Source organism: Salmo salar, chromosome 01 (genome assembly GCF_965601325.2).
Source record: "Salmo salar chromosome 01, fSalSal1, whole genome shotgun sequence".
Classification (NCBI taxonomy): Eukaryota; Metazoa; Chordata; class Actinopteri; order Salmoniformes; family Salmonidae; genus Salmo; species Salmo salar.
This window is the reverse complement of record NC_138291.1, coordinates 23,878,183-24,020,000: the sequence shown is the minus strand read 5'-3', so window position 1 is coordinate 24,020,000 and position 141,818 is coordinate 23,878,183. Positions and strand designations below refer to the sequence as shown.

Genomic DNA, 141,818 nt, shown 5'->3' with positions numbered 1-141,818 from the left:
CTTACTTCTCACTTGTGCTTTCTCTCCATTATTTTATCATGTTCTCTTTCTTCTCTCTCTCCCTCTCTCTCTCTCTTTCTCTCTCTCTCTCTTTCTGCTTCTCTCTTACTCACACACTCCCACAGCAGTAGGAAGTAAACACAAACATTCTGCTCTCCTTAGATGACCCCAAATTTTTGCGTGTGCGTGCAGGCCTGTATGGCAAGATGTTTGCAAGTGTTGTTTGTGGGTTTTTGACGCTTAATCATAACATGCAAGGCCCAATCATGGCACAGTATAAGAGGTGTGGCGAGCAATAAGAGATTACCATAATTACCAGTCTTGGACTACATCTACATATCACCCAAGACAATTCACACAATATAACCTCTTCAAGAGGAGCTAAGGACACAAATTGAGAAATTCTGCGTCATAACTGTACATCAATAGTTAATCAAACATCTTTCTGACACAGTGCAATGAATATAGAGATAGTGGAAGAGCTCGAACTATGGGTATGGAAATGAGTGTTCCACTCGTTGTGACATTTTTGGGAATGTGTTTCGGTTTGCCCTCAGGGCTCTGGATCCCAGAACATTCCAGAACACCCCGTCGCTCCCCTCTCCCTCCCTCCCTCCTCCTTCCCTCCATCATGGTGTTTTGGCACTCTTCTTCCCCTGCCTTACGGCCACTCAGCCACCCACCCGTCCTCTTCCCAGAAACCACCGCACCAGACCTGCTGAGTCATCTGCTCACACACCCTCCCATGTTACTCCTCGATGCTCCTTGTACTCACACACCCTTCTGTAGGACTGATCAGTTGGGCTTGCTGGAAGTTTTCAATACGTTTGATGAGGAAAGCCCCTGGGGTAAAACAGTATTTTAGGTGTGACTGTCAGTGATTTCCAAAAACAACGGAGCAGTTTCATCATTTTCCCCTGGAGATGGAATGTATAGATTGGCAAATGTACTTCTGACACTACGCGAGCGAGACATTCCCTTGCCAGATATTCACTTCAGAGAAAGATATTCACTAAGGTGTGAAAAGTAGAATTGACATTTGATGGGGACTATTGTTATTGAGGAGAGGCCCCAATGTCTAATCATGAAATTCCAACCCAATTCCAAAGAGACTGAAATAGAAATAAATTAGTACGACAATTAATAATACCTAGGAGTGTACATGCCACCTAGCCAGAGCTTGCAAACTCTTTAGCAATAACAAATATTAATAGAACCCATCCAGGTAATTTAGTTATCCAAACTCCTAAATCACATCTGGTTCGTTGATACATTAGGAAAATCTCGGTGTTTTATCATCACAAACTCCCTAATGCCTCGATCGTGTTGCTAGTGATAAATAGGACCATGCAAAACTTGCTTGGCTCACATGTTACAGTGGTTACCATGGATAGGTCTTTGAGGTTGTTGACGTGTTATTCTATTTGCATCAGATGCGAAGCTCTGACCCCAAGGCCTAAGCGCTTATACAAACTTCTACAGATCATTTGTGTTCATTTGTGTCTCCTATTCTTTGGCTTGTGGAGCAACATTATTTGCCTGTCTTTGTATTGCTTGGCCATACTGATGTCAACTCTGACCATCCTTGTAGCATTTGGTCAAGCTCGTACTCTACGAACCGGAGAGCATGTGTAACATAAAAACTCTCATCACATCTCAAATCAGTGATGGTCTGGGAAGCATGGGACAGTCACTTGTCTCTGGCTGCGGTCTGAGGGGGGAGATGAAAGGAGAAGAGATCTCTCTCTCCATCTATCTCTCTCTGGGCCAGCCTGATCTGAGGTTTTGTCCCTCTCTTTCCCACCTCTCCACTCATTTGCCTGAGACACCATTCCCTGGGTGCTATTTGTCAACGTTTGCATTCAGAGTAAACATTTCACAGGTGAGCGCCTGGATTTGCATCCCTTCACCCCTCCACACACACCTCGCTGGCGGCCTCTGCTCGCCCTTATGTTAACAACCAAAATCAGTTTCTCCCATAAGCAAATGAGGCAAACCTCCCTCCGTATCTGGGTTACACGCTTGACTGTGGACTAGTGGACCTCAGATAGAGAGAGTGTGACAGCGTGAAAGAGAGAGAGAGGGAGAGAGAGAGAGAGAAAGAGAGAGAGAGAGAGAGAGAGAGAGAGAGAGAAAGAGGTTTCCCCCCGCCCTGCTGTGTGGCAGAACTCAATATGGGAGCGCGCACACAAGCAAGGGAGTGAGCTAAAGGGAGGAGAGTGAAGGATAGGAAGGAGCGCGCTAGAACACTGTGTTCTCTTAAAAAAAACTTGATTCCAAGCCACCACTTTTAGAGTGGGAACATCACAGACGGTGGGCCGCGCCAGCCAGCCCTCTGGGGTTCATCCCCTCTCATGTCCCTGCAATTTAGTCAACACGTTTCAGCTGAGCCTAATGGAGATCATGTGTGGGGTGGGCCCCTGCTACCAGCTAGGCCCCGTCAGGAACCTGTTCCAAAGATCCACTGCTCCTCCTCCCCAGTCCTGCGGCAGAGCCTAGGGCCTAGGTCTATACCTAGCTGGCAGAGAGAGGAGGAGGGGGCTGTGTGTCGATTAGGGTAGCAAACAGGGTGAATAGAAAAAGAAGATTGCAAAACTGGGGTTCTGTTTGTGAGTATGGAGTTGTTTATCTAACCCTCTCCTCTAGGGGGAGCTGCTGAACTGCTGAGAGGGGAACGGTTGTGGAGGGTGCTCTGTCACTGGCCGACCGCCAAGGTTGTGACACAACACAACCTCATTAAGGTGTTTTGATAAGTGTCCAGTTGAGTTTCCCCTGATGAAATACAGGAGCCTGTCCCCGCCACAATTTAGTCAACACGTTTCAACTGGCGACAATTAAATAGAGATCATGTGTGGGGTGGGCCACAGCCACCAGAGCCATCAAGTCCCCGTGCCACAGATCCCAGCTCTACCCTAAAGCATATATTCAGCAGGAAGAGACAGAGAGAGAGAGACGGGGGGGGGGGGGGGGGGGGGGGGCTGGGCTGACTCCACTTCTCCCGAATCAACAGCAGCTGAAGGTTTGGATTTTCCTTGCGTGAAATCAGATACGGGGCCCGACTCCGGGGCCTGCTAGACTCTGGAAAATGAAACAGACCCCTAACCCTCCTCACACACCCCCCTTATCCGAAAAATAAGAGAATTTCAACTGCAGAAAATAAATGTGTCCCTGAAAAAATGAAGCATAAGCCGTGGAAATTACAAAGGAACAGATTTTTTTTTGGCTGAAAATATACCCAGTTCTCCAGACGTAGGGGTAAGACATTTCAACAAGACTGTGGCACGCAAGTTCAGCATCCTACCCCCTCAGGGCTGTGGCGTGCAAGCGCTTGCTGTTTCACAAATACAGCCTGTCTTGGGAGGGGTTGAAGGTAGCTGAAGGATGGGACTAAAAACAAACAAAAGAGAACTATTGTAAAATATACTGTGTCCGTAAAATGTATATAGTATGTGTAAGCTGGAAGTAGAAGCCTAAGTGTTGTTGTCTATTAGTTGACTCCAATTAGGGGAGGGGTGGTGGGGTTAGGGGAAAATTATAAAGGAAGATATATATATACACACAATGCATTCAGAAGGTTTTCAGACCCCTTCACTTTTTCCACATTTTGTTTACGTTACAGCATTATTCTAAAATTGATTCAATTGTTTTCTTCCCCAAATCAATCTTCACACAATACCCCATAATGACAAAGCAAAAACAGGTTTTTATCATTTTTGCAAATGTACTAAAAATGAAAAAAATGAAATATAACATTTCCATAAGTACTCAGACCATTTACTCAGTACTTTGTTGAAGCACCGATTACAGCCTCAAGTCTTCTTGGGTATGACGCTACAATCTTGGCATACCTGTATTCTTCTCTGCACATCCTCACAAGCTCTGTCAGGTTGGATGGGAAATGTCGCTGCACAGCTATTTTCAGGTCTCTCCAGAGATTTTCGATCGGGTTCAAGTCCGGGCTCTTGCTGGGCCACTCAAGGAAATTCAGAGACTTGTCTCGAAGCCACTCGTGCATTGTCTTGGCTGTGTACTTAGGGTTGTTGTCCTGTTGGAAGGTGAACCTTTGCCCCACTCTGAGGTCCTGAGTGCTCTGGAGAAGTTTTTCATCAAGGATCTCTCTGTACTTTCCTCCCTCGATCCTGACTAATCTCCCAGTCCCTGCTGCCGAAAAACATCTTCACAACATCATGCTGCTACCACCATGCTTCACCGTATGCTTGCTGCCTCCAGATGTGACCCTTGGCATTCTGGCCAAAGAGTTCAATCTTGGTTTCATCAGACCAGAGAATCTTGCTTCTCATAGTCTCAGAGTCTTTAGGTGCCTTTTGGCAAACTCCAAGCAGGCTGTCATGTGTGTCTTCTGTCTGGCCACTCTACCATAAAAGCATAATTGGTAAAGTGCTGCAGAGGTGGTTGTCCTTCTGGAAGGTTCTCCCATCTTCACAGAGGAACTCTGGAGCTCTGTCAGTGACCATCGGGTTCTTGGTCATCTCCCTGACCAAGGCCCTTCTCCCCCGATTGCTCAGTTTGGCCGGACGGCCAGCTCTAGGAAGAGCATTGATGGTTCCAAAATTCTTCCATTTAAGAATGATGGAGGCCACTGTGTTCTTGGGGACCTGCAATGCTGCAGAAATGTTTTGGTACCCTTCCTCGACACAATCCTGTCTCGGAGCACTACGGACAATTCCTTCGAACTCACGGCTTGGTTTTTGCTCTGACATGCAGTTTCAACTGCGGGACCTTATATAGACATGTGTGTGCCTTTCCAAATCATGTCCAATCAATTGAATTTACCACAGGTGGACTCCATTCAAGTTGTATTGTAGAAACATCTCAAGGATGATCAATGGAAACAGGATGCACCTGAGCTCAATTTCGAGTCTCATAGCAAAGGGTTTGAATACATATGTTAATAAGGTATTTCTGTTTTCCCTTTGTCATTATGGGGTATTGTGTGTAGATTGATGAGGAACATTTTTAATTTAATCAATTTTAGAAAATGGCTGTAACGTAAAAGAATTTGGAAAAATGGAAGGGGTCTGAATACTTTCCGAATGCACTATATATACAGTTGAAGTCGGAAGTTTACATACACCTTAGCCAAATAAATGTAAACTGTTTTTCACAATTCCTGACATTTAATCATTGTAAAAATTCCCTGTCTTAGGTCAGTTAGGATCACCACTTTATTTTAAGAATGTGAAATGTCAGAATAATAGTAGAGAGAATTATTTATTTCAGCTTAAGGGTAAGAAGTTTACATACTCAATTAGTTTACATACACTCAATTAGTATTTGGTAGCATTGCCAAGCTTCCCACAATAAGTTGGGTGAATTTTGGCCCATTTCTCCTGACAGAGCTGGTGTAACTGAGTCAGGTTTGTTGGCCTCCTTGCTCGCACACACTTTCAGTTCTGCCCACAAACTTTCTATAGGACTAAAGTCAGGGCTTTGTGATGGCCACTCCAATACCTTGACTTTGTTGTCCTTAAGCCATTTTGCCACAATTTTGGAAGTATGCTTGGGGTCATTTTCCATTTGGAAGACCCATTTGCAACCAAGCTTTAACTTCCTGACTGATGTCTTGAGATGTTGCTTCAATATATCCACATAATTTTCCTGCCTCATGATGCCATTTATTTTGTGCAGTGCACCAGTCCCTCCTGCAGCAAAGCACCCCCACAACATGATGCTGCCACCCCCGTGCTTCACGGTTAGGATGATGTTCTTCGGCTTGCAAGCCTCCCCCTTTTTCCTCCAAACATAACAATGGTCATTATGGCCTACTCAGGTCTATTTTTGTTTCATCAGACCAGAGGACATTTCTCCAACAAGTACAATCTTTGTCCCCATGTGCAGTTGCAAACCGTAGTCTGGCTTTTTTATGGCGGTTTTTGAGCAGTGGCTTCTTCCTTGCTGAGCGGCCTTTCAGGTTATGTCGATATAGGACTCATTTTACTGTGGATATAGATACTTTTGTACCTGTTTCCTCCAGTATCTTCACAAGGTCCTTTGCTGTTGTTCTGGGATTGATTTGCACTTTTCGCACCAAAGTACGTTCATCTCTAGGAGACCGAACGCGTCTCCTTCCTGAGCGGTATGACGGCTGCGTGGTCCCATGGTGTTTATACTTGTGTACTATTGTTTGTACAGATTAACATGGTACCTTCAGGCGTTTGGAAATTGCTCCCAAGGATGAACCAGACTTATGGAGGTCTACAATAGTTTTTCTGAGGTCTTGGCTGATGTATTTTGATTTTCCCATAATGTCAAGCAAAGAGGCACTGGGTTTGAAGGTAGGCCTTGAAATACATCCACAGGTACACCTCTAATTGACTTAGATTATGTCAATTAGCCTATCAGAAGCTTCTAAAGCCATGACATCATTTTCTGGAATTTTCCAAGCTGTTTAAAGGCACAGTCAACTTAGTGTATGTAAACCTCTGACCTACTGGAATTGAGATACAGTGAATTATAAGTTAAATAATCTGTCTGTAAACAATTGTTGGAAAAATTACTTGTGTCATGCACACTGTAGATGTCCTAACCAACTTGACAAAACTATAGTTTGTTAACAACAAATTTGTGGAGTGGTTGAAAAACAAGTTTTAATGACTCCAACCTAAGTGTATGTAAACTTCCGACTTCAAGTGTATATACAGTACCAGTCAAAAGTTGGGAAAAACCTACTCATTCAAGGGTTTTTCTTTATTTTTACTATTTTCTAATGAGTTGGTTTGCCCAAACTTTTGACTTGAACTGTATATATTTTTTTAAACAGTGTATTTCTTTGCCATCCAAATCCACATTTTACAATGAACCCATCAACACCAAGTCAAGTGGAATTAGACTGTGTGTGTGTGTGTGTGTGTGTGTGTGTGTGTGTGTGTGTGTGTGTGTGTGTGTGTGTGTGTGTGTGTGTGTGTGTGTGTGTGTGTGTGTGTGTGTGTGTGTGTGTGTGTGTGTGTGTGTGTGTGTGTGGCAAGGAACCACGTCACACCTGTTGGTTTTCACAATGTCTCTTTAAACCACTGACGCTCAGGACAAGGAAGTCAAACAAATTCTAGAGCGTACATTGCATACCTACATTCCCACCTTACCCAGTATCAAACTGCCACTACTGCCTATGTACAAAAAAATCATCTACAAACAGACAGAACATAATGTAGCCCATTAGCCTATGTACAGTACATCTAGATAAAATGTATGCCACTAAACTACAGGAGGTTGGTGGCACGTTAATTGGGGTGGACGAGCTTGTGCTAATGGCTGGAGCGGAATTTGTGGAATGGTATCAGATACGTCAAACATATGGTTTGATGCGGTTCCATTTGCTTGTTTCCAGCCATTACTATGAGCCGTCCTCCCCTCAGCAGCCTCCACTGCACTAAACCGTGTGCAATTGCATATAGGGAATTGAAGGGACTACTACTGTACTGTATATAGTTGCAAGATAGCAAGATGGGGAGACTTACGGCACTTCACAATAACTGGCACACCTGCATGTTGCACGCCTCTGTAACCAAAGGCCACGTGTCTGCTTTCCGTGGGGTTAATTATTAATTGCTGCACGACAAATTTAAGATTATAAAAAGTATAGGCAAACGTTCATATTTTTCATCCCTTGCAGTTTTCAGAAACGACAGTTGGCCTACTTAATGAAACATAGCTTTGGCAAGATGCTATTAGGCTACAATGCAAATTGCGCCCGTCTTGTAAAATCTTGGCCAACTATAACTGTTTTAGGTAGTAATGTAACCCTAATTTATTGACTTAATTATCTATCACTTTCTGTGAGGGCCCGTTGCTAAAGAATCGAGTTACAATGACGTTCCTTTCTATATAGTTTAATTCGAATAGTAGCTGTAGTAGCTGTAGCATATAATTGACTCAGGTGAATCCCCCGCGCAGGTGAGCATGGGGAAAAGTAATGTCAGAATAAAAGTCCCCGACATAAAGTCTAAATGGTGACACTATAATAAAAGTCTCAGAATTCTGATTATAAAACATATATTTCTTATTCCAAAACCCTGGCTACAGTAACAACAAACCAGTCAGACAGGACTCAGAGATGAGTGACAGTTATCAGGTGTTCTATGGCTCCCGTTGGCCTACTTTCTCCACTGGGTGATTGACAGCCGCACCCTGAGCAAACCTTCATTCTTGACTGCCTGCCAAAGAGAAATTAAACTGATCAATAGAGCGATATTAAACTGCTGTTTATTGGTTTACGGAAGCCTACATCACACAGAATGAAGAATAAAAAAAAAACTATTCAAATGTTTGTCTGTCACATTATTCAGCTGATGCTGTCACTATTGTCAATATTGGTAATTGTAAGTGGAGCCAATGTTGTTTCAACATAATTTCAACCCCCTAAAATCTATGTGATCATCAAGTCATCAACATAAGGGAATTTCATATTTTTTTCACCCAACTTTTAACCTAAATCCAATGACATGGCGACATTTTTTGTTGATTTCACGTTGACAACTCAACCAACTGTAAATCAAAACTAGATGTTGAACTGACGTCTGTGCCCAGTGGGTCCTTTATGGGTTAACTATGTCTGATTCAACAGGTAGACTAGCTGAAGGCATAGGTGCATACATTAAGTGCATGGTGTGTGCAGTCATGTCCTCATCTGTCCTTGTGTGCGCCTATCAAACCCAGATACTACAGTACAGTAGGTGGCAGCAGATGTATGAGAAGACTGAGACACATATACACACACAGCTCATGTTGTGTTTGGAAAGAACTGCCAGATCAGCCTAACCCTGCAGTCATGCCTTGGTTTTTGTGGGGCAGTATGGTGTTGTGCTTAAGGAAATAAACTGGTGACAGGAGCTGCTCCAAATCCAAGCGAGGAAAACTGCAGAGTCAAACACTTGAGCATGATCTGAATTTCCTCTGTCAGTTGAATAAATTAGGGAATGCGTGGCTGGGAAATTTGACTCAAAACAGCTGGCTTTTGTGTACTGTGTTACCTATGCGACTACACTTCAGGATAGATTAGCACTGACTGGTCTGTGACATTGATCCGGTTTGGTTACTTTTACAAAATACACAAATACATAGAACACACACATTCTCTCTCTGACTCTGTCTCTTTCTTTCTCTCTCTCTTTCTCTCTCCCTACCACTCTTTTTCACCAACTTGGTCTCAGAGCATTTCGTACTATTCTGTACGTAAATCCGAGACACTCCATATCAGGGTTTGGAACCTAAATAATTTTCCAATCATTGCATTCTGAACAGAATGACACATTTTTTTGTTTGTTTCGTTCCACTGTTCCAACCAGACAAATAAAGTTCTAAACCGGTTCGAACCCCAAAAAAAGTTCCCGGTTTATATCGCTTTTTTCTGTTTCTTTTTGAACCTGTGAAATCAAACATTTTTTACATTTAGCTCATTGAATTACTTCACCAATCAGTACAGATAGAGTAGGCTAGTTGTTTACACGCATGATGGACAGTGTAGCCTATGGCACAACATGTGACTGACATTTTGCGGGTGGGGAGAGAGCGAGAGAGAGTTGAGGAGGAGGCTTGAAGCGCTGGGCATCTTGTTATGACATGGATTATCTGAATTAGGTCCACAGAATTATACCTAGGAGGAGTGGCTTCAATGGAGGTACTTTGAATGTCATTTGAGCTAGCTAGCTAACAAGCTTGTGTGTGTTGAGCGGTAGCAGAATTAAAAACACATCTTACCTTTTTGTAGTTCATAAATCCAACTTGAAACGTGATAACTAGGCCTGTAGTATCCTTAACTAGCATTGAAAGAGTTAATCCATTCTTTTCTAGCTAATTAAAATCTCTGTCCCTATCTTCTAAATCAAGCTTGTAACGTCAGTACCGCAGCCTATGCATCGGAGGGGGGGAGGGGAGGTAGCCTAAACACGCACACACACAGGCAAATATTTTTAGCTTGCAGACAGACACTGGAACAAGTTTCTGAGTGACAGAGTAAAGGCAATGCATAGGCACTTTTGTGTTTTGTTGTGGAACTAGAAAAAAATCCTGGAACTTTAAAGAACTTTATTAACCGTTTCCCATGCTTTTAAAATAACTGTTCTCTTCTGGAACAGTATGGATCAGTTTTGTTCCAGGTTCTGTTTCTGTTACTTGAAAATCTTTGTTATTTTATGCTTTTCGGTTTCCTGAACCAGTTCCAACCCCTGGTATGTATTCATTTCTGGATGTCCATCACAAACCCAGGTGGAAAAAACCCCTACTTAAGTATGATCTCCAATTAGAGACAACGAGGACCAGCTGCCTCTAATTGGAGATCATCCCAAACAAAACCCAACATAGAAATACAAAACTAGAACCTGACAACATAGAAATAGAAAACATAGAATAGAACAAAGAACTACAAATCTCGAATGCCCACCCAAATCACACCCTGACCTAACCAAAATAGAGAAACAAAACGTCTCTCTCAGGTCAGGGCATGACAGATATGTTATCAATTACAAGTCGTATGATACATTCTGAATTGCAATTCGTATGATATAAGAATTACAATTCGTACAATATATTACGAATTAGCAATACGTATGATATGATACGAATTCCAATTTGTTGTGGCTAGTTTTAGCTAGGTGGCTAACGCTAACATTAGCTAGGTGGCTAACTTTAGCTAGGGTTAAGGTTAGAGTTAAGATTAGGATTAGAAGTTAGGTTAAAGCGTTAAAGTTAGGAGTAAGGTTCAATGGTTAATGTTAGGGCAAGGGTTAGCTAACATGCTAAGTAGTTGCAAAGTAGCTCAAAAGTAGTAAGTAGTTGCAAAGTTGCTAAAGTTGTCCATGATGAGATTCGAACATGCAACTTATGGGTTGCTAGATGTTCGCGTTATACGCCTACGCATCCACCCCAACCAACCACTCACCCTCTTTTCGTTTTTGACTTAAGTAACCTTCTGTCTTATGTAACCATACCAAATGTAACATATTTCACTAAATCGAGTGTCTTGGATTTACGTATACTATGTAACATCTAGTCTATGAGACCGGGCTGCTCTCTCCCTCCCTCCCCCTATTTGTGTCTGAATGTGATGGTTATCTCTGTAGTTTCCTGTTCCCTCTCTTCAGTGTGATTTATGTAGAGTTACACAACAGCCCACAATGCACAACAAGCTGTCAGTGTTAGCCTCTTTTAATTATTCGAAATAACAGAGAATAATGTTACTGTAGGTTCCTCTGGTTTAGCTGGAATGGTTGTGTAGGAGGACTGGGAGTATTCTGAGGCTGAGGGGGAGGACTCTCTCATAACTTCACAGATCTATTTGCTGATGTGCTGTCACAGCTTCATGACTGTTACTGACCAAAACATTTGTCAGTTCATTACTTCTAGCTAGATAGTGTTTGCAGGGTTGTAGGTCTACACTGTCAGTTGGGGATGTGGTACATTACTACAGCTTCCTGTCAGTGGAATGAATTCTGACTCTCCCTATCTCACTTTGACTCTGAAACATTTTCATGGGCGGGTCATGTATGACATCTATGTGCACCAGGAGTCTCTAAACCAAATGTGTTGTTTCTCTCTCCCTCTCTCAGGTCCCACCGCTGATCTCTTCCCCCAGAGGACCTCCTTCCCCTCTCTGTCCCCGCTGACTGACCCCCGTTTCTCAGACCCACGTATGCACTACCCAGGGGCATTCACCTACTCAGCCAACCCCTCCAGCACGGGCATCGGAGGCCTCAGTGTGACGGGAATGTCTGCCTCCTCCCGCTACCACACCTACCTGCCCCCGCCCTACCCAGGCAACCAGAACCAGGGAAGCCACTTCCAGTCCAACTCCTCCCCCTACCACCTGTACTATGGCACCGGGTCCGGCTCCTACCAGTTCTCCATGGTGGGCCCGGGCGGGACCGGGGGTGAGCGCTCCCCCAGCCGCCTGCTGCCCTGCTCGGGGGCCTCAGCCTCTGGAGTTGGCAACAGCCTGATAATCCAGGGCCTGAGCAACCAGAGCGAGGGGGTGGAGGCGGATGGTAGCCACAGCAACTCCCCTACGACCATGAGTGGGTCTGGACGCATGGACGAATCTGTCTGGAGGCCCTACTGACTGTTAGACAGCTAGAGGAAATGTAGGACAGAGAAGAGAGAGAGAAAGCAAAAGTAAAGAAGTTAAATGAACAAAAAAAGATGAATCCTTCCCCCCAAAATAAATGTTGCATGTTTGTCTTTTATTTATCCCGCACTCGCTTCGTTCCCTTTTCCTAGTTGACCAAAGACATTCAATGTCTGTCAGAATGCCATGGCCAGAGGTGGCCTTTATGAAAGCCATGGGTACACCCTGCACTGTGACAGGGACTATTCTCTGAGACTCTGAAAGCCATACAAATCTCATTATTTTCAATTGATGAGTAAGAACTGCAAAATAACTGTAAATAGATGTTATGGTGTTAGAACAAATAAGCCATAGTAATATACTGTATCAGGTTCTTCTGAAAAACAGGTACAACATGCATACCATAGACTATGAAAAGGCAAAACTTTCACATCCATTCATTCTATGCAGCTGATGAACGGTAAAAATGCAAGTGCTATTGTGGCTAATCAGCCAACGAGACCAAAACTATCCTTATCCCTCAGATGAGGGATACCTTTCTTCGCGTTACGAGCTAAACATCCAGAACAGTGACTGTACTGCCTCAACGGCCTTTGACTGTTATGTTAAAACAGAAGTCAAACAGGATGTTTGCTTCACAAGACTCAGAACCTGCCCTAGATGACTTGTGGCTGTATTGCTAATGTATACATGTCAATTGTTCCTGAAGCTTTTATTTTGTGAGCGGTTTGGAGATTCATCCATCAGTCCATGAAAGATCATCAAGAACAATCCATCGTCTCAAAGTAGTTATGTATTGCTTGAAAATTGCATTTATTATCTATACTAGGATGGATCAGTCCTTGGAGGTACAGTAAGCAATGCTTATTCAAAATGAACAACATACAACATTATGTATTTGAGTGAAACTCCCCTGTAAAGTCGTTAATGTATTGATCATCTATGTAGCAGAACAATAGCTGATATTCTGAGGACTGTCCAGAACTTTAGCAGAGAAGAGGGTTTTTTTAAGCAGGAATTTTATGGATTCCTGTCTTTTTAGTTTCTTGGACTGTTGTCTTTATTTTTACTTATGGTAGGCCTATATATTTCTTCATTGTGTCTGCAAACTGTTCTAGTGTAGTATGTCTGAACTAGATAATACAGTTTACTTTTTTTATATTTATTTGAGCCAAATTTGAGAAAATGTTCACTTATGCCCAAAAACATTTAGCATTTCTCTCTACCTTTTTTATATAAATATTTGTTTATTTGTTGTTTAATATAAAATTTGAATTTGTGTAATATATTTCTTCTAAATTATGAAAAAAAAACTAAACTTTTAATGTTATTATTTTGTATTTCAATGTAGCTTCGATGCACTAAAAACATTCATGATATTCAACCATTAGAAGCACAGATCCCAAAATTAAATCCAACGATCACATTATTTATAAGATTCCCCCTTAAACAGTCGCCCAATCACCAACCCCCAGCCTCCTTGAGTTCACATTTTTTCCACTATTTTAAAGAAGAAAATAAATACTTAAGGCACACAACCCACATTATGTGGCTATGCAGAGGTTGTTTCTTTGTTTATCAAACAAAGATACTAACTTGTATGAAGAATGACTGAAACCTCAGACTTTGATTGGCTTAATCTCAAACCACATTGGCATGTCTGAAGTGGCTAACTAAACATTAGAGATGGAGTGGGCTGATTTTCACACACACACACACACACACACACACACACACACACACACACACACACACACACACACACACACACACACACACACACACACACACACACACACACACACACACACACACACACACACACACACACACACACACACACACACACACACACACACACACACACACACACACACACAGACACACCTGTGCTTTCTGTGCTACAGGTGTGATTGTGCACATTCTCACAGACCCTATGGCCTTTCCCACCCCAGGGGGACACAGAGAGTAGGGATGAAGATAGAGGGGGTTCAAAGTGGGATCCTCTTACCAACACCAAGGGCAATCCTAACTAAAAACAAGCCCTTGTTGTGCACAGGTCCCTTTTTTCTGCATGAGCTGTGAGTCCTTTGAAGCCTTTCTGAACGTGTTTTCTCTCCTTCCTATTGTAATTTACTGATCATTAGTGCCTGCAGCTCAGGGCACTGCACAGGATTCAGATGTCAGGACAGAGCATCTTTTTTGTATGAGCTGTGCTGAGCCACTTCATTCATTGTGTCAGGTGTGCCTTGTTAAGAAATGGAGGGGTTTTTGTGAAAAGGAGGAGGAGAGTTGTTGGGGCTTCTTAAGAGCAGATATTATACCAATTAAGGTTGGTTTAGCGACCCCCAATCTTTGAGCTCATACATTAAAAAACTAAAAATATTGCTAGCATTTGTAGCTCAGAAAAAAGTTAAGCTAACCCTATTGACAAATCTACTACCCTATGCCTTATTTTAGTTTAAGACAATCAATTATGTAAAGATGCATTTCTAACTCTTGGGGAGTAGAGGGAAAGAATAGCATGTTCTTATAATCACTGTGTTCCTACCCATCCCTTTGGGTTTGAAGGCCTAACTTTAGATTGGGCAAAATTCATGCAGCTATGAGAAATCAAAGATGTACCTGATATCATATGGTTATATCAAAACCAAAGAAAGGCCTGTAATATTGTTACATTGAGGGTTTGGATTTGTTGTTTTACACAAAATGTCTCGGTTGGTTTCCATTATCTGTTGATAAAATGTCCATAACTCTTAAGAGTTTGTGTGTATATCATGAGGCATTTGCAAAACAGGGAGGTCAAATTGTACAATTACATTTTATTTTATTTTATGTTGGATAGAAAAGCGCAAAGCTTATGTTTTCTTTAATGTTTCTTTTAAACAACCTCCTCTTCATTTTGTCACACCATAATGTTAACTCATTTTGCTCTAAGCATGTATGTCTGAAGCTGATATGTTAATTTAATTTTCATCCATGTAATATCCTTAAAGACTCTGTATTAAGTGCTTGTAAAGTGTGCAGATAATGTAGTTTTTAATCATTTTAATTAAAAAACATCAATTTCAGATTTTTCTCAGGATTGTTGTTTTTAATATGACAAAATGATGCATGTATATCAGTTCCCCTTAATGAGGAGAACACCTAGGCCATGTCAACATAAGTAATAATACTCTCTAGCATAATAGAACCATTGAGCTATATTTTAGGGGTCTCAAAATATTTACGACCAAATCCTTCACAACAAGCTCTCACAGTTTCACATCAGAATAGTTTCTCGAACGCCAAATTTCTAAGTTGTTCCAAACATCAAATTTCAAATTTCAAAGTTTAGGCATTAGCTCTGAATTTTTAAGGTTAGTGTAATGAACATGAGGGGAGACAGAGAGCTGGTTTCAAGCACAGGGTGCAGCAGGTGTTTATTTGTAAAGGACCACAGGAGGAGGCAGGTAGCTGGGTCCAGGGGCAGGCAGAAGGTCATACACAGGGGTCTAAAAAGGCAACAGTACAGGCAGGGATAAGGCTAGTTACGTCGTCCAGGAGATCAGGAAATAGGTTGATAACAGGAAATCCGATAGGCTAAAGTACAGGCAGGGAATAGGCAAAAGGCGGCGTTAGTGAGGCAGACCAAAACTATTATACACGGGAGGAGTAAATTACGGTGGAAACCAGAGCTCCGACTAGACATGTCACAAAACAAACAATACCTCACAATGATGGGGTGCAAAGAACTGAACTAAATAGTGTGTGATAATGACATACAGGTGTGTGAACAGGTGATCAGAATTCAGGTGATTGGGATCTGGAGAGTGAGCTATGTTCAGGGGATCTACGTGTTTGAGAGTGTGAGTTGGAAGCAGACATTACAGTTAGGGTTAGGTTTAGGCATTAACTCCTAAATCCTAAGGTTAGGCATTATCTCCTAATGGTTAACTTACAGTGAGGGAAAAAAGTTTTTGATCCCCTGCTGATTTTGTATGTTTGCCCACTGACAAAGAAATGATCAGCCTATACTTTTAATGGTAGGTTTATTTGAACAGTGAGAGACAGAATAACAACAACAAAATCCAGAAAAATGCATGTCAAAAATGTTATAAAATGATTTGCATTTTAATGAGGGAAATAAGTATTTGACCCCTCTGCAAAACATGACTTAGCACTTGGTGGCAAAACCCTTGTTGGCAATCACAGAGGTCAGACGTTTCTTGTAGTTGGCCACCAGGTTTGCACACATCTCAGGAGGGATTTTCAAATCAAAATCAAATTTATTTTTATATAGCCATTTTGTCCCACTCCTCTTTGCAGATCTTCTCCAAGTCATTAAGGTTTCGAGGCTGACGTTTGGCAACTCGAACCTTCAGCTCCCTCCACAGATTTTCTATGGGATTAAGGACTGGAGACTGGCTAGGCCACTCCAGGACCTTAATGTGCTTTTTCTTGAGCCACTCCTTTGTTGCCTTGGCCGTGTGTTTTGGGTCATTGTCATGCTGGAGTACCCATCCACGACCCATTTTCAATGCCCTGGCTGAGGGAAGGAGGTTCTCACCCAAGATTTGACGGTACATGGCCCCGTCCATCGTCCCTTTGATGCGATGAAGTTGTCCTGTCCCGTTAGCAGAAGAACACCCCCAAAGCATAATGTTTCCACCTCCATGTTTGACGGTGGGGATGGTGTTCTTGGGGTCATAGGCAGCATTCCTCCTCCTCCAAACACGGCGAGTTGAGTTGATGCCAAAGAGCTCCATTTTGGTCTCATCTGACCACAACACATTCACCCAGTTGGTCTCTGAATCATTCAGATGTTCATTGGCAAACTTCAGACGGGCATGCATATGTGCTTTCTTGAGCAGGGGGTCCTTGCGGGCGCTGCAGGATTTCAGTCCCTCACGGCATAGTGTGTTACCAATTGTTTTCTTGGTGACTATGGTCCCAGCTGCCTTGAGATCATTGACAAGATCCTCCCGTGTAGTTCTGGGCTGATTCCTCGCCGTTCTCATGATCATTGCAACTCCACGAGGTGAGATCTTGCATGGAGCCCCAGGCCGAGGGAGATTGACAGTTCTTTTGTGTCACCTTCTTACCAAGCTGCTTGGCGATGGTCTTGTAGCCCATTCCAGCCTTGTGTAGGTCTACAATCTTGTCCCTGACATCCTTGGAGAGCTCTTTGGTCTTGGCCATGGTGGAGAGTTTGGAATCTGATTGATTGATTGCGTCTGTGGACAGGTGTCTTTTATACAGGTAACAAACTGAGATTAGGAGCACTCCCTTTAAGAGTGTGCTCCTAATCTCAGCTTGTTACCTGTATAAAAGACACCTGGGAGACAGAAATCTTTCTGATTGAGAGGGGGTCAAATACTTATTTCCCTCATTAAAATGCAAATCAATTTATAACATTTTTGACGTGTTTTTCTGGATTTTTTGTTGTTGTTATTCTGCCTCTCACTGTTCAAATAAACCTACCATTAAAATTATAGACTGATCATTTCTTTGTCAGTGGGCAAACGTACAAAATCAGCAGGGGATCAAATACTTTTTTCCCTCACTGTTAGTGTTAAGGTTTGGGATAGGCTTAAAACTAAAATCTCAAAAACAACTTTCTCTCGCTGGATTCGAACATGCAACCTTTTGCACCAAAAGTCAAATTTTTAAGTGTTTAAGGTTAAGTTTAGGCATTAACTGCAATTCTGACATTCAATATTGAAAAGTCTCACTTGTAAATACCTCTATGATTAGCAAGAGGGAAGGTATTGAAAGTGAAGAATGTAAACACGTAGGCACATGCTATAATTCACCTCTAGAAATACAAACAGGATCACCTCAGCAGACTAATGGGTACAGTATAAGGGAACGAATGTTCAATCAAACCCACTCCATTCCAATTTATTCCGTTCCGGCAAATTCAGTTCTCATCCAATACTCTCTTAGGCTCAGAGCCGTAAATACCATAGACTGTATACCATGTCCTCTCTCTCTCTCTCTCTCTCTCTCTCTCTCTCTCTCTCTCTCTCTCTCTCTCTCTCTCTCTCTCTCATCATCATCATCTAAGTGGTGGTTACCCAAGCCTTCCCTCTTCATTATCCCCCAGTCTCCCATCAGTATGCCACTCACTGGCAAATTACCCACACTTCTCAGTGCCTCGCAAAACGCCACATCTGTCAACACGGCTGTATCCAATGCGTAAATAGAGCACGTCCCAGGAATCCGATACCACCCTGGCATTCTCCGCGCAAAACACATCAGCAAGTTGTCACTTGTTAAAAAACAAAAGAGCAAAAATTAGGAATGTCAGCGTTGTTTTCCACTGTAAGATTGGGTGTTAATTTATGCATTGCTGATGGCATCTATTTAGCTCATTTGAGGTCTGCCCACAGGATTAAACACTTGAGATCTCTCTCTCGTAGGGTGGTCTGATATCAAATGAGTTCTGTGATTAACTTGAAATACAATACCCACAATCCCTCACTCTTAAACTAATTCCACCTGTTGAGATTCCATGAAAAGGTTTGTTGCTTCCCTCACTCCCTCCTTTCTTTCTCTCTCCCTCCTATGCTACTTTCTCTCTATTCCTTTTTACCTCTTTCCTCTCCTGCCCACCTACCCTGTCATCTCTTTTCTTCTCCTCTTCTATTCTCTCCTTCATGAGTCTCAGCATCGGGCCTTCTGTGGGGTCAGTCTTGGCAAGGCAACAAAGCCTCAGGATGCACACACACAGGCACGAGACACACTGCATTCAATTAACTCAGAATCCCCGCTGACAGATCTCACACCGGTTGGATTCTCACACAGAGAACCTGAGCTCCACTTCACAGTGTATGACAGATCTGTGCTGTCTTAAACATTACCATCCATTTCCTTTAGTCTCATCACAGAGCCAGTGTCCTTCCACACCGCTCCCCCACGGCTCAGAAAATACAAAGAGAAGACGATAAGCTTTCAATTAGCCAGAGCTCTGGGGAATTTTCCAGCTGTCTTCACACACTCTGTGAGATTGACTCTGTGCTTCACATGTGGGGACCAGAGGAACTCCCATCTGGGTTTGGCTTTGTCATAGACATACAAGAAGAGTTTTTTTTGCTGCCCTCTTCTTTAAACTGTAGCTCTCCGGGAAGACGGGAAACACACTCAAAGTTTAATGGATGTGATGGAAGTCGAAGATGGCTTGATGAATGGTCTTACAGTATGAGGGGAGTGGGAGATGTATTCTTCAGTAAGCAATCAAACACACCGGTACGCAAACACCAAAATGCAGGCGTGCACAGAAACAATCGAAGCCATTGGGAACATCAGTTAATACAGACATTACATTCATATGTTTCGTAAAACCGACATGACGTTGTAGTACATGGTTCCATCCTGCCTTTGCAGTATTTAAGTTTTTTCCAAGTCCCCTTTTTCCACTCTGTTCAAACTCATCATCAGCTCATCAGCTAGTTGATAGTAATACAACACAAAAAAGACTGTTTCTCAGTTAGAGAAGAAGAGAAACACTATTTATAAATACATATAAACTGGGAAAAGTAGGGAGAAATTTTACTTCTCTTTTTTTGGAAAAAGTACATAATTATTAAAGCCCTCTCATTTCTCATGAACTCAATATCCCATGCTGCAGCAGACACAGCGGTACCTGCATTCAAAACCCATTAGAGCTTATTCTGGAGCTGCTGACCTCTACTCCCAGAACTCGTGAGAAGTGGCAAGCGGGCTAGAACCGGTTTGATTTGGGTGCTTAGTACGACCGGGTCTATTTTCTAACTGGACTGGTGGTGGGAAAAGCGGCTGCCGTCCAAAATCAAGGTTCCCACAGATCGACCAAGAACGGTAAGGGCCAAGGGTTCTGGCGAGAGTCGTGATGCATCCCTTCTCACACTGAGGACCATGATTAACTCAATGACAAAGAGGGACAGAGAGTGAGAGAGATGGAAGAGAGATGGGAAAAGAAAGAGATGTGATAGAGAGAAAGAGGAAGGAAAGGAAAGGAAAGGGGAAGGGGAAGGAGAAGGAGAAGGAGAAGGAGAAGGAGAAGGAGAAGGAGAAGGAGAAGGAGAAGGGGAGGGAAGGGAAGGGAAGGGAAGGGAAGGGAAGGGAAGGGAAGGGAAGGGAAGGGAAGGGAAGGGAAGGGAAGGGAAGGGAAGGGAAGGGAAGGGAAGGGAAGGGAAGGGAAGGGAAGGGAAGGGAAGGGAAGGGAAGGGAAGGGAAGGGAAGGGAAGGGAAGGGAAGGGAAGGGAAGGGAAGCAGAAGAAAAGTGAGTGAGTCTCCCAGTTAAGGTAGTTTCTCATACAGTGTAACTCTTCAGAGACTGTTCTCTGTTTCTCCACACACCATCCAGTTCCCACAGCGGAGGAACTCTCTGTGGAGCCAAACCTCTGTTACGACGGAGACCCATGAGGATCAGTGACGAAGGACCGACTCAGAAAATACTCACAGAAATACTCACTCTATCAGATCCATTTAGATAACTTTTTTGGGGACAATATGTTTTTGATTGATTTTCTTCAGAACTCAGTAAAGTTTAATCTCGCAGTGTCAATATACACCCCCCCCCCCCCCCCCCCCCCCCCCCCACACACACACACACACACACACACACACACACACACAAAGCCACATACATTCATTCTCACAAAGGGATCCACAAACAAAACACTAAGGCAAAAAATCGATCCAAAACAAACTGACATTCAGAAACAAAAAAACTTTCTTGTAATTTATTGAATGACACTAGAGATCCATCCTAGTAGACATGTTCAAAATTCATGATGCCACTTTGGAACCAGGACTTAAAGATGTTATCAAATGGTGGAGGTAAGGTGGGGTTATTCCTGGTGATATTGGTTCTTTCCACCTCATGAATTTATGTACATTTTCCCAAATACGAATGGAATTGAGAATCATTGGATTGTCCGTTTTTTTCTTCAATGCCTTGGACCTGAAGTAGTGAATATATTGTAGATTATACAGTATTACATTTGTGGCTTCGATAGTCCTCCATGCAGTTGTGCAGCCCAGTAATACATTTTCATATGAGGTAGTCCAAGACCTCCAGCTCTATAGGGTAGTCATTTAGACACATATACTTTGTCTTTCCGCACAAGGGCATTAAGTGTAAGTGCTTAGTTCGAAACAAAATGCTTGGAATTGCATGGAAATCCTGCTATCATCTTTGAACGGACAGTCCAGTCCTTTTGGTATATTGTGCAAGTGACGTGCAGGTAAATAATTATGTTTCGCAATTGCATGCACTTTTATATTGAAGCACTCTACTTCACACTACGTGTGTCATCAACTGTACAACTGAGTCAGGATCACATAGGCTTAAATGAATTCAAGTTGAGGAGAAACAGAAATGAGTAATCCAAGAAAGATGTTAATAAGTTAATTATAAGCAGCACTATTTTATGGACAAAAAGAGCTTCTCCCTTACCAGCAAGACCACTGCAGGACAGACAGTCAGACCGCAAGTTCCATAACCAAGACCATGGTCATGGGGTTTACTGACCAAGACCACAACAACATCTAAACTCTTAATTCTGACCATTAAATGGGTTGGAGTTGTTCTTTGTGGATTCCTTCGTTACATAATGTCCACATAGCTTCATATTTTCTTACCAAATTACCCTTAATTTGATTAGGCCACTTTCATTGAGAAATTTCAGAAAATATAACATTTAAGACAACACAACACAACACTGACACACTGTATTAGGTTCTTGCATGAGTTGGATTTTTGATTTTTGATTCTTTATTTTCAACTTGATATATTTGTGCATAATCGGTGACATGGGACATCAACTGAATAGAGAGGAAGAGAAAGAAAAGGTTTCCCAGAAATGTATTGAGAAAAAAAAACGTCCACACGGTGGAATAGTTTTTTTTCCTGAGAACCGATACACGACACTGTCCTCTTTCTCACACAGTAAACTCTGAATAACAATCACATGTCCATGATCACTGTCCATGATCACATGTCCATGCGAAAAACTAGTGCTCCCTTCATACTACAGGAAATTAACACACACTCCTAGTCTGTGCTAGGCTTTTCTCGGGCCTCCCTCCCTCCATTACCCTGGAGTCTAGAGTAGAGTGGGGGCAAATGAGGCGAAAAGGGGAAACGGGGATCCCTACGGATCAGGTCTCTTTTCACTTCCTGCATGAGAATTGAACATGCTCTCTCTTTAGTTCACATACACAATCTCTCTCTCTTTCTTTTTCTTTCTTTCTTTCTTTCTTTCTTTCTTTCTTTTTACATCTGTGTGCACAGGCAGTGAGTACAATTATGATGTCTGTTTTGAGTCACATGGGAAGACAAAGGCTTGTTAAAACTGGATCTTTCCTCCTTTCAATAATGCTTCCCAGTGGAACTGCTATACAGAGGCCATTTCAATTTCAAATATCATACTGTATGTTTACTGTTAATTGTGCATAACCTTTTCATAGCTGTCTATTTACCACCAAAAAAACAATGCTGGTACAAAGACTGCACTCAACAAGCTGTATAGGGCCATAAGCAAACAAGAAAATGCACATCCAGAGGCGGCGCTTCTTGTGTCCGGTGATTTTAATGCAGGGAAAACTGAAATCTATTTAACATAATTTTTACCAGCATGTCACCTGTGAAACTAGAGGCAACAAAACTCTAGGTTACCTTTACTCCACACACAGAAACGCAAGGCTCTCCCTCACCCTTCCTTTGGCAAATCTGACAATAACTCTATCCTTCCACCGGCTTCATTAATAAGTGCATTGACGACGTCGTCCCCACAGTGACCGTACGTACATATCCTAACCAGAAGCCACTGATTACAGGCAATATCCACACTAAGCTAAAGGCTAGTGCTGCCGCTTTCAAACCAGATGAGGAAAAACAACAGGAGGAAATTATACGCAATTAGCAAGACACCCCCAATAAAGGAGTGGTTCAGCAGGTGGGGACCACAGACCACTTCTCAGTTCCTATGCTTCCTGGCTGATGTTTTGGTCACTTTTGAATGCTGGCGGTGCTTTCACTCTAGTGGTAGCATGAGACGGAGTCTACAACCCACACAAGTGGCTCAGGTAGTGTAGCTCATCCAGGATGGCACATCAATGCGAGCTGTGGCAAGAAGGTTTGCTGTGTCTGTCAGCGTAGTGTCCAGAGCATGGAGGCGCTACCAGGAGACAGGCCAGTACATCAGGAGACGTGGAGGAGGCCGTTGGAGGGCAACAACCCAGCAGCAGGACCGCTACCTCCGCCTTTGTGCAAGGAGGAGCAGGAGAAGCACTGCCAGAGCCCTGCAAAATGACCTCTAGCAGGCCACAAATGTGCATGTGTCTGCTCAAACGGTCAGAAACAGACTCCATGAGGGTGGTATGAGGGCCCGACGTCCACAGGTGGGGGTTGTGCTTACAGCCCAACACCGTGCAGGACGTTTGGCATTTGCCAGAGAACACCAAGATTGGCAAATTCGCCACTGGCGCCCTGTGCTCTTCACAGATGAAAGCAGGTTCACACTGAGCACGTGACAGACGTGACAGAGTCTGGAGACACCGTGGAGAATGTTCTGCTGCCTGCAACATCCTCCAGCATGACCGGTTTGGCGGTGGGTCAGTCATGGTGTGGGGTGGCATTTCTTTGGGGGGCCGCACAGCCCTCCATGTGCTCACCAGAGGTAGCCTGACTGCCATTAGGTACCGAGACGAGATCCTCAGACCCCTTGTGAGACCATATGCTGGTGCGGTTGGCCCTGGGTTCCTCCTAATGCAAGACAATGCTAGACCTCTTGTGGCTGGAGTGTGTCAGCAGTTCCTGCAAGAGGAAGGCATTGATGCTATGGACTGGCCCGCCCGTTCCCCAGACCTGAATCCAATTGAGCACATCTGGGACATCATGTCTCGCTCCATCCATGCTTTAGTCCAGGTCTGAGAGGAGATCCCTCAGGAGACCATCCGCCACCTCATCAGGAGCATGCCCAGGCGTTGTAGGGAGGTCATACAGGCACGTGGAGGCCACACACACTACTGAGCCTCATTTTGACTTGTTTTAAGGACATTACATCAAAGTTGGATCAGCTTGTAGTGTGGTTTTCCACTTTAATTTTGAGTGTGACTCCAAATCCAGACCTCCATGCGTTGATACATTGGATTTCCATTGATTATTTGTGTGTGATTTTGTTGCCAGCACACTCAACTATGTAAAGAAAAAAGTATTTAATAAGATTATTTCTTTCATTCAGATCTAGGATGTGTTGTTTAAGTGTTCCCTTTATTTTTTGAGCAGTATATTTACTTTTGATACTTAACTACATTTAAAACCTATTAATTTTTGAATTTTACTCAAGCAGTATTTTACTGGCTGACTTTCACTTTTACTTGAATAGCTTTCTATTAAGGTATCTGTACTTTTACTGAAGTATGACAATTGGGTACTTTTTTCACCTCTGCTGATGACACAACGGTGGTAGGCCTGATCACTGACAACAATGAGACAGCTTATAGGGAGGAGGTCAGTGACCTGACAGTGTGTTGCCAGGACAACAACCTCTCCCTCAATGTCAGCAAGGGAAAGGAGCTGATCGTGGACTACAGGAAAAGGGGTGCCGAGCACGTCCCTATCCACATAGACGGAGCTGTAGTGGAGCGGGTCGAGAACTTCAAGTTCCTCTGTGTCCATATCACTAAAGAATTAACATGGTCCACACACACCAACACAGTTGTGAAGAAGGCACGACAATCCCTCTTCACCCTGAGAAGGCTGAAAAGATTTTCATGGGCCCTCAGATCCTCAAATAATTCTACAACTGCACCATTGAGAGCATCTTGACTGGCTGCATCACCGCTTGGTATGGCAACTGCATGGCATCCAACTGCAAGCCGCTAGTGCATGCAGCCCAGTACATCACTGGGGCCGAGCTCCCTGCCATCCAGGACGTCTATGCCAGGCGGTGTCAGAGGAAGGGGCTAAAAATTGTCAGAGTCCAGCCACCCAAGTCATAGACTGTTCTCTCTGCTATCGCACGGAAAGCGGTACTGATGCACCATATCTGGAACCAACAGGACCCTGAACAGCTTCTAGAACCCAGCCATCAGACTGCTAAATAGTTAACCAAATACCTACCCGGAGTATCTGCATTGACCTTTTTTGCTCTAACTCTTTTGACTCATCACCTAGGCAGCTGCTACTTTACCCCTGCCTACTGTATATGTACAGATCTAAGTCAATTACCTCGTACCCTCTGTACATCGACGTGGTACTGGTACCCTGTGTATATAGCCAAGTTATCATTACTCATTGTGAATTTATTCTTTGTGTTATTATTTTTATAGAAAAAAATGTAAATTCCTCTGCATTGTTAGGAAGGGCCAGTAAGTAAGCATTTCACTGTTAGTCTACATCTGTTGTTGACGAAGCATGATTTTGAATGAATTTGATATTATTTGATTCTGTTCTTCTCTGTAGACTATCTGCTCCTTTGTAAATGCAGCTAAATGCAGCTAGATGCCACTCAAGGGTGATCTGTAGACCGAATGACACGTTGTCATATTCGTGTATGTAGGTGGCAGGGAAGTCAGGCGCAGGAGAAACCAAGTTGGTTAATATGGAGTATTTAATGAAAAACAAACTCCAAATCCAAAGTACAAAATATAATGGGTAAAGGATACCCGTCGCACACCGATACACAAACCCACGCAACATAACACACATAACATACAAACAATCACCGACAAGGACATGAGGGGAAATAGAGGGTTAATGGGATTGGAAACCATTGTGATGGAAGACAAGACAAAACCAATGGAAAATGAAAAATTGATCAATGATGGATAGAAGACCGGTAATGTCGACCGCCGAGCACCACCCGTGCAAGGAGGGGCATCGACTTCGGCAGAAGTTGTGACAGTACACCCCCCCCCAGCGCGTCGACACCGGCCTCGGGGACGACCCGGAGGACGAGGCGCAGGGCGATCCGGATGGAGACGATGGAACTCTCGCAGCAGGGAAGGATCTAACATATCCTCCACCGGAACCCAGCATCTCTCCTCCGGACCGTACCCCTCCCAGTCCACAAGGTACTGAAGGCCCCTCGCCCGACGTCTCGAATCCAGGATGGATCGAACGGAGTACGAGGGGGCGGAGGAACCTCCCGTATCTCATTCTCCTGGAGCGGACCAGCCACCACCGGCCTGAGGAGAGACACATGGAACGAGGGGTTAACCTGTTAGGGCTAGGGGGCAGTATTGACACGGCTGGATAAAAAACGTACCCGATTTAATCTGGTTACTACTCCTGCCCAGTAACTAGAATATGCATATAATTATTGGCTTTGGATAGAAAACACCCTAAAGTTTCTAAAACTGTTTGAATGGTGTCTGTGAGTATAACAGAACTCATATGGCAGGCAAAAACCTGAGAAGATTTCATGCAGGAAGTGGCCTGTCTGACAAGGTGTCGTTCTTCTTGTCTCTGTTTATTGAAGAGTGAGGATCTTAGCTATAACGTGACACTTCCTACGGCTGCCATAGGCTCTCAGAAGGCGGTAAAATGCTGAATCGTGGCTTTGCAGGCTCTGGCTGAAAAAAAGTAGCGCGTTTGGGTAGTGGCTGGTTACAGTACTGTGAGACTCAGGCTCGTGCCCATGTCGACCGAAAGCTTTCTTTTCCTTTGTCTGTTTACCTAAAAGGATATTCCCGGTCGGAATATTATCGCTTTTTTACGAGATAAATTGCATAAAAATGGATTTTAAACAGCGGTTGACATGCTTCGAAGTACGGTAATGGAATATTTAGATTTTTTTTGTCACGAATAGCGCCATGCGCACGACCCTGATTTACCATTTCGGATAGTTTCTGGAACGCACGAACAAAACGCCGCTATTCGGATATAACGATGGATTATTTTGGACCAAACCAACATTTGTTATTGAAGTAGCAGTCCTGGGAGTGCATTCTGACGAAGACAACAAAAGGTAATCAAACTTTTGTAATAGTAAATCTGATATTGGTGAGTGCTAAACTTGCCGGGTGTCTAAATAGCTAGCCCGTGATGGCTGGGCTATGTACTTAGAATATTGCAAAATGTGCTTTCACCAAAAAGCTATTTTAAAATCGGACATATCGAGTGCATAGAGGAGTTCTGTATCTATAATTCTTTAAATAATTGTTATGCTTTTTGTGAACGTTTATCGTGAGTAATTTAGTAAATTGTTAGTGAATTCGCCGGAAGTTTGCGGGGGGTATGCTAGTTCTGAACGTCACATGCTAATGTAAAAAGCTGTTTTTTGATATAAATATGAACTTGATTGAACAAAACATGCATGTATTGTATAACATAATGTTCTAGGGTTGTCATCTGATGAAGATCATCAAAGGTTAGTGCTGCATTTAGCTGTCTTCTGGGTTTTTGTGACATTATATGCTAGCTTGAAAAATGGGTGTCTGATTATTTCTGGCTTGGTACTCTGCTGACATAATCTAATGTTTTGCTTTCGTTGTAAAGCCTTTTTGAAATCGGACAGTGTGGTTAGATTAACGAGAGCCTTGTCTTTAAATAGCTGTAAAATATTCATATGTTTGAGAAATTGAAGTAATAGGATTTTTAAGGTATTTGAAAATCGCGCCACTGGATTAGACTGGCTGTTGCGTAGGTGGGACGAATTCGTCCCGCCTAGCCCAGAGAGGTTAATGCGGTAATTGGTGGGAAGCTTTAACCTATAACATACCTTGTTCACTCTCCTCAGGACTTTAAACGGCCCCACAAACCGCGGACTCAGCTTCCGGCAGGGCAGGCGGAGGGGCAGGTTTCTGGTCGAGAGCCAGACCCTGTCCCCCGGTGCGAACACCGGGGCCTCACTGCGGTGACGGTCTGCGCAAATTTTCTGCCGTCGAACGGCGTGCTGAAGGTGGACGTGAGCGTCGTCCCAGGTCTCCTCCGCGCGCCGGAACCAATAGTCCACCGCAGGAGCCTCGGTCTGACTCTGATGCCAAGGGGCCAGAACCGGCTGATACCCCAACATGCACTGAAAGGGAGAGAGGTTAGTGGAGGAGTGGTGGAACGAATTCTGAGCTCTCTCTGCCCAGGGCACAAACGCCGCACACTCCCCCGGCCGGTCCTGGCAATAAGACCTCAGAAACCTACCCACATCCTGGTTAACTCTCTCCACCTGCCCGTTACTTTCAGTGTGAAAACCCGAGGTAAGGCTGACCGAGACCCCCAAGTGTTCCATGAACGCCTTCCAGACCCTTGACGTGAACTGGGGACCCCGATCAGACACGATATCCTCAGGCAAAAACATGTGTAAACAGAGCCTCCGCAGTCTGTAGGGCTGTAGGGAGACCGGGCAAAGGGAGGAGACGACAGGACTTAGAAAAACGATCCACAACGACCAGGATCGTGGTGTTACCTTGTGAAGGTGGAAGATCGGATATAAAATCCACCGATAAATGTAACCACGGCCGTTGTGGAACGGGTAAGGGTTGTAACTTATCTATGGGTAGGTGTCTAGGAGCCTTGCACTGGGCGCACACTGAGCAGGAGGAAACATAAACCCTCACGTCCTTAGCTAAGGTGGGCCACCAGTACCTCCCAGTAACACACTGCGCCTTTCTAGGGAGTTTTTCCTAGGGAGTTTTTCCTAGCCACCATGCTTCTTTCACATGCATTGCTTGCTGTTTGGGTTTTAGGCTGGGTTTCTGTACAGCACTTTGAGATATCAGCTGATGTACGAAGGGCTATATAAATAAATTTGATTTGCATAGTCAGCCCAACCCCAGGATGACCAGAGGAGGGTGACGTGTGAGCCCAGTAGATCAATCGGTCGCGGACAGCAGACGGAACAAACAGACGCCCAGATGGACACTGAGGGGGTGTGGGCTCTGCACGTGATGCCCGCTCAATGTCCGCGTCCAGCTCCCATACTACCGGTGCCACTAAACACGAGGCTGGGATTATGGGAGTGAGATCCATGGACCGCTCCTCTGTGTCATACAGCCGGGACAGGGCGTCTGCCCTAACGTTCTGGGAACCTGGTCTGTAAGAGAGGGTAAACACAAAACGGGTGAAAAACATGGCCCACCTTGCCTGGCAAGGGTTCAGTCTCCTCGCCTCCCGGATGTACTCCAGATTGTGGTGGTCAGTCCAGATGAGAAAAGGGTGTTTAGCCCCCTCAAGCCAATGTCTCCACACCTTCAAAGCCTTGACGACAGCTAACAGCTCCCGGTCCCCCACATCATAGTTTCGCTCTGCCGGGCTGAGCTTCTTAGAGAAGAAGGCACAGGGGCGGAGCTTAGGTGGCGTACCCGAACGCTGAGAGAGCACAGCTCCTATCCCAGCCTTCGACGCGTCCACCTCCACTATGAATTGCAAAGATGGATCCGGATGAGCCAACACAGGAACCGAGGTAAACAGAGCCTTCAGTTTCCTAAAAGCCCTGTCCACCCCAGCCGACCACTGCAAGCGCACCAGACCCCCCTTCAGCAGTGAGGTAATGGGAGCAGCCACCTGACCAAAACCCCGGATAAACCTCCGGTAGTAATTGGCAAACCCTAAAAATCGCTGCACCTCCTTCACCGTGGTGGGAGTCGGCCAATTACGCACGGCTGCAATATGGTCAACCTCCATCTCCACTCCTGATGTGGATAGGCAGTACTCTAAGAAGGAGACGGACTGTTGAAAGAACAGGAATTTCTCAGCCTTGACATACAGGTCATGCTCCAACAGGCGACCAAGCACTTTACGCACCAGGGACACATGCTCGGCGCGTGTAGCGGAGTAAATCAGAATGTCATCGATATACACCACTACCCCCTGCCCGTGCAGGTCCCTGAAAATCTTGTCTACAAACGATTGGAAGACTGATGGAGCATTCTTCAACCCGTACGGCATTACGAGGTACTCATAATGCCCTGAGGTGGTACTAAATGCTGTCTTCCACTCGTCTCCATCTCGGATACGCACCAGATTGTATGCATTCCGGAGATCCAGTTTAGTGAAGATGCGCGCCCGTGCATTAACTCAATCGCCGGGGCGATCAGGGGTAGCGGGTAACTGTACCCCTGATCGCGGAGGAGACGGGTGAAATGGAGGGCCGAATGTACCCCTGACGCAGGGATTCAGAGACATATGTCTCCATAGCCACCGTCTCCGCTTGCGACAGGGGATACACGTGACTCTTGGGAAGTGCAGCGTCTACCATGAGATTTATCGCACAATCCCCCTGTCGATGGGGTGGTAATTGAGTCGCCTTCCTTTTACATAAGGCGAGAGCCAAATCGGCATATTCGGGGGTAATGCGCACGGTGGAAACCTGGTCTGGACTTTCCACCGTAGTAGCACCAACGGAAACCCCTACACACCTACCTGAGCACTCTCGCGACCACCCCGTGAGAGCCTTCTGTGGTCAAGAAAAAGTGGGGTTATGACTAGTTAACCAAGTTAGGCCCAGCACTACTGGATACGCAGGAGTGTCAATAACGAAAATACAATTTTTTTCCTTGTGACCCCCCTGCGTCACCATACTCAAAGGAGCTGTGGCCTCCTTGATCAACCCTGACCCTAATGGTCGACTATCTAAGGTGTGCATGGGGAAAGGCACATCCACGGGTACAATAGGGATCCATAAACTATTAGCAAAAGCTTGATCAATGAAATTCCCAGCCGCGCCTGAATCTACTAGCGCCTTATGCTGGGAACTCGGGGAAAAATCAGGAAAAGTAACAGACACAAAAATATGTGCAACAGAGGGCTCTGGATGAGCATGATACCTACTCACCTGGGGTGGCTCCAGAGCGCCCTGCCTGCTACCTTGATTCCCAGAAGAACCTACCTGGCACCGACCAGCAGTGTGCCCTCTGCGGCCACCAATGGTGCATGAGCGGGAATCCCCTCCGGTCTCCCTGTGCACCCTCTCTCCCTGGGTATAGGAGAGGGGGTGCGGGAGGATGGAACCACCAGACCCCGATCTGGACGTCCGCAAGCAGCCAGCAAGTTGTCCAGCCAGATGGACAGATCCACCAGCTGGTCGAAGGTGAGGGTGGTGTCTCTGCAGGCCAGCTCCCGATGGACATCCTCACGCAGACTGCAGCGATAATGGTCGATCAGGGCCCCGTGATTCCATCCCGCACCGGCTGCCAGGGTCCTGAACTCCAAAGCAAAATCATGGACGCTCCTCGTCTCCTGCCTCAGATGGTAGAGGCGCTCACCCGCTGCTCTGCCCTCGGGTGGGTGGTCAAAGACTGCCCGGAAACAGCAGATGAACTCCTCAAAATGGTCCAACGCCGCATCTCCTCCGTCACACACAGTGCTTGCCCATTCCAGGGCTCTCCCGGTGAGGCACGAGACGAGGGCGAAACTCTTCTCACGGTCTGATGGAACTGGGTGAACCGTGGCCAGATAAAGGTCTAATTGGAGGAGGAAACCCTGGCAGCCGGCATTATTTCCGTCGTACCCCTGAGGCATGGATATTCGGATTCCACCGGGTTCAGGTTGAGAAGGGGCGTGCAGTATAGAACCCGGTTGGGCTGGTGGAGGCGCTGGAAGAACTCCCTGTCTCTCCCAGCAGTCCATCTTCTGGCCACGCGATCCATGGCGGCGCACAGATGGTGAAGCTTCTTTGCTTGCTCCTGGACGCGCTCCTCCACCTCCATGTCCGGGGTATCCTCTCCTGCTGACTTCAATATGTGGGTTGGTGATTCTGTCATATTCGTGTGTGTAGGTGGCAGGGAAGTCAGGCGGAGGAGAAACCAAGTTGGTTAATATGGAGTATTTAATGAAAAACAAACTCAAAAACCAAAGTACAAAATAAAATGGGTAAAGGATACCCGTCGCACACCGATACACAAACCCACGTAACATAACATACAAACAATCACCGACAAGGACATGAGGGGAAACAGAGGGTTAAATACACAAGTAATTAACCTGTTGGGGTGTAAGGGGCAGTATTTTCACGGCCGGAAGAAAAACGTACCCAATTTAAACAGGTTACTACTCTGGCCCAAAAACTAGAATATGCATATTATTAGTAGATTTGGATAGAAAACACTCTGAAGTTTCTTAAACTGTTTGAATGGTGTCTGTGAGTATAACAAAACTCATATGGCAGGCAAAAACCTGAGAAAAATCCAAGCAAGAAGTGGAAAGTCTGAGAATTGTAGTTCTTCTTTTGATTCTCTATCGAAACTACAGTGTCTGTGGGGTGACGTTGCACTTCCTAAGGCTTCCATTGGCTGTCAACAGCCTTCAGAAAGTGGTTTGAGCATTCTCCTATCACTGGGCAGATAATAGGAGCTCAGTTACTGAGTGGACTGCCTGGCAACAAAGGGATTGGATATGCGCTGTCACGCGAGCGCGCCGTTCCTTTTTTTCCTTTTGAATGAATATGCTATTGTCCGGTTGGAATATTATCGCAATTTTACGTAAAAAATACCATAAAGATTGATTTTAAACAGCGTTTGACATGCTTCTAAGTACGGTAATGGAACATTTTGACTTTTCATCTCTGGTATGCCTTTGGATAGTGACCTGAGCACACGAACAAAACGGAGGTATTTGGACATAAATATGGAGTATTTCGAACAAAAACAACATTTCTTGTGGAAGTAGCAGTCCTGGGAGTGCATTCTGATGAAGATCAGCAAAGGTAAGACAATATTTCTAATACTAATTCTGAGTTTAGGTTGCCCCGAACTTGGCGGGTGTCTGTATAGCTTGCTGTGATGGCTGAGCTATGTACTCAGAATATTGAAAAATGTGCTTTCTCCGTAAAGCTATTTTAAAATCTGACACAGCAGTTGCATCCAGAAGTAGTCTATCTATAATTCTTTAAATAATTGGTATATATTTTGTCAACATTTATGATGAGTATTTTTGTAAATTGATGTGCACATTCACCGGGAGTTTTGGTGGGAATACATTTTCTGAACATCACGCGCCAATTTAAAGTGCTGTTTTTGGATATAAATATGAACTTTATCGAACAAAACATACATGTATTGTGTAACATAATGTCCTAGGAGTGTCATCTGATGAAGATCGTCAAAGGTTAGTGCTTCATTTAGCTGTGTTTTGGGTTTTATTGACACATGTCCTTGCTTGTAAAATGGCTGCGTGATTATGTACTCTCCTAACATAATCTAATGTTTTGCTTTCGCTGTAAAGCCTTTTTGAAATCGGACAATGTGGTTACATCAAGAAGTGTATCTTTAAAATGGTGTAAAATAGTTGTATGTTTGAGAAAGTTGAATTATGACATTTTGTTGTTTTTGAATTTGCCGCCCTGATATTTCACTGGCTGTGACTCTCCTAACATAATCTAATGTTTTGCTTTCGCTGTAAAGCCTTTTTGAAATCGGACAATGTGGTTACATCAAGGAGAAGTGTATCTTTAAAATGGTGTAAAATAGTTGTATGTTTGAGAAAGTTGAATTATGACATTTTGTTGTTTTTGAATTTGCCGCCATGATATTTCACTGGCTGTGTCCCGCAGGTGGGACGCTAGCCCACGTAGCCCATAGAAGTTAATGGGATTGGAAACAGGTGTGATGGAAGACAAGACAAAACCAATGGAAAATGAAAAACTGATCAATGATGGCTAGAAGACCGGTGACGTCGACCGCTGAGCACCACCCATGCAAGGAGGGGCATCGACTTCGGCAAAAGTCGTGACACACGTCTTCTAATCACTGAGGATCATTCCCAACCTATCCTCAGCCTAAGATAAAACAGACCACTGTAAACACCTACAACCGTATAACAACACCTACACAGCATTAACAACAACACACACCCCTGATTACAGAAGCAAAATCATCACCAAAATCATTCTGCTCTTCTTTCTTTTCTTGACTCCTCTTCATCATTATCACTGCCACCATTAGTGTGATTGTAAAGCAACACACAACATTTGTCGTACTCCAGTTAATTATTATTCATATTATTCCCATCACCACTCCTCCTACAGCTTTAATGCGAAACATTATATTTCAAAGTTATAAAGTGCAGAGAGGTCTAACTTGAGTTGGTTAAAGTTTTATTTTTGATACTCATCGTACTTTTAAAAATAAAATCACTGAAATATGCTCATTTTAATATAGAGGTCTACGGTGACCAAAAGATTTGAAACTGTGCTGTTCATACACATTTTAAGCTACACACTACAAACCAACTTTAAAATGTGCAGAACACTCCAAATTACAAACAACTGAAACTGACCACAACTACTGACCACAACTATTGACTACAACCACACAACTACTGAACACAACTACTGACCAAAACTACAAAACGACTGACCAAAACTACTGACCAAAACTACAAAACTACTGACCAAAACTACTGAACACAACCACACAACGACTGACCACAACTACTGACCCCAAAACTATTGACCCACACAACTACTGACCACAACCACACAAATACAGACCACAACTATTAACCACAAAACTACTGATCTCAACTACTGAACACAACTACTGACCAAAACCACAAAACTACTGACCAAGACTACTGAACACAACGACTGACCACAACTACTGACCCCAAAACTACTGAGCCACACAACTACTGACCACAACCACACAAATATAGACCACAACTATTGGCCACAACCACACAACTACTGACTACAACCACACAACTACTGACTACAACCACACAACTATTGAAGCACACAACCACTGACCACAACTATTGACTACACCTACTGACCACAACTACTGACCACACAAACTGACCACACCATTTGACCACAACTACTAACCACAACCACACAACTACAACTACTAACCACGACTACTAACCAAACCTACTGACCAGAACTACTGATCACAACTACTGAACACAACTACTGACCAAAACCACACAACCACTGACCAAAACTACTGAACACAATGACACAACTACTGACCCCAAAACTACTGAACCACACAACTACTGACCACAACCATATAACTACTAACCACAACCGCTGACCAAAACCACACAACTACTGACCACAACTACTGAACCACACAACTATTGACCACACCAACCACCAACTGACCACAGCTACTGACCACACCAACTGACCACAACGACTGACCACAACAAAGACAACTACTGCCCATAACTACAGACCACAACCACACAACCACTTCTACAACTACTTACCCACACAACTACTGACCACAACTACAGACAAACACTACTGAAGGACACTACTGACCAAAACTACTAAACACAACCACACAACTACTAACCACAACTACTGACCCCAAAACAACTGAACCACACAACTACTGACCACAACCATACAAATACAGACCACATAACTACTGACCACAAATACTAGCCACACAGCTACTGAACCACGCAACTACTGACCACAACCACATTACTATTGCCCACAACTACTGACCACAACCACACAACTACTAACCACAATTTACCGACCATAACTACTGACCATAACTACTGACCACAAATACTGACCACACAACTATCGAACCACACAATTACTGACCACAGCCACATACCTACTGACCACACAACTACTGACCGCAACTGCTGACCATGACCACACAAATACTGACCACAACCACACAAATACTGACGACAACTACTGACCACAACCACACAACTACTGACTACAACTACTGACCAACACTACTGACCAACACTACTGACCAAAATGACTGAACACAACCAGAAAACTACCTACCACAACTACTGACCACAAATACTGACCACACAACTACTGAACCACACAATTACTGACCACAACCACATGACTACTGACCAACACTGCTGACCACAACCACAAAACTACTGACCACAAGCACATACCTATTGACCACAACTACTGAACTACACAACTACTGATCACAATTATTGACCATAACTACTAACCACAACTACTGACCACACCTACTGACCACAACCAATGACTCCAACTACTGACCACAAACACACAACTACTTACCACACAACTACTGACCACAACGACACAATTACTGCCAACAACTACTGCCCACAACTACTGGCTACAACCACAACTACTGAATCACACAACTATTGACATCAACTACTGCCTGCTGACCAACACTACAGACCACACAACTATTGACAAGAACTACACAGCTATTGACTACAACCACTGACCACAACCACACAATGACTGACCAAAAAACTACTGACCACAATTACACAACAACTGACCACTACTATTCACCACAGCTATTGACAACAACTACTGAGCACAACCTCAAAACTACTTACCGGAACTACTGAACCATACAACTTCTGACCAGAACTACTGACCAACACTACTGACCAGAGCTACTGACCACAACAACACAACTACTGACCAGAGCTACTGCCCAACACTACTGACCACAACAACACAATAACTGAGCTTAACAACTGACCACACAACTACTGACCACACCACTACTGAACCACACAACTACTGACCACAACTACTGACAACAACCACACAAACTGATAAAAAACTGCGACTGACCACAACTACTGACTACAACCACATATCCAATGACCACAAATACTGACAACACAACTACTGAACCATGAAACTACTGACAAACACTACTGACCACAACCACACAACTACTGACCACACAACTACTGTATACTGACCACAAGTACTGACCACAACTACACAACTACTAACCACACATCTACTGACCACAAGCACACAATTACTTACCACAACTAGTGACCACAATTGCTGAACACAACCACACAACTATCGACCACAACCACACAACTACTGTATACTGACCACAAGTTCTGACCACAACTACACAACAACTGACCACATATCTACTGACCACAACCACACAATTACTTACCACAACTACTGACCACAACTACTGATCACAACCACACAACTACTGACCACACAACTACTACCCACACAACTACTGACAACAACTACTGACCACAACCACACAACCACTGACCCCAACTACTGACCACAGCCACACAACCATTGACCACAACTACTGACCACAACCACATATCCAATGACCACAAATACTGACAACACAACTACTAAACCACGAAACTACTGACAAACACTACTGACCACAACCACACAACTACTGACCACAACTACTGACAGCAACTACTGACCACAACCACAGAGGCCTATAGTATTTTGATGTACGCTTTCCTATTCAATGGGAAATACCTTTTCCCTTTTTGATGATTTCCACAACTAGTGACCACAATTGCTGAACACAACCACACAACTATCGGCCACAACCATACCACTACTGACCACAACTACTGACCACAACTACTGATCACAACCACACAACTACTGACCACACAACTACTGCCCACAACTACTGACCACAACTACTTCCCACACAACAACTACTGACCACAACCACACAACTATTGACCACAACTACACAGCCACTGACCACAACCACACAACTGCCGACCACACCACTCCTAACCACAACTACTGACCAAAACTACTGACCACAACTACCAACCACATCTACCAACCACAACTACACAACTACTGACCACAACAACAGACCACAACCACACAACTGCCGACCACAACCACTGACCACAACTACTGACCACAACTACTGACCACAACTGCCGACCACAACTACTGACCACAACTACAGACCACAACCACACAACTGCTGACCACACAACTACTAACCACAACTACTGACTACAACTTCCGACCAAAAATACTGACCACAACTACCAACCGCATCTACTGACCACAACTACACAACTACTGACCACAACAACAGACCACAACCCCACAACTGCCGACCACAACTACTGACCAAAGCTACTGACCACAACCACACAACTACTGACCACAACAACTGACAACAACCACACACCTGCTGACCACAACTACTGACCACAACTACTGATCACAACCACACAACTACTGACCACACAACTACTACCCACACAACTACTGACAACAACTACTGACCACAACCACACAACCACTGACCCCAACTACTGACCACAGCCACACAACCATTGACCACAACTACTGACCACAACCACATATCCAATGACCACAAATACTGACAACACAACTACTAAACCACGAAACTACTGACAAACACTACTGACCACAACTACCAACCGCATCTACTGACCACAACTACACAACTACTGACCACAACAACAGACCACAACCACACAACTGCCGACCACAACTACTGACCAAAGCTACTGACCACAACCACACAACTACTGACCACAACAACTGACAACAACCACACACCTGCTGACCACAACTACTGACAACAGCTACTGACCACAACCACACAACTACTGACCACAACAACTGACAACAACCACACACCTGCTGACCAGAACTACTGACAACAGCTACTGACCACAACCACACAACTAATGACCACAACATCTGACCACAACAGCTGACCACAACCACACAACAACTGACCACAACTACTGATCGCAACCACACAACTACTGACCACAACTACTGACAGCAACTACTGACCATAACTTAGAGGCTTATAATATTTTGATATACACTTTCATATTCAATGGGGAATACCTTTTCCCTTTTCAATGATTTCCCACAAAAACAAGTGTAGTTTTACAAAATATGAATGGAACTTCAAGCGTAGGCTACCATGATACTTAACAATTCAAAGCCTGCATATTTCAGCTCCTGTCATCTTAATTGTACTTTTTGCAACCTGCAGAAAAAAGGTAGAATTGGACCACTGCAACACAACGTTTTCTAAAATTGATGCGAGGAAGCGGCACCACTGTCAATAGTGACTGGTGCTTTGTTGTAGGATGTATTAAATTACAAATTCCGATTTTGGATGTAGATCTAATGTTGATGATTTCTTACCGAAATACCGCACTGAGCGACTCAGAAACTGGATGGTCGTTTTTTTCTTATACCATAAGAAAGTGAAATTTCCTCACTAAATTGCATTTTCTTGCACTATGAGCCTGTGCCTGGGTGGACACCCTATAAAAAAATGCATTGCATAATCATTGTGGAATGGATACACAAACGTGGTTGTTTGAACCTGTTAAGACAGCGATGTGCACGTTCCAATGATCTAATGATCCAACATGACAGTCTTGACGGGATGAATGGAACAGTAGGAAAAATGTCTGATAGCGGGCTTAGGAAAAACTTGTAGGCTATTCTTAGAATGACATGACATCTTTGGAGAGTTGTTCATTACCAATGCCACTGTCTGCTTTCCCACTGTGACAGTGCCATTGTAAAAATGGCCCGCTCTACTGTATAAAATATATGTTAGCCTGACAACATTGAGTTACGGCAATGATTTTTGACCATCCACTGGAGGGGCCACTAGTTTTTAGGATAGTCTACAGTATAGCCTACAATGTTTAAGACATTATCCTATTTCATTTTATACCCTATCATGCACAGTTGCATGATTTCATTAGTAATTGACACCGAGAGCAGAGGCGATCGATATATGCAGCATTGGTCATTCAATGTTTTAGAGAATATCTCCGACCAATGGTGTGCCTGTTATCCTGTCTGGGCCAGTGGGACGCTTGCGTCCCACCCTAATCAACAGCCAGTGGAATCGCATCGCGCTAAATGCAAAACCTCATAAATGCTATAACTTCAATTTCTCAAACATATGACTATTTTACACCGTTTTATAGATACACCTCTCCTGAATCGAACCACGTTGTCCGATTTCAAAAAGGCTTTACAGCAAAAGCAAAACATTAGATTATGTCAGCAGAGTACCCAGCCAGAAATAATCACACAGCCATTTTCAAAGCAACTAGCATGCATCACAAATACCCAAAACACAGCTAAATGCAGCACTAACCTTTGACAACCTTCATCAGATGACACTCCTAGGACATCATGTTACACAACACATGCATTTTTTGTTCGATAAAGTTCATATTTATACATAAAAACAGCATTTTACATCGGCGCATGACGTTCAGAAAATCTTTTCCCTCAAATGCTTCCGGTGAATTAGCGCTACAATTTACAAAATTACTATTCGAAAACATTGTTAAAATGTAATATTGTCATTCAAAGACTTATAGATTAACATGTCTTGAATGCCATCTCTTTGCCAGATTTAAAAATAACTTTACTGGGAAATCACACTTTGCAATAAACGACGTGGTATGCCCAGAAAAAAAGTCTAGGCTATAAATGTTGGAGCCATCTTGGAACAATCAACCATCAAAAATACTATTGTAAATAATCCCTTACCTTTGATTATCTTTATCAGAAGGCACTTCTAGGAATCCCAGGTCCATAACAAATGTAGTTTTGTTCAAAAAAGTTAATAATTTATGTCCCAATAGTGTTAGCGCGCTCTGAAGGCTAGTGAAAATGTACCGTGTGCGTCTGACTTGTCGTCAGGAATGAGCAAAAAATATATATTTAAGTTCGTTCAAACATGTCAAACGTTGTATAACATAAATCTTTAGGGGCTTTTTCAACCAGGGCTTCAATAATATTCCATTGGGACGGTTGCATTGTCTTTCAAAACGTTTCGAAAAGGGAGAGTACCCATGGGCGCCGACGTCACAATGGTAATGGCCCATCCCCTGTGACCAAGATAAACAGCCTCTCTTTCAGTCAATTTTGATAGTAGGAGACTCAAACCACTTTGTAAAGACTGGGGACATCTAGTGGAAGCCATAGGAAGTGCTAAATGATTCACAAGCCCCTGTGTGTTTCAATGGCAAATGTTTGAAGTGATATCCACACATCAGATTTCAGTTTCCTGTCAGGATTTGTCTCAGGGTTTTGACTGCCATATGAGTTCTGTTATACTCACAGACACCATTCAAACCGTTTTAGAAACTTTAGGGTGTTTTCTATCCAAATCAAACAATTATATGCATATTCTAGTTACTGGGCAGGAGTAGTAACCAGATTAAATCGGGTACGTTTTTTATCCGGCCGTGCAAATACTGCCCCCTATCCCCAACAGAAATAAGTATCTAGTTTCGCCTATTGTTAATTATTGAACGTGGAATGGCTAATTTGCCCACTCGCTTCGAACACTCCCATTTACTGTTCCGCTAAATATTGGTGCAAAGTTTGTGTTGGTCGGAGCAGACGCACCTTGGGGTGACACCAAATTACCTAAACGATATTTGGTCATGTTTTTAGTGCTGCGTGTCACTGTTTAAAGGATCAAATTGGAGCCCAATGACATCTAGTTACAGAATTTAAGGTGTGATCTCTACTGTTAACTGCATCTTATGGACAAGTTGTCAAGCCTGCATGTGTAGTTATGGTGACCTGCAGGTGTAATTATGGTGACGCCAGGGGTGATAATAAGGCAGGTGTGTTTCAATTTCAAGACAAGGACGGTTAAACCTGTCTCTTTCCTCTTTTAAGGTAGACATCCAAAACACACTTTTTTCTTACTTTAGCTGCTTCGATGCAGCATTTTGATAACTGTTAAGCCAATTTGGACACAATTTCTGGTGCGGATGCAAGTTGAAAGTGAAATCATATCATGGAACTTTGCTGATACATGAAGCAATTAAAATGCAATTTAAATTGCATGCAACATCCAATCTTGTCATACATCACATCATGGTTCCATAAATTATTTGTTCATTCAAAAGTTTGGTAATTGTAACAGAGAAAATGATGGCTGTACAATTTAGCTAGCCAAAATAACGACAAGCTAAGCTAGCTAGTTAACTAGATAGTGCAGTTCATATTGGACAATTTCTGTTGAAACTGGACAGAGAAAGGTCTGGGTTCACTTTTAAAATTAAATGTATTGACTGTCAGACCATGCGCACTGTACATGCAGTGCCTTCAGAGAGTATTCACACCCCTTGAGTTTTTCCAAATTTTGAAGGGATTACATTGAGATTTTCTCTCAGTGGCCTACACACAATATATAATGTCAAAGTAATTAATAAAAAATGAAAAGCTGAAATGACTTTGGTCAATAAGTATTCAACCCCTTTTTTACTGCAAGCCTAAACAAGTTCAGGAGTAAAAATGTGCTTAACAAGTCAACTAACAAATAATAGTGTTTAACATGATTTTTGAATGACTACCTCATCTCTGTACCCCACACATTCAATTGTCTGTAAGGTCCCCTAGTTGAGCAGTGAATTTCAAACACAGATTCAACCACAAAGACCAGGGTAATTTTTCAATGCCTCGCTAAAAAAGGGCACATACTGGTAGATGGTTAAAAATAAAAAAGCAGACATTGAATATCCCTTTGAGCATGGTGACGTTATTAACACTTTGGATTGTGTATCAATACACCCAGTTTTTCCAGGATAAAAAAAGAAACAGAATGGAGCTAAGAACACGCAAAATCCTAGAGGAAAATCTGGTTCAGTCTGCTTTCCACCAGACACTGGGAGATGAATTCAACTTTCAGCAGGACAATAACTTAAAACACAAGGCCAAATCTTACCCAGAAAGATTCACAGCTGTAATCACTGCCAAAGGTGATTCTAACATGTATTGACTGAGGGACTCACTTATCTAATCAAGATGTTAATGTTTTATTTTTCATGATTTAGTTTTACCCTTAGAATTTTTCTTCCACATTTACATTACAGTGTATTTTGTGTAGATTGTTGACGAAATGTTTTTTTTTTATGTAAGCATTTAAAGTTGCATTAATCAACATTGGAACATTTGTTTCAATGGTCATCAATATTTAGTGGAAGATATCTCAAAGATATAGGCCTAACTATCTCACTATGTAAACTTCTTTCACAACCACGAATAATAATACTTTCAGCAAGCTGAGCAAGCACACAAAGTTTCTACTGTAATGTCCTTTTCTAGTTACTATTATCATCATCGTCATCGCAATCATCATCATCATCAGTATCATCATCATCAGTATCATCATCATCTTTATCATCATCATGAGCGGCAGTATCACACAAACATCCCAGACAAGAATGGCAACACTGAGCCTGCATCTGCAGACACTGCTGTGTGGCCCTCCTAAACACCGCATTATAGAGTCCTATCTCATCATGTGGCCGGCGCGCGACTGTGTTCCACTCCCCTTCGTCTGGCAGCCGCTGGGCTCAGAAGCAGTTCCCATGGTTCCTCTGTAGTGACGGGGCGCATCCTCAGGGGTCCCCACCCTCTCTTTGTTTTGTTTTCATCCTTAATGTGAGATCACATTACAACAACTCTCTTTCTGCAGCCAGGGAGGAGGCTCTTCAGACACCAGACACCTTGACTTTCCTCCATTTGTTTTTGCCCATAAGGCAAAGGAGAGAAAGATGAAGGGAGAAAAAAAAACTTTTGAATAGCTGCGTCTGTTTGAAAGCATTCATATTTATGGAATAATTGCTTTTAAGTGCTGAGATAAAAAAAAAAAGTGAAACGGGAGAGGGAACAAAGCCTTCTTATGGGGGGAAAATAAAAATGGTGCATTTACACTCTGGGCTCAGTAATGAGGGGATTTTCCTGAGAGATGACAGCAAGGAGGAAGATCAGAGAGAGAGAGAGAGAGAGAGAGTGCTAGAAATATGCTAACGTCCCCGACCAAGGGGGAAATTACTGCTGATCCCAGACAAGCTTTCTAACTGTAAAGATCCCCCTCAGATCAACTCACATATATCACATACTCCTCCAAACACATTCATACAGACATACCGCTGGATCAGACACCACTATCACACTCCACATTCCCTCTCACTGTTTAGCCCCACAGGTGTCTGTGTTTTCACAGAGGCCCCTCTTTTCCAACCAGGGATTAAGATAGTGGATTTGGCCCCTGGAGTGTCCTGGCTATGCCCGATGCACTCATTATGAAGAGCTACTTTCTGTCTCTACTCTCCACTGGGCCAAATCTCACAGTAGGCAGGGAACAGACAACCTGAGTGGAAAAGCAGCCACGCCTCCTGGTCAGAGTCATTATTTAACATCCATCTCTCCCCGAACCTCTGTTTGAATAAGAAACATCACTGACAAGAGCAAATTCACATGATTAATAACCGAAATAGCTAAACTTTCAATTGTCAAAAGCTAGAATTATGCGAGGCCGGGGAATACTGTATTAGTAAAGAGTGAGAGAAAGGTTCCTTCAACACCATCAACCACAAGTGCCATTCCATATCAGTCCCGATTCCATTCCATATTTTGCCTAGGAGCAGCCCTGGAGTTTTCTTTATGTGGTTTATGGAAAAGACCCCACTTTTCCGACCCTGCTCCAATTTTCTTTAAATACGACCTTAATTGGTTTGATTTCCTACCTCCGGCCCTGTGGCGAAGGGGGTGCTGGGTGGTTCTGATGGCAGGCGGGGTGGGGGTGGAGGGCGGTGGTGAAGGGGGTGCTGGGTGGTTCTGATGGCAGGCGGGGTGGGGGTGGAGGGCGGTGGTGAAGGGGGTGCTGGATGGTTCTGATGGCAGGCGGGGTGGGGGTGGAGGGCGGTGGTGAAGGGGGTGCTGGGTGGTTCTGATGGCAGGCGGGGTGGGGGTGGAGGGCGGTGGTGAAGGGGGTGCTGGGTGGTTCTGATGGCAGGCGGGGTGGGGGTGGAGGGCGGTGGTGAAGGGGGTGCTGGATGGTTCTGATGGCAGGCGGGGTGGGGGTGGAGGGCGGTGGTGAAGGGGGTGCTGGGTGGTTCTGATGGCAGGCGGGGTGGGGGTGGGGGTGGAGGGCGGTGGTGAAGGAGACCCAGCCCACTGCAGGCGATCGGCACGCTTGGGTGGCTCTACAGTCTGGGCCTCCATGGCAGCGCTACCAGTCCCCTGTTTAAATGCTGTTTATGGACAGACCTTGGAACCCCATCACTGGAAACTGACATAAATTTACACAGCAACCCCCTCATACACACACATACCCATAAGAACACACACACTTTTACTTTTCCATTTCTAATTTTGCCAGTCTGGCTAAACCTGTCTGAATGAGTCTGAATCACGAACGCAGACATCTTCCACTCTCCCCACTAATCACTCACTCACACACACACACACACACACACACACACACACACACACACACACACACACACCCACACACACACACACACACACACACACACACACACACACACACACACACACACACACACACACACACACACACACACACACACACACACACCACACACACACACACACACACACACACACACACACACACACACACATATCACACCCCCTGCCTCCAAAATAAAAACCAGTCACTGACAAAAATCATTTTCTTTGTAATTTCTCTCACGGACAGACAGACAAGCCTATGAGTGCGCCTGCCGCTTGTGAGGCAGACATGAGTAATCAAAGAGGAAATAAGACGTAGCGTCTGGGCGAGGCCAAGCACAGCTCTACAGATCTGGAGCCAGGCCATTGTTCTGCCCAGCTATTGTTTCCACCACTGCTGTCAGACTGGATACCAGCCCACTGCCCCCCGAACATTATACAGTACTTGTACAGGTCTCAGACAGGCTAGCAGTGTAGGCAGAGTACTTGGCTGGGAGAGAGGGAGGTGCTGGCACATCAAAATGACAGCAGAAAGACAGTAAATACTAAAATCAAATAAAATCTAATTTTATTAGTCACATGCGCCGAATACAACAGATGTAGACCTTACAGTGAAATGCTTACTTACGAGCCTCTAACCAACAACGCAGTTTAAAAAAAAATTATAAGAAGACATTTTAGTAACAAGTCATTAAAGAGCAGCAGTAAAATAACAATAGCGAGACTATATACAGGGGGGTACCGGTACAGAGTCAATGTGCGGGGGCACCTGTTAGTCGAGGTAATTGAGGTTATATGTACATGTAGGTAGAGTTACTAAAGTGACTATGCATAGATGATAACAACAGAGAGTAGCAGCGGTGTAAAGGAGTGGGTGGGGGGGGGTCTAATGCAAATAGTCTGGGTAGCCATTTGATTAGATGTTCAGGAGTCTTATGGCTTGGGGGTAGAAGCTGGATGGTCCTGGATGGCAGGGAGCTTGCCCCAGTGATGTACTGGGCCATACGCACTACCCTCTGTAGTGCTTTGCGGTCGGAGGCCGAGCAGTTGCCATACCAGGCAGTGATGCAACCAGTCAGGATGCTCTCGATGGTGCAGCTGTAGAACCTTTTGAGGATCTGAGGACCCATGCCATAAACAGGAAAATCAGGAAATAACAATGTTGACAATGAAAATAAAATGGGTATAGAATGTTACAGGAGGCATTTTTTTCATTGAGCAACACCATTACAGTATATCATCAATGCCACTTTATAAGGTGTGCGCAGCAGAAAGTGACTCTCACTGGGTCATCATCCATCACATACAGATAATTGTTCTCAGGTATAGTATGATGCAATGGCTGCCACTGTGGTCTACCACTGATGAGATGGTTCAAGTCAAAGACATGCTCATCATCACGTTTACAGTGAAAACTACAGCCCCCTCTCTCACACACCCTCAGAGGCTGCAGTTACAGAGCTTCAGAGGTAGAGGAGAGTTTTGGCCAAGACACTGGCCTTGCTGATGACTGAGCAAACACAGTGCGCGTGGGGAAACTGGAAACCCACACTGAAATGCCTCAGTCTGGGGCAGACGATGGGGTTGATTTTTACTGTAACCAGCAGCAACCAGGCCAATTGATCTGTGTAATATGGACTGGAGAGAACGGAGGAGGCTCTCCTTTTTATGAACTGTGGGAAAAAAATACACATTTCCAACTGATGCTCCATCCCAGGGCATGCGGTTGAGCCGCAGGAGAAATGGTCCCACGGGGCTTCCGTAGCTCTATGATTCTTCTGAGCGCTGGAGCAGAGAGAACACAGGGACTCTTCCAAAAATGGTACAGACACACACACACACACACACACACACACACACACACACACACACACACACACACACACACACACACACACATCCCCGGCAGACGTCTCTGTGGAAAAATGTGGTCACAGAGTGAAAGCCCAGGAGCCAGAGGGAGAGCAGGCCAGAGAAAGAATAGCATGGTGACTCTCTCTCTCAGGGACAGGCCAGGGTAGGAGACACCATGCCCAGCTGGGACAGAACCTAGAGGGGGCAGGATATCCCAGGTCTCTGAACTCTCTATGGAGGATTTACTGGGCTGGTGAGAGAAGATCAAACCAATACACTGATTTTGTGAGGCTGTCTTTCAGTTCAACTCATAGGCACTACATCAATGAAGCATCATGAAATACATGTTGACTGGTGTGTGTGTGTGTGTGGGTGTGTGTGTGTGTGTGTGTGTGTGTGTGTGTGTGTGTGTGTGTGTGTGTGTGTGTGTGTGTGTGTGTGTGTGTGTGTGTGTGTGTGTGTGTGTGTGCGTGTGTGCGTGTGCGCCGAAATGTGTTTTTCTGTGAGTCTATGGCTGCATTCACACATGCAGTCCAATTCTGATATTTTTTTCAGTAATTGGTCTTTTGACAAATCAGATCAGCTCTGAAAAATATCTGATGTGAAAAGATCTGATTTGATTGATCAAAAGACCAATTAGTGGAAAAAATATCAGAATTAGGCACCATGTTTAAACAGCCTAAGTGTCTGAGGCATGGCTGTTGTACCATCAAAGCCACTTACCCAATAATCACCGTGATTTGAAACAGCGTCGGCTACAACATATTTCACTAAAACCGAGAGGGACCTCACTCCTAATAAACAACTTTAATAAAAACAAGATGTCCGCTTCTCCGTCCAGGGAAGCAGAGCCAGACACAAGCGAACAACAAAATCGAGCAAGCTCCTCCAACCTACCCTACCTTTAAAGCTATGCCAGCCCTGCGGGCCTGCTCAAGGTTCTGGTACCATATAACACTGACTCACTTCAGACCCTGTTCCAGATTAACCCCTAACTCCTCCCCATATCGCCCCACCCTCCCATCCATCATTAAAGGTACTGAACCACACCATTGTTCCACCTCCTATTCTTACTCCAAGAGGTCCCGGGCCGAGCCAAGGCATTTACTGTAACATGTCCGGTGAGATTATCAGCAGACAGGGTTGAGTCTGGCCACAGCTCCCTGCAACAAAGGAGCAGGCTAATCTGGGCTTTGTGGAGGTCTTATGTTCAGAGCAGGTCTTCTGGTGAACTGACATCCTTCAGGAGTAACACTTGCTGTCTTATTAATGGTTAAAGCATTCCGACAGGCCTTCTGTTACTTACTTAAACCCTGCACTGGGCCTAATGGATGGCTAAAAGCCATTAGGAGAGACAACCTGCCTCTATTGTCTACTATGGTAAAGCGGCAGGGCAATCGATAGGGCTTTTCTTCCTTCTCCTCCTCCAGTGTTAATTTGAAATGTGATGGCAATATGGCTCCTGGCGAGTAAAGTAGACACCTTGGTTCAGATCAGAGGACTGAGAAACTGGGGGCCGGAGGAGCACCTGCGGTGAGAGGTAAGATCAGAGGTTCACTTTGGAGTACACTGATGTCATGCTCCTGCCGTGATCTATGGTGAACTACTCTACTAAACCATGTTCTGTTTCACTGTATTCTATTCTGTTCTAGTGAACTATAGTCTTCTCCACTCTACTCTTTTCTATTGAACACACGATAACACTTTACTTGACAGCCAGCGTCATAACACGTTATGACACGGTCATAACCATGTCGCAGTATGTCATAACAACTTACGTAACTTGTTATAATATGGTGATAACACTGTCATGACACATATTTAGACCTGTTGTAACATATACTGCATTATTTTATGGCTGGTTATACCTACATAAGAGTGTAAAAACCCACAACACCTACCTCACAAGGCAAAACATTCCATTACACCATAGCCTATGTGTCAACAGTAAATTTATACTAAATCAAATGCATGTATGTGATAGGCCTATCTGGCTGATATGGTTATGATGGTCATAATGCTTCTTGACAGTGTCACAAAGTGTATTTTCTTAGTCCGAGTAAAGTGACACAGGGTGGTCATAATGCCTCATGACAGTGTCATAAAGTGTATTTCTACAAGTTATTTAAATGATGATGAAAAAAACATGACTGTAAAGAATTCATTCATTATGGGTCATGACCAATGTTCCCTCACATTTTTTGGGGCACTGAGAAAATTTCAAGCCTGCTGAGCGCAAAGTTGTGAATGTAGTGAAAATTCTGTGCAACTTTCAACACGTGTTTACTGTGAACACGGAGGCTGTACCTGTTTAAGTTACAGTTTCAACAGAGGCCAAGTAGGCTACTGTGGCTATTTGATCATAATGTAGGCCTACCAGAGTGGCCTACCATCAAAAACAATGGAAATAGCTGTTCTATAATTCAGCCTACAGTACAGTGGCAGCCAATGTGTGGTGTTCATTGCAGGCCTACATACCATGAGACTTGAAGGGCTTGACATTAACCTGTTTATCCACTTGTCCTTCAGACAAGGAGATGACTGAAAATATTTTTGTGTTGGTTGATGCAAGAAACCAGTTAACAAAATAAAATGCATTATTATTCCAATACCATTATTACAGAGAATCTGTCACGGTTGTCGTAAGGATTTGACCAAAATGCAGCGGGAATATGTATACTCAACGAAACAGTCCTGTCAGGTGCACACACACTAAACAAGGAACAACTACTCACAAAATCCCATAGAAAACACACCCCTCTTAAATAGGACCTTCAATTAGAAGCAACGAGGAGCAGCTGCTTCCAATTGAAGGTAACCCCATTAACTAAACATAGAAATAGAAAGACTAGAACATAACATAGAAATATACTAACATAGAACATTGCCCAACAAACCCCGAAACACTCTAAACAAACACCCCTCTTAAAACAGAACATAGCCCAACAAACCCCGAAACACTCTAAACAAACACACCCCTGCCACGTCCTGACCAAACTACAATAACAAATAACCCCTTTACTGGTCAGGACGTGACAGTACCCCGTGCGCATCACCCCATAGCACGGGGCCTGACCAGTACCATGCTGCCTCCGGTAAGCACGGGGAGTTGGCTTAGGGCTCAACCCTGGCCTAGCCAAACTACCCGTGTGCCCCCCCCCCAAAAAAAAAAAAATGTGGGGGCTGCCTCTCAGGCTCCCTTAACTCCTCCATAGCCCTGGATATGCTCATCCTCATCTCTGCCCATGCCCATCCTTCTTCATCGTGCTCCTTACCCCGCTGCTTGGTCCTTTGTTGGTGGGTAGTTCTGTCACGGTTGTCGTAAGGATTTGACCAAAATGCAGCGGAAATATGTATACTCATCTTCTTTTTATTTTGAAGAAGGAGAAACAAATACGTATACAAAAAAAGAACAAAACGAAACAGTCCTGTCAGGTGCACACACACTAAACAAGGAACAACTACCCACAAAATCCCACAGAAAAACACCCCTCTTAAATAGGACCTTCAATTACATCTTAGTACATTTTTTTTTGGTACTGGCCCCTGTGGGAATCGAACCCACAACCCTGGCGTTGCACACACCATGCTCTACCAACTGAGCCACAGGGAAGCTAGACTGGAAGCAACGAGGAGCAGCTGCTTCCAATTGAAGGTCAACCCCATTAACTAAACATAGAAATAGAAAGACTAGAACATAACATAGAAATATACTAACATAGAACATTGCCCAACAAACCCCGAAACACTCTAAACAAACACCCCTCTTAAAACAGAACATAGCCCAACAAACCCCGAAACACTCTAAACAAACACACCCCTGCCACGTCCTGACCAAACTCCAATAACAAATAACCCCTTTACTGGTCAGGACGTGACAGAATCAGACAAATTCTGCTACCCTCTGACTATTGTCTACTTAGCTTATTAAAGCCTGTCTAAAAATACAACACTACCCCTTCAAGACAATAAAAAGCTCTTTACTTGACTCGCTTTTCAAAGATGTCTATAAATGTACATGTTTTGTGCTCTTGTAGGAATAAATCACTCCCCTATTGCTGACTACAAATGATCTATAACTGGGCTAATAGCGCACTAACTAGCAAAATATGAACAAAATGTGCACACGTGTCTACATGCATCTCTGGCTTTGATCTCAAAACAAGCGTATCCACTCACGACTACAGCTGTAAATACAGTCCAGTTCAATGTAAATGGCACATATCCATATATGGCAATGGTCTATTTGCATATAGGCCTACTGCAGCTCTGATTGGTTATGCCACACTGGTCTGTGTAGCGTACGGGCTGAGTCTTGTGTGTCAATGCAATAGAATCCTACCTACTCCGATAAAAGAACCAGGAAACACCAGTATGTTGAGCAAACAGATAATCTGACGTGTGTGTGTGTCTGGAAGTATGTGTCAGTATGTGTCAGTGTGTGTGTGTGAGTGTGTGTGTGTGTGTGTGTGTGTGTGTGTGTGTGTGTGTGTGTGTGTGTGTGTGTGTGTGTGTGTGTGTGTGTGGGGCTTTGTACTAAAGTGAACTAGCAGGTTCCCCTTTTAGACCCGTGGCACATACAGGGGGATAGAGGTCTTTGAAGTGCTGGGTCTGCCATCCATCTCCAGCTTGCTGGCTTTCATTTCATGCCAGCTTCTGTAGAGGCCAGGGCTATTAAAGAGAAACGCTCACTTGGCCCCTGCCCCTCCCTACCACATCTCCATGGTGAAACTATAACTAGAGTCCTAGGCCACTGACTCAGAGACAGAGTACAGCACAACTGAATGATATGGTGAGGAAATTATTATATTGTCAGAATGCTTTAGCGTAGGACAGAACACAATTTAGAGAACTACAGTGAAGTAAATAGAGTATGGTGGAGCACAATATAGTGTGTTCGGCAACACTGTACTTGCTAAACACATGCAGACAGACTTAAACACACACACACACACACACACACACACACACACACACATACACACATACACACACACACATACACACACACACACACACACACACACACACACACACACACACACACACACACACAGCAATATAGTCTGCCACATACCAGACAGATATGCCTTGAGGGCAACTATGACACACTAGCGTAATACATTGCAAGGCAATTCTCCTTGTGGGTAGAAGAGGAAGGTACTTACAGAGCAAGTATTTTTTTTATAATAATTTTTGGTCACAGACATAACAAAACAGACTGCCATTGAAGTCTCATAAAACAACCCACACAACATGATCAGACATACAAAACAAGAAGAAGATACTTAACTCAAGTATAAGCAACTTTGCACACCCACGTACTTACACACACATACACACACTACCTGAAAAAGTGCTGACCATATAGAGGAGATAAGAAAAAGGCAGAACAGTTTCTGCAAGGTCAGGAAAAGCGATCCATCCAGGCTTGCTGTGGCAGAGTGTCCTCTAGTGGCCATTCTGTTGAATAATACCATAGTGGAGCCTGAGGTGCAGTCTCGCTGTCTCCCCTCCACAGACTGTAATAAGCCCTTCACTACCAGGCCAGCGCAGAGCCCGCAGTCACCACAGCCCTGCCACAGTGTGTGAGTGAAGGGGCCAGAAGGGGGTGAGACCAGACCACCTCACTGGACAGCTCAAGGGGACCACCACACCGTCCTATCTCCCACCACAGTCCCCCGAGCCCTCTGGAGAAACCTACTCACTCTCCCACATTTTAATTAACACTAAAACAAACAGTATGCACACAAACCCACCCTGGTTTACTGCAGACCATACGGCAAACGGCTGCTCTGAAAAGAATAGAAAAGTCTGGTTTCCAGTTAGACCGCCCGGTTAAGATGGTGGATGGGTGACACGGCGTCACCTTGTACAGTATGCACATACCCGTACTGCTGTTGGCACCCTGCTGTGCCCCAATTACATCCACTGTGTGTCACTGAGCCACTGGCACATTGTCATCACTTACTGACACTGTCACATTGCCAGAAACTGTCAATCCCTCAGAAGAAACACAACCAATCAGTCAACTGCAGTTAACATCAGATAGTCCTGTAATAAAAACATTGACTTCTGATATAAACCAAAACACATACAAATCAAAACTTTAAAATACTTCATATTAGCAGAACAGCAGAGACATACAGTAAATAGCCTATACACCCAACCCCCAACCCCCTTTGGGGAAAGGCCCATATCTCTGTTCTTTATGGTGATTGTTGCTGTATTTAGAGTAGACTAGGCCTATGCAATTGATAACAGATAAGGCCTCTGTTAGGACTAACACAGCCCAAAACTAATATGCCTACATATAGGAGCATGAAACATGGTGCTTATGACTTTCATAAAGCCGGATAGAAAAACACACCTTGTTGGAGGATCAACATTTCAAACCCCCGGCGCTTTGGTTTTCGCTAACAAGTCGCAGACGCTGTTTTTTTCTTAAGGGACGTGTCGGATGCCAACATATTTTCTGCATAAAGCCAACGCTGCTGAAGATGTAAAGCGTAGATAAAGTGCATGGAAAGCATTAGGGGAGTGTGAGATTTACAGAACTGGAGTCAGGGAGGAATGTTTCTGCCCCGTCGCCTTCCAAGAACAACAACACACCGCGTACCCGCCATGCCAGAAGCGGGCGCTTTTTCGCGTCTCGGGTGGGTTGGTGCGTGTGAGGGGTGCGTTAACGTTCTTCAGCAGGGCAGCTTGGGCCTATACAGTGAAAGCTGAACACTGTGCTTTGTATCGTGGCCCGTGGCACAAATCAACGGTGAACAGCTCTTGGCAGCCAAAGTGGCAGCGCAAAAACGTTCATGAAAATAATATTTGTCCATAAAAGTTCATTTAACACCCGTCTCCGTGCCTCTAATATAAAGCTGTCCTTCATCAGAAGTAATGGGATGAGAAAGGCCAGATATTGAGTATGAATGGCATGTTGTTACTTCAACACAACAGTATCAATCCACTTTAGACTGTCTGGCTCTATCAAACTAAATTGGACTCAACATAATACACCTCTAATCAGTCTGGAGAAGAGGGGGGATTTTGAAGATTGCCTGCTCTCCCCCAATGTTGCCTTCCAATGAAAAGTCTTACATAAGATTAGGCCTGACTAAAGACAATCTTATGACAAAACTAAATATTTTACTCCAAAAAAGAGTGAAACAGGTCACATAATGAAGATAAACATGTTGTCCCCACGAATGATGCAGCCCCCCCACACACACACCCCCTTGGGCCAATTGAGATATGTGACTAACAAATTTCAATTAATTAATATAATTATTATGGAAAAATGCATAATTCACCCAAGTTTCATCTAAATCGGGCCAGTGATGTCTGAGATATCGCGTGTGACTAACCGCCCTGCAACACTACAGCAACTGGGCATGTTTGGCATAGAGCCCCACAGTGGACGCATCATAATACCAATAAAAACTAGCTGTCAAACACGGAAATGGTTCCAATCATCTTTCCACCATTCATTTTTCACATAGTGAATTTTACAAACACGTCAAATGAAGTATGTGTTTGGTGTAGGCTTACCTTGGTGTGACATTTTGATGAACGTGTAATTCTCTCTCAGACAAGGTTAGTTGTATCAATATATTCACCTCAATTTCCTCCCAAAATTTGAAATGCTAATTAGCAACAGAAGCCCTCAGCAAGACTACAAATTCCTGCAGGAAGCTCCTGAATGTCATCTCTAGCAACAGTGTCAGCTTGTCACGTCCTGACCATAGAAAGCTGTTATTTTCTATGGTAGAGTAGGTCAGGGCGTGACAGGGGGGTTTTCTAGTTTAGTTTTTCTATGTTGGTATGTTCTAGTTTTGTATTTCTATGTTGGGTTTTGTTTGGGATGATCTCCAATTGGAGGCAGCTGGTCATCGTTGTCTCTAATTGGAGATCATACTTAAGTAGGTGTTTTTCCCACCTGGGTTTGTGGGAGATTGTCTTTGAGTTAGTGTATGTTTCACCTCTGCGTCACGGTTTGTTTTGTTATTCAGTTTATTTATATGTATTGCATAGTTTCACCAGTTCAATAAAAACGTGGAACGATAATCACGCTGCACTTTGGTCCCTCCTTCCTACGACAACCGTGACACAGCTACCATTCACCAGCGCCATCAGAGACCTGTGCCCAATCCATGATGAATCCATGTGCTGTATTGAAATTAATTGAATAAAGTTTTGAACTTCTTACACACCCCTTCACTTTCTTAGCTAGCCACTGACTACACTTTAGCCAGCTAGTTAGAAGAGCAGTAGATACAAAAACTTTTTTAGCCTAGATAATTGTTTGTACAGTATGTCGACTATTTGTCTAGTCCAGAACTTATGGCATTTTTGAAGGGTGAGCGTAAGAGTATTTAAAGGGGAGAAGACCCCTATAAGTCTGTCAATGTGGAGAAGGGCAGCTACAGTGAGGGGCAACACACCAGTTTTGTCAGGGCCATGAGGGATAAAGACTATCCTGTGTCGGTGAGTGTAGCTATTAAGTTAAGTTTAAGCATCTTAGAAATACAATGTGTTCTATACAGCGGTCAACATTCTACAAGGAAATAACCACTTAATCAATTATATAATCATTAAACAGTTTACCCCGAATACCAGACTTAGATGAATGATAACTCAGTTCTAGAATGTTGTCATTGATGAGAATGAATAACAACATCTATTGACATTCAGAATGATTGACTTTGTTTAGACATCCAGTCTGTATTGTAGTCAAATGACCAGAGACTAATCTCAAAGGCAGAGTATTTATTTATTTGGATTGGTACAGGCATTCAGTTTTGATTTATAGTATCCTTCTCACTGTATGATTGATAAAAGTGTGTTTACTTACAGTGCATTCGGAAAATGTTCAGACCCCTTGACTTTTTCCCCATTTTGTTACTTTACAGCCTTATTCTAAAATGGATTAAATAGTTTTTTCCCTCATCAATCTACACATAATAAATACCCCATTATAACAAAGCAAAAACAGGTTTTTAGACATAAAAAACTGAAATATCACATTGATATAAGTATTCAGACCCTTTTACTCAGGACTTTGTTGAAGCACCTTTGGCAGCGATTACAGCCTGGAGTCTTCTTGGGTATGACGCTATAAGCTTGGCAAACCTGCACTTGGGAAGTTTCTCCCATTCTTCTGTGCAGATCCTCTCAAGCTCTGTCAGGTTGGATGGGGAGCGTCGCTGCACAGCTATTTTCAGGTCTCTCCAGAGATGTTCAATCGGGTTCAAGTCCGGGCTCCAATCCTGCGTTGTCTTAGCTGTGTGCTTAGGGTCATTGTTCTGTTGGAAGGTGAACCCTTGCACCAGCCTGAGGTCCTGAGAGCTCTGGAGCAAGTTTTCATCAAGTATCTCTCTGTACTTTGCTCTGTTCATCCTTCCCTCGATCCTGACTAATCTCCCAGTCGCTGCCCCTGAAAAACATCCCCACAGCACAATGCTGCCACCACAATGCTTCACCATAGGGATGGTGCTTGGTTACCTCCAGACGTGACTCTTGGCATTCAGGCTAAAGAGTTCAAGCTTGGTTTCATCAGACCTGAGAGTCTTTTGGCAAACTCCAAGCGGGCTGTCATGTGCCCTTTACCATCTGGCCACTCTACCATAAAGGCCTGATTGGTGGAGTGCTGCAGAGATGGTTGTTGTTCTGGAAGGTCCTCCCATCTCCACAGAGGAACTCTAGAGCTCTGTTAGAGTGACAATTGGGTTCTTGGTCACCTCCCTGACCAAGGCCCTTCTCCCCCGAATTGTTCAGTTTAGCTGGTCGACCAGCTCTAGGAAGTCTTGGTGTTTCCAGAATTCTTCCATTTAAGAATGATGGAGGCCACTGTGTTCTTGGGGACCTTAAATGTGTAGACATTTTTTGGTACCCTTCCCCAGATCTGTGCCTCGACACAATCCTGTCTCGGACCTCTACGGACAATTCCTTCACCTCATGGCTTGGTTTTTGCAATGACATTCACTGTCAACTCTGAGACCTTACATAGACATGTGTGTGCCTTTCCAAATCATGTGGAATCAATAAAATGTACCATAGGTGGACTCCAAACAAGTTGTAGGAACATCTCAATGATGATCAATGGAAACAGGATGCACCTGAGCTCAATTTTGAGTCACATAGGTCTAAAAACAGGTTTTTGCTTTGTCATTATGTGGTATTGTGTGTAGATGGGTGAGGAAAAATATATTAGAATAAGGCTGAAATGTAACAAAATATAGAAAAAGTCAAGGGGTCTGTCACGGATACTGCTGCTCATTCCGTTCACCAGCTCAGAAGGTCTACGTCACCGGCCTTCTAGGCGTCACTGAACTGGATCATTACCACCAACCCGAGACTGTCTTGTCTCATTACGCACACCTGGTTCCCATTTCCCCTGATTAGTATGTGTATACATGTGCCCTCCGTTCCCCATTGTTCTTCTCTATTATTGTCCCATGTCCGTTGGTCTTGTGAGTACCTGTGCTCTGTTGTACCGGCTTTCATGCTACATGTTTGTGTACTTGTTATTACAGGTCTCGTCCCGTATATTATTTAGAGGTTTACACCTCGCTCTTTTGCTTGGGTTACATCCCTATATATATATATATATATATACGTGTTTGTTTTGGGCTTCGTCCCTGTCGTTTTCATGTCGTACTTTATTTTGGGTGAAGAAATAAATACCCCTATTACGTATTCCTGTGCCTGTCTCCTATCATTATACAGCGTGACAGGGTCTGAATACTTTCCGAATGCAATGTATCCTCATGTGAAAATTACAGTTTATTAAATATTCTACTGCTGTAATGTCATCAATCAAATCAAACAATTTATATAGCACATTTCTTAAAATAAATGCATTTCAAGATGTTCAAAGTCAGGCATTGAAAGGTATGTGGCACTTAACATCCTTTCTCTTTGAAGGTCTCTATAGGTGACCAGCAGTGGTGGAAAAAGTACCCAATTGTCATACTTGAGTAAAAGTATAGATACCTTAATAGAAAGTTACTCAAGTAAAAGTGAAAGTCAGCCAGTAAAATACTACTTGAATAAAAGTGTACAATTATTTGGTTTTAAATATACTTAAGTATCACAAGTAAATGTAATTGCTAGTTGTGTATTTGACTATTGTCCTGCTACGCATTCAAAATATAATGAGTACTTTTGGTTGTCAGGGAAAATGTATGGAGTAAAAAGTACAATATTTTATTTAGGAATGTAGTGAAGTAAAAGTTGTAAAAAAATATAAATAGTAAAGTAAAGTACAAATACCCCAAAAACAACTTAATTACTACTTGAAAGTATTTTTACTTAACTATTTTACACCGCTGGTGACCAGGGGATTCTCACTACCGCATGCGAATGTTTCCGTGGAGCTCATAAGTGTAGCCATGCAGCTGCATTGGCTATTTTTGCAGTTCACAATATTGATTGTACTGGAGTGGAGGAAGCCAGCCATGCCCAACCCGGTGCAGTCAGTGGAGGATCTGTACCCAGCCTTAGATTACAAGCCTCTGTCCCGAGAGCCCACAGAGGAGGATCTTCAGTGGCTAAGGAACTGTCTCTGGGGCAGGTTTAGTGGAATGGCATATCTCCTTGAACCTGAGCCAGAATAACCCTCCCTGTCTGTACCAGACATTAAATATATATATACGGTTCAAAAGTTTGGGGTCATTTAGAAATGTCCTTGTTTTTGAAAGAAAAGCTCATTTTTTGTTCATTAAAATAACATCAAATGGATCCGAAATACAATGTAGACATTGTTAATGTTGTAAATGACTATTGTCGCTGGAAACGGCTGATTTTTAATGGAATATCTACGTAGGCATACAAAGGCCCATTATCAGCAACCATCACTACTGTGTTCCAATGGCACATTGTGTTAGCTAATCCAAGTTTATCATTTTAAAAGGCTAATTGATCATTAGAAAACCCTCTTGCAATTATGTTAGCACAGCTGAAAACTGTTGTTCTGATTAAAGAATCAATAAAATTGGCCTTCTTTAGACTAGTTGAGTATCTGGAGTATCAGCCTTTGTGAGTTCGATTACAGGCTCAAAATGGCCAGAAATAAATAACTTTCTTCTGAAACTCGTCAGTCTATTCTTGTTCTGAGAAATGAAGGCTATTCCATGTGAGAAATTGCCAAGAAACTGAAGACCTCGTACAACGCTGTGTACTACTCCCTTCACAGAACAGCGCAAACTGGCTCTAACCAGAATAAAAAGAGGAGAGGGAGGCCCCGGTGCACAACTAATCAGGAGGACAAGTACATTAGAGTGTCTAGTTTGAGAAACAGACACCTAACAAGTCCTCAACTGGCAGCTTCATTAAATAGTACCCGCAAAAAACCAGTCTCAGCGTCAACAGTGAAGAGGTGACATCGGGATGCTGGCCTTCTAGGCAGTGCTGAAAAGAAAAAGCCATATCTCAGACTGGCCAATAAAAATAAAAGATTAAGACTGGCAAAAGAACACAGACACTGGACAGAGGAACTCTGCCTAGAAGGCCAGCATCTTGGAGGCGCCTCTTCACTGTTGACGCTGAGACTGGTGTTTTGTGGGTACTATTTATATCTAAGCGACCCAAAACTTTAGAACGGTAGTGTGTGTATATATATATATATATGTATAAAAAAAGGGCACCTGGGGCATGCAGACATCCTAACTGGCATGGCGCTGTCGGTGGAGCAGCAGGAGGCTATACAGCAGGCAACAGTTGGACAGTCCACCAACCCAAACTTGCACACCGTGAGGACAGGGAGGTTGACTGCCAGCAATTTTGGAGCAGTAGTTAGGGCCAAGCGCGCTACTCCTTCGCTGCAAAAAAGGGTCCGCAGATCACAGTCGTTCAATGGGGTGTTGTCTGTAAAGTTGGGCACAGATAACAAAGAGGAGGACATCAAGGCATTCAAAATGGTTACAGGGATGGACGTGCAGGAGTCAGGGCTTTGGGTCATGGGGTCTGGGATCAATGTTCTCGTCACGCCTCCTGTCAGTACCTGTTTTCAGGGAAGCCAATGGTCCAAAAATATTCCACATAGATCATAGACACACACACTAGGCTCCAGGAATAGGTTATGGTACATACATGTTTTGCTCAAAGCAGCCAACTAAAGTAATATAGTTAAAGTGTAAAGATTCACCCATTTTTAATGTTATTGTTTTTGTGCATCTCTGAGCGATGTTCTATCAATTCCCTGGGTCAATTCATGTGTATCTGAGTTATTGCTGTTCAAGCAGGCAGAAATCTGTCTGGTTTGACGTAGCACCGTGATAAAGTCGCTCTCACTACACTGGAAGTTAATAGGAATACGACTTTTAGATTTTTCCTTTAACTTTATCATGGGCACAGTGGGAATTTATATCTGTGATGTTCAAATAATGTATTACTCCGTGTCTTACTTGCTGAAGGCCCCAGTCATCCCTGCCTGTACCTGACATTGTTGAAAAACAAGTGAACAATTAATGAAGATACACAAACAGTAGGCTTATATTACATAAACATTTTGCTCAATGCAGCCAACTAAAGTAATGTAGTTCATCTCTGCATAGTATGTTAGTTTGTCAGCTAACTAGCCAGCCAGTTTAAGTGGAATGAATAACTGACAATATTTAAATTTAACTGACAATATTTCAAATTAACTACAAACATCAAAGCAAAGCAACATCAAAGCAAAGGGCTACCTGCTATCCCGACATCTGGCATCATCCCTCGTGCCTGGAACTTCAATGTTTCCATTCAACTCCAAATAAAAAGTAAGTGGAGTTGGATAGGACACACCCTACGAAAATCATCTGGACTGCTTAACTAGAGAGAGAGAGAGAGAGAGAGTACATATAAGGATGGGAGAGCCGTCACTTCCAGCAGATCTCTCGTGGGGGTGAGCCTGATGTTCCGCATGTCACGCCTCATGTCTAAAACATGGGGAAAAGGGGACATAAGGTCAACATTTTGATGCCTCTAGAAATTCAATGTTTTACACAAAATTATATTGTATTTGATGAGTTACTAACCTGTCCGTCCACAGGCTCTATGTGCTTTAGTCTCCACAAATGGACGTTTGTACTCGGACCACACTGGCACAGGATGTCCTGAGGGATACATTCCTGTTGGACTGGAAAACAAAGAGATATTTGGTCAGTGGTGGGTCTTTTTCAATGCCGAATCAACATCTTTATCTGGAGAGAAAATCCTTTGTCATAACACAAACCCACCTTGGACAATGTGATAAGTGGTCCCAATCAACAGCTACTTTTTTTAACCTTTATTTAACTAGGCAAATCAGTTAAGAACAAATTACTATTTTCAATGACGGCCTAGGAACAGTGGGCTAAGCTGCCTTGTTCAGGGGCAGAACGACAGATTTTTACCTTGTCAGCTCGGGGATTCGATCTTGCAACGCTCTAACCACTAGGCTACCTGCCTCCCCACTTCTCTGATGAGTGGGTCTTGAAGGTTTACAAGTGCACAGCAAGTCTGCACCAGCACATTACATTAACGATGTAGATAAGGTGGGATGAATTTTGAAATATTTTAGTTGAGGATTTGCCCTCTAAACATGGATCCTGTTTCTCGCTATGTCTTTTGTGAGATGTATCTCACTCTCTGTGAACCTTCCGTGGTTCAGGAATCGAGGAATGTTCACAGTGACTCCTGCAGGCATCAAGCTTTAGATCAAGAAGCCTTTGTCTGCCAAAATCATTTCAAGACGTGAAGATCTTCTCAAATCCCGACATATGGACAATGGCTTTGTCCGACACAGATCCTGGATACATATCACTGCAGTATGTTATCACCTCATTAGGTGCAACTCCCAGGAGTAGCTTGAAGGAGCGCATTGAACAGTACACAGAGTAGGTTTGCTTCTGCAGATCAATCTTACTTGGAGTAGCAACTTCTATATCAGTACAGTCAATGACCATCCTGCAGTTTCTGCTGGACATCTGAAAAGACGCAGGCAAGCACATTTGGTTCTTCTCCCGACTTGGAACAGTCTTCATGATTCTAATTTAAAAAAGCTTGTGGATCACGTGAATGAAAGTGATGGTAACATTGCTGACAGTGCTTGCACTACAATGGAATAGTTGAGCCAGGTGCAAGTTAGTGTAGCTGTGACACAACTTCATAAGCACCATAAGAACTTACTACTAGCCTGAGTAACATTCAGGTCCTAAATTTGTGGCATGCGATGTTTGTAAAGGCAACATTTCTGTGCTGTGTCAGGCTAGTTTGGCACATTTTCTACCAGCCATTTCACTGCTGTGTCAGGCTAGTTTGGCACATTGTCTACTAGCCCAGTCTGAAAAATACTAGCCTCGGGCTAGCTTAATTTACATCCCTGCTGACATGTCTAACTGGCTTCACAGGTCATTTGATTAGACATGTACAACAGATGGACAGATGAACAAAATCGTTTGTGTTTTGTATGAGGAAAACATTGAGCCCACAGGTCCTTTAGGAGCTAACTTGCCAGCTAACTTTAGCTAATGTAGATAACTAGCCAACCAAGATACCTAACTAGCTAACCCACCAGGCGATATTTAGTCAACATTAGCTCACCGTTTGTGTAGTCAGACTTTTCTAAGTGGTGTCATGTGCGCTAACCAACTATCCTTGCCATGGGCACCATGGCCTAACGTTAGCTAGTAAGTCTGACTACACGAACAGTGAGTTAACGTTAACTAGCTAGCTAAATATCCCTTCTCTGGTGGGCTAACTCTAGCTAGCATGTCACCATGTGAAAAAGTATGACTACACAAACTGTGAGCTAACTTTAATTAGCTGGCTAGCTCACTAAAGAGGTCACAACAGTCATTATGCTGGTTTTCTTTTTACTTGTAAGGAATATGCGTTGTACATGTAACTATAGTCAGGGGTTCTTTAGCATCTGTTCATAAGAACCTAGCTAACCACAGATTTTTGACCTAACAAAAATAGCTTGTAAGCAGCTAGCCAACCTTATCACACGGCTCCAGCCACGCCTCTTGCTTACAGAGGTCGGAAAACAATAAAATGCACATATGCTTATTGGAGTAGTGGTTACAATCCGGTACATAGCACAGAACCATCCTTGCTTCTGATCGACAGAGAGACCTAAGGTTAGCTAGCTAGCTACCCGAGGACAATGACACAACGGGATGCAGCAATTAAAGTTTTCTGTCAATGACATTTGGTTTCTAATGTGATGTGATTGAATTTGGCTACAGACAAACTGGCATCGCTTGAGACTTTTTTTTGGTGCCCCAGGACCATTCACAGCTGAGTTTACTCAGCTTAGCTCAAAGCTGATTTGCTATTATTATTAATTTGTTTTATTCAATTGAGGCCAAATGCTTGCTGACTTCCCTTGAATTCAATGCTACTGGGGGCAACAATGTCATACTATTTTTGACCAGACAGAATAGATGGGCTACACATACAGAGACAGAGGGGCGTTGTTTCGTTCGCTTGGATAATCACTCCAGTGAGATACATTCAGCCTCTTGCGAATTGAAGGACATTTATGAAACACAGAGAGACGAAAGAAAAATGATTTTGTATGTTTTTCTTTTTGTCATTTTTTTGGGAAGCCTGGCTTCCCATGGCATCCATGAAAACACGCCATAGGATACCAGTCAGTCACTATGATAACAGACATGAATTGTGAAATATGGCTAAATATATTGTCTCTATTGGATTCTTATGTGACCACAGATACCAACAAATAAACAAAATACATATTCAGTTCTAAAGAACAAGGGTATTGTCTGAACAATTGGCATATTAATGCGTTTAATATTGTTTGGTTAAAAAATCCTTCCAACCACTTGCTCAAAAACCTATTTTATGACTATATAGTAACCAGAGATACACTCATAACATGTCATTGTCTCTCTCAGGAGATAACATCACATTGACACAATGCTGATGGAAATGCTTATGGTTATGGTGACTAGCTCCCCCTGTTGGTCATCTGGCTCCTGCCTTCCTGTTCACACCCGGAACAGAGCAGAGACTGGAACACAGAAACAGCTATATGGACACTACTGACCTGCAAAGCGATATTTAATTTCAATTACAATAATACACCACACCCCTAATAACTGTGTGGTCTGACTGAATGATAGCCAGCCTTGTTTTGGTTACACACACACAGCTCCAGTCCATTGGTTTAAGTCTGGGTGGATTTCCTCTGTGTGACTTATGAGGAAAGAGAGAGACTGTGTGAAAATGTTATTTAGCCAGAAGAGAATGTCTGGGTGTGAAACATGACACTTTAATGATCTGGAGGACACCCCTGCACCTCTTCCTGCTTGCACAACTTTGGGAATTATCTGCCAGTAGAATTGACTTGTTTGTGCAGTGCAACACGGAAATAGTTCCAATTAGGAGCAGACAGGGTCCAAAACATGATGAAGCAGCTTAAGTCTGAATGTGAAGGCATCTTCAGTTGGAAGGAGGGTGGACATTCATTCCACTTCAGTGAAAAAAACTGTGAAGAGGTCAGTTAACAAACTGAGGGGTATCCATTGAAGCAAGCTAGATCTACTCAGGGTTTCCTAAAGCTAACCAGCATCAGTTAGCTTCACATTCCAGCTCAGGCTTCATCTATACTACGACGGTGGAGATTGCTCGTCAGCCTGCTGATAACTAGTAGGCTTGTAACTTCGCGTGCATGTCGCACATGGCTAGTCGAACACTAAACTCTTCATTGAGAACAAGCCGAAACGTTATTCCATGGGCGAGTCAATTCCGCATTTAAATTTGTGCCGAAATCAAAATGAAAGAAAAGTTATAGTGCAAATTCAGCAGGCTATAGTTTGAAATTGGCTTTTATTACATTTCCTTCACATCGACTTCGGTGTGCTTCTCAATGCACCTTCTCCAACTCTTATCATAAAAAATGTCATCATACAAGTGTTTATAATGTGCGTTTAGTTTAAAATGCATTCTGTCATTACTAAATGTGTAATGTCATATTTTAACTTTTTTTTTACACAAAAACAATTGATTAATAAAATATTTAATCAGCAGTCTTCCTCAAATGAAAGGGATGATGACGCAATCTTTGCAAGAGGGAAGGAATCTGATTTCATTGGTCCTCAAATCGTGGCTCAGTCATTTAATTCAGGGTGAGTGAAGTTCAGTGGAGGCTGGTGGGATGGGCTATAGGAGGGCTGTCATATAGTAATAAATGGAACAGTATCAAACATATGGAAACCACGTTTGACTCCATTCCATTTATTACACTCCAATGACCCTGTCCTCCTATAGCTCCTCCCACCAGACTCCACTGGTGGAGTTAGCTGTGAGCAGGTTAGTTCTGAAGGATTCATTGCCATATAAACTTACCTGGCTAAAAGGTGAGCCACTTTCATATGACCCGGTTATCCCGATCAGAGTTGACCAAAGTTACCTCGCTAACTCATTAAGAAAGCTAAACTTAGATATGTATTTTTGGTTGTTGAAGCAGTTAACCTTGAAATGGCATGGCCCATTTCAGAATATTTCAGAATATTAAGGCAAGTTAGCTCTGCTCCGTCTCCCCTCAATCACCCATAACATAATGACATGTACAGTGACTGTAGGCCCACTAGGTAACTGATTTTAAAACTTATTGATCCTGCGTTCTGGAACAGCCCCTAGCAATCACAGCTACAAACCAGAGTGCCAATAAGAGGTTTATTTCAATAAAGTCAATATTGTTAAAAAAAAAGCCATGACATAGCCTGGATCTTTTCTTCTGACATTGACATACACATGTCGTCATTGCAGTGATTTTTGAAAACCTGCGCTGGAGAAAACAAAAAAGGCCAGAGGAGATGTCTTCTAGTATTAAAACCCAAGCAGGTAAAAAATGCCTATTTTCCCCAAATTCAAACCAATAAGTGTACACATTGAATTCTGAATAATCAAAACAAATATTTACAATTCCTTTTATGAAATGTGTATTACAACAAATGTCTGAAAAGATGGCGGCAAAACACGGGGAGATAAAACAAAATATATATTTTAGCTTTATCCACACTAAAGCATTTTGGAACTACGAAAGAATACATTCACTACCTTTGAGAGCATTCATAATAATGAGAAAATGAAATCCTACATGATATTCATTACCATTCTCCTCTCCCCAATTCCTTTTCTCATAAATATCTTTAGTGTCATCTTTCCTGATGCCTGACTGCACATTACCATTCTTCCGTATTCTATGGGAGAAAGAGAAAGTGTGTGGTTTTTATACTTCACTAGTTTAGATAGCAGGAGTCATTCGATCCACAGTGAGACCAGAATTAATGTGCCCTTTTTGGTGGCTGAAGAATAATATAAGCTACCACTGCTGCCAGAACAACACAAGCTAAAGACTTCCCTTCATGCTTTACAGGAGAAAATAAAAAACACATGCTATTTCTGGTAAAAATGGAGCTTCACTGCCCAGAGTGTCAGTGTCTATATGAAGCAGTGATGTGAGGCAATGCCAGGATGAATTCTAAATGGTTGGTTTTGTTTGCTAGATATTTTCTAATATTTCATTGCTACATATTTCATTAATCTCAGGTTCCATTGTCCTGAGCTGAAAACATCTCATCCAAGCACCTGGTACAGGTACATCGTGGAAAGCCCTGACAGAGCTCAGCATAAGGTCAAGGAAGGAAAATGGTATCAGAGCATGGAAAACATGTAGCCTTACTTCTATTATAGTTATTGCAATTTACTTAAGCAACGCAACAGTAAAATGAAGCATATCGCACCAATATGTCAAACTCGGTGGTTTGGCCTAGCGTCTGTCTACATGCAGTGAAACCTGCCCTCATTTATCCTCTAGAGACAAAAACACGGAATCTTTCAATACTGTATAAATCAACTCTGTAGCCAAAACACAAAATCAGCCCTGTAATTTTCACTTTCATAGCAAGCCTAAAAACCAAATGAATATTGAACAGAAAATAGAAAAACACAGGTTGTGACCATATTCCCATGAGGAGACAGAGGGTCAGTCGGAAGGTCACTTCATAAGGAGTGTGTGTAGATTGCCCTCCAACACTGATAAGCTCTGATACACACCAGCCTGCGTCTGATCTGGGAGATCGCCAATCAAATCGCCAATCAAATCATCATATCAAAGAGAAAACAAAAAAAGATGATAAACAATGGACCGTCAGTAAACTTTCTGAGCTGCTTCATGTACTCAAGAGATCTCCAAAAATAAAAGGGAAAGTAAGAACAAAGGAGCTCATGCATTGTGTTTGCTCTAAATGAGGAGAAAAGGAAAGGTAGTCCATAGTTCTCGTGTCTGAAAAGACCAGTCCCAGGGGGCCCTATTTGATCAGCCTCTTGGCCACGTCTTGGTAGGCGATCTCGATCTCTCTGTCACTGGGGCAGGTGTTGGTGAACTCCTCGTGTGTGTAGGCGTTCTGCAGGTACTGCCAGATACCCATCATGTCCTTGGGGATGTCAAAGCCTCTGTACTTCTTGGTCACCACCTGTGGATGGAGGGGGACATTGATTAATTAATTTAGTCTTAGATAAACTTCTAGAGAAGAGGTCCCTCTGTAGGCCAAGGGTGGTACAAAATGATTTGGGTAGCAGAACGCATAAATCACTAAGTGCTCTGGGCTTTGCTGTGTCAAGATGCACTCCATTTGTCCAACAAGCATTCCATTTTACCATAAGAATAGCACAGGTAACTTAGCTGGGGGATTACTATAGGGACTTCGCTAACACAACTGTGTGTGTACACTGAGTATACCAAACATTATGAACACCTTCAAAATATTAAGTTGCGCATGGACGGGGCATTCGTCGGGGCATGGACTCTACAAGGTATCGAAAGCGGTCCACAGGGATGCTGGCCCATGTTGACTCCAATGCTTTCCACAGTTGTGTCAAGTTGGCTGGATGTCCTTTGGTTGGTGGACCATTCTTGATACACACAGGAAACTGTTGAACATGAAACTATGCAGTGTTGCAGTTTGACACAAACCAGAGCACCTGGCACCTACTATCATACTCCGTTCAAACGCATTTAAATCTTTTGTCTTGCTCATTCACCCTCTGAATGACAGACACACCAATCCACGTCTCAATTGTCTTAAGGCTTAAAAATTATTCTTGAACCTGTCTCCTCGCCTTAATCTACATTGATCGAGTGGATTTAACAGGTGACATCAATAAGAGATCATAGCTTTCACCTGGATTCACCTGGTCAGTCTATCTCATGGAAAGAGCAGTGAGTATACAATGTTCTGTACACTCAGTGTATAATGTGATGTTTATTGGCCTCTGCTCTTACCTTGACGATGTGCAGCTTGGGAAGGAGGTTGCAGTCAGCCAGTGTCATGTTGTCACCATCCAGGAACTTGCGAGTGGAGATCTTGACATCCTCAATGCTGTTGTGGTCGATCTCGTCAGGCAGTGGGGCGCGCAGGTACTCATCCAGCTTCTGCAGGGTCTTCAACAGCCCACGCTCCAGACCTACAGCAAAAAAAGGAACATTTATCATCTAACTAATGTGAAGGAACATTTTATTGTTGTGCTTTTCTAATAACCAATTTTACTGGGTTCATGCAAGTGACTGATTGTGCCTGGGAGGAATCCTCACCATCAGTATCAGTATAACCTGTTTGGCTCAGCTTGGAGAGAAGAAGCCTTGAGGTATTGGTCGGTCACATGCATGAACCAAATGTTAATGAAATAATTATGAATAAGCTATATTAAATATAACTTGTCTGTGTAAGCAGTATATAAGAGAAGTATCGGGACTGCCCCGGCGGAGCTCCTGACAGACGTGTACTACTTTGCATTAAGTTTATTGGAACCTCTCCAGCTTGCTGATACTAAAGAATGATTCATTTAAGATTGACTTCAGGTGTCCCTGGTGGTAATTTCCACAACACTAGCACAACAACTGTCAACTGCATATAGCATTCACAAACCAGCCTGCCTGCATTGTGTTGAGTATTCTAGACCACTTTTCAAACCGACACTACAGGATACACAGCAGTTCTGTAGTCTGCCACGCGAGGGCAGCATTTTATTGCAAGATGGCAGAACTTAAGCTGCCTTGCTGAAGTACTTTGAGAGAGTACATTCCTTGATCCCAGTTTTTGGCATTATCTTGAGAGCCCAAATAAGGAGTAGTTCATACAACCAAAATAGATAGCAGGGGTTGGACTTATTGTGGTTCACTGAGCGAATTCGACTTATTGGAATGTTATGTATTCAAGACAGTTGGAGAGTGTGTGACTGGGCATATTGTGTTTTACATTTTACAGTGTGACTGTCCTATAAATAGTGCATGCTTATCATTCAGATATGACTTTCAGCAATAAAGTACTGTTGACATAGCCCAGAAGATATTCAAAGCCAACCATCATGATCGGTCAATATTTCCACAGGGTGGAGAATAGAAAGAAACCATTCCATCCAAGATACCAGAGGACATGAACTGATACTGTGTCATAAACAGTTTACCCCAGATTAACATGGCATACAGACAGAGAAACAATAGCCAATATGACTGAGGCAAAGCTACAGTATACTGTCATCTGTTGTCTTGTACAAAACATGTCTGTTGGCAATATATTTATAGCTGTGGCATGCATGTTAAAAGCCAGGGGAGACAAGAGAGTTGCTGTGAGCTCATTTCCAGACCATCTCGCTCTGTTGTTTTTACCAGGCCGTTTGGTTGTTTCTTTAGAGAACCCAGCCAGGTGACATGGGGTACAGTGGCAGGAATGGTACTGAGGACAGAGAGAGGCCACCACAGAGAACAAAAGCTCTATGTTGACATGTCAGCCCCCCCCCCCGTCACCCGTCACCCAGCCACCAATGACCTCAGGCTACTGCTGTCACCTAGCAACCACAGAACTGTTGAAGCACACAGGTTTATGTGTGCTTGTTAATTATGTTATAGGGAGTGGAAGCTCACCTTCATTGGCATTGGGTTTTGAGTTTTTTATGAAGGCTGAGAACTTGGCAAAGATGTCCATCCCAGCTGTGTTGGACTCAGGGTGTCTGGCACTAAGCTTGGTGAACCTACACACACACACAGATGATACACCTGGTTAGATCTCAAACAAGCAGAGTGTATACTGTAACCTAGGTATCTACACTTGGAGGCAGTGTGATGTGCCTAGTGGGCGTGACGAGCTGTTACCACCCAGACGAGATGACTCACTTGGGTGGGCTGAGGACATCTTCCAAGAACTCCTCTATCTTGTTGACATCTGTCTTGACCTCCCCGTTGAAGGTGATGAAGGGAGGGTGTGTGCCTGGGGCCAGGTTCTGGAGGTCTGCAGGCTTCCTGGGAAGAGGAAAAGACAGGGGATTTAGTGGGCATGTCACAACAGACTGGTAAATACCCATATCAGCCAAATGCAATACATGCCTTATACTGTGTAAAGTCCTTAATGTTGTTGAAATGTCTGTCTTGTTTGTATGGATGACTTTGCTGCAAAACCAAGTTCCCCCTGGGGATAACTTTTTATACTACTACACAACTGAGACGTCACTGATTACTCACTAACCTATCACTTTATATCCCTATAATCCATCTCGTCTCGGTCTAGTCTGTGACAATCATCAACAATCATTAGGGTTATTCTGTTTCTTCCCAGGGCACAGTTCTATTGCTTTCTCAGGTCAGTGGAGGTGGCTGTGGCCCACGGACAGGAGACAATTCCCTGTCCCAGTTCCATGCTCAACTGTTCCAGACTTTTCTAGCCCTCTCTAGCGCTCCCCTCACACACACAGACCCTGGACTGGAATTTCTTTTCAACAGGGTTGTGTGCGTGTGTTTGTGCATGTATGCCAAGTTCATTCCTCTGTCCGCAGTGCTTAGAGCAGGCTTGTTTTGTTCCAGGTATCTGGGAGGTGAGATATGATGAGAACACACACAACATAATGAGGATGTGATGAAGGACCCGTCAACAGCACAAAGCCCTTTGTCATGTTTCATAATGATCCACACAAACCAAACCACTAAATTACAAAACAAAAATATTTTAGGTCTTACAGTGTAGAAGTATTAGCATTGCCATGACTGAGTTAATTGACAAAATAATGTGGAGCAAATTAACTTTTATGCAGAGAACAGCCTACCACTGACCTATTCATAGAGACTGCGTCACATGCAAGCCAAGTCAAAATGCAATGTGATGTGCGTAAGATGTCCCTATAAGGGGAGATGTGAAACACACTCATAGGACCAACAAGTCACAGGGGCACCAAAACAGGAAGTGACCTCAACCCTTTGGAATGAGCACAGGAAGCACTTGCCCCATGGCAACATTAAGGGGGAGGAGGTAAAAGTGTTCTCTCAAGATAAATAAAAACACTTTAATCATAGACATGTTAGTCATAGAATTGGGCCAAAAATAGTTTTCCATACCAAGGTTGCAAAACTTAAGATTAGAAATCCCAATTCTACATCTTTCCTTACTAAATGGGCTACTCACAATCACATCAATGTGGAATGGTAGTAAATAAAATGTACTGTCTTAGTTCAATATAGCAATAAAAAGGGATAAAATAAGACACTCTTGCAATACTTTGTCTTTCAGTTGACTGGAGAAAAAGTGAAGCCTTTATCAGTCCTGGTCTGAACAGCTGAACAAAGACATGTTTGACAGAGGGGGAAACAGACACTGTTAAGTGGGCGGACATCCTCCACTGCCTTTTACAAGACCTCCAGAAGCTTGTTTCCCATTACACACCCTCACCACAGACATAGACGTACATGCGCAAATATATTCACAGACACCCGAACGACAACATTCACAGCCAACATTCATAGACAACATTCTGGTGCCTCCAGAAGTAAAAAAGAAGGTTGCTCTGTGTACTACTCAGTCTTGTCTAGATTACCCTCAGGACTGACCCTGGCAGAGGTAGCAGTGTTTCTGAGCTCTCTCAAGAGAAGAGATGCAAAGCATCTACGTGGATGAGCTTTCCCCTCTAAACCACTTCAGAGAGCCTGCTGTATACTGGACTGTCTGAGTCAAACAGCAATGATGAAAGGCCCATGGAAATGAAGAGTTCATTTGACCATATCTGAAAATAATCACACATATGCCAGCAGCCTTGGCCTGGGAAGAGGAAAAATAATCAGGTTGACTCATAGAGGGACATAATGGCTGGGTAAGGAGCTGCCAGGCAGCATTACAGTGAACGTGGGGAAGAAAGTTTGGTATAGTTCCAGCCGAGGCTAAATAGTGTTCAAATGACTTTGGGAGGGGAAGATGATCCTTTTAGATCCTGTTTTAGAGTAAGAAAAATAACATCTAGGGAGGAAGTGAGCACAACCACAATTAGCCCCTCCAAAACGCAGCTTGTTTATTTTCCAGATTTCTCGGGTTTGGAAAGGTCATGAGAAAACCAAATAAGCAATTAGGGCGGTGTGGCTGTTTGAGGTGTGGCTGGCTCAAAGTGTTCTGCTAGGCTGCTAAGGTCTTAGTGGAGAGCCCCGAAAAGCTCTGAGAGCCAATGAGAGAGAATATTCCCCTGGCTTTCCACGAGCTAGTTGAGAGCTGAGGAGGAGTAGCAGGCTAATCCCTTCTGGGGGACTGAGCTAGCTAGATAGTGTGACGTGTGTTGGAGTAGTGAGCAAGTGAACTAGTGTGACGTCTGGTGTCTCCCTCACCTCTTCAGGTCCACTGTGGTGACGTTGAAGACCACTCCCTTCAGCCACAGGATCATGAAGAGTCTCTGGGAGAACGGGCAGTTCCCAATGCTCTCGCCATCACTTCCCGCCTGAGAGAGAGAGAGAGCGGAGAAGAAGGTTAGATTAGGTAAGACTACATCAGCATTATCAGCATTATTAAAATGACAACAAACAAAAAAATATTCACACAAGCCTTTCACACAACCACAAAGAAAATGCACCATGGCTGGAAGGATAAGAGGCAGGGAATCCAACATGGCTGACAAAGATTTAAATGGCTCTTGTAAACTGATCACAATCAAGTCAAGGTTGAGCCTTAAAATGGATAAAAGTCTTGGAACACTGATATTATCAGACCTCTGTTCTACAATCTCCAATGACCAGAGGTGTTTTACTGCACTGACCTATTTTGTTACGCTCGTCGATGGAAGGATCGGACCAAGGTGCAGCGTGGTAGGCGTACATCATACTTTATTAGATGAACACCGAAAACAAATACAAACGAAACGTAACGTTCAGTAGAGCTACACAGCACAGTACCAAAAACAAGATCCCACAAACTAAAGGTGGAAAAAGGGCTGCCTAAGTATGATCCCCAATCAGAGACAACGATAGACAGCTGCCTCTGATTGGGAACCATACCCGGCAAACAAAGAAATAGAAAAACTAGAATGCCCACCCAAATCACACCCTGACCTAACCAAATAGAAAAATAAAAAGGCTCTCTAAGGTCAGGGCGTGACATATTTTGAGCAGACAATGATTCTTTCACACAGATTAGAGACTAGCTCCCTGAGTCCCAGAGAGCAGGCCAACCTCTGTCTCAAACGCTTTAGCACACTTCCAAAGCTGCCTCCATTCATCCACACTGCCAGGCAGCCAAGTGGAACACAAACCCCTGAAGTGACTGAGAGGGTCCCTGAGAGGGAGCTGGACAGCTTCTTGTTTCTTTAGACCTAAAGAGAGAGTCTGATGTATTTGAGTGGGAGGGGGGATGATACAGTATGTCTGCCAGTGCCTAATCACTGTGCTCAACCATCACCATGACAACATCACTGAAGGTATTTTGATTTGTAACACATGCATACTGATGTGTTTGATGTGTATTGATGTATATACAGGGCTAATCTGTGAGACAATTGGTCTCAGCTTGAGTCCCTGTTAAAATAAAGGTTAAATAAAATGTCATTTATAAAATGAACAATCGACTACATGCCTTCCAAACAAGAGACATGGACAAAGTATCCAACTGTTCTCAGACAATCTCTGGATGTGGGGAAAAACAAGCAACTACCCACTTTCACGTTGGGATTTTCCTTACCCAAAATAGATCTGCCACCTTCACCTCCCTTTCATGACAAACTACTACTGTGCATTATGATAGTGTACACAGGCCTCCAGCCCCAGCAGTAAAAATGAGGCAGTGAGAGAGATATTCTAAACACTCCGCTGGCAGACACACTGTCCTATAAACACACCAGAGAGCTCTCCAACTACCACCGCCAGCACTCTCTCCCTCTCTCCCTCCCGCTCATCCACCTCAAGCTGGTCCATATCAATGATGCTCTAGAGTACAAGCAAATCCCAGTTTACAGCTTAGGTTGTGTGTGCAGAAACAGTTGTCAGAGTAAGGAAAAAACGGTAGATCGAAGAGAGGGAGTTTTTGATGCATCCTTCTCTCATGTAATATTAATATGTTACACGTGTGTAGTAGTTACTAATTAGGAAAGTGAAATTAAATATTCATGAGTAAAGATCTTGCTTGTGTAAACAAACGTACTATAGCTGGAGGAGCCAATCACCGTTGATTTGACTCCTACTAGTAATTAGTAGGAGATTGACACCCAAACTACAAAACACAAATAATTTGACTGTCACTACAATGTCTTCTATAGGCCGTCTTTGTAAATAAGAATTTGTTCTTAACGGACTTGCCTAGTTAAATAAAGGTTCAATAAAATGAAACAAAAATTATCTGACATTAGCCCCAATGTCCCAGTTCATTATGCCTCTTTTAAGAGGATCAACTCAAGCCATGGTCTCAGCCCCTTTCACACTGTCAAAATCTTCCCCCGTTCCAGATTTACAGAACTGGTTATGGAGTGTTCCATAGACGGTGAGCACAAAGAAGAATGCCATTCTTCTCAGTGCCAGTTAATTCTGAAGAATGCCCAGTATTCATTCAGAAGGACAGGGACTGAAGGTAATCGGAGCATTAAGAAAAGGAATGTATCTTTTCTCACTGTCTATTACTTTAGCAAGTCTTGGCTCACTGAAAGGTGGCATGCTCATCAATTTGTGTCTCTTTGTCTTGTCAGTCATTTTGTAGCCTTCCCTCCCTTCAACCTAGCCTCCTGTCCATCTCTTTCCCTTTCTCATTCCATGTCTCTCCCTCTGGCCAGTGCAGAGGGCATCTTGAGGAAGGGAAAATTCTTCTCTGAGATTCAGGCCCATTCCAATGTCAAATACACTAATTAAAATGGCATACCACAGCCTTTTGAGTAATGGACTGACGGACCTGTGCCAAGATAGGGCTGGGTTTCATGACACATTTATAAAACTTTATTTTTATTCCGATGGAGCTAACGTCCCTCTCTACCACTAGAAATCCGATAAATAATACCTAGCCAAAACCTTTTTCAAAAGAGGTACGGCCTGAAGTAATCTTGTGAATGAATAGGGAACTTTGTTTCCAGAATGTTCCTGGCAGTGTGTCCGGCTAACAGCACTCTGCTGGTGTGTACAGACAGTCTGTTTGTCTCTCTGTGGTGTGGAGGCCCAGTGTGTTCTCTCTGTTTGATCTGCCTGCTGGCTGTGCTACAGGCTGGAGTTGCTGTTCTGTTGTTAGAGCTCAATTCAATAAATCAAAAGGTTGAATTAGATCACAGCCTTTGTTCAGTGTCCCCTCCTTATGATTCGATTCCTGTGTATGAAAGGCTTGCCATCAAATCGTATTGCTCTGTATGGAACCTCAGGCAATTGTTATCTAACAAGAGACCAGTAGCTGATACTTGTGGGACTATAGAGACAACAATGTGTTATTTTCTGCTTTCATCCAGAGATTGTATTCTTGTTGGTTACTATGTGTCAGGGGTAGGAATGACAGCATAACACGGTGACTATTCCCATGACGATGGAGGCCAGACTCATAATAAAGAACTGATTATCATTGCACAGAGGTAGCCATGTGAATGGCATCTTTCAGAATAAAATGGTATGTAAACAAAGGACATGGGCCATGTCTGAAATCTGTCTTGCCTACTACTTACTTAAAGTGCATACTGTGTACTATTAGTACTACGCACTATTTATCACGTACTGTTTGGTAAAAAGTATGCCACAGCCGAAACAGATACTTTCGGTGCGTTCAAGACAACTGGGAACTCTTAAAACAATGAGCTCAGACTGGGGGAAAAAATCGCGACATCAGTGATCTTCAGCTCAGAGAAGTCAGAGCATGTTTTTTCCCCAGTTGTCTTGAATGCACCATCTGTTATGGCTTCACATATGAACCGGACAGGATCATTTATATCCCCACCCAGTAACCTTTCTCCATTGCCTTTCACTAACACCGGAGTGTTGTTTTGGGCTAATATTAGCTAGCATTTAGAACAACGTATTAGGGGTAAACTTGTGTACTGTAGGTCTATGCAAGTATCAATTGAAGAGTCAACTGAAGCTTAAAAGGAATGGGAGATGAAAAGCGCTATAGAATTATCAATTACTATACCAAAGATGGTTTATTTAGAACAAAAAAAAATAGAACAAAAATCTCTGACGAAGGCCAAGAGGCCGAAGCGTAAGTTTCGATAGAAAAAGTGATGCTAGCAAGATCAGTGTGTAGGTTTCTTTTTCCTTTCAAGTTATCTAATCGTTACCAGGCACCTGCAACAAGATAGCTCAGATGTACGAATGTATTTTTGAACATTGAAAGTAAAACACACCAACAGTGGATGTACTGGTATCAAATAAAATGTTTTATTACAAACAAGAAACACATTTCAATGAAAAAAACTGAAATTGACCAAAAAATGACTTCACCAAAAACATTAGAAAATGAATAGCTAAATGAAATGACATACAAAATACATAAAAATACTTCATGGCCTCTAAAATGGTCATAAGACGTGCCTCCCTGGCAGTCACCTCCTTCTCCCGCTCCTTCTCCCCGACTCCACATCTGGACATTTCTGGGAGGGAGAGGAGCCCACAGCTGCACCTTGGGAGGATGAGGAGATGATGTCCATGACCGGTGGGGTGATGGAGTGGCAGCGCCTCATCCATCACCACTTCTAGGATGCAGCTGTGGCCTCCCCTCCCTCAGTGCTGACTCCAGTGGGGGGAGCTTTCAACTCCTGAAAAATCACTTTCAGCATCAAACATACTACATGTAAAGCCCTGGTATTATGCCAATTACAGTACATTTCTCTGGAATACGTGAACCTTTCTAACATGTTTCTCTTCACACTTATATACATGAATGTGCAGTTGAAGCATAGGAAATATATTGGAAAGTGTTGGTGCTCTCAGAGAAAAAGGTAACTTTATTAGCCAAGTACAGCACAGCAATAAATGTCAAGCTAACATACAGTAAGTAGCATACTGTGTGTTTTTGCTTAAGGTTCTCCCACTTCTTTTTCACCCATGCAGGTGATAGTGGCCCCTCCAGCTCACACTCCTTCATGTAGATCCTGAAAAGACATAAGATGCAGTACAACATTAACCAAAACATGAGCCAAGTAGAGTTGTGTGAACTTTCTGTAGATAGCCAGGCTGCCACATACATTATCAAATTGGAGCGCCAAGGTGAAACAGTAAGTAGTGCATTTTACCATTACTTACACCATAACAGGTTGTGTGTGCAATGAAACAAGACCCATTTAGGCGGTAACCATTCAGGTATAAACTAATATTGCATGGCATGAACGCTACAATCAGCTCAACGCAGATGAACCAACGTCAGGTGAACTAAAAGAGTTGTTGGGACCAGCACCGCTTTGGAAAATAGGAATGTAGGCTACCGCGTTACTAACGTTGTAGCTAGTGGTATTTACAACAAGTAGCAGCTAGCTAGCTAACATTAAATATGAAGTTGTCGCTCAACAGCAAGTAACGCTGTAGCTAAGGTTACTGTTCTAACAGTTAACTTCTACACCTACTACAGCATGTAGCTAGCTAAAGGCATGGTAGGCAGCAGGCTGCAGATCGGTTTTCAAAAATGTATGTACGATGAAATAGTTGTGATAATTTTAAGGAGAACAAAAACTACTTACATTTGAACACCACCGTAGAAGCTTTGCTATTCGCCATCTTCCAAGTTATGTACTCAAAACTTGCGGTCCATCCTCTTCCAATGCATCGTGGCTGTGAAATGCGTCATTCCGTTGTTCCCGCTATTCGTTCATTTCAGTTGGGCATCACCATATCTAATTGACAACAGATGATCAACTGTCGTCAAATCCGAAATGAGTATGACATCCAGGTATTTAAAGTATATTTGATTTTCGAAATGTTACATACTCAAAAACAGCCTACTATTTAGGACGAAAGTATTGGTATTTGGATACAGCCGTGGATTTCAGCCATGTTCAGTAGATGAATGGAGTGAGCAGCAGCTTTAGGAGTGAGCTCATCTCCTCAGGCTGCAGAGCCAGTGGTCAGAGATGGCCAGCCACAGTGCAGCAGCTGAGAAACCCTTTCTCTTTGTGTCAGAACATGGCAGGGATGCTGTCTACTGGAACTGCAGCAGCAAAGAGCAGACAGCCCTCTGACATGTGTGTTTCCGGCAATGTACCTAGCCCTAGTCTGCTATTCCGACTGAGACTCCCTGCAGCCCTACTTCTCTGAGACAGAGGAGAGGGGAGGGAGAATGGTGTAGGAGGGAATACAGGAATAGAATAGACTGGTGGAATTAGCATAAACCTAGTTAAGGAGAAAGGCAGACAAAAAGGCTAGATTGAGTGGGTGAGAAGCGTCTAGGGGAAAAGAAAGCAGAGCGCAAACCACACCCTTCTCAGCACTGTTAGCTTCTGAAGCAGCATGCTGCTTGGCACTCTCCTCTCATCCTTCTTCCACAACCTCTTCAACAAACTCAAACTGTTTTTAAGACATAGGAACAGTATGTGAGCGGAGTTGAGCGGTTGGAAATCCAGCTCATGAAGTCACTCCATGTCCTTTCCAACCGCTCGCTCCACGCTCACAGGAAGAAAAGAAAAAAACTACCGCTCCAAATTCGCACCAATCATTAAAATCACAATTTAACCAACATCCATCTATTTTTGTGACTACCTGGACCTACCATTTGGTTTTGAAGTATTGAAACCAAATCATATGATTTGAATGAAAAGTATTTGAATAAACATGAAGGTGCATGTAAGAAGCACACATAATTTCAAATAGTCTACACGTCATATTAAATGTCACGTTGTATAAATGATTGGAGACAGGCGCTGGAATACGTAAGAGGGGATTTTAATACTCGACCCAAAAATAAAACATGCCATGAAAGGCACAGGGACGAAGCCCAAAACAAACACGTACACAAAAACACAGGGCTGTAACCCAAACAAAAGAGCGAGGTTAAAAACTCAAATAAATACAAGGGACGAGACCCATAATAACAAGTGCACAACAACACACGGGATGAGACCCATAATAACGAGTACACAATACACTCAGCACGAAAGCCAAAACCACACAGCACAGGCACTGACAAGACCAACAAACTTGGGAACAATAACCGACAAGACAGTTGTGAACAGAGGCCACATGTATACAATTACTCATCAGGGGAATTGGAATCAGGTGTGCGTAATGAGACAGTTCAGTGTCACTGTAACCCGTGTCTGAAGCCCTTAATTGTCAATGAATCATGGCTTAGTTCTGTCTCTCTGAGTGGTGGAACAGGCCATCTTAACACTGTTCTCTCTCAAGTATCCATTGCTCTGAGCAGTGTCTCAGAACCATTAGATTCAGCAGTGTGAATACAGAGGTCCTTGTGGGGAATAACAAGCAGGAATATGGAGGAAAGGCACAGAGCTCTTCTGTTTGTGGACAGTTCTGTGGGTGTCAATGGATAAAAAAACAGACCAATAAAATTTGAAGTGAGGTAAGAAATTATTATTTCGGGCCAGCACCTAATATGGTCATGAGATCACACAGTTTCCAGAAAACAAACCAGAATCTGGGATTCAGCAGTAGTTGTAATTTTACATGTTATATGTGGTAAGAAAACTTAAATCCCACAGTACTTACTTAGAAATATTACTGAACAAGTATCATTCACTACACGAAATAGCCTAGCACTATCCATTTATCTCCTTACTTTTCATGTTAAAATTAGTCAGGAGTTGCTGATGATTGCATCATATTCCACAAACTCCTCAGAGATTCCACATTGTCCCAATGTTCTTTTGCTTTGAATAGGCCTATTTCACTTACAGCAAGCAACACGTGCTACAACAGCTGACAATTACCAATGAATGTTAGGCTTTTGATATCAAAGTAACGAGAGAACCTGAATCAACAAAGAGACACGGATCGACACGTGTATGCACACACACGCACACAGCTGTCTGTTCGTTGGAGAGGATGACTCATGCCGAAGTCACAGAATGTCCAGGGACGCCCACCGGCGCACAATGAGACCTCAGTCAGCCCTCCCCTCCCTCCCCCGTCTACAGGAGCCACATATACTGCCATGTCACCAGTGGAGGGGTCAAAGATCATGATATCACTTCCCCCCTGACACAGTCTGATGGTAGAGCTACTGGTGTAAAGACCATCTTGAGCCATGTCAAGTCTGATGGTACAGTACGTCTCAACTATACTGAACAAAAATATAAATGCAACATGTAAAGTGTTGGTCCCCTGTTTCATGAGCTGAAATAAAAGATGCCAGGATTTTTCTATTCGCACAAAAAGCTTATTTATCTCAAATTTGGTGGACAAATTTGGTTGCATCCCTGTTAGTGAGCATTTCTCCTTTGCCAAGTTAATCCATCCACCTGACAGGTGATGCATATCAAGAAGCTGATTAAACAGCATGATCATTACACAGGTGCACCTTGTGCTGGGGACTTATGTTCCCTCTAAGCTGCTTGCGTGTGCAGGTGCACAGTAGCCCAAGACTAAGAGAAGCACGAGATTGAACTTCACTCAACTTTGAGTTTTCCTGTTAGTTAACACTATCAACGTTTCCTTTACTGTGGCAATTGTGATCGAATCAACGCAATATTAGCCACTTTCAATGCAACATACCGAAAGAAAACTAACTATACAAGAGATTATGTTGTAGGCAGAATGCATCGGAGTAGGATTCTATTGAATACGACTCAGCCCGTACTCTACACAGACCAGTGCAGCATAACCAATCAGAGCTGCAGTAAGTCTATATGGAAATAGACCATTGCCATATATGGATATGTGCCATTTACATTGAACTGGACTGTATTTACAGTTGTAGTCGTGAGTGGATACGCTTGTTTTGAGATCAAAGCCAGAGATGCATGTAGACACGTGTGCACATTTTGTTCATATTTTGCTAGTTAGTGCGCTATTAGCCCAGTTATAGATCATTTGTAGCCAGCAATAGGGGAGTGATTTATTCCTACAAGAGCACAAAACGTGTACATTTATAGACATCTTTGAAAAGCGAGTCAAGTAAAGAGTTTTTTTTTGTCTTGAAGGGGCAGTGTTGTATTTTTAGACAGGCTTTAATAAGCTAAGTAGCCAATAGTCAGAGGGTAGCAGAATTTGTCTGATTCTCTGTAATAATGGTATTGGAATAATAATGCATTTATTTTGTAAAGTGGTTTCTTGCATCAAACAACACAAAAAACATGTTCAGTCACCTCCTTGTCTGAAGGACAAGTGGATAAACAGGTTAATGTCAAGCCAAGCATGTTTTTTTCAAATGTTTTTTTTTTATGTAGGCCTACATTGAACATCCCACATCGGCTGCTACTGTAGGCTGAATGACAGAACCACTATTGCCATGTTAAAATGTTATGGGATACATTTTCTCCATTGTTTTTGATGGTAGGCCACTCTGGTAGGCCTACATTATGACCAAATAGCCACATTAGCCCACTTGGCCACTGTTAAAACTAACTTAAAGCAGGTACAGCCTCAAGTGTTCACAGTAAACGTGCGCTGGAAGTTGCAGAGAATTTTCACAACGTTCAAGTTTGCTCAGTGCCGAAAACAATTTGAGGGAACATTGCTGGGGACAATAAAAGGCCACTCTAAAATGTGCAGTTTTGTCACACAACACAATGCCGCAGGTCTCAAGTTTTTAGGGAGCGTGCAATTGGCATGCTGACTGCAGGAATGTCCTCCAGAGCTGTTGCCAGAGAATTGTACCATAGTTTTACAGAATTTGGCCGTATGTCCAAACGGCCTCATTACCGCAGACCATGTGTAACAACACCATCCCAGGACCTCCACGTCTGGCTTCTTCACATGTGGAATCGTCTGGAGGGGGGGGGGGGTGGACTTTAGTGGGGAAAAACAGATTCTTATTGGCTGGGCCTGGCTACCAAGTGGGTGGGCCTATGCCCTCCCAGGCCCACCCATGGTTGCACCCCTGCCCAGTCATGTGAAATCCATAGATTAGGGCCAAATATTTTCTTTTCAATTGACTGATTTACTTGTATGAAAATCTTTGAAATGGTTGCATTTTGCGTTTATATTTTGTTCAGTATACAGTGCATTTGGAAAGTATTCAGATCAATTTTTCGTTACATTATTAAATAGTTTTTTCGTTACGTTATTAAAAAAAAATGTCCCTCATTAATCTGCACACAATACCACATAATGACAAAGTAAAAACTGGTTTTTAGAAATGTTTGCAAATTTATTACAAATAAAAAAACTGAAATATCACATTTACATAAGTATTCAGACCTTTTACTCGGTACTTTGCTGAAGCACCTTTGGCAGCGATTACACCCTTGAGTCTTCTTTGGTATGACTCTACAAGCTTGGCACCCCTGTATTTGGGGAGTTTCTCCCAATCTTCTCTTTAGATCCTCTCAGACTCTGTCAGGTTGGATGGGGAGCGTCGCTGCACAGCTATTTTCAGGTCTCTCCAGATGTTCGATCGGGTTCAAGTCCGGGCTCAGGCTGGGCCACTCAAGGACATTCAGAGACTTGTCCCGAAGCCACTCCTGTGTTCTTTTGGGTCGTTGTCCTGTTGGAAGGTGAAACTTCACCCCAGTCTGAGGTCCTGAGTGCTCTGGAGCAGGTTTTCATCAAGGATCTCTGTACTTTGCTCCGTTCATCTTTCCCTCGATCCTGACTAGTCTCCCAGTCCCTAAAAAACATCCCCACAGCATGGTGGTGCCAGGAATCCTCCAGATGTGACGCTTGGCATTCAGACCAAAATGTTCAATCTTGGTTTCATCAGACCAAAGGACCTTGTTTCTCATGGTCCGAGAGTCCTTTAGGTGATATTTGGCAAACTCCAAACTGTCGTGCATTTTACTGAGGAGTGGCTTCCGTCTGGCCACTCTACCATAAAGACCTGATTGGTGGAGTGCTGCAGAGATAGTTGTCCTTCTGGAAGTTTCTCCCATCTCCATAGAGCAGGTATTCCCAAACTGGGGTACGCAATGCCGCCGTGGGTACGCCCCCAAAAAATGTGATTCACATTTTTTACGAAAATAAATATATATTTTTTAAATGTAATAACATTTTTCACATTTTCAAACAGTACATTTATATTTTCCAACGGGGCTATACATTTGGGTGAGTTTTTTTTCTCGCCTGAGTAATCTTGTTTCACTGCCAAAAATCGAATTAAACCATCTAGTGTTCAGCGAAATAACAACGCAATGTCAAATACAGGTAGACTAGTCAAATAATTAACATCCAATCACATTAACCGTTATTCTCTCGCGGGAAACCTTCACTCTTGCGCAGACATTTAGAAACGAAACATGACAATTTGAAAAATAAGCCACAGGAGTTTTTGGAGCGAGAATAAAGACGACTTTCGAGTAGTAAGACGTATAAAAGCAACAGATACCATTAATAAGAAGGGGCTTAATTCTTCCTGCTGCCGCGGATATGGCTGGGACAATGCTGGGGGAAAAGGCCCAAAAAACTATACAGACAATGTCCTCATCAAACAACACTGTTTCACGATGCATCAGTGACATGGCAGGAGATGTTTTAAAACAATTACTGCTTCGCATACAAGCCAGTGAATTCCATGCGTTACAGCTGGATGAGTCAACAGACGTGTCGGGCCTGGCACAGCTCCTGGTATATGTCCATTACGTTTATTGTGGGTCAATTAAGGAAGACATCCTATTCTGCAAACCACTGGAAACCAGGACAACAGGAGAGGATATTTTTAAAGTACTGGACAGCTTTGTGACATCAAATGGACTTTGGTGGTCAAGATGTGTTGGTATCTGTACTGATGGCGCAAAAGCCATGACATGGAGACATAGTGGAGTGGTAACGCGCGTGCAAGCAGTTGCTCCTGACGTCACTTGGGTACACTGCAGCATCCACCGAGAGGCTCTTGCTGCCAAGGGAAATCCTGACAGCCTGAAAGACGTTTTGGACACAACAGTGAAAATGGCTAACTTAGTTAAAGCAAGGCCCTGAACTCTCGTGTATTTTCTGCACTGTTTATCAAGGGGCAAAGTATTGACATGTTTTTTTGAATTGAGAGACGAGTTTCTCACACGACTGGCTATCTGGGTGCTGTTTTTTCTCACCTGAATGATCTGAATCTAGGATTACAGGGACTCTTCTCAACTATATTTAATGTGCGGGACAAAATCGAGGCTATGATTAAGAAGTGATTTTTTTTGTGTGCAAATGAACTCAAGCTCAATGTCAAATGTCATATAGCGAAGCACAAGAGTGAGCTGGCTGCACAATTACGCAGGTACTTTCCTGAAAAGGATGACACAAACAACTTGATTCGTTATCCCTTTCATGCCCTGCCTCCAGTCTACTTATCGATATCTGAACAAGAGAGCCTCATCGAAATTGCAACAAGAGGTTCTGTGAAAATTGAATTTAATCAGAAGCCACTGCCAGATTTCTGGATAGGGCTGCGCTCAGAGTATCCTGCCTTGGCAAATCGCGCTGTTAAGACACTGATGCCCTTTGCAACCACGTACCTATGTGAGAGTGGATTTTCGGCCCTCACTAGCATGAAAACTAAATACAGGCACAGACTGTGTATGGAAAATGATTTAAGACTGAGACTTTGTCCAATACAACCCAACATTGCAGAGTTATGTGCATCCTTTCAAGCACACCCTTCTCATTAACCTGTGGTGAGTTATTCACAATTTTCTATGAACACATAAGGTTTCATATGTGTGTGGCTGGCTTACAATGATGGCAAAAAACAACATTTGAGAGTGTGCTGACCCTGGTGCTAGAGGGGGTACGCAGCTGGAGGTTGAATGTTTGAAGGGGTATGGGACTATAAAATGTTTGGGAACCACTGCCATAGAGGAACTATTGAGCTCTGCCAGAGTTACCATCGGGTTCTTGGTCACCTCCCTGACCAAGGCCGTTCTCCCCCGATGGCTTAGTTTGGCCGGGCGGCCAGCTCTAGGAAGAGTCTTGGTGGTTCCAAACTTCTTCCATTTAAGAATGATGGAGGCCACTATGTTCTTGGGGACCTTCAATGCTGCAGACATTTTTGGTACCCTTCTCCAGATCTGTGCCTCGACACAATCCTGTCTCAGAGCTCTACGGATAATTCCTTCGACCTCATGTCTTGGTTTTTCTCTGACATGCACTGTCAACTGTGGGACCTTATATACACAGGTGTGTGCCTTTCCAAATCATGTCCAATCAATTGAATTTACCGCAGGTGGACTCCAATCAAGTTGTAGAAACATCTCAAGGATGATCAATGGAAACAGGATGCACCTGAGCTCAATTTCGAGTCTAATAGCAAAAGGTATGAATTCTTATGTAAATAAGGTATGTTTTTTATTTGTAATAAATTATATTTAAAAAATGTACTCGTTTTTGCTTTGTCATTATGGGTGGGGTATTTTGTGTAGATTGATGAGGATTTAAAAAAAATTATAACATTTTAGAATAAGGCTGTAACGTAACAAAATTTGGAAAAAGGGAAGGGGTCTGAATACTTTCTGAATGCACTGTAGTTAGCTTCAGGATATTTTAATAAACTGGCTACTCAGCATTTTAACTGGTATATACAAACAGTGTATTTTTCTCACGTCCCATAACATTTTATGGCTAGGAACATCAGCAATAAAAATCATGAGATGTCCCACTCCGCCTCCCTCTCTCTCAGCAACTCACTTTAGGGATTGTATAAATTACCAGTCAGGTCATTTTCATCAGTGCCTTTGTAATAACGATCATCCACCTAACCTTTTAAAAAGGCCAGAATACTCCACTCCACCAAAGTGGTGGGAGATCAAAGCTTTAGACCGGGACCGGTAGCATGTCTATTGTTTTTCCTTTGGAGAGTTCTGCCCAGTCTGCTCCAGGCCTAATTTTAGTCAAATCACAGTCATATCCTCCCCTTCGCTCACACTTAACATTCTAAATTGGGTGGGCTCAAATTCAAGCCACACTTTACCAAATATGGAGCTGGCCGGCTGGCCAACAAGTGCTCCGCTGCTCTCCTCTCGTCTCTCGCCCAGTGACACAGGAGGAATTTCCTCTGGGAAGGGAAGAGCCACATCATGTTATGTCACGCCTACTCTGGGCTGAACAAGCATGCAGACTGGGCTGGGAGGACTGGGCTGGACAAGCATGCAGACTGGGCTGGGAGGACTGGGCTGGACAAGCATGCAGACTGGGCTGGGAGGACTGGGCTGGACAAGCATGCAGACTGGGCTGGGAGGACTGGGCTGGACAAGCATGCAGACTGGGCTGGACAAGCATGCAGACTAGGCTGGGAGGACTGGGCTGGACAAGCATGCAGACTGGGCTGGGAGGACTGGGCTGGCTGAAGTTGGGCTTGGTTTGGTGGACTGGTATAGGCAGAGTTGGCTGAGGTGAGGCTGTTACTTAGAAGGGAAGGGCTGGGACAAAGGCGGACTTGGCTATGGCTGGGTGGCTGTGGCTGGGTCTGTGGTCCAAAGGATGAGAGTGTGGAGGAGTCAGACCCTACGGGAAGGAAATGCAACACACCCTGGTGTGCCTCTGAATCATGTGGACGTCATGGAGTGGAAACCAAACATCTCCCAGACAGAACCAAACGTCTCCCAGACAGACAGGCCTACAGAGGTAGTGGAGGTTAGGCTTGCAACATGAAAGGTTCATTGGGACACTGACCGAGGGGTGGAGAGGGATCAAATTTAGCTGACTGAGTTATCAATAACATGACCCATTACTCTCTCCAGGTTAAGAATAATAACACAGTATGAAATTATAACTGAAAGTCAGGGATGAAGTTGAGTGAAACGTGACTCAAGAAAAGTAAAAAGCAAAGAACAAGACAGAAACAGGGGAGGGAGAAAGAGAGACACGTGCAGGAGACGTGAAGATGAAACCGTGTTGCTCATCTCCCTGTGACTGTCGTTTAAAGAGTTTGTTCCAACACAAACACTGATGTCAGGGTGTGCTGTGACTCTCCACCGCCTTACAAAATAACAGACCCCAGACAGATGACTCCGAGACACACACTGCATTCCTCACCGACCATCCCAGTCCCACTCACTCTGTACACACCCATCATTAAAATGCTACATGTAGCCTTCAACATCAGTGGAGGCTGCGGAGGGGAGGATGGCTCATAATAATGGCTGGAATGGCGTGGTATCAAACAGATGAAAACACTGTGTTTAATACCATTCCATTCACTCCATTCCGGCCATTATTATGAGCCACCCTCCCCTCAGCAGCCTCCACTGTTCAACATGCATCTGCTAGAGGCAACGTCAATACAAAGTGTGGTGGTTCCCTGAAAAGATGGCTAAAGTCTAGACCACTTTAAAGAACCACCCTTTGGCTCAAACATTGTACTATGGGTGTTAGCCAGTTTGACATGGCAGCAAAGCCTGCACCATGGACACACAAACAAACACCAGCCTCATTGCTCATTTTAAGCATTTGGTCCAACTGGCCAGAACACCAGACAACCCACCTTTGACCTACTGTAGCGTTTCATTCTGATCCAGAGTCTGGCACACACACAAAGATGTCCCAAAACTTATGAGCTCATTCTTACAGTAACAATGCCAAGTACTGTAAGTGGTTGACTTGAGTAGCCCATCCACACAATTGTAAAAGGTGTAGAAGTATAGGTTATATGGTATAATTACCATACTATGGACCAAGTGGCTAGAACAGTTCACCCACTGACACTGAAAACCAATACGCATGGCTTTAAATGACAGAGAAATTGATGTGGATAGAGTGAAGGAGGGAGTTGGAGGGATGGGTCTGGTTGGTCCCTTGCTACTCTACCCATGTTTGGATAGCTCAGTAAGGGTTATCTACACTAGGCATGGCTCACTGTCGCTCATTTTACTAGTGTGTTGCTGTGAGGATGCAGGCAGCATGTGAAACATGAGCAGAGGGGATCGGGTCGTGACAGATTGGGTTACACTGCCTGCCCCGAGGGTAGATTCCCCTCATTTCTGAGGTTGAGCACTCGAGCACCCTCTTAGTGAAGTTGATGTAACAGAGAGCTAAAGATGTCAGAGGCCATGTCTATTTGTAAACTTGTTTAAATCTGATCTATAAAGTTATATTTCTGTCCGAATTGTTGCCTGCCCTTTCCCAACACATCCTAAACCCTTTGCTATGTTCCCCCCTCTCTTCTCCATTTTCTCACTCCCTATCCATCATTCTCCCTCATTCCTTGTTGTTCTAAGTCAATCTTGTTTCCTGTTATTGGCCTACACGAGAAATGCCTCATTAGCAGAGGGCTTGCTTGGGACCAGAAGTATTAAAATGGCAACTTCCTCCCAACAGGCACCAAGCCTTTCCTCTGAACAGGATGGCATGAGCACACAGACACACAGTATCATAAGAAATCCCCCTAATCTTGTGTTGTGGTACATTGCTGGGTCCATTTGGCCAAGGCCCAGTCCTGACAGTTTCAATGATGAAGCATTTTGAAGCCCAGATGCTGGAGGAGCAAGTCCATAGTGCAGAGAAGAGCTACCGCTCACAGTTAACAGCAGCGCTACACAACAACAGACCATTAATCTTTGTCCCCTAACTCATGATGCTGACTGCAGCAGTACAATAGTGCTTGGGGAGAATAAACTGCTATATTGATTTGACTATAAAAACTGGCTACTCTCAATTGGCTTCAAATTGTCACCCCGGGGTAGAAATGTCTTACGCTGAAAGATTCAGGTAAATATGCAAACAAGGGGCAAATTAAAGATTGACATGAAAAAAAAGTTGAGGCCAAGTTAATACTAGAATATACTTGTGAGGCCAAAAAACAGTTCAGTTTATTGATGGTTAACCCAGAGTGGTTAAACTGGATCTTGCATTTTTTGACAATTACTACATAATGACATGACTAAGCACAGGCAAAGGAGGGCAAAGATTAAACAAAAGATATTCTGCTTCTACCAGTGTACACGCTATTCAAATATGTTCCTAATAATTCTCATGCAAAACTATTATTAACCTTTGATGGAAGATCTCACATTACATGGAGTCACATGTAATGACATCTCTCTGGTCTGAGAATGAGGGAGAAGTGTGCTGACCTTCAGTATGTTATCCTGGGAAGACATCCCTGCAGGTGTTCTTTAAAAGCGGTGAATGGTACATTATTGGGCTCTGTTGCCATGGTGTCCGTGTTACTCTCTCCAGCGGCACATAACACAGACAGGGGCATAATAGATTACTTCCGATGTTTATTGTCACTGTTGTCAATATTGATAGGCGGTGGAGTTGTGCCTTTATCCCAGCATGAAATAGCCTTGCCCTTGGCAAACTTGCTGGCAGAGAGACAGCATACAAAGGTAACATACAAACTAAAGATTGAAAGCATGTCATTTCTGGTTTCATCTGTGGAGTCATCTGTATTGCTTCATGTTCCATTCAGTAACTAAGGTATATGGGTGCTGGGTGATTGAGTGGCCATTGTGCATTTGTCTGCCTATAAATGGCCGATGCCCTGAGTCTCGAGATAATATGAGTCATCAAGGAAAAGTGACCACACTTCCAGAGAGGGTAGTCAGGAGGGATGATTCAGCCTGAGGTGTGGTAGGGCTGGATGGGTACGGTAGGGGTTGGGTGGGATTTGAGCCATCAAAACGACACCAATGTAGTCTTCAAGCCTTCATTCAAATCTCAGGCTGGGTATCATTCTGCACAACCACTTGCAGTTCAACTTTCTCTTGGCCAGATATCCCAACTACAGTTTGCAATCAAACTGTCTCATATGAGCAAACAGATGGCAGACATGAATAATTACCTATTTGACTGCTATGAGGAGGAATCATGGAATTCCTGAGCCAACTGAGATCAACACCATTACTTAGAATTCACAATCCTCAACATGCCAGCTAGCACTACTGCCCCTTGTATGTGAAGGCCTACTGTAAAACAATAATTAATCTGCAGGGGATCAAGGGTTAAATTGACGTCAGGTTAATTCTGCAATTCCGCATCTATAAAACCTTGAGGCCTGAACTCACTTCTACAATCCAAACAATTTCCATAGACTCCTGGCTACACCAACAGTAAACAGTGTGAGTAGAAAATCCGGGACACTCAAATTAGCATTTGGATATTAGTTTACCATGTTTCACACACCTGGACAATGGGGGAAGATCTTGTGTACACAAGTGCAGCAGAGAAAGATCACACAGCACAGTAACAGAGGGAGGAGTGGGGGAGAGTGGCTGTAGCCACATGTGTGGCGTTACCAGGGATGATGTAACTGCTCCTGAATGCGAGGGGTGGCTCACTCTGAGGTAGCTAGCTAGCTGTAGCTGGCTGTCGCTAACACCACCCTGTCTTCTGTTCTGCAGTGAAAGCCCAGTGGCCAAAGGCAAACAGTCCAGCATTATCAATACAAAACACTCATCCTCCCTCAACAAAGGCCTCTCTCGTGGACGCTGAAGATCACCTCTGTCAGTAGATGAGAACAAAGGAGGATAAAGAGGGAGAAAGAGAGAGATCCCATTTGTCTACTGAACCCAAGCACCGAACAGAACTGGGCAAAGAGTTTTTGACCAATCTGTGATAAACAATTAGGTCTAGATTTGTCTCCGTCTCCTTTCTCACACAGGCCGATGAAGAAGGCATACTGCTAGGTCCTGTGTGTCCACCATAACTGCAGTCATATTGCAAAAAGTGAATGAGCCATCTGACAGATCGTGAGTCTGTCTATTGCCATTCATCCCTTTCATGCAGAAAAGAGCCACGTGTATCAAGATCTCACTGTCAGCAGCATCATAACCAGTGATGATCATAATCACTAGTGAAACACTGATTGGAGGGGGGCAATGAGTTTACAGCACCATTTAAGCTTGTTTGCAGGCAAAAGGCCTCTGACGTTTTTTTCCTAATTGAATTCAGGCCCCCAAACACTCTCACCCCTCCATTGCCCCGGGGTCACACCCCCTCGCCCTGTTTTCCCTCTCCAACTCGTTTCCCGCTCTGCCAAGCAACTGGCAGAAGAATATTAAAAACATTTACAGATCACAAACAGGAGGATGGGAGTCTATAAAACATTTCAGTCCTATTCTAAGTCAGATATCAGTCTGATGTCCCCAACTTTCTAGTCTAGTTCATATACCTTTTTTTAATTTAGTAACTTTAGATTTATTGAAATGCAAGTTCAAAGAGCTTCCTCACATACACTACAACAAGCTGTACTACTTCATCGCTAATGCATGCCAACTATGAAGGGGGAGGTATCCTCATTCTGGCAGACTTGGTGAGGGAGAATATTGTGGGAGCCAAATGCTTCTTTCCCTTTTCTGTGTAAATTTGAGCAGTTACTCTCCGACTTCTTATAAACTTGAGGAGGGGAAAGCCTGTTTTGTTGCATTTATTTGCACCACACCACTATCATTATCAGCCTAAGCAGGCCCTAATAATAAACATAAGACAGTAATTGTAAAGATATTCATTAATTCTCTCTCCAATTGACAAATATCACAAGTTTCATCCCCCTTTCAAGTGTGCCTCGACATGACAAAAAAACAACTAACCTCCCAGATATCCCACGACCGGAATCCTGTATTTAAGTCTAGGGCAGCAATTATTTTGACCATAATGCGACCAAACGGTGCTACAATGTATGCGACAATGTTCCGCTGATTTAAGGGATATTGCTTAACTTTCAATTACCTTTACAATTCACGCTTATTCATGAAAAAAATATGTGTACCAAATCGAGACACACTTGAAAGGGGAGATGCTTTTTTCTTCCTCTCCCTCTTATGATGGGAGAAGAGGGCCGTGGTATCCGCCCTACACGTCTGACATAAAACCACATGGCCACACTTTGGAAAGTTTCTAAAAAATGAACCTACTGAAATTGTGACAAATGTTAAAACGCTTGGGCAAACTGATCACCATGTTATTTGCAAGACTCGTTGACTTGTGTCGACCTATGCACAGTAAACTACGCTTGTCCAGGCAACCGTTTTTACAAGCAAATGGCAGCAATATAACTCAAACCAAATGGTACATAAATAAGGACAGCCCCCTTTTGTAACTGTCCTACGCACTCCAAGAAATAAAAGTATATATTTTTCTACTGATAACTCCACAAACTACTAAATATATTTGCCAATTTAGGCTTAATAATAATTATGCTAACTTATTATTAAGAAGAATATTGATCAATAACAAACTAAACTTTTCCCAATGCCGAAAGCGACGGCCGAAAGAGAGCCTGCTACTGGACAATCTATTCAGGGACGTACCTTCACAAAGAGCTCGATAACGGGTTCGTTATCCGCCTTGATTCCATTATGGGGTACAGACAGAGACATTGTGAACTAAACTTAAAAATGTTCCAAATGAAATATATATTATCTTCCAACAAACTTGTATCTTCAGCCTACTCGCTCTTCTTCGCCACCCCCTTTCCGCGCAGTATTCGGGTAACAGCTATTCCAAGGCTAGTGACCAGCTGGACACTCGCTGCAATTCTCACACAATAGTGCTGAGGTGCTGGGAGGAGAAAGTCGACCACAAATATAGCAATGTGCTATTGGTGCAGCCAGTCTACAAAACTGAACGCTTTCCTCGGTGTTACAGAACAGCTATAAAACGATCGTTGATCCCTCTGACTCTTCAGTCTTTTTGATCGCTTGAGTGCTGGAGTAGGATGAAGAGAGGACGGGAGCGAAGAATATTTAAAGGCGTAATGTCCTCTGCAGAGCAAACAATAAAAATGTGGGCAGGGTTTCAGAGAGGAGTCTTGATGGAGGAAGGATGCCTGCTGCGTTCTCTGTGCGGCATGCGCCTTTGGGCAAAGTGCAGAGCCGCGGGAAGTAGGGGTGCTGAGGGTGCTTGCAATAAACAAAAATGTAATTTTTTATCACAAAAGTAGTGCACTGGGCCGTTACTAGTATTAGCAGACCAATCTATACATCTGTAGCCAAGCAAATTTTTTCAGCATTTCTGCTTTGGCAAAAAAGGTAGTTGTAAAATTAATAAGCAATAAGGCACAAGGGGGTGTGGAATATGGCCAATATACCACAGCTGAGGGCTGTTCTTATGGATGACGCAACGCAGAGTGCCTGGATACAGCCCTTAGCCGTGGTATATTGGCCTTATACCAAAAAAAACCTGAGGTGCCTTATTGCTATTCTAAAATGGTTACCAACATAATTAGAGCAGTAAAAATAAATGTTTTGTCATACCCGTGATATACAATCTGATATACCCCCGCTGTCAGCCAATCAGCATTCAGGGCTCGAACCACCCAGTTTATTACAGACCGTATATCACGGGTATGACAAAACATTTATTTTTACTGCTCTAATTACGTTGGAAACCTGTTCATAATAGCAATAAGGCACCTCGGGGATACCACGGCTAAGGGCTGTGTCCAGGCACTCTCTGTTGCGTCACGCATATGAACAGTCTTTAGCCGTGGTATATTGGCCATATACCACACCTCCTCGGGCGTTATTGCTTAAATATACCACTGCTGTCAGCCAGTCAGCATTTAGGGCTCAAACCACCCAGTTTATAAGTAAGAACAGTATCTTGCAAGATTCAATAGTTGGAATTGTAAGAGTTGTTGCCCTGTCCCTTTCTCTGTGATTATCATTCGAATGGAATAACATGGAAATGACATGGAAAACAACCACTTTTTGTGAAGTATTAATTTAACATTCTTAAAAAACACTTAATGTGTTGTACATAGGCTGGACATCTAGGTTTGTACCTGTAGACTTTCCATCACCATGAAGAAAAACAATGAACAGTACAGTAATTGAGTACATTGAGACATCAAGTGGTTTGTGATGATGCGGCTCAGTTGGTAGAGCATGGTGTTTGCAATGCTAGGGTTGTGGGTTTGATTCCCATGTGGGACCAGTACGAAAAGGTATGCACTCACTACTGTAAGTTGCTCTGGATAAGAGCGTCTACTAAAATGGAAAAGGAATGAATAGACCATTTCAGTTTTCACATAGAAATAAGTTGCATTTGCAAAGTATTTAAAAAATATATTTTTATATTCCACAAGTTTTATCAGATTAACTGTTTTGTACAGATAATTATCAGACTCAAGTTACAAATGCTGGTAAACACACAAATGCATTTAATGACATTTTTTTCTCACAAAAGTAGTGCACTGGGCCTTTACTAGTCCTTTATTAGCAGACCTATATAGAAATCTGCATTCCCCCAGCACCCCCAACCCAAAACTGCTTCCTGCGGCTATGCTTGCATCACTTGTATTGCCTGGACTTGCAGAACAAAACGAAATAAATTATAGCCTACATAAAATGTTATTGCAATTACAATGTGCTGTCCATGATTCCCAAAAATGTTGATACAAAACATGTAAAGAAATCGTGATTTGCTTTTAGCCAAACTACTAACTAACTTTTTAAAATAATATGGCTATGGAATAGACAATCAAATAAATAACATATACTGAGAAAAAAATATGAATGCAACATGTAAAGTGTTGGTCCCGTGTTTTATGAGCTGAAATAAAAGATTCCAAGAATTTCTTCATACGCACAAAAAGATTATCTCTCAAAATGTTGTGCACAAATTTGTTTTCATCCCTGTTAGTGAGCATTTCTCCTTCGCCAAGATAATCCATCCACCTGACAGGTGTGGCATATCAAGAAGCTGGTTAAACAGCATGATCATTACACAGGTGCACCTTGTGCTGGGGACAATAAAATCAACACAGAGTCATGGATTGACACGTGTATGCACACACACACACACACACGATGTCCGTCCGTTGGAGAGGATGACTCATGCCGAAGTCACAGAATGTCCAGGGACGCCCACCGGCGTAATATGATACCTCAGTCAGCCCCCTCATCCCTCCCCCGTCTACAGGAGACACACATACTGCCATGTCACCAGTGGAGGGGTCAAAATCATGATATCACTTCCCCCCCTGACTGTGTCAGGGGGGAAGTGTAAAAACCATCTTGAGCCATGTCAAGTCTGATGGTACAGTAGGTTGTTTCATGAGCTGTAATAAAAGATGCCAGGATTTTTCTATTCGCACAAAAATATTATTTCTCTCAAATTTGGTTGCATCGCTCTTAGTGAGCATTTCTCCTTTGCCAAGATAACCTATACACCTGACAGGTGTGGCATATCAAGAAGCTGATTAAACATGATCATTATACAGATGTACCTTTTGCTGGGGACAATACAAGGCCTCTCTAAAATGTGCAGTTTTGTCACACAACACAATGCCACAGATGTCTCAAGTTTTGAGGGAGTGTGCAATTGGCATGCTGACTGCAGGAATGTCCACCAGAGCTGTTTCCAGAGAATTTAATGTTAATTTCTCTACCAAAAGCAGCCTCAAACTTTGTTTTAGAGAATTCGGTAGTACGTCCAACCGGCCTCACAACCGCAGACCACGTAGTGTGGCATCGTGTGGGCGAGCGGTTTGCTGATGTCAACATCGTGAACAGAATGCCCCATGGTGGCGGTGGGGTTATGGTAATGGCAGGTATAAGCTACGGACAACGAACACAATTGCATTTTATCGATGGCAATTTGAATGCACAAAGATACCGTGACGAGATCCTGAGGCCCATTGTCGTACCATTCATCTGCCTCCATCGCCATTATCATGTTTCAGCATTGTAATGCACGGCCCCATGTCGAAAGGATCTGTACACAATTCCTGGAAGCTGAAAATGTCCCAGTGGCCTGCATACTCACCAGTGTCACCCATTGAGCATGTTTGGGATGCTCTGGATCAACGTGTTCAACAGCGTCTTCCAGTTCCTGCCAATATCCAGCAACTTCGCACAGCCATTGAAGAGGAGTAGGACAACATTCCACAGGCCACAATCAACAGCCTGATCAACTCAACGTGAAGGAGATGTGTCATGCTTCATGAGGCAAATGGTGGTTACACCAGATACTGACTGTTTTTTTGTGTTTTTTTTTAGGTATCTGTATTCCCAGTCATGTGAAATCCATAGATTAGGGCCTAATTCATTTATTTCAATTGACTGATTTACTTTTATGAACTGTAACTCAGTAAAATCTTTGAAATTGTTGCATGTTGCGTTTATATTTTTGTTCAGTATATTTATCTCATAGTCTGTATAGTGCCTCCAAAACAGTATGACTAGTTTGGTTAAGATAGCCTATGGAAAATTGACAGAGATACCCAAGCATATTCAAATTGTTCATGTTCACATTTTATCATACATAAATCTCAACGAGACTGTGGAGCTGGCTCAACTTCCCCTTTGACACCTTGTTTTGACTGGCATCTGCATATTGCCGTGGCAACGACGCTGATGTAGCAACTTGTTCAGCAGACACACAGCCTGCTTCGGCCCGTATCTGGAGCTGGTGTTACAACATTATTAACCATAAAGACAACAGGTTGTTGTTTAGTTACTTTAAAACCTTCACAAGACGCATCTTGTACATTAAATATCAAAAACTTCAGGATGGACTATTTTCAGTCCATTTTTTAAATTCTTATGACAGATGTTGTCATTAGTGATAGCTGGCAGATGAGATAAAAGGGCACTACAAAGTAATCAGTGTATCACAGCAAATATCTTTTAATTTTGTTTTAGCCAAACTATTAACTGGCTTTTTAAAATGATATGGCTATGGAATAGACAATCAAACAAATAACATATCTATCTCATGGTCTGTAGAGTGCCTTCAAAATAGTATGCTAGTTTGGATGGGATAGCCCACAGAAAATAGATAAAGAGATACGCAAGCATATTCAAATCGTTCATGAAAAGCAGGGATCATAAAGCAATCTCACCGACTGTGGAGCCGGCTCAACTCCCCATCCAGACCTTGTTTTGACTCGCCTCTGCATGTTGCCCATGGCAACGACGCTGATGTAGCACCTTGCTCAATGTGCACACACTGCTGGTGTCGGCCCGCCTCTGGAGCAGGTGTTACAACAAAAGCATTAACCGTAAAGACAATAGGTTGTTCTTTAGTAAATGTAAAACCTTTACAAGACGGATTGCCCTGTTGCTGTGTGAGTGGGACGCCTCTGGCCGGGTGGAGAGGTGCCGAAGTGCCCCTGAGGACTAATGGACCAGTAGCTTTGAGTTTAGCACATTGGGACAACATTGGGTCGCTGGTTCGAAACCAGGAGCTGTGCCCTTCAGCAAGGCACTTAACCTCAATGGTGAACCCACTCCCTGTACGTGTCTAACGGGGTGTTGGGATATGCAAGAAATAAGCACCCCCCAAATTACTACATACTACCTTCTTGGTGTCTGTGCCCAATAATGTTTGTACCATGTTGTGCTGCTGCCATGTTGTGTTTCCGCCATGTTGTTTTCATGTGGCGTTGTTACCATGCTGTGTTGTCATGTGTTGCTGCCATGCTATGTTGTTTTAGGACTCTCTTTATGTAGTGTTGTGGTGTCTCTCTTGTCATGATGTGTTTTGTCCTATATTTTTCATCCCAGCTCCCGTCCCTGCAGGAGGCCTTCTGCCTTTTGGTAGGCCGTCACTGTAAATAAGAATTTGATCTTAACTGACTTGCCTAATAAAAATATGATTGTAAAGCCATTCAATGCATCTGCCCCCTAGCCTTACTTGCAGGTGCTTTCCGCCTAGTAATCAGTAATCTAGAGCAGCTGCTCCCATAGGCCCCAAATCTGGCATCCCAACGACATCACCATACAAGACAATAAAGGACAGGCTGTCATTACTAACACAGGGCATTCCGAAGTTTTCAGACCCTTTGTTTGACTTTTTCCACAATTTCTTACATTCTTACAGCCTTATTCTAAAATTGACTGAATTGTTATTTTCCTCATTCATCTACACACAATACCCCATAATGACAAAGCAAAAACAGGTTTTTAGACACGTTTGCAAGTATCACATTTACATAAGTATTCAGACCCTTTACTCAGTACTTCATTTTACGATTACAGCCTCGAGTCTTCTTGGGTATGACGCTACAAGCTTGGAACACCTTTATTTCTCCCATTCTTCTCTGCAGATCCTCTCAATTCTGTCAGCGTCTCTGCACAGCTATTTTCATTTTTCTCCAGAGACTTTCGATCGGGTTCAAGTCTGGGCTCTGGCTGGGCCACTCAAGGACATTCAGAGACTTGTCCCAAAGCCACTCCTGCATTGTCTTGGCTGTGTGCTTAGGGTCGTTGTCCTGTTGGAAGGTGGTCCTTCGCCCCAGTCTGAGGTCCTGAGCGCTCTGGAGCAGATTTGTGTCAAGGATCTCTCTGTACTTTGCTCCGTTCATCTATTCCTCCATCCTGACTAGTCTCCCAGTCCCTTCCCCACAGCATGATCAGAGTCCTTTAGGTGCCTTTTCGCAAACTCCAAGCGGGCTGTCGTGTGCCTTTTACTGAGGAGTGGCTTCCGTCTGGCCACTCTACCATAAAGGCCTGAATGGTGGAGTGCTGCAGAGATGGTTGTCCTTCTGGAAGGTTCTCCCATCACCACAGAGGAAATCTGGAGCTCTGTCAGAGTGACCATCGGGTTCTTGGTCACCTCCCTGACCAAGGTCCTTCTCCTCCAATTACTCAATTTGGCTGGGCGGCCAGCTCTAGGAAGTCTTGGTGGTTCCAAACTTCTTCCATGTAAGAATGATGGAGGCCACTGTGTTCTTGGGGACCTGTAATGCTGCAGATCATTTTTGGTACCCTTCCCCAGATCTGTGCCTCAACACAATCCTGTCTTGGAGCTCTATGGACAATTCCTTTGACGTCATGGCTTGGTTTTTGCTCTGATATGCACTGTCAACTGTGGGACCTTATATAGACAGGTGTGTGCCTTTCCAAATCATGTCCAAACAATTGAATTTACCACAGGTGGACTCCAATCAAGTTGTAGAAACAAAGAATTATCAATGGAAAAAGGATGCACACGAGCACAATTTCAAATCTCATAGCAAAGGGTCTGAATACTTATGTAAATAAGGTATGTTAAATTCTTAATAAATTAGAAAATATTAAAAACCTGTTTTAGCTTGGTCAATATGGGGTATAGTGTGTACAGTTGAAGTCGGAAGTTTACATACACTTAGGTTGGAGTCATTAAAACTCATTTTTCAACCACTCCACAAATTTCTTGTTAACAAACTATAGTTTTGGCAAGTCGGTTAGGACATCTACTTTGTGCATGACAAGTCATTTTTCCAACAATTGTTTAGACAGATTATTTCAGATATAATTCCCTGTATCACAATTCCAGTGTGTCAAGACGTTAACTTAAACTAAGTTGACTGTGCCTAAACAGCTTGGAAAATTCCAGAAAATGAAGTCATGGATTTAGAAGCTTCTGATATGCTAATTGAATTCATTTGATTCAATTGGAGGTGTACCTGTGGATGTATTTCAAGGCCTACCTTCAAACTCAGTGCCTCTTTGCTTGACATCATGGGAAAATCAAAAGAAATCAGCCAAGACCTCCACAAGTCTGGTTCATCCTTGGGAGCAATTTCCAAATGCCTGAAGGTACCACGTTCATCTGTACAAACAATAGTACACAAGTATAAACACTATGGAACCACGCAGCCGTAATACCGCTCAGGACGGAGATGTTTTCTTTCTCCTAGAGATGAACGTACTTTGGTGCGAAAAGTGCAAATCAATCCCAGAACAACAGCAAAGGACCTTGTGAAGATGCTGGAGGAAACAGGTAGAAAGTATCTATATCCACAGTAAAACAAGTCCTATATCGACATAACTTGAAAGGCCGCTCAGCAAGGAAGAAGCCACTGCTCCAAAACCGCCATAAAAAAGCCAGACTACGGTTTGCAACTGCACATGGGGACAAAGATCGTACTTTTTGGAGAAATGTCCTCTGGTCTAATGAAACAAAAAAATAACTTTTTTGCCATAATGACCATCGTTATGTTTGGAGGAAAAAGGGCAAGCCGAAGAACACCATCCCAACCGTGAAGCACGGGGGTGGCAGCATCATGTTGTGGGGCTGCTTTGCTGCAGGAGGGACTGGTGCTCTTCACAAAATAGATGGCATCATGAGGGAGGAAAATTATGTGGATATATTAAAGCAACATCTCAAGACATCAGATAGGAAGTTAAAGCTTGGTCGCAAATGGGTCTTTCAAATGGACATTGACCCCAAGTATACCTACAAAGTTATGGCAAAATGGCTTAAGGACAACAATGTCAAGGTATTGGAGTGGCCATCACAAAGCCCTGACCTCAATCCTATAGAAATTTGTAGGCAGAACTAAAAAAAGTGTGTGCGAGCAAAGAGGCCTAAAAACCTGGCTCAGTTACACTAGCTCTGTCAGGAAGAATGGGTCAAAATTCACCCAACTTATTGTGGGAAGCTTGTGGAAGGCTACCCGAAACATTTGACCTAAGGCAATGCTACCAAATACTAATTGAGTATGTAAAGTTCTGACCCACTGGGAATGTGATGAAAGAAATTAAAGCTGAAATAAATATTTCTCTACTATTATTCTGACATTTCACTTTCTTACAAATAAAAGTGGTGATCCTAATTGACCTAAGAGTTTAAATGTATTCGGCTGTAAACTTCCGACTTCAACTGTAGATTGATGAGGATTTAAAAAAATGTTTTTATCCATTTTAGAGTAAGACTGTGCTGTAACAAAATGTGGAAAAAGTCAAGGGGTCTGAATGCTTTCCGAAGGCACCGTACATAGGACTATTTGCAATGGATACCACTATGGTACAGTGCCCCTTTTACAAGTTTCATGCTGCACAATTAACTTACATGTTTACAAATCACAAAATGATCAGTTCTAATATAAAACATATTTTAATTTTGAAAGGATGACAAATGCAGGAGTTTTTAAATACAAGTCAAATAGCACTTCCACAGCAATGAACAGCTTAACGCAAAAGAGTGGACCAGCGTGAACTCAAAGTATGACTGCATATCAACCCATGTGGGAAATCAAACCCCTGATCTCTGGTGAGGTCAGAGACCATTAGAATCATGGGAAAAAAGGTCTAGTTCTTTTTAAACGTGACTTTTTCAAAGCCAGAATTTACTGCAATGTCAAACACCTCTATTACATAACAAAAAAGGGAAAATCCGACTTATCCATTTTACAGAGCAAACAGCATTCCCGCACCATACAATTCCCGCTGACAAAAGGGACAGATTTAATCTGTGCATTTGCTTTTGTTTACAGTCCATTTCATGCACATCAGAGGAGAGACTCGCTGGCTGCACATGCAATCCTAAATTACCACAGTTGAATATTTTGTATGTTGTAGAAAGAGACATAGAAGCTTGTACAATGCAAGCTTCATAATTAAAGAATTCCCCTCTATGATCCTATCTTGAAAATTGAGGGATCAAACAAAGATACTTCTACAGTTTGGATATAAGCAATAACACATTTTGGGTCAAAGATACAGGGAATATTTTTTAATTAAATTGGAAGATCGCGTGTGACAATTCAAGCTCTTGATCAAAAACATCCATCAACAGATGAGCAAACCTGTAAAAACAAAACTAAAGAATAAACAATTTGTACATTCTAAAGCTGAACCAGGTTAAAGACAAATAAAACAAAGTGTATGGAAGATTTGGAGGAGGAAGGAGGGGTGTGACCGGGCTTCAAGACAGTGGCGGGGAAAGCTTTCCAGCTTTCCTCATGGAACGCAGTGCCTTCTCTCGCAGGTGCTTCTCCAGGTCGTCCAGACGCTCTTCTACTTCACTGTCTGATTCCTTAAAGAAAGGTAGCATTAATTATATCATATTTCGGTTACGTTGCAAGGTAGGTGTGATCATGCCGCAGGATGCTTCATCAAAGTAATAGAAGAAATACATTAGCTGATGACGTGCAATAAATGATAGCGGTGTACCATTCAACTTCTACAACCAAGTCTAATTTGTTCATTTTGATTGAAATAAATGTGATGCTTAGATGTAGGGCTGGGCGGTAAACCTTATTTACTACAATACCAGTCAAAAGTTTTAGAACACGTCATTCAAAGGTTCTTTATTTTTACTATTTTCCACTGTAGAATAATAGTGAAGACATCACAACTATAAAATAACACATGGAATCATGTAAACTCAGCAAAAGAAGAAACATCCCTTTTTCAGGACCCTGTCTTTCAAAGATAATTCATAAAAATCGAAATAACTTCACAGATCTTCATTGTAAAGGGTTTAAACACTGTTTCCCATGCTTTTTCAATGAACCATAAGCAATTAATGAACATGCACCTGTGGAACGGTCATTAAGAAACTAACAGGTTACAGATGGTAGGCAATTAAGGTCACAGTTATGAAAATTTAGGACACTAAAAGAGGCCTTTCTACTGACTCTGAAAAACACCAAAAGAAAGATGCCCAGGGTCCCTGCTCATCCGAGTGAACGTGCCTTAGGCATGTGGGACTTGTTGGATCAGAGGGTGAGGGCTAGGGCCATTCCCCCCAGAAATGTCCGGGAACTTGCAGGTGCCTTGGTGGAAGAGTGGGGTAACATCTCACAGCAAGAACTAGCAAATCTGATGCAGTCCATGAGGAGGAGATGCACTGCAGTACTAATGCAGCTCGTGGTCACACCAGATACTGACTGTTACTTTTGATTTTGACCCCCTTTTGTTCAGGGACACATTCCATTTCTGTTAGTCACATGTCTGTGGAACTTGTTCAGCTTGTCTTAGTTGTTGAATCTTGTTATGTTCATACAAATACTTAAGTTTGCTGAAAATAAACACAGTTGACAGTGAGAAGTTTCTTTTTTTGCTCAGTTTAGTAACCAAAAAGTGCTCAACAAATCAAAATATATTTGATACGAGATTCTTCAAAGCAGCGACCCTTTGCCTTGACTACAGCTTTGCACACTTGGCATTTTCTCAACCAGCTCCATGAGGTAGTCACCTGGAATGCATTTCAATTAACAGGTGTTCCTTGTTAAAAGTTCATTTGTGGAATTTCCTTCTTAATGCGTTTGAGCCAATCAGTTGTGTTGTGACAAGGTAGGGGTGGTATAAAGAAGATGGCCCTATTTGGTAAAATACCAAGTCCATATGTCAAGAACAGCGCAAATAAGAAAAAAGAAACAGTCCTTAAGACATGAAGGTCAGTCAACACGGAAGATTCCCAGTACTTTGAAAGTTTCTTCAAGTGCAGTCGTTAAAACCATCAAGCACAATGATGAAACTGGCTGAAGAGGACCGCCACAGGAAAGGAAGACCCAGAGTTACCTCTGCTGCAGCACATAAATTCATTAGTTACCAGCATCAGAAATTGTAGCTGTTGGAATCAGCTAAACTTTGAAATATTAAATAAATGATAGAGACAAAGCCTTGAAAAAAGAAAGAGTTTGTAAAAAGCCAGAAGGCTTTGGAATGTGTTTGATGGAGGAGAGGAGAGCTCTGTGTTGATATAGGAAAGACAGATGGATATCTGTGGATTAGGAGGTGAGGGGTGAGGTCAGTTCCCCTTAAGGGAGCAATCAGGGTTGGTATCTGGTTGCCTTCATTCCTGTGGGGGCATAAACTGTAAGGAGGTGTGTCTTAAGTAGGATGTATATAAACTGTGTCTGAAATGTTTTGCTGTCTGATTTCAGCTGTACAGAACCCTTGGGAAGAATAAACTTGGTTAAAGCGTCTAGTGTCCATGGGTTATTTACTCTGAAAAATAGAACCTAACACAGCCCAAATAAATGCTTCAAAGAGTTCAAGTAACAAAAACATCAACTGTTCAGAGGAGACTGCGGTAAAAAAGAAAGAAAAATTTTTCTAAAAAATCTAATCAGGCCTTCGTGGTCAAATTGCTGCAAAGAAACCACTAAAAAGACACCAATAATAAGAAGAGACTTGCTTGGGCCAAGAAACACGAGCAATGGACATTAGACTGGTGGAAATCTGTCCTTTGGTCTGATATATCCAAATGAGATTTTACGTTCCAACCGTCGTGTCTTTGTGAGACGCAGAGTAAGTGAACAGATGATCTCGGCATGTGTGGTTCCCACCGTGAAGCATGGAGGTGGTGTGATGGTGCTTTGCTGGTGACACTATCAGTGATTTATTTAGAATTCATGGCACACTTAACTAGCAAGGCTACCCCAGCATTCTGCAGCGATAGTCCCTCTAAACGCAAACCAGATGGGATGGCATATAATTTTTCCCCCAACAGGACAATGACCCAAAACACACCTCCAGGCTGTGTAAGGGATATTTGACCAAGGAGAGTGATGGTGCTGCATCAGATGACCTGGCTCCACAATCACCCGACCTCAACCTAATTGAGATGGTTTGGGATGAGTTGGACCGCAGAGTGAAGCAAAAGCAGCCAATAAGTGCTCAGCATATGTGGGAACTCCTTCAAGACTGTTGGAAAAGCATTCATTAAGCTGGTTGAGAGAATGCCAAGAGTGTGCAAAGCTGTCATCAAGGTTAAGGGTGGCTACCTTAAAGAATCTCAAATAACATTGATTTGTAGTAACTTTTGGTTACTACATGATTCCATGTGTTATTTCATAGTTTTGATGTCTTCACTGTTATTCTAATATGTAGAAAAATAAAGCAAACCCTTGAATAAGTTAGGTGTCCCCAAACATTTGACTGGTACTGTATATACACCGGTACTGATGGATGGACCAGTTTGGATTTTTACTTTACCTTTCTACAAATTGTATATTAATGTATGGTTTGTTAAATGTAATAACCACAGATGAAACTGGTGAAAATATGAAAATTATGGCAATTCTCAGTTTTTACCACCAGTAAGTTCAACAGCTGAGAACAGCCAACTTGCTAGCAAGAGCTTTTAAATGCAGTCAGACTTTCCTATGAATGCTCGTTCCGTCTTTTTAGTCTAGTCTTCCTTGCTCCTCTGTATGTGCACATTCCCAATAACTCACAAACCAAGCCCATGCCACCCACAACAGAGCCTGCCTCTAACATGCAGTTCCGAAACAATCTTTTGGTTTGGTCCAACAGAAACAGTTGTATGGATATAAAAAAAAAACTTTGAGACATTGTATTACTGTAATAAAGAACATAACCATTCTAACGATACCCTGTTTATGTCTCAATTCCCCAAATTGTGCGCAGAGAAGACACTACTGAAAACAGGAATATCAATGAACATCGATCCTGGAAGATTGCTACGTTTGTCAGCGCACGGCATGAAGGTACCGCTAGCAGCACTTTAGCCACAGTGTAATGTGGTAGCCGTTAAGTCTGTTTTGTAAATTTGAAATTAGCATAAAAGCATATAAATATGGAATTGCCAACGCGTTCTCATTCTGTGAAATAAGCATCTTCTTATCCAGCTATGCCACTTGATTTCAACATTAAAACAAAGTGAGCAGGTTAGCATGCTGTTCAAACAGGTGGAGATCACTTTCCTGTCTAACTGTTCTACCTTGATAGCTAGCTAATAGATCCAAGTTGGCTAGAATTGAAATATACTGCTAAAAAAAATAAAGGGAACACAAACACATCCTAGATCTGAATGAAATAAATCTTAAATACTTTTTTCTTTACATAGTTGAATGTGCTGACAACAAAATCACAAAAATAATCTATAGAAATCCAATTTATCAACCCATGGAGGTCTGGATTTGGAGTCACACTCAAAATTAAAGTGGAAAACCACACTACAAGCTGATCCAACTTTGATGTAATGTCCTTAAAACAAGTCAAAATGAGGCTCAGTAGTGTGTGTGGCCTCCACGTGCCTGTATGACCTCCCTACAACGCCTGGGCATGCTCCTGATGAGGTGGCGGATGGTCTCCTGAGGGATCTCCTCTCAGACCTGGACTAAAGCATGGATGGAGCGAGACATGATGTCCCAGATGGGCTCAATTGGATTCAGGTCTGGGGAACGGGCGGGCCAGTCCATAGCATCAATGCCTTCCTCTTGCAGGAACTGCTGACACACTCCAGCCACATGAGGTCTAGCATTGTCTTGCATTAGGAGGAACCCAGGGCCAACCGCACCAGCATATGGTCTCACAAGGGGTCTGAGGATCTCATCTCGGTACCTAATGGCAGTCAGGCTACCTCTGGCGAGCACATGGAGGGCTGTGCGGCCCCCCAAAGAAATGCCACCCCACACCATGACTGACCCACCGCCAAACCGGTCATGCTGGAGGATGTTGCAGGCAGCAGAACGTTCTCCACGGCGTCTCCAGACTCTGTCACGTCTGTCACGTGCTCAGTGTGAACCTGCTTTCATCTGTGAAGAGCACAGGGCGCCAGTGGCGAATTTATTAATCTTGGTGTTCTCTGGCAAATGCCAAACAGCCTGCACGGTGTTGGGCTGTAAGCACAACCCCCACCTGTGGACGTCGGGCCCTCATACCACCCTCATGGAGTCTGTTTCTGACCGTTTGAGCAGACACATGCACATTTGTGGCCTGCTGGAGGTCATTTTGCAGGGCTCTGGCAGTGCTTCTCCTGCGCCTCCTTGCACAAAGGCGGAGGTAGCGGTCCTGCTGCTGGGTTGTTGCCCTCCTACGGCCTCCTCCACGTCTCCTGATGTACTGGCTTGTCTCCTGGTAGCGCCTCCATGCTCTGGACACTACGCTGACAGACACAGCAAACCTTCTTGCCACAGCTCGCATTGATGTGCCATCCTGGATGAGCTGCACTACCTGAGCCACTTGTGTGGGTTGTAGACTCCGTCTCATGCTACCACTAGAGTGAAAGCACCGCCAGCATTCAAAAGTGACCAAAACATCAGCCAGGAAGCATAGGAACTGAGAAGTGGTCTGTGGTCCCCACCTGCAGAACCACTCCTTTATTGGGGGGGGTCTTGCTAATTGCATATAATTTCCACCTGTTGTCTATTCCATTTGCACAACAGCATGTGAAATGTATTGTCAATCAGTGTTGCTTCCTAAGTGGACAGTTTGATTTCACAGAAGTGTGGTTGACTTGGAGTTACATTGTGTTGTTTAAGTGTCCCCTTTATTTTTTTGAGCAGTGTATAAAGATTAGCTGGCTACTCATCAGCACATGGGCTTGTGCTTGGCAGATTGTTTATGAGACCTGTGTTAATTTTCTATAATGCATTCGCCTGCTAAAAGAGCTTGGTCATTATTAGTGGCTGTGAATTGTTCTGGTTAAATAAGTAACAAAAGGGGCATTTTCATAGAAAGACTTAAAAGCCAGATCAGTGACTACTGCAAAAATGGCAGGTTAAACTATTTTGATAAAATCATTTATTCGTGGGTCCTATGGTTGTGGAAGGCTGACTGTTTGAAATGCAGTGTATTGACCTGTAATTGTACAACAAAGCTAATTGAGAAAACATCTAGATGGAAATTGTTAGGAATAAAATGTTGATTTTATTTTTAGGCCTTACTGCCGTGCCCTAATTGAAGTTTGATTGAACAGTATCAAACAATCAGAATGGAGAAGGACCCATTGAAACCACTTACAATTTATTTGTTGCCACTCTAGTGTCATTATCAAAAGGAAAAAGTAAATACTGTCAAATTTGAAAAAATAATATGCCCTCATTGCCCACCCCTACTTAGACACTAGTGGAGCTGATATGTGAAGCAGGCTAAACCCCCTCAGTAAATCAGAAGAGTAGACTTCACCTTTTTAAGGTCGGAGTCTACATCCTCTTCCATCCCCAGGTTCTCCTGGCCATCCCCAGCAGCCACCAGCACTCCACTCTTCTCCTTCTTGTGTTTCTTGTGCTTCTTGTGTTTCTTCTCCTTCTTATGTTTCTTCTCCTTCTTATGTTTCTTGTTTTTCTTTCCTCCAGCCTCGGTGTCTGAATTCTGAGATGGAGAGGACAAAGCAGAGTGACTATAAGTGCATAAGTATTTAATTGGCAGTTGGGCCATTCAGTCAGTTGGGCCAAGAAGAGGGTGTGATGACGCACGTCATTGGTTAAACTATTTTACCGTCGACCACCACGTCAAGTCATCATAGTATTAGTACACAGAAACACACAACAGCTGTTACTCACATGAGAACGCTTCCCCAACTAGCCACTTAGTTGAGTCAAACATTTTTAAATCTCACGTCATACTATTAACAGACAGCAGCTTTAAACTCACCTTGTTTGGAGAAGGGCTGCCAGAGCCGCTGCTGGCCATTTTGGCCAGAGGGGCTGATGGCGAGCCACTGGCTGAGCAGCCCGATGAGGGGAAGCCTGAGGCTGGGGCCGGCCGCTTCAAGGCTTCTGGTTTAGGAGAACCAGACGGTGACCTTGATGACGCTCTCCTCATAGGCTGGGGGCTCTGAGAGGCTCTGATAGGGACAGAAAAAAATTACGTGACATCTGGAAAATACATCTAAAAATAGTGGTGTGAGTTGTTGCTGTGCAGCACCTGCTTTGGCATCAATAAGACCAATTAGAAGCTGCTTACCTCTGGTTCTTGCGGGGCTCTGGTGTCCGGGACACCCTGCGGATTGCCCTGTTGCTGTGTGAGGGGGACGCCTGGCGCCTCTGGCCAGGTGGAGAGGTGCCCGAGGAGTCAAAGCGCCCCTGAGGACTAGTGGACCCACGCATGGCCCGACCACGGTTGGCAGGGGAGGGGGAGAGGCGGTTACTGTGAACAGCAGGGGGGGAGCGAGTGTCCCGGCCTGGCCGGTTGGATGGGAGCATGGGGCTCCTCCTGAGTCGGGGGGGAGAGGTGGGGAGGGGAGGTGTGCGTCTCTTTTGGGGAAGGGGACTCCTGCGCTTCGGGGACCTGGAGGGACGGCGCTTGGGCATCGGGGAAAGGCGTTTGGGAGGGGGAGACCCCGATAGCCTTCTCTTCTGTGGGCCCAGGGGAGTAGGGCTGTAGCGCCGCTGGATGGGGGGAGAGTAACGTCTGGGGGAGGGGGAGCGTCTGCGAGGAGGTGGAGAGGGAGACCTGGGGGAACAGAGGAGGACATACGAGCCAAGTTATTCTTTGATTGTCAGGTGTTGAACACAATTTTGGACAATGCTCAGTACTGAGGGACTCAGAGGAAAAAAAGAAAAGTATCAAAAGGTTTTTTACCTGCGTCTCGGAGGAGAGGGAGATCTGCGACGGCGTGGGGGAGATCTGCGTCCTCCAGGAGAGAGGGAGCGTCTTTTTCTGTAGAGGGAAAACAAACATTTAAATGAGGAACGCATTATGTGGGCAAAACCTGTAAACTTTAATCATGACAGTGAGAGAGGGATAGGAGAAACCGTCCATAGCTGACCTGGGGGAGCCGTCCCTGTGTCGTCTCCTGGGGGAGGAGGGGGAGCGACTGCGCCTCCTCCTGACATTCCCGTTCCTCGCCGCTGGCCCCCCGCCCGGCCTCTTGGACCCCTCGTCCTCTGATGAGGAGGATGATCCAGTATCTGTAACCAATCCAAAAGTAGACAGCACACGTCATTTCCCAGTAGCAACATAAGGTGGCCGTTTAAAAGGAAAAACACCTAGATGGGGATTTGGGCACAACTTCGAGACCCACGAGATGAGGGTGCAAGATGAGACGGCTAGCAAAAAAGATGGGGTGAGGGACAAATAAAAACAATTATAACCTGAAGACGTCTCCCGATTCTGCCTGCGATACTGACGTCGCTGCTGCACAGGATCTGCGGTAGCCCCTTCTGAAAAGCAAAGCAGTGAGTCTCCATTCAGTGATAGAGAAAACACAAAGATCCACCCACACCCATGGTGCATCACACCACACAGACAAACACTAGAAGGCAGACCCACCTGATTCCGATGCCTCAGAATGCCTGGGTTTAGGAACAGGAGACAGTGAATCATTCCTTGATCCTGGTTTCTTCTTTGAACCTGAAAATCAATAAGACGTTTTAAGGGCCCAAAGTCTTTCCAGCAAGATTCATTCACAAATACACTTGCTTGTATAATACCACTGGTAGGACTGATACATTCTGGTTTCAGCAGCCTGAAAAGAGGTTTATGATTCAGTAGTTTCCATTAGTCATGGCCTGCCATTAAGCCCCCGCCAAAGACTTCAAGTGTCATACTGCTGTAACAAGGCCTGCCTAGGAATCAAGTCATCCAGGGATTTGAGATAATGAAAAATACGTTTCCAGGTCACTGAGTTCAACAGGCAAAGGGCATCTTCTGGCTGTATAGACATAGCCACCCCTGGTTGATTTTGTAGACGAAAGATGTATGTGTATCACACTCAGAGACTGATCATGTGTCACTGACAAGGTGAGTGAGTCCCACATCTGAGATGCTGAGGAAGTTCGATAGGGATGATGGGCCGAATTCATTACAGGGCTTTGTAAACTCTGATAGTACGTAATGTACATTAGAGCAGGTGGCATGGCATGTAGCTATATCTAGAATCGAGAGAAGTAAGAAAAACCAACATACCTGCTGATCTGGACGGGGAGGCTGAGTACCGGCCCTTTCTAGCCCGAGGGGAGGCAGAGCGTCGGGCCTTCCCAGAGGGGCTACCATTGGGGGCTCTTCTCCTGGAGGGGCTGAGGGAGGGATCAGCTGCATGGCCGCGGGGCTGTTTCCTGGGAGGCGTGGTTGACGTTCTCTTCATGGCCTTCTGAGGTAAGTGAGGCGTGGAGGAGTTGCTCCCAGAGGATGATGGGGAGCGAGAGCGCCGCCTATTGGACAAACAAAGCACAAATCAACCACAATGCAGGTTTACATGCTGTTTGGTAAGTTGGCTAGTTAATGACAGCTTCCGTGATGGACACTTCGGCACTCTGCTACACTTGCATGGCCCTCCACTCACCTGCGGACAGGGGAGCGACTGCGCCTGTGTCTGGGGCCTGGGGGGCCACGTCTGGGGGGGCTCCTACGACGAGGGGACATCCGTCTCCTGGGGCTCGGCCTCCGGCGTGGGGAGTAAGATCTGGAGCGCGATTTAGGTCGTCTGCGGGAATGGGAGCGAGAACGATGGCGGGGCCTGTCCCTCCTGCCGTCCTTCTCCCTAGGCTTGGGCCTCTCCTCCTTTTTAGAAGCCTTACCTGGGGAGGGTTCTTTGACCTTCATCACAGAGTCAGGTAGCACAACCTCAGTGTGCGGCTTCACCAAATCACTTGAAAATGAAAAACATACCACAAATTAGATTCAATTACTTTTAAAAAAATGTAGAATTGCCAAATCAGGAAAAATCACATCCCTGCATATTGCCAGATATAGTCGGTGCTCAAACCATCATCTTACCTGGTGGAAGAGGCCTCCTGAACGACTGGCTCAGGTACAGCGCTCTCAGAGGTGTCAGGCTCTGGCTGGGGCTCCTCAGTGCTCTGGGGCAAGGTAACACTGACCAGGGTGACAGCTGGGGCTGTTGGTGGAGGGGAGCTGCTGGGACTGGGCTTACGCCTCGGGGAGCGGGAGTGACTCCGCTTTCTCTCCCTCTTCACTGGAGACCGTCGTCGTGGAGACTGTGACCTTGACTTCCTCCTGTACGACAACAAACAATGTGATAAGAACAAATGCCATATGAACCATCTTTAAACATTTCGATGGACGTTGATTTCAAGGGATTTTATTTAATGTGATTTTCTCTCACCTTCTGGGGCTCTCTCTTTCTCTGTTATCTTTGTTTTCCTTTTCCTTCTTCTCATCAATCTTCTTCAGAGAGGCAAGCTTCTCCTGCTCAATCTGCAACAAATAAATCTTATTGGTCGCATACACATATTTAGCAGATGATATTGCGGGTGAAACGAAACACTTGTGTTCCTAGCTCCAACAGTGCAATAGTACCTAAAAACTCACAAATCTAAAGGAATGGAATTAAGAAATAAATAAATATTATGTAAATAAAGACACCAATGTGGTGATTGTGACTGGTTGCTCACCTGTCTCTGTTTGATCTCCTCTTTCTTCTGTTCCAGGAAGGCGGAGGGGATACCGGCAATGTTGTCCTGGGCACTGAGCAGCAGAGGCCACAGGTCCCTCATAAACTCTCTGGCATTCTTCCCATTCAGGAAGCCCGTCAGGTTGATCTGCATCATCTTACTGTCCGGGTGCTGCAACACACACCAAGGGGGAGAGAAAAACAACACACCAATTTAACATGGAGGGAGAACTCGCGAGAGCGAGGGGGGGGGGGGGGGGGGGGTCTCGCTCAGACGACTGCCTTCCCCTTTGTTTCCTCACTAAGCTACACCTGCCTGCTAAATAAGGGCAGCCATTTTCATAACAAAAGACAATAGCTACAGTATATGAACCCTGGGTCCCAAAGCAGACAGTCATTGCAACCTAACAAACTTTTGTTGACTTGAGGCTGTGATTCCTTATCTCCACCCCAATAGTTAGGTAATTGAAACCCGAAACTGAGAATAGCTGAGGGGAGACAGAAGTGCTACATCATCCATGTAAAGGACACCCACTGCATGCATCAAGGCTGACTTAACCTTCATAAAATATAATCTAATAAATATTTAACTATCCCACCCATCACCATTACTGTCAATAATCTTGATCATAAATAACTAGTCTTCCTGTCCTGTTGTTCTCGGCCTCCCCACAATCTATTCTTTGAGAGATGAACAGATATCCACAAAACAGAGTGCATCAAAACCCAAAACTGCAAGTACAGTCCCGGTGTCTTCAGTGTGTCCCGCGGGATCAGTAGGTATGGAGCGCCCGAGTCTCCTGCAGAAAGAGACGCTCCCTTGGCTTGCTTCCGCCTCCCTACTGCTTGAGACTCAACCACCTTCAGTTTATTGTTATATCATTTATCTAAATTGCAAGAGACGAACAAGCAATAATGAGTGCACAAGACATTTAAAAAGGGGTTTTTATTTCAACATCTAAGTCAAGAATGAAAGTTAGATACCCTTTTATCTAAATAATAATGACTAATAAGGACTTTTATCATTACTGTGATGTTATAGCATTTAGCTTAATTTAAAAAATTTATTTTTAAACATAATTGCACAGAAATGAAAATCGATGAGGCGTAGTTGAATGTATTTTTCCTCCCAGTAGTAGGCTAAAACAGATAGTACCTTTACGAGATTCCAGCAACATATTAGTATGAATAAAAATCATCCTAGGATTGCTGTGAGTCATGCACCATTCATAAAAATAAGTTGATTAATTATTAGGCTATCAGTACAATTAAGCATGTCCTTTTTCTACATCCAAGGTTTCATCCAGTGTATTATATCAAATTTCCCCTTGAAGTCATGTTTTATAGGCCAAATGCTACTTAAGTGAAGAAGAAAAAATTAAGGCAAGTATAATTTGAACCATGCAATTGGACTTCCCAAATTGAGGGGCAATGAAATGTAACAAACTGGAGGGAAAACTTGGACAACAAGTGCACTGATGCAACTTATAATTTATGCAGAATAGGGTCCATGTGCATTGCAATGGATAATTTTAAAAGCACCGTTTTTTCCCCACAGCCCAGAATGAAGATACTACAGATGTTATTATACTCTACTCAAATAAAATGAGGATCAATAGCCTAACAATTTCACTGTATCCTCAACTTTAACACACTCCAAAGATAGGATACAGAGGAGATATAAAAGACAAACTAGTGGCGCAATTCAAAGGTATATGGAGAAAATGGCATGTTTCTAACACTAGCAAGTGTTTCTATCACTAGCATGTTGATCCCTGACCATAACTCACCTCAAACCACACACTGCATCAGGGAGTTGGGCTCAGTGACACTTTGGGCTCAGCAGAGAGCTAATAAGGTGTTGGTGCTATACTTCTGATGCAAGGTATAACATCCATATTGGTTCAGGCCTTTTGAATCATAAATCACATCATCATTAGAAAACTGTGGCACAAAGGCACTTTGTCACATATCACAGCAACAACTTTGTGTCATTCAAATTATGTATTTTTCCTTTACACTGGACACCGGTGGTAGCTCTTTCCCCATCTGCATTTATATTGCGTTTTTTCTAAGCAATACACTTTGTTACATCAACCCATCTTTGCCTCATTAAGTTTATATAACTAACAACTGATGTATGTACAAGAAAAGGAAGGAATTGGAGTCAATAGTATTACCTTTTCTTCTAGCTGGTTAAATATGAATTCTATGACGACATCATCCTCAAACCCCAGGATCTCCGTCACTCGCTGAGTGATCCAAGGTTTGATGACCTCTAGGTTCACCTTGGTCATATCCACCTAGGGAAGGAAGAATTAATTACCAACTTAAACACGTTCCACACTTAAACAAAAAAAAAATAATAATAATAAATAAATAAATGTTAAAAAAAATTCAGGCTAAACAGAAGCTACAGCCAATACCATATAATTAGTTGTGGGAACACTGAGCATTCAATTAGAAGATGTGCTAAAAGCAGTGTTGTTGTTTATCATACCTTCTTTTCCAGACATTCTGCAAATTTCAGTTGCTTTAGAAGTTTCTTCTGCTTGTTGCTGAAGCGATTGTCCTGTTCTGCACTTGTGCCCTGTATGAGACAAGTACAAAACAGTTTACATAACTACTAGCTATATTAATTACTTCAATGATAAATGTTGGTTCTTTATTATTTGTACTTGTCCCTTTAGCAGAAACTAGCTACCTGTCACGAGTCACAACATGGTTCAACATAACATAAACTAGCTGCAACTTTTGAAACAAGACTTATTTGAATAGGTGTCAAACAAAGTGGAAAATAAGTACCTAGCTAATCAAAACCCTTGTTATGGAGATAAATGTGGGTTTATGTTGCTAGTCTGCCAACTACACTGAAAAAAATATAAAAAAATTGTTGGTCCCATGTTTCATGAGCTGAAATAAAAAATCCCAGAAATGGTCCATACACACAAAAAGCGTATTTCTTTCAAATTTGGTTTACATATGTTCGTGACCATTTCTCCTTTGCCAAGATAATCCATCCACCTGACAGGTGTGGCATATCAAGAAGATGATAAAACAGCATGATCATTACATGCTGACGAGTATTTCTGTCTGTAATGAAGCCATTTTGTGGGGAAAAACGAATTCTCATTGGCTGGGCCTATGCCCCCCAAGGCCCAACCATGGCTGCACCCCTGCCCAGTCATGTGAAATCCATAGATTTTATTTTATTTAAATTGACTGATTTCTTTATAGGAACTGTAACTCAGTAAAATCTTTGAAATTGTTCTATGTTGCGTTTATATTTTTGTTCAGTATAGTTGTGCTAATCTCGATGTGAGCTGAGGCCCGAGTAGACATGCCCCGCCTCTTGTCTGGTTAGAATAAACCAAACCAATTTTGCAACCAACAAGTGTAATACTAGGTAACACATGTCGCTAGTTATCACCTATAGTTACTGTACATAAGTAATGAACATTGTTTGAAATGAAAACACACAACCTACGCAAAATATAAATATATCTAGCTAGGCTAGTTTAATGCAGCCGCCATCTTTACATTAGCTTCTCATTGCAGCGGAATGGCGCACGAGCTCGTCTGTCTATAATGGCACATATTTACAAACCCAAAGGAATGTACTATACATTTGGAACACCATTCAACAATTAATAGTAACATTGTAAATATCTTACGCGGAAGAATCCCGCGTCCATGTTATTAGCCGAGAAAGATGTAAAAGCGGAGTCTGGCCAAAGACGTATTAACAAACCCCAGCATACAACGCGCGACAGAACACCTCCTTTACAGCGGAACGGAAGAAGTGAATGGGACTATGACGAAATCGTTTTGTTTTTTTTAGCTGTTAGAGTTGTACTTATCTTTTTTTAGTTACTGTTGCCAACTTACATCGACCTATAATTTAAATATCATACATTTTGTCGTGAATAGTATGTATATGTTGCAGCCTGATACCACAGATAGAACAATGAACCATATATTTCACCGGATGTATAAATGTGAGTCATTCGGTTGGAGTTACCGCTCACTACCAAATATGGTGTTGAGAGGAAGCTCGGTGACCGGCAGTGGATTAACGTGGAGCGAGATGAATGTTGGCCGACATTCTTCTAATTTTCTCATCGATTAAACATTTGATCTCCATACAGTTTTGTTTCCAAAACTAAAATCTGTAACAGAGTGGAATGCGTTTTGTAAAATGCACCCTTTACCAAAGTTGTAAAGAAAATGGCGTTGTTTAGAAGGAATGCAAGGGCGAATAGAGTTATTGCACACGCGCACTTCGCAGAGTAGGCGTTCCCTAACGGAAATATGCAAAGAAATGCTAAAACGCGCCAATAGGATCTCACTAGCTCGTGCTTGGCTATGCCCACTCCCTTGCTTGTTCTTCCCACTGTGATTAACTTGCTCCCATTGGAAACGACAGGCTCTGGTCTGTCTTGAGTTAGTAATACAAATATTTGCTGATACTGTAGGCAACATTCTCTCTCAATCAACTGTAGGCCTATGTATCTTTTACACAAATTATTTATTTGAATTTCAGCCCAACTTATTGCTAGATGTATGAAACCCTAATATGTATTTCAGAATGATTGAATGATATAGGCCTAGATCTGTTCATTAACACACAGTAGGCCTACCAGTTAGCCTACTACCATAATAAATAACCTGAAAGCAAATGACAAAACAACAGAATGAGCAAATTAAGAGATTTATTCAATTTATGATTAAAAGTACACTGCAATTTTGTTCATTACTCACAAATATATTTCTAATTAGTTGTCAATTAAAAATAAGGCTTCAATTCTGAATTTATTTGGTACCCATTTGTACCCAAAATCACACTGACTGTAAAGAAATATGGAGATGTTTGAAAATGTACTGAAGTTGTGTTGTAAAGGCAGGCCTTTTGTAAACATTGTGGATTTTCTATTTCTTCTGATAGTTGTCCCTATATCTCTCACTGCTCCTGTGTCATTTCACTGTTCCCTCTATATTACCCTAACGCAGCAAGCCAGGAAGGAAGTCACTGTGCCCTCTATACTACCCTAATACAGCAGGCAAGGAGAAACATTTCCTATTAGCACTAACTTTGCTGATAACTTCTTTATTAAGGAAAAATGTACTTACTATGACTGTGATATGTGGTTGTCTCCCCTAGCTATGTTAAGATGAATGCACTAACTGTAAATCGCTCTGGATAAGACTGTCTGCTAAATGACGTACTGTAAATGTAAAATGTAAATTAAACGCCTTGAGATACTGGAAACTGAAGGTAGGTTTATGACTAACTATATGTAAAATAATTTGCCTGAAGCCTATTTCCCCCAGACGTTTAAGGCCTATGTTAAACCTGCTATGATATTAAAATTCTCTATCACGTTTAAAACAACAGAAACTGAAGACAGTCACAACAGAAGAGAATGGTTGACAGTATGGTTCCCTGAAAATAGTAAAGCTGCTATTATGAGTGTGTGTGCTTGTTGCCTTTTACTTGTGTGTGTGTGTGTTTGTGTCTGTGGTGTCAGTGTCCACTGTTGTGGAAAGTTGAGTGGTTCTGGCTGAAGATGACAGGTTTGAAAATAGTCCCTGGTTTATTGGTGTAATATTATCCTGATTTACAGAAGAGTCCTGGTTTGGAGATGATGCTAAGGAAAGAGGGTCTGTTGTGATAGGCACACCCAGGCTGAAGCGGACTTAAGGGAATAGTGATTGGTAGATCACTCTGTGGGCGGGACCTGCTAGCTGACTGGCAGTCCGGCGTTGGTCCTCTTGTCACGGATGGAGCTCAGCATGTCTGAGACGAGCTCCTCAAGCCCATATGTCGACTTCCAGCCCCAATCTCTCCGCGCGTTGGAGTCATCAAACCTCACCGGCCAGCTGTCCGCTGCACATCAGGGGACAATCGAGTTTTTACATATCACAACTTAATAAGACTGTATGATGACATCATTCATGGCTGGTGACCGTGTGAAAAACGAACATGCAAGGCTTCCAATATTTAATAGTACTAGAAAAATACAATTTATTTATATCTACTCTATACACTATGAAGGAGAAAACTTTCCATATACTTCTGCTATGGCTTATTTCAAATCACACATCTTGAAGTTCAATAACACTACACAGATCGTCAGACACACACCATTAGGCTGAACAATGAACATACCAATTGTCTGGCGGACAGAGTCAGGGTTATAGGTGACCTTAAGGTGGGGCAGGTGCTTGCGGATTTCCGTGGCCACTTCCTCAGGGGTGAAGCTCATGGCATCGATGTTGTATGTGCGCAGCGACAGCTGGCATTCCGGGGCCTGCATGAACTCCACAGTCGCACGGTGGCAGTCACCAACATGCATCATCGGCAGACGTGTGTCAGCGCGTAAATAGCACTCGTGGTGACCCGTGCTGAGGGCATCATGAAAAATCTGGACAGCATAGTCTATGGGAGGGCAAAAATGTACACAGAATGTATTGGAATATATCCCTATAATGGTGACATTAATAGTTTAATAAATTATTAAATGATAAATATGGGTTACCTGTTGTTCCTCCCCCAGGCTGGGTGTTAGCTGAGATGACGCCAGGATAGCGTAGGCAGCGGAAGTCCAGTCCATACTTGTGATGAAGATACTAACAGAGAGAGATTTAACACAATCGAAGGTACAGCAAATAACCAGCAAAAGCATATTTCTGCAGCATACTTCTCTTAATCTGCCCTATCTGCTGTGTTAATGAATTTACTTACCCTCTCTGAAAAAGATAAATGGCAAAACGATCTCGCTTTTCTTTCTAGATTCCTCTGTCTATAAGAGAGGACCGGCAGGTTGTGTGTGTGTGGATGCGTGCAGGAGTGTGCATTAGACAGCGATGTGGTTGCATTATGACTGCATCTACAACTGTTTGTGTGTGCATGTACAGTATGTTTGTTTGTATGTGTGAACATAACAGGTCACACCTCCCCCATCAGTTCGCCATGCACTTTGGACACCCCATAAATGGTGCGAGGCCTCTGGACACACAGGTCAGGTGCAGGGTCACGGGGAGAAGAAGGGCCAAAGGCTCCGATGGTGCTGGGGACAAAGAGACGTAAACAGCTCTCCAGAGCCAGGTCCAGCACATTATGAAGCCCTAGAAAGTACAGCAAAGAGAGAATCTTTAGACAAAAACATACAAAACATACAAAAAGGGTGGTGCCCTGGATACTGTGATAGCTTTTGTGTGTGATCCTGGAGCTGACCTGTGATATTGATCTTGCGTGCTAGGGCCACATTGGCCTCTCCCACAACACTGAGTAGAGCGCTGTAATGCACCAGCCAGGTGATGCGGTTATTCACCACCAACTCTCTGAGGTTCTTATAGTCCAACACATCAGCATACACAAATGGGCCTGAGGGAGAAGAGAGACAAAGAGTTTGATAAGACTTTTTAAGACTTAAATAGCATTAGCTATTTTGTCAAGGTGCTCACTAACGGAGAACAAACTGTATAAAAATAAAGAAAGTTGTACACTATATTTTCTCCCAAAAATGTAATGGGTAAACCAAAATTTCAGGTTGATCCATTGTTGGGTGTATATATATATGTAGTGTACAACTTTCTTTATTGTTAATACAGTTTTATACAGTTTATTCTCCGTATTTTGAGCTGAAATGCTTAGGAAACCAAAGGTAGGAGACATGTTCTTTTATGCAGAAAATAAGAGGATTTGATAAGCACAGTATGGAGATGTGCATGGTATAGAGATTAAGAGAGAATTGTTGATCAGTCCAACAAAGAAAACGTACCACTTCTGCACACTTCTGGTGGAGGCTTCTTGATATCCGATAGGATAACGTTTTCTGTTCCGTACTGTTTCCTACACATTGATATTCAATTAAGATCTGCAATTTCAGTTCATTCCTACATTTACTGAATTTAACTGGAGTGAACCCCAGAATCCAAACTATCTATTTGTAGATGTTAAATGAGAATTCTACAATCTGGGGAAGATTCAGGCTATCAACATCTCTTAGCCTTTGAAGAAAAGATTGGTCTTTAGTTTTTTCTCACCTCAGGATTTCTGCAAGCCCCACACCTAACTGTCCAAGGCCACCTTTCCATGAAGAGAAAATAAATAATACAATGCAGAATTAATAACAATTCATAAAACAACACATCATCTCAATTGTTAATTTGTATTTGCTCAAAATCGAGAATACATGGGTGAAAATCTGTTTCTTGTATAGAATATCAGAAAAAAAATGGTCTGGGTGTTTTTTCATATTCTGCTCCAACCAGGCTGTGACCTTTTTTTTTTGTTTTCACCAAAGCTTTATGTAGCCTACAGACAAAAAACTGGCCTCAAGCTATTATTCTGCCAGTGGTCACTCGCTGGGGCCTTTTTGTCCCTAGCACAGTCTGCTCACAGCCTATTGTCGTGAGGGAAAATAGGATTGCCACTTACTAAACAGTGAACACAAATCTAAAGGACAAAAACTAGATTGACAACATGCCATTGCTGTTGTTAAAACATCTAAACAAATGTTTATATTTTCATAAACAAATCAAATGTATTTATAAAGCCATTTTTACATCAGCAGATGTCACAAAGTACTTATACAGAAACCCAGGCTAAAACCCCAAACAGCAAGCAATGCAGATGTAGAAGCACGGTGGCTAGGAAAAACTCCCTAGAAAGGCAGGAACCTAGGAAGAAACCTAGAGAGGAACCAGGCTCTGAGGGGTGGCCAGTCCTCTTCTGGCTGTGTCGGTTGGAGATTATAAACATATATATAAAGCATATACAGCCTATGGTCCATAAAGTGCTATTTGAGATTTAAAAAAATACAATTTAAAAAATGGTTTAACCTGTGATGAGAATTCGTGGGTTCTCCGCAGGAGGTAGGTCAATGGAATCTTGACTGTTCCACCGGCTGATCTTTCGGGGCGACCAACTAAAACTCCGGAATGACAAACTACGCGCCCAGCTGCGACAGCCATGGCACAACGAGCCGAATAGCGCTACAGCGGAGGGCACACAGACCCGCATACCCGATAGCATGTCGAGCTGCTGCCCCTGAGGAAAAAGTTCGATCAAAGACAAGAGGCTATGTTATCTATTTCATCCGTCAAATCAATCTTTCTCAGTAGGAAATTACACCACGTAGGTCATAGACAATATTAATTCTACGGATTTATGTAAATTGACTATGTTAGGCTTAGGCCAATAAGTTAGTTATGTAACATTGTTGTTTAATTTAAAACATCAACTTTATAGTGTTCGTATTGACTGGAACACCACGCGTTATGTATCAGAAGAATTAATAGAAAACAACATTTTACCTGTGTGCTGACAAAAACCTGGAATCTGTCTCAGTTGATCGTGCCAACCACTTGTTGACCAAAATGAAGCTTTACAGATCGCACAAGCGCATCGCACACTAGGCTAATAAACTAATTGATGTAAATTGCGCTGATAAAACGTTTTTCGTGGTATTTAACTCTTAGAATTAAAAGATTAGGCTACCCTCCGATTGGTCACTGAATAAGCGCACCGAGCATCCATTGGGTAACTAAATGGCTGAAGAAAGTCATGCTGGGATACGTGGTTTTCCTCGTTATGATGTAAGAACGCGAGAGGTCACGACTCAATTGTAAATTACTACAATATCCAGCCTGCTACGCTATAGGGCCAACATGTGGGCAAACATGCTGACTACCTGTTTGTATTGTTGCAATGTTGAACAGGGCTGCAGTGTAGAGGCTTACGTCAGAGTCAGAGGGGATTAAAAAAGCACATCACATTAGTCCCAGGATACTTGGGGTGGATCATCACAATACAAATGTTGGCAAGAAATAAGCTATGAGATAAATTAAATTCCTTTTAATAAAACGTTTGCATATTGAGTACCTTGACATGTATCAAATTATTCCAAAAATTGCTAAAATGTAAAGTGTTTGTAGGTCAAAAATAAAAATACACAATACATTATAAAAAATAAATATGGACTTGCAGTGAAAACGCTATAAAAAAGGTAGATCCAAAATATATGCATGTAACCATGAGAGAAAAGTATTTAACAGTGAGGAACTTTCACAGTATGCGATGCAATTTGATATTCTTTGGGATGGATGAATACCTATCTAATTCATGTCCATAGAAGCATACTTTTCTCACAATAAAAGTATATATTTGTTCTCTTCCTCAACAGCCAATCAACCAGGATGAGTGTCACTGTGTGTTCCATCAGTCCAGTGTGTCACTGTATTTTTCGACCCCACTTTATCAGTGTTTTCAACTTGCCCCACGGCACTCAATGACAAGGTTCCGCAACTCCTCCTGAGCCTTCTCTAGGTGCACAGCATGTTGGGTCCAACGCAGGAACAGACCTGATACACATCCAGACAGAGGAATCTTGGTAGTAAATAATGTATTTATATACATGATCTACCATTTCATTGCTTATTACTCATCAATTAAGAAATTGCCTTATTTGATACTCTTAATGTAATAACTATTCAAATTCAACATTTAGCATACTGTATGTCAGAGGGCTGCAGTAAGGGAGAGCCGACTCAGATCTGCCTGTGTTACTGTGGCAACTGTAACTCACCTCTCCAGAGCTGCAGGGACTGTGGCTGAACAGAGGGCCAGATGGCCAGCTCAGTGGGCTCATACAGGGGGTTAGAGTAACGCTCCCTCTCACTGGGCTTCAGGAGGAACTGGAACAGACAGTGGGTTCTCTCCTTCACCCCTGCAGCACACCTGATGAGAGCGAAAGAAAGAGGGAGAGAGAGAGAGAGATGAAGAGTAACTGGAAAGGTACAGACAGATGGACAGACGGATGTGGATTTAGTGTGGATACACTAACATCTTGGACAATGACTGTGGATATAAGGACAGTCTGGACAACGCATGAATGTCTCACCTCTCCTGGTCACTGTTGCAGAGGAATGTGCCATAGTCTGAGGCGTAGACCTCCATGGCCAGCCGCAGCAGCAGAGGCTCAGAGAAGCCCATGGCCAGAGGGAACTGTCGGGCCAGCTGCCACACACAGTCCAGCAGCAGCACGAACACTGGAGCCTCCAGCCTCAGACGGGCGTGGGAGTAGGCTGAGTGGGCACAGCGCTGCTGGAACGGGTGACCTGCCTGTGGAAAGGGAGTACACACACACATCAACAGATCAAAAAACACACACTCTGAGATAAAAACACACACACAGCTTCAGCTAGTATAGCTAGTTAGCCATTGAATGTACACAGGACTAATGTACACATTACCAGCTCTCAATCTACAGTATATGAGGGTTTGAAAATAGTTGTGACATAAGAGGTAGCGTGTGACTATTTTAGGGGTCTCACCAGTAGCCACTCCCTCTCTAGGAGGCCCAGGAAGCCGGCCAGTGTGCGTGTGTTGGGGTCCAGGATGAGCTGGGCCAAAGAGCTCACCAGAAGGGTGGTGTCTGTGCCCTCTGAGCCATGGACTAGAACAGAGTGGCCATCCCTGGCCAGAGCACCATAGAGGGTTACATAACATAGAACAATGTTACACGTAAACAGGATATTACACAATACAGGAAACAAAACAGCACATCAGCAATACAAAGCAAAACAACACTCATTATGACTCAGTGTAACACTATGCAGCACAGTGTTCAAATCAAATTTTCAAGAATTCTTTCAGAATGTAATGCGATCGGCATTTGATAGTGAGGTATTCCAGATCGGGAGAACAAAATGACTTGAGTTCCTGTACGTTACCACAATCACACCACTAGTAGTTAATCATAAAACATACACAAGAGCCTTTCTTTTTCCCGGAGAGTTCTTTCTTCCTGTCCGCACGAGAACCCCGCTGGCTGTATGGACGGGGACAGTATATCCGGAGAGAGAGATGATTCCGTGAAACAGAGTATGTTACAAGTCCCTGATGTCTCTCTGGAAGGAGATCCTTGCCCTGAGCATGTTTATTGTCCAGGGATTGAACATTAGTGAGTAATATACTCGGAAGCGGTGGATGGTATGCACATCTCCTGAGTCGGACTAAAAGCCCACTCCGTATTCCTCTTCTCATTCGGGCGGCGTCTTACATGATGATGTATGATTATTTTGTCATTTTATTTATTTAACTAGGCAAGTCAGTTAAGAACAAATTCTTATTTACAATGACGGCCTAGGAACAGTGGGTTAACTGCCTTGTTCAGGGGCAAAACGACAGCTTTTTACCTTGTCAGCTCGGGTATTCGATGTACCAACCTTTCGGTTACTGGCCCAAAGCTCTAACCACTAGGCTACCTGCCGCCCCATTCTGAAAACATTACATTTAGGGTTATGAGAGTAGAGTGCAAATCTACCTCTCCACACACTCTGCCAGTAGGCCTGCTGTGGCCAGGGCAGTGTGGACGTGAGAGAGCCATTTGGAGTTCTCCAGCTTGCTTAGCCAGCGATCCACACTGTGGGAGTGATCCCCACAAGCCTCCACCAATTTTATCAGACTTTCCTGGAGCACCTTCCCCCTGGAGACACACACACAAATATAACTATTCAGTCAACAGGCATAGAGCTACAAAAAAGGGGTTGGTTAAAGCAGAAACACCCTGGCAACTCAGTTAGACATACGTAGCCACAAACAAATGAAAAAACTCACACACACACACAACAGGCAAACACACAGACAGACACCTTTCCAGTTGACGGTGCAGTCTCTTCCAGCAACTGTAGCTAGATTTAGATTCAAACCCGCCCCCTGTCATCCTGGCCTGCTGAGCCTGTTGGTTGGAGCGGGTGTCAATGATGTAACCCAGCCCAGAGCCATCAATCACTGCCTGGAGGAGGAGCTCATCCTCTCTGCAGCGCTTCCTATTGGCTCCTGTCAGGGGTTGGCTGCTGCGCATGATGACCTGGGAAACACAATTTTGCTATTTGATAAAGAAGTGCTCCCGAGTGGCGCAGCGTTCTAAGGCACTGCATCTCAGTGCTAGAGGTGTCACTACAGACCCTGGTTTGATCCCGGGCTGTATCACAACTGGCCGTGATCGGGAGTCCCTTAAGGCGGCGCACAATTGGCCCAGCGTCGTCTGGGTTAGGGGAGGGTTTGGCTGGGGTAGGCCATCATTGTAAAATAAGAATTTGTTCTTAACTGACTTGCCTAGTTAAATAAATAAAACATTCTTTTTTTTAAACCATCTAATGTCAAACAACATTAATTACTGTACATTGTAGTGACATAAAAGTATTTGTGTGTGTGAATAAGTGCATATGTGTGGATCCATGTGTATCTCACCATGCCATTTTTCCTGTGGTAATAACAGAGGACAGGGAAGCGGCCCCCTTGTCTGAACTTGGCCACCTTCACCAATGTCTCATCGTCTATGGAGTGAGGGACAATAACAGCAGGGGGGTAGGAGGGACACACAGAGTAGTCCTTGTTCACATGACTCAGTCTCCACCTGTCCTGCTGCAGAGAAGGAGATAAGATAGGAAGACACAACAACACAGATCAATAGGTACATACTGTTCACTGTTAAAAATAAGAGTGATTTGACGTTCTACAGTATAAAGAACCTTTGAGGGCCATATATGAAGCGAGCCATTGAACCCTTTTTGGTTTTAAATAGTATGATTTCTTTTAACAGTACCTACACCCACTATCTTGATTCTAATAGGGTCTCTTAACATAGCGATCCCCAGGCTATGTGTTTTAGAACTAGAGTAAATTCCCCATGACAAGGGTTCCACAGGAAGCTGACTATATAGATGAGCATGGATTCATGTCGTTTCTCACATGTATTGTTTACACAGTCATAATGCAGTAAGTGGAACCACATGTAATCGGCTGCAGGGCTGGTATTGTGGCCTCAGCAGGATTCATTTATCTGAATCTTGACCCCTCCATTTGGTCTCCCCAGTGAAAAACCCAGCAGCGTTACAGCTCTTGACACAAACCAGTGCACCTGCTACCATACTCCGTTCAAACGCACTTAAATCTTTTGTCTTTCCCATTCACCCTCTTGAATGTCTCACATACACAATCCATGTCTGAATTGTCTCAAGGCTTAAAAATTATTCTTTAACTCATCTCCTCCCCTTCATCTACACTGATTGAAGTGGATTTAATAAGTGGCATCAATAACGCATCATAGCTTTCATCTGGATTCACCTGGTCAGTCTATGTCATGGATGTTTTGTATAGTCTTAATGTGTGTGATGATTGGCTCTGATTGTTGCATTTACTCTAAAACGACTGGACATCTGTGTGTGGGTGTTTGTGCTGCACTCACTAGCTCCTCCATTTGAGCGTAGTTCTGTTCAGGCGATGAGAGGCCCCACTGGTCCTGCAGACTGAGTGTAAGCGGTCTGTAGAAGAATGGATACATATCGGACACAATGTCCAGAGAAGAGAGATGCTGCAGAGAGAGAGGAAGAGAGAGGGAGAGCGGGGGGGGGGGGGGGGGGGGCAACAAGTTTACGACTAGTCAAAACAAAAAGCAAAACACTAATTGTAATGTTGTTAAACCTGTATGACTGTAATACTAGTTTTTACATGCTGGGTATGTATGTACAGCCTGTGTGAATTCTACCACCCTGCTACTGTACCTCAATGGAACGGGCAATGTTCAGGCACTCCTCCATGCCTGGAATGTCCAGCTGCAGAACACACAGGTCCTTACACTTGAGGGTGATTGTTCCAGAGGACCCGGAAGGCCTTCATATGAAATACACACGCATCATTATAGGGCTTCTGTCTAACCCCACATATTACCCTCAACACTCCCTCTCACGGTTCCATGATCTAGGCTGCCTCCCCTCCAAAAAAAGTCCAACCCAACCAGCTGGTGGGAGTGGAGATTCTCTCAGAGAAAGGATGAGGCCCGCATTTCCCCTCCATATCAACTCTTTGTCTGCACTACACCTCCAAATGTACTGTCTGAACCAGATTCATAACTGCAGTAAATGAGCACTGAAATTCCTGCATTTGGTTCTTCGCAGTTCATGACACAAAGCATATGGAGAGGTTTCAGTGATGGCATGTGAGACAGAGCTTGAGCTTAGGTGGGATTGGTTATTATTCCTGCAGCATCAGAATCCTGTTATTTTCGCACAGTGCTGCACAGGACATGGATAGCAGCACACTGCAAAATGCACAAACACACAAACTCACACGCAAGGTGTCACACTTATGTCAAACCTTTGACTCTGGCCTGTACTAGAGAAGAGGCTGGAATAGCCCAACAGGTTTTCCACACTGGGCATGGTGGGAGAGAGACAGCGAGAAGGATGGAGGGAGAGAGACAGCAAGATGGGTTAGTGAGACATGTTTATCAACAGGCTACACAGGCACCCTGACCCAACATCCAGACTGATGTAGGCTGGGAAAATGTTAACATGTTAAACACTTTATTAGTAACTATTAGTTTCCCCAATGTGACAATTGGCTGTCAGCACATTGAAATATGGGGTTCAGGCAATATGGCAGCAGTTCTGTATAAGGCTATATGGTCCATCATTACACCTTTGAATATGACATTTAAATACTTTAGTGGAAAAAGCGGTCACCTATTGCCCTCACCCCACTTACCTTTTCTCTATGGCATCGATGTTTCTGAGAAGTAACAAGACCAGCCGCGAGCTGTCTCCATCTCTGTTAGAGAAGAGCAGGTGGTGGCCAGTTACGCATAACGTTCCTTGCGTCGGTGGATGAAACGGCCGTCTCAGAACGACATCTTCAACGTTCGCGGTCTTTATGTGCTCTGAAAACTCCATCGCATCAGCGCAAGATGACAAGAAGCGCACGGAGATCCAAGTCGCGCGCGCCAGAAAAAGTCTTTGCAGCTTATTTTCCTCTTCTGAAACTTGTTTAGGCTACTTATCTGAATGATTGAAATTAAACCACGTATTCTTGTCCCATTGAAAAGGGGCGTGACACGGTCCAAATGTAGCTAGGCGAAGGGTTTGTTTGAAGATAATAACCTCTTCATAGCAGTTCTTTCCTTTCGTTTTCTCATTAACCCACCCTGCCTGTGGGGACACCTCTTTAAGCCATACTTGGCTGCTTTACAACCAGCCCTTAAAATGTGAAAACATCTTGTGGTTACAAAAGAAGGAAGTGAGCGTTTCCTGGAAGCAGTGGTGAAAGAACACAAAGTCAAAGATCCTATCTATAGAGGGGCAATTCATTTCAAAATGCCTATTAGTGTGTAGCCTAATATTGGGTTTGCATTTTGTAGATAATCTTGTCTAAAAAAGTGAATACAATTCATACTCGGTTCATATTCATACCCAGTTCATGATAAGATAATGGTATCGTCTGCATCTAGTCAGTCATTATAGCGTATCTACAGGGCTCTGGTACCTGCTGGCGCCTGAAGAACTGACAATCTGAAGACAACAAACCTCAGGACAGCAAACCTCACCACTAGACCATTGGAGTTGAGTATGTATAGAAATCACATGCTAGATTTTTTGAGTGAAATCAGCTGCTGAGTGATTTCTGTCTTAGTTTACATTACTCATTGGTTTGATATGATTTAGTAGCCTCGGCTTCCAACCAGGTAGATGCTACTTCTCTAGTAACTTCAGGTCACTAACCTAAAGCAAGACACTTTATTGGTCAATGTTTGTGAATACCCTTCTCATTTCCTGTGTGTGACCTAGTCTTTGATAGATATATATATATATATATATATATATATATATATATATATATATCAATCATCCGGAGATCAAGTAATAGGTGAGTAAATGTTTACACACATATTGTCGAAAACATGCAGCAAATTGCTATCCCATCCATCTTCCCAGCCCATTACTGGGTATTATTGGGCAATTGACCAGAAGTGTGTTCGAAAATTACCACTAGATGGAGGCATTGCCTCAAATTAAGACATTCCAATCATTATTTCTCAGGAGTTTGTCAGCTGTTTGTCAGCAAGACCATTAACTAATTACATGATGTTTGTGTACCTGTACCTGCTCTATTAAACATGGAATGGCTACACCACAATATTATCTGATCAAATCTAATCAAATAACATATTTTAATTACAAACATAAACCCTAAATGTATCGAGGAGCCATCTTAAAGAGATTCTCTGGTACGTTTGTATACTTTTTAGCCAGTAGTTCTGAAAGTAGCACTCAGGATACAAAAGTAGTCCTTAAAATTGCATCCTCTGTCACATATGTGCAGATATGTGCACCAGGTCATTGCGCTCACTCTCTTTCTCTCTCTGCTGTGTCCACTGAGCCGGGCCCACACTGCAACCTTATTGGATAACACTGGACAGGCCTCTCCTAGCTTTCACTGAAATTTGAGGGGCTGAAGCTCATTGGCAAGAACTGGAATTGCTAGGGGCTGGCCCAGGTTGTGGGAAATGTAGGGAAAACAGCTTCAAGATAACAATTGCTTTCAAGCTAGGGATTTTGTGGCTAATTGAAGTAAGACAGTAAGTCTGCTCATAGATAATGCATTTATGAACTACACATCCAGCTCAAAGCGGGAGGTTTCAAAAATACCTTTTTAGTCGCCAAAGTACAGGAGCATGTCTTTAACATAATACGTTTAAGAGATATGGCTAAATCAATTTCATCCCATTGCTATTTTAGTGTTTAAGGAATTTAGGGGATGAAATTATACAAAACCTTTGAACCATTGACTTGTCAAATCATTGCATTCCAATGTTAAAAGCGCCACATGAGTGCTGCCGTAAGTGGACACGGCAAACTATTTATTTCACCTTAGTGTGGTCAGGTGGATAACATGAGGGAGGCTACTTGCATGAACTACACCTCTTCTCCATAATGGATATGGGAGGCCACTTCTGCTTCTCCTTATCATTCTATAAATAAAGGATCACCAGTACACTCCAATCTAGAACTGGCAAGCCCAGTGACAGAACACTTCATGTGCTTCAAGAGGCATCGTGCTCTGTGAATAACTAATTCCAACTTTTTTGCGGCCTCTGAAATGTCTTTTTACGCAGATCCTTTTTAAACGTCTAGAGCACTTGCAATGGATTTTAAAGAGCTGGGAGGTGAGGATAACCTCGACGAAGATACCGAGGGAGAAGCTGAGGATTTGAACAATGTGAAAGCACTTACCGAAAAACTAAAGTTACAAACCCGCAGACCATCATACTTTGAATGGCAGGAGCGCTTGCAGAGCCAACCATGGAAGGAGAACCCAAATGGTTCAAAAAATGGCCAAGAGACTGCAGAGAAATATGTGCTCTTGCCTGAAATTACGCGGGATGAGAACTCAGATCTAACCATCCGCAACATCTGTGGCTTCGATAGCATTAATGACGCGTTGGAATTTCTTAGGAAAGAGTTGGTGAGCACACATTTTCTGAATGCCGAAATTCAACATAATTACCCTTTTTTCTCCACCTCTGACACGGTTATTTGTACATGGACATGTTAGAAATTAATTAGGCTACATTATCTCTGCATTTCCTAGATATGTAGAATACAACGAAAATATTATAGTACATATGAATAAGCAGTGGTGTGATGTACTTATTAAGTAAAAATACTTAAAAGTACTGCTTAAGTCGTTTTTTGGAGTATCTGTACTTTACTTTACTATTTATATTTTTGACAACTTTTACTTTTACTCCCCAACATTCCTAAAGAAAATAATGTACTTTTTACTCCAAACATTTTCCCTGACACCTAAAAGTACTTATTACATTTAGAATGCTCAACCAGGACAGAATTAGTGCACTCTATTAATATAACACTTTGTCATCCCTACTGCCTCTGATCTGGCGGACTCACGAAACACAAATCCTGTGGTTGTAAATGATGTCTGAGTGTTGATGTGCCCAAGGCTGTCCGTAATTAAAAATATTAAGAAAATCGTGCCGCCTGGTTTGCTTAAAATAAGGAATTGGATGTATAGTAATTACTTTTACTTTGTACTTTTACTCAAGTATGACGATTTAATACTTTTTCTTCCACTGTACTTAAGTACAATTAAAACCAGATACTTTTAGACTTTTACTCAAGTATGACATTTTAGTACTTTTTTCACCACTGTGAATAAGACGCAGTGCAACTATTTGGCAAACGTAATTACCAGGTAGTTATACTGGTTTGGTTTGGCATCCTCATGACGCACATGAACCAGAGCGTAGAGTCTCTGTGCCAGATGCCGCTGTTGCGTGATGGAGAGATTTATGGGAAATAATCGTGCTTTCACTGTTTAATTTTGCTTGAATGCCTGTCTGATTAGAGCATGACTTTGTGCTATCTTTGCATCCAAAATAATGCAAACATCCTAAAACAATAGGGACCTTGTGTTAATTTCAGAGCTGACAAATCCCCAAATAGAAAGGCAAAGTATTTTTTCACATAGATCATGTGTCAGTATCATTACACATCAATGGCACCCACTAAATGCAAAAACCTAATCCAGGGGTCCGATTGCTAGAATTTTATATTTGATGACTGATTTCTCCCCATTCTCTCTCATCTCTCTCCTTTCCGCCTGCCATCCTCAGGTGGAGATGCGGTTCCAGGACAACCGTCTGGCTCGGCAGCTGATCCGCCTGCGTGTGGAGATCCACCGGCTGAAGGTGGAGCAGGTGTGTCACCGCCACAAGGAGATGCTGGACGACGCCACCTACGAGCTGAAGGAGTGTGGCGAGGAGTCTGACCTGCTCTGTGACATCCCCATGAAGGCTGCCTTCGCCCTCTCCACCCCCCTCAAACACCTTGGCCTCACCAAGATGAACATTAACTTCCGACGCTTCTCCCTCTGTTAAAACATATTCCACCCTGTGAGGATGGATTTACTGTATTAACACCTCTGTCTAATCTACGCAGGGTAATCAGGGGTGTTTCACTGCAACGGTTTCTGTTATTACACGAGAGGGAAGACGAATGGCTGGAAGAGTATGCAGACAGTAATTAGCCAAGTGGGAGGAAATGGAAATGACTCCTTTGATTCGTGCCCCAGCCCTGACTTGAGAGAGATAGATACAGGCCTCCATAGTAAAGCCCTGTAAGGGCAAAACACAAACCCATCGCATAGCAGCACCTTTCTACTGTACCTCAGGGAAGGTGCTGACTGATAGGTCAGAGTAGACAGGGAAGATAGTGATGAGGTGTGGATCTGGGATGGAGTTGGTGCGAGTCTGGATCGCCATGGTGTCAGATCAATTGCACTGTACAAAGGCAATAGTTAAGATGACCCTCTGATAGAATGAATAAGACTGCCATGATGGTGAACACAACTGTAACTAGAGATGTCTCTTGAGAGTTGCAAAGGGGAATTGTCTTTCTTCAGATGAAGAAAAATCTATCACAGCGCTAACACTCGCTAACTTGAGTTCCATACTCTAACCCCAGCCCAGGAGGAAGTATATATAAGACACTAGTCACATCACTAGGGACATGTTCCCAAACCCTGTTGAAGGCCAGGCCCCCCCACCTCTGTGTTGGCAGAGTCCCAGACAGCAGTCCACAGGAAGCTGGAGGTTACGTTCCAGCATTCTTTCACCTCTTTAGAGACCAAAAACAACAAGGACCTCCATGGGGTCATGGCTTCAATGATATGACATAATTGGAGGCTATGTCCTATGTACTCCATGCATTTTATTTTCCATTAGATGAAGACAGATCACAGTCCAATGTGACAATGTTGTGTCAGATTATCAGGGTTGAGTTTAGATGTGTTTAAAGATATTGTTCTCAGGAAGAGAGATAGGAGGAGAAACTGAAAGTATCTTTGGGGAAATTAAGAGGGAGTTAATTTTGAACAAGATTTGGTGGGTTTTTATCGATGTTTGCTGAATATTACCCAACAAAGTTTAAAATTTAAAAAGTTTCAAATTTTGTTACAAAGTTGTAATACATAAAAATGTAGATTTGTAAGTGCCTTATGTACAGAGTTTTCACCTATATAATGCAGGAATATGTTATGGTTATCATTTAATCTATGAGGGAAATATAAATGATTGGAGACAGAGCTGTTCTTTGAAGATGCTTGTTGTTAAACGTTTTTTTGTTAGCTATTAACTCACATATAAAAAGGGAACAAACTTGAAATTGAAAATAATGTTTTTTTTTTGTTGTCTGTCTATCCATTAGAGAACTGGGTAAATGACCTCTGTCAATACCTGTGACCTCACTGAGTGCTCATTTAGCTGTAACCTTTCACATCCTGAAATTCCATTAATGCACAGTTTCATCTTTCAACTGCATCAGGCATTCATCTTTTTAAAATGACGTGGTGTAGGCTTAACTTCTCAGAAAAACCCTTAAAGGTCCAATGCAGCCATTCTTTATCTCAATATCAAATCATTTTTGGGTAACAATTAAGTAACAATTGGTAGAGCCCCACCAGCCAAACCCTCCCCTAACCCGGACGACGCTCTCCTAACCCGGACGACGCTCTCCTAACCCCTAACCCGGACGACGCTGGGCCAATTGTGCGCCGTCCTATGAGGCCACTCAGGAGGTCTTTTCAAACAGTTCTTACACCATGAGGGTAGTTGTCATAATTTTCACAATTTCACAGTATTATTCCAACCTCATAGTGTGAAAACATAACTAAAACACAGAAAAATCACATTTTTGACTGCACAGGGCCTTTATGGGGTACAAGAATAAATTGATGAGTTCATAACCATGTCAAGTTGTTTTCAATTATTGTACAAAATGGGTACATATACAAGATGTGTGAAGTAGACGTGATATACTAGTTTATGAGATGACCTCATGTATGACGTGAGAGAGAGAGAAAAAAAGAGAGAACCAGGCCAATTGGAACCATTGTAATGAATGACAGGATAAATACAGGGTACACAGGGTCTCAGGTAGTACCTTAAGGCCTGGTCCTTCATTGGATATCCTCATGTCATTTCCTGTGTAATGTGGTTTCTATTCCTACTGTCTCTCACCTATGCTGTTACCATTTTTCATAAAGTTCGACTGCCCTGCAATTAAGATGGTTTTCTCTGTCCTCACTCCCCTCACATGTACTGTTAATCAACTAATAAACTGATAGCCCTAAGTACGTTATATCTATGACTGTTTCAGCATTTTTTTAAATCCTCCAGGCTAGAGTAGGCTCTACTCAAGTTCATTTCCTTTGTCTGCAATCAAATACATGCAGTTTTAACTCCATCAAGTAACTATAGTGACACTGCATTGTGTGTCTGTAGGGAAGACAAATGTAATTTCTGTCTATGTCTGTAGATTAGTTACGATACATAGAATATTCTCACAGTGCAGCTTGTGAAATATTGTAGTGTTTACTGACTTTATTGTCCCCTTAGGGAAATTATGTTGGTGGCATTATCTACAAGTGATGGTTGTGTGCAATAAAATGGAAACACCACACAACTCAATGTAAAGTTTAATATTGCAAACTGCAGGCCAGCCCACTGGTCTTACTGACAAATAATACATAAGACTATGCAATATTACTATTTTAACCAGACATTCAAAAATTATACATACTGTACATTTTCAGTAAAACAAAGATAGGGTGACAGTAGCTTACCACCCCTATGATTTAATGGAGCAGATCAGGAAGCTTACGGGAAACAAAAAACATAGCACAAAGCATTGTTTAGTTTTGAGAATAGAGGTAAACTCATCCACTCATCAGCAGCCAGATAACACATGTATCATAGAGAAAAGCACTAAAGTGACAGGGTTGGAAAATGGGTTTTACTGCACCTAGATAGTTATCTCAATGAGCCTGCGTAAGAGATGTGATTTCAAACCCACGTTACGAATAAATGACAATAATCTGTAGTAGAAAAGAGAAGAGGAATCCCCCTGACTTAGACAGATGCTAATTGCTGAATAGCTTTTCATTTTCCGTCAATAGTTTTCACTCATTGTAGCTGCAGTCACTGTGAATGTCATGAGATTTGAGCCACAGAATCACTTCACCAAGGTGAGGGCCTTACAATAGATTCTGTTCTGTGCCTGCAGAATTTTATTTATATGGGGATAGTTGAGACATAAAGACAGAAATGTGTGGCATGTGCTTCTCCTAAAGAGGTTCCCTCAGAGTTCTGAGTAAGGGTTAATCAGTTCACTTAAAATGCACTTCAAAAGAAATTCATTAAAACCTTAGACTACCTGCAGGTATTGGATTATGTTTGTGACACCAACATTACTTATCTGATTAGACGTTTACACTGAATTAGCCTTGTTGCAGACCAGGCTTCCTGAAAACGGGAAGCCTGGTGAAGATCATTTTGCTTCTTCTTCTTCTTCTTCTTCTTCTTCTTCTTCTTCTTCTTTGGAGTTTAACGGAGGTTGTCATCCAATATGTTGCATTATCGCCCCCAACTGGACTATAATATAAATCCATTATACTTTGTGATACAAAATGGGGGAAAAAGAAAACACCCTTCCTACTAACCCTACACTCATTAAAAACCCACTACCCCATTCCACTACTTTGATCCTATCTACTCCTGCACCATGCCAACGGCCTGGGAGGACGGGACACCACCACACCAGCTACCCTTTAGGTTCTCTGAAGTCAAATCTTGTATGCCCAAATACTTCTCTGCAGATGCCACCACATCTATTTTCTCTGATTGCTATGATTGCTATGAACGCTAAGAAGCCAACCTTACTGAAGCATATATCACTCGTTGGCCTCTCCCTCTGTGCTGACACAGATCTACTACTCACAGGGATCCTGTCAGGATCCCTCCCCCTTGACCCACCTTCCTCTACTTTCTTCACTGCCACAGCATACGGCACTTTCTTCACAACTCTGACTCTAGCCACCTCAACCTGCCTCTCTCGCACCGGACACTTCTGATCCCCAGCAACATGGGCACCCCTACAGATGACACACACAACTTTATCCACCGAAATTACACAATCTTCTATCCCATGCCCTGCTGCACCCTTCCCACATCTTGGAATCTCCCTCCTACAAGGTTCCGAGCTCTTCACCACACCTTCCACCTCACTTAACTCGCCCTCATTCACTTCCATTTCCCCTACAAAACTCAGTCGGGTGCAGGGTTTACTCTGTTTTGCACTTGACACCAATCTTCTTCGATACCACATCTCCATTTTTATTGCCCTCTTCCTGAAATTCAAATCCTCATTCTGTTAGACCTCTTCCTCTTTTCGTTTTATAATTTAATGTGTTTATTGTGTCTCTTTTTTATGTATTTGTCTATAAGTTTATATATGTTTACAGCAAGCAAGGGGAAGATATCAGAATAGGGGCATTGTGAATAACATTGTACGGAATGCATTTGTACTGTAGTGAAGCCGTCTCTAGAGTAATGCAATGTCTCTTTCATGATCATGTGAAACGTCAATTGCTATAACTGAATTTTTTCAGTATAATAAAGGTTCAGCAAATCCCCTTATTGTTGGGATAAATGTACCTTCAGGGGTCATTCAATTCAATATTCATCAATAATAAAAAAGATGTTTATGGCGAAAGAGACAAGACTAACAAGGGAAATCGAACTAATAGTACAGGTAGATAGCAATAAAAACGATACTACAGAGATACAAAATAAGTTAGAGGAAAAACAAAAAGAACTTGAGGAACTTATTCAAGAACGATCTAATGTAATCTATTACAAAAATAAAGCAAACTGGATGGAATATAGAGAAAAATGCACAAAATTCTTCCTGAATATCCAATACAGGAACGCTAACAAAAAGAATTTGCAGAAACTCGTTACTGAAGACGGAGTCATCTATGATTCTCTGAATTATATTTTAAAAGAGGAAGCTAATTGTTTTAGGCAGATGCTCTCTTTTCCGTCTCATCCTTTCCCCCTGAATGAAGATTATGGAAAGGAATTCTTTCCAAATAATATAAAAAATGGAAAATTAACAAATGTACAGAAAGATCAGTGCGAACGTCAAATTACAGAGGAATAACTTTTTGAGGCTATTAAATCCTTTCAGTCTGTAAAAACTCCAGGGCTTGATAGCATACATGTAGAGGTATATAAAGTATTTTTTTATATACTAAAATCTCCATTGTTAGATTGTTTTAACTACTCCTATAGAAATGGTAGTCTGTCAGGTACTCAGCAGGAAGGTCTGAGTTCTCTATTATTAAAACAAGACCCAGATGGCAAATATAAAGACCCAGTCTATCTAAAAAACTGGAGGACCCTTACACTTCAATGTTGTGATGCAAAAATACGAGCAAAATGCATAGCACTCAGAATTAAAAGGGTTTTACCAGGTATTGTTCATCCTGACCAGACAGGTTTTTTACATGGACGATACATTGGAGATAATATATGACAATTACTAGAAATAATAGAACATCATGACACATATAAGAAGCCAGGAATGGTATTTATAGCCGATTTTGATAAAGCATTTGATAAAGTAAGACTGGATTTTATTTACAAATGCCTGGATTTTTTCAATTTCGGTAATTCTATTATAAAATGGGTAAAAATAATGTATAGCAACCCCAGGTGTAAAATAGTAAATAACAGCTACTCCTCAGAGTTTTGAATTGTCAAGAAGAGTTAAACAAGGGTGTCCGCTGTCACCATATCTATTCGTTATGGCCATCGAAATGCTAGCTATTAAAATCAGATCCAATAACCACATTAGAGGATTAGAAATCCAAGGCTTAAAAACAAAGGTGTCCATGTATGCCGATGACTCAAGTTTTATATTAAGACCGTAAACTAGATCCCTGCAATGTCTCATTGAAGATCTAGATAACTTTTCTGTACTCTCTGGACTAAAACCTAATTATGATTAGTGTACAATATTACGTATTGGATCCTTAAAAAATACTTTTACATTAACCTGCAGTTTACCTATAAAATGGGCTGACGGTGAAGTAGCATACTTGGTATTCATATCACAAAATATATAATCTCTCCACAATGAATTTCAATAGAAAACTGCAAGAACCTGCAACCATGGAGAGGTAAATACCTGTCTATTTATGGAAAAATTGCCGTGATTAACTCCTTAGTCATATCTCAGTTTACTCACTTACTTATGGTGCTGCCTACTCCTGATAATTAGTTTTTCAAATCATATGAGCAAATCTGGGATGCTAAACCAGACCAAATAAAATGTGCCTATCTATATAATGAATATGAATTGGGTGGGTTGAGATTATTAAATATGAAAGCACTAAACCTCTCTGTAAAAGCTTCACTCATTCAAAAGTTTTATTTGAACCCTAAATTGTTCTCAAGTAGATTACTAAGAAAAGCTTAAGTTTTAAAATTGCCTTTTTGCCTTTGTGCAGATTGCCATGTCTCATTTTCAGTTAATTGAAAATGATACTTTTTTTCAAAGTATCCTTCTTTTTCAAACAAGCATTGCAGAGCTGGCTACAATTTCAATTTCATCCCCCTGAAAAGATAGAACAAATAGTACAACAAATAATATGGCTGATCTCAAATGTGCTGGTTGATAAAATACTTATATTTATGGAAAAGATGTTTGAAAAGGGTATTTTGTTCTTAAATGATATTGTAAATTGGAATGGTAGAGTTATGTCCTTCATGGAGTTATCAGAATTGTACAGGAAGGTTTGCTCAATCCAAGAGTACAATCAATTGATTACAGCATTACCCTAAAAATGGAGGAGGCAGGTGGCAGTGGGAGGAGGTAGGGAACTGGTCTTTCTGCCCAATATAAAGGATCAAAACTGGCGGAGGAATAAAAATAGCATAAATAGGAAAGTATACCAGTTTCATTTCAGGACCAGGATGTTGACAACTGTGCCATACAGATTGCAAAATAGTTGCGAAGAGATTTTTGATGTACAGATTCCATGGTACAGGGTGTATGAGTTATAAAACAACGCAAGATTCAAGACTTCGTGCTTTTCAGCTAAAATTATTATATAGAATTCTTGCCACCAACAAATTGTTGAATATTTGTAGCATAAAATCATTGAAGATCTGCAGATTTTGTTGTGAGGATACAGAATCAATAGAACATTTATTTTGGTATTGCCCTCAGGTAGCCAGTTTCTGGTCTCAGGTTCAGGAATGGCTGAAAATGCATAGCATTGAACTAAAATTTACCCTAGAAATAGTACTGTTAGGAGATCTGGAGAGACCGGGTCAGTCAATTACTAATATACTAATACTCTAGTAAAAGTATTTGTCTTCAACTCGCAATCTGTGGATTCTATTCGATTAGATAGATTGAAATTGTACGTTAAACATCACAGCATAGTTGAAAGATATGTGTTGCGTAGAAACCCGAAGTGGGTGGCCAGCAGAGATAGATGGGATGGGCTGAGGGAAGCTGAGGGTTGGGATGTGGAATTGGAGACAAGTGGGAGTGGAGTTGCTGTGTGAGAGATAGAATGATAGTCAAAGATAAAAGTTACAAAAAATAAATACAAAAAGTCAAAATAAAACGTAATTAAAAGTACATTTGAATTACACTAAGTGGCAGTGTTTTTACAACTAATGCCGGTTTGCCTGAGGCTGATGCCGTGCAGGTGTTTGTACACATGCATATACACACACTGTCATTCAAATAAATGCATACAAAAACACACATGTAATAGTGCCAGACATGCACACAAACATATACAGTTGGCATTGCTGTTATGATTTTAGTTGTCCTTGATGTCCTTTGTTCTAAATTTATTATTTATTTATTTATTTATAGTATTTTTGCATTGTTATTTGCTGTTTTCTTCTGTCTTTTCCTTTTTTCTCTTTAGTTCATTATCTTGGTTGTTGGTGCATTGGGGGGTTCTTGGGGGTGGGGAATGGAATTAATTGCATTTTTTATTTTTCTACCTTGAGCAAGGCATTGACCCTGAATGCTTCTGTGTGTCGCTCTGAATGGGAATCTGTTGGATGACTGATGTGATGTGGTTGTTGAGCGGCTTCACTGCAAGTATATTGTATGTTTCAAATATTCAATAATTATACCAAAAAAATAATAATAAAAAAAAAAAAAAATATTCCTCTTCTCCCGACTTTGCATGCAACCCGGAAGCATCCCGTCGTAACGCCATCTCCTATCGTCCTGCTCACCTCAGAAACGTGTCTTCTCTGGCCGCCAACATTTTAAGAGCATGAGAAGTGGCCACACACAGAAAAACAACCCCCAAACTCAACTGTGTTCTACTCCCTTTGTGCTGGAAAAACCTTCAGCTCTTTCTTGGTATACAGCTCAACCACAGCTCAACACCAGATCTCCAAATGCAGGATCCCTGCATATTAATCCTGGGGAAGGTCCATGGCAGAAATCAGCTGAAGTGGGGTCCTCAGCAATCTACACACAATACCCTATAATGACAAAGCGAAAACAGGTTTTTAGAAAACAAAATAATGGAAATACCTTATTTACGTAAGTATTCAGTCCCTTTGCTATGAGACTCGAAATTGAGCTCAAGTGCATCCTGTTTCTATTGATCATTCTTGAGATGTTTCTACAACTTGATTGGAGTCCACCTGTGGTAAATTCAATTGATTGGACATGATTTGGAAAGGCACACACCTGTCTATATAAGGTCCCACAGTTGACAGTGCATGTCAGAGCAAAAACCAAACCACGAGGTTGAAGGAATTGTCCGTAGAGCTCTGAGACAGGATTGTGTCCAGGCACAGATCTGGGGAAGGGTACCAAAACATTTGTGCAGCATTGAAGGTCCCCAAGAACACAGTGGACTCCATCATTCTTAAATGGAAGAAGTTTTGGAACAAATAAGACTCTTGCTAGAGCTGGCCGCCCGGCCAAACTAAGCAATCGGGGGAGAAGAGTCTTGGTCAGGGAGGTGACCAAGAACCCGATGGTCACTCTGACAGAGCTCTAGAGTTCCTCTGTGGAGATGGGAGAACCTTCTAATAGGACAACTATCTCTGCAGCACTCCACCAATCAGGCCTTTATGGCAGAGTGGCCAGACGGAAGCCACTCCTCAGTAAAAGGAACATGACAGCCCGCTTGGAGTTTGCCTAAAGGCACCTAAAGACTCAGACCATGAGAATCAATATTCTCTGGTCTGATGAAACCAAGATTGAACTCTTTGGACTAAATCCCAAGTGTCACCTCTGGTGGAAACGTGACCCCATCCCTACAGTCAAGCATGGTGGTGGCAGCATCATGCTGTATGGATGTTTTTCAGCGGCAGGGACTGGGAGAGTAGTCAGGATCGAGAGAAAGATGAACGGAGCAAAGTACAGAGAGATCCTTGATGAAAACCTGCTCCATAGCGCTCAGGACCTCAGACTGGGGCGAAGGTTTACCTTCCAATAGCTGTGCAGCAAAGCTTCCCATCCAACCTGACAGAGCTTGAGAGGATCTGCAGAGAAGAATAGGAGAAACTCCCCAAATACAGCTGTGCCAAGCTTGTAGCATCATGCCCAAGAAGACTCGAGGCTGAAATCGCTACCAAAGGTGCTTCAACAAAGTACTGAGCAAAGGGTATGAATACTTATGTAAATATATATTTTTATATATATTTTCAAAAATGTCTAAAAAACAGTTTTTGCTTTGTCATTATGGGGTATTGTGTGTAGTTTGAGGAAGGATTTAAAAAAAATCAATTTTAGGATAAGGCTGCAACTTAATAAAATGTGGAAAGAGTCAAGGGGTCTGAATACTTTCCGAATGCACTGTATATAAACTCCCAGTAATGTATTGGGTAAAACACCAATGTTTCGGCATCACTGTGCCTTCTACAAAGTAAAACTATAAAACATTGTTTTCTGGATACATAATACAATTTCTGAGACACACTCATGCTTATTATTAATGGAAAAAGTCTTCAATTGAGTGGTTTAATATGTGAGAATCACCTGTGGCAGTCAAGTTGCACATATTTCAGTGCACTTCCTGTACATGTTTGGGCTGACTTCTGTACATGCTCTAGAGTCTAAAGCTGCAGCCTACCACTGCAACAAAGAGCTATGTGGTCCACAGCATTGACAACGTTCCCTCACAGAGGCACAGAAGTGAGACCAGAGAGAGGAACTGGGGACCAATGACTCATTTGGCAATTACAACTAA

At 42.9% G+C, this 141,818-nt stretch overlaps 6 protein-coding genes and 1 long non-coding RNA gene across 18 annotated transcripts in view; 2 read left to right on the top strand and 5 right to left on the bottom strand.

Annotated features, from left to right (window-relative positions):
- Window positions 1-15,147, top strand: part of runx3 (RUNX family transcription factor 3) — a 98,674-nt gene extending 83,527 nt beyond the window's left edge. For all 4 annotated transcript variants that reach the window (XM_014159712.3, XM_082971460.1, XM_014159558.3 and 1 more), the window contains one exon: window positions 11,562-15,147. In XM_014159712.3, the coding sequence (XP_014015187.1) occupies window positions 11,562-12,070 (509 nt within the window). In that variant the 3' untranslated portion in view covers window positions 12,071-15,147. The remainder of the gene's footprint in view (window positions 1-11,561) is intronic.
- A 50,392-nt stretch (window positions 15,148-65,539) lies between these two features.
- clic4 (chloride intracellular channel 4) lies at window positions 65,540-92,822 on the bottom strand. Its single transcript, NM_001141817.1, has 6 exons — window positions 92,410-92,822; window positions 72,515-72,624; window positions 70,052-70,177; window positions 69,803-69,909; window positions 68,165-68,346; window positions 65,540-67,355 (listed from the first exon to the last, which is right to left on the bottom strand). The coding sequence occupies exons 1-6, from the start codon at window positions 92,476-92,478 to the stop codon at window positions 67,191-67,193; spliced, it is 759 nt and encodes a 252-aa protein (NP_001135289.1). The 5' UTR covers window positions 92,479-92,822; the 3' UTR covers window positions 65,540-67,190.
- On the bottom strand, window positions 76,492-87,239 carry LOC106579268 (uncharacterized). Its single transcript, XR_001322622.3, has 2 exons — window positions 77,809-87,239; window positions 76,492-77,226 (listed from the first exon to the last, which is right to left on the bottom strand). It is a non-coding gene; the product is annotated as an uncharacterized LOC106579268 (long non-coding RNA).
- Window positions 92,823-100,908: 8,086 nt separating the features above from the next.
- LOC106579139 (uncharacterized) lies at window positions 100,909-115,832 on the bottom strand. 5 transcript variants are annotated; one of them, XM_014158769.3, is made up of 16 exons: window positions 115,540-115,832; window positions 114,366-114,455; window positions 114,046-114,168; window positions 111,867-112,037; window positions 111,578-111,669; window positions 111,229-111,468; window positions 110,795-111,100; window positions 110,419-110,663; window positions 109,783-109,863; window positions 109,605-109,673; window positions 109,280-109,421; window positions 109,093-109,170; window positions 108,475-108,963; window positions 108,163-108,355; window positions 107,695-107,880; window positions 100,909-101,848 (listed from the first exon to the last, which is right to left on the bottom strand). In XM_014158769.3, the coding sequence occupies exons 1-16, from the start codon at window positions 115,558-115,560 to the stop codon at window positions 101,738-101,740; spliced, it is 2,637 nt and encodes an 878-aa protein (XP_014014244.1). In that variant the 5' UTR covers window positions 115,561-115,832; the 3' UTR covers window positions 100,909-101,737. The 5 variants fall into 5 exon arrangements, 3 of the variants coding, with proteins under 3 accessions (XP_014014244.1, XP_045571103.1, XP_014014331.1); XR_014388771.1 differs by having other exon boundaries at window positions 101,531-101,848; window positions 107,695-107,908; XR_006769197.2 differs by having other exon boundaries at window positions 101,531-101,841; window positions 107,695-107,908.
- Window positions 115,833-116,560: 728 nt separating this feature from the next.
- LOC106579056 (L-threonine 3-dehydrogenase, mitochondrial-like) lies at window positions 116,561-121,432 on the bottom strand. Its single transcript, XM_014158526.3, has 9 exons — window positions 121,187-121,432; window positions 120,713-120,920; window positions 119,915-119,957; window positions 119,650-119,720; window positions 119,103-119,252; window positions 118,821-118,993; window positions 118,405-118,495; window positions 118,035-118,304; window positions 116,561-117,752 (listed from the first exon to the last, which is right to left on the bottom strand). Exons 2-9 carry the CDS (start codon window positions 120,903-120,905, stop codon window positions 117,607-117,609), a joined length of 1,137 nt encoding a protein of 378 aa, XP_014014001.1. The 5' UTR covers window positions 120,906-120,920; window positions 121,187-121,432; the 3' UTR covers window positions 116,561-117,606.
- A 280-nt stretch (window positions 121,433-121,712) lies between these two features.
- On the bottom strand, window positions 121,713-127,917 carry zgc:154055 (myotubularin-related protein 9). Of its 5 annotated transcripts, none has more exons than XM_014157978.3 (11): window positions 127,422-127,917; window positions 127,005-127,088; window positions 126,440-126,548; window positions 126,124-126,249; window positions 125,127-125,297; window positions 124,526-124,743; window positions 124,198-124,359; window positions 123,206-123,347; window positions 122,773-122,993; window positions 122,458-122,609; window positions 121,713-122,233 (listed from the first exon to the last, which is right to left on the bottom strand). In XM_014157978.3, the coding sequence occupies exons 1-11, from the start codon at window positions 127,604-127,606 to the stop codon at window positions 122,139-122,141; spliced, it is 1,665 nt and encodes a 554-aa protein (XP_014013453.1). In that variant the 5' UTR covers window positions 127,607-127,917; the 3' UTR covers window positions 121,713-122,138. The 5 variants fall into 5 exon arrangements, with proteins under 5 accessions (XP_014013453.1, XP_014013381.1, XP_014013525.1 ...); XM_014157906.3 differs by having other exon boundaries at window positions 125,127-125,300; window positions 127,422-127,916; XM_014158050.3 differs by having other exon boundaries at window positions 125,127-125,300; window positions 127,032-127,088; window positions 127,422-127,915.
- An 868-nt stretch (window positions 127,918-128,785) lies between these two features.
- LOC106579076 (protein FAM167A) lies at window positions 128,786-133,870 on the top strand. Its single transcript, XM_014158654.3, has 2 exons — window positions 128,786-130,175; window positions 131,347-133,870. The coding sequence occupies exons 1-2, from the start codon at window positions 129,855-129,857 to the stop codon at window positions 131,608-131,610; spliced, it is 585 nt and encodes a 194-aa protein (XP_014014129.1). The 5' UTR covers window positions 128,786-129,854; the 3' UTR covers window positions 131,611-133,870.
- The last annotated feature ends 7,948 nt before the right edge of the window (window positions 133,871-141,818 follow it).

Excerpts from the sequence above, each read along its gene's own strand:
- zgc:154055 (XM_014157906.3), bottom strand. The coding sequence starts at position 127,606 with ATGGAGTTTTCAGAGCACATAAAGACCGCGAACGTTGAAGATGTCGTT. Across the intron at positions 126,549-127,004 it reads ATAAGTGTGACACCTTGCGT|GCCTTCCGGGTCCTCTGGAA; the intron begins GTGAGTTTGTGT and ends TTTCATATGAAG. Across the intron at positions 123,348-124,197 it reads CTGGCAGAGTGTGTGGAGAG|GGATGGCCACTCTGTTCTAG; the intron begins GTAGATTTGCAC and ends TGCTCTGGCCAG.
- LOC106579139 (XM_014158769.3), bottom strand. The coding sequence starts at position 115,560 with ATGGACGCGGGATTCTTCCGC. Across the intron at positions 110,664-110,794 it reads AGTCGCTCCCCTGTCCGCAG|GCGGCGCTCTCGCTCCCCAT; the intron begins GTGAGTGGAGGG and ends TTTGTCCAATAG. Across the intron at positions 109,674-109,782 it reads TTCTGAGGCATCGGAATCAG|AAGGGGCTACCGCAGATCCT; the intron begins GTGGGTCTGCCT and ends TTTGCTTTTCAG.
- clic4 (NM_001141817.1), bottom strand. The coding sequence starts at position 92,478 with ATGTCTCTGTCTGTACCCCATAATGGAATCAAGGCGGATAACGAACCC. Across the intron at positions 70,178-72,514 it reads ACCACAGTGGACCTGAAGAG|GAAGCCTGCAGACCTCCAGA; the intron begins GTGAGGGAGACA and ends TCCTCTTCCCAG. Across the intron at positions 67,356-68,164 it reads CCAAGCTGCACATCGTCAAG|GTGGTGACCAAGAAGTACAG; the intron begins GTAAGAGCAGAG and ends CTCCATCCACAG.
- LOC106579056 (XM_014158526.3), bottom strand. The coding sequence starts at position 120,905 with ATGCTATCGGGTATGCGGGTCTGTGTGCCCTCCGCTGTAGCGCTATTC. Across the intron at positions 119,721-119,914 it reads GGGCTTGCAGAAATCCTGAG|GAAACAGTACGGAACAGAAA; the intron begins GTGAGAAAAAAC and ends ATCAATGTGTAG. Across the intron at positions 119,253-119,649 it reads ACCAGAAGTGTGCAGAAGTG|GCCCATTTGTGTATGCTGAT; the intron begins GTACGTTTTCTT and ends CTTCTCCCTCAG.
- LOC106579076 (XM_014158654.3), top strand. The coding sequence starts at position 129,855 with ATGGATTTTAAAGAGCTGGGAGGTGAGGATAACCTCGACGAAGATACC. Across the intron at positions 130,176-131,346 it reads AATTTCTTAGGAAAGAGTTG|GTGGAGATGCGGTTCCAGGA; the intron begins GTGAGCACACAT and ends TGCCATCCTCAG.